Below are 126,359 nucleotides of genomic sequence, written 5' to 3'. Positions count from 1 at the left end.
AGTGAGGAAAAATTGTATTAAATTGATATAGAGGAATTATACAAATTGAAGGATTTAATAAATAGTATCGAAGAGGTTTAATCACTGATTTTTTTTTTCCAAAGATGTCTTTTTCTTTTTTAATTTGTTTTTGATTTATGAAAAATTGATGTAATTAAATATTTTTTGTTAATATTGTACGAATGGTGTTGTAGGCATCGTCACTTTATAGTTTTTTGGACTTCTTTTTTTTTAATATTTTTTGGACAAATTACTCTATAATTTTAGTAGTTTGAATAAAATTTATATCTGATGGTGTCAAAGACATTGTCAGTTTATAGTCTTTTTGGATTTTTTTTTTAATTTTTTAATATTTTTTGGACAAGTTAATCAATCGTTTTAGTAGTTTGAATCATAAAATTTATATTTGAAAAGAATTTTTGTTTAATTAATAATTTTAACAGACCATCTTCTATCCATCTGCTTACAAAATAAATAAGGATCTTTAAAATTTTATTCTGGAATATTGAAACTAAGGTGGATGAAATGCATTAAATTTATCAAATTAAACTCAACTCTAATTGACGATAAAATTGAAATAAGTTATATAATTTTTAGATGAATTACATTCTAATTATAATAATATTATTCAAAACTATTTTGAGTATTTATATGCGAGAATAATAATATAACATATTATTATGTTTGACTTTTAAATTGTCTTACAATTTTAATCCCAAAAAATAAGCAATATAGATTAAGACAACTCATCCCACACTTATTGAGTTTACGTGACTTTTCAGTCTCAAATAAGTGATAGGAATCTCTTTCAATTTTTCAATTCAATACCTAATATATTTATCTTTGTGATTTAAGTTAATAATAAAGTCTATTTCTTTCAAAATTCAATATTCACAATACATTCATATCAGGTTATATTATTTTATAGATAGCTACCTTTCGTACAAACATATCTTTAATCATAAAATCATTTAATTCTACATTATATAAGATCACCAAAATTCATACAATGCATTTGCAAACATAACTATTTTTTCATAAATAGAACATTAAAACATAGTTATGTAACATTTAAAACCTTTAAATTGAATTACACAAGGTAAAACACTTTATTTCGGATAAGAGAATATCTTTTGAACCACATTCCTCAATTAAAAATCAATTTCTCTATGATCTTATATTGTTCAAAACTAAGAACTTACTTAAGCTTAGTATTTTTCACTATGTCATCACTACTCACCTTAGAACAAGTTTAAATTAAATTGAAGGAGAAAATGGATAAAATCACCCAAGAAAATCTTTTATAACCTCAATGTCCAAATCCTAATTACCAATCATAATAAAATAAGTTCAAGACCATAAGAATTTCATACATTTAAATCCCCAAATACTTGCATTTATTACCATACTGAGAAAAGAGAAAGGGTAATAGTTTATTCAGGGTTACAATTCAAATCAATAAAGTGAAGAAATTTTAGTCTTAGAATTTTTGAGATGAAGGATTAAAATTGGTGAAGAAATGAGTTAGAAGAGTGTTTTATCTTTGAATGGAGAAGGAGATTCCAACTTCCATTCACACATCCTCATTCCGAAAGCTTCGATAGGGTGCACGAAGAAAATTGATGGGTGCAAGAAGTCACACCCCTCACTCCCAAGCTTCGTTTCTTTTCCACTTAACCAACAAGCCCAAAGTTGGTTTACTATTTACAGCCTCCATAATTACTATTTTAAAACTCCAAAATAAAATAATTACATTCCTCTAATGACATAATCTAAAGTAACCTACATATATCTTTTAGTACTTTTCAGTGAGAAAGTATACATTGAATTTAATTAAGATTTTGAATTATTTTTCACGTTATCATATCAATACAAAATGCTATGATATAGTGTTTTGGTATAAGAGTTACTTTTTAACTAAACTACTTTTAGGAATCAAGTTTTATGAAATGAATTTAAATAAATTTTATAAACCATTATTCATATTATTTGTTAAAAGTAATATATTTGCAGTGAATTATCATGAGATAAATTAATAAATTCACAGTAAAATATTAAAAAGGTTCTTCCCAGTTACAAGATGTTTGATTTTAAATTTAACTAATATCGACTAATGATATTTCACCCTTATGCAATAATAAATGTCATATATATGGTCAGATTATATTAGAATATACCAAAATTATTTATGCTATATTTGGATGGAGAAAAGAAAAACAAAAATAGAGAATAGAGATAAAGTGAACAAAAAATATAAATGATTCATTCTTCAACTTTTTCTTCTATTAAAATTTCAAAATTATCTCTTTTTTTTTTTCAGTTCATATTTGCCATATGTAATCACCCAAAATCCAAAGAAAAAAAAAATTGACCCCACTTCATCTGATGGAACAAGAATGAACAAAGAATCCGAAAAGTTTGTACTATTTTGATTAGAGTTTTTTAATCATTATTATTGGTCCACTTATGTAGGCACTTTTAGTGGTTCTTTAACCAAGCTATTGAAATTGAAAGATCGATTTTTTTAAAAGAAAATCCACCTAAATTTTAGACCATTTACTCATTTTTATTGTCTCTAATAAATAACTAAATTATTTTAATGTTTTTGAGTTTTTTTTTTTTATACACGATGCTTTGTAGAGTCCATAATCATATCTAATGATGATTATAACGTGGGACCTTCGGTGGTTCCTGAAACACTTTACATAGACATAAGAAAAAAAAATCACTACCTTTTAAAATAGTAATTGTTTTCAAAATCAGAAATTGTATTTTATTTTATTGATCATTATGTTGTAAATATAAAACCAATTTATTTTACTTTTTTGCCCTTTTAAATATTTTTATCTTGAAACAAAAACGAAAATGGTTAAAATAAAATGATTGCTGTATATTTTAACAAATTAAAGAAAAGGAATCGTTTATACTAGATATGAATTAAATTCATGTTAAGTTATTCATAACTTTATATAAAATATAAATTTTCAAAGTTAATTATTGAATTCAAATATACAGTACTTAGTTCCTCTGTGTCAAATTTTTAAAATTGAATATAATAATTAAAAAAATCAAATGTATTTTTAAAAACATGTAAAAAACTACATTACATTAATGTTAATATATAACAAATAAAATTACATAATTATACTAAATAAAATTTTACAAATTAAAAAAATACATAAGTAGTTTCTTGTCTTTTCAATCAAAATTTCATAATTGTTTACCATATAAAAAAAAGGTTAGAAACGTACTGTTTTAAATATTTTTGTTATATTTAATTAAATTTGGTGAAATCACACAAATTTATGAATTTCACGGACGCATAAGTTTTACTCGTAATTGTATAGTTTAAATAAATTATAATTAATAGTAAAGATGTATTAAAAAATGTTATTGTTCTTACTGTACCAATAATTTTATGTTACTTTAACGTTGGATTCTTATCGCACTTAATAATTTCATATTACTTAAAAATTGATGTTTAAAATAATTTAAATATTTTTTTTCTCAAAAACAAAATTATGACAAAAACACAAATTTTAAAATAGACAATATCTTATATCTTATACGAGAGTGATCGAGCCTAATAATATTCTGAAATCAGAAAAGTTACTAATCTATTTTCTAAAATAGTTAATACTCTTTTTATGTGTGGCTTAAAAACCTAAAAAATATAATACATACAAATGAACTATTTAATGTGAAATCTCTCTTCTATATTTAAAAAATTGTATTCTAATTCTACATTCCTAATTGGACGTAATAAACACGTTATAAAAACTCATTTTGACATTAATATTGATGTTATCATTTCTTTTTCTCTCTATATGGTTCTAGTCTTTTCATTTTCATAATAATAATGATTTTCAAACCTTCTACCAATCATTACTTGTCAATTCGTCGAATACCAATACATCATAGCGTGGAGGTTTCTCCAATTTAACTTTGAATTCTTGCAATCCACTACCATAACAAAATATCTATGCACTATTCTATAACCTAAACAAAACAAAACAAGTTAGATGACGTTATTGATGACACATTTGAGGTAACTTTTATCAACTTCTTACATCATATGACATTTGAGAATGTTTAGGGTTTGGTAATTCCAACATCACTTTGACTACTTTTTCATTCAGTAAATACTACTACCATAAATTGGTTTAAGTTGGAACACGACAAGAACTAAAATATTGTAGTTAAATAATTTTTTATATATTTTAAGTGAAAGTTTGGTACCCATTTGACAAGAAAACAGCCATTGAGCCAATGTCGGAAAGTCATAGTTTCTGCCAACTCATTCAGAATGTAAGAATATATGAAAATATTTATTAAAAAGCAAAGCTTAAACAGCACGTATAATTCATCATACCAAAGACTAAAATGCAAAACCAAATAGAAATGTTTGGCCAAGTGTTAATGGTCCATATCAAATAACTTTCTGGGAATTTCTTTTACATTATTTTATTTCAAATATGTTGAAATAATATTGGTATAGTCAATTACAATATTTATGATAATGTGTTTAATTCAAGTATGAGTTAAAATTTTATATTAAATAAAATAAACAAAATTAAATATTATATAAGATGAAAAGATTCATAATTTTATCTTAACGTTTTGAAAAATACAAAATAAGATTAGAGAACCGAAAGAAAAACATAAATATAATATATTATAAGTAAAAACATTTAATTTATATAAAAAATATATATAAATCCATGTTTCCAAACGTGAATTGTTTTTAAAACAAAATCATAATTTTTTTTCCTTTAAACAAAATATTCTGCTTCATTCAACTAAATTTAATTTTTTTTAACTATAATTCAAATACATTCTAAAATGTTTATTTTATCCCAAAAGAACACCTTGTCCAAAAGAACATTTTGACAAGGCAATTTTAGACGTGTAAAATTATTTTTCATGAAAAGAAAATTGGCACATCCTTCAAAATTTTGAAGTAGGCTTTTTTTTTTTCATCAAGGAATAAAAGTAGGCTTTTGAATACCCATCATTAGAATTACTATTATAAACATCAGATAAAGTTATAGACATAAATAATAATAGATAACTAGGATGTATCATAGACATATATAAAATTGGGAAAGGTTGGTGTTGAAAAATAATTATATAATTCTCTATGTTAACTTTTATTTTCTCTAGGTGAGTGGGTTTCAGAAAACTAGAGGCATCTAAATTGTTGGTATCTATATAAGTTTATGTTGCGTTGGCAAACAGTCATATCCAAAGCCCGAACTACAAACTATTGCAACTTTTGGCAAGGGTTGTGGACCAAACAACCACTTCAGTGCAATGTGACACTATAATTCTTTCATTCTTTCTTTTTTCTTACGTGATTTTTCAAAAATAATAACACCATTATTATATATCTCTCACTCTCACTTTCAGAACATGTCTTTCTGTTGTGTGTAAACCACATTATCAACTTAATTAGTATTATTATTTATAGGGTTAGCAACTTAATTAGAATTATTATTGCGTCAAGCTAGTGCATTGCTGAAGTCATTGTACTATACCCAATAGGTTTGATGTGCGAATGACCAAAGCATTATTAGGAATTCACCTGCAAAATCTAAATTACTTAACACCAATTAACCTAATCCAAATGCACAGTGAAATATAAAACAAAATGCACCATATATATATATATATATATATATATATATATATATATATATATATATATATATATATTTTAATTTTAAATTTTAAGTGCGAAATTACAATTTGTTTTTTTCTGAAAATTTGATATATTTTGATTATCAAATTTTAAAAATAATTGATACAGTCCATTTAACTAATTATATTAATTTCTTTACATGTCAAATACATTTTATGTTAACAATTGAGTTGTTTATACAATTTAACATGTTATTGTTTCAATGTCAAATAAAAACCGCTTTTGATATATCAAAAATATGTAATCAATAAAATTAACAAGATTATATCTATTTATTTTTAAAGTTTGTAAATTAAAATATATTAAACTTTTAATTAAATATAAATTTCAATATCTGATTAAAATTTAGAAAGTAAAACCATATTTAACCTTATATTATTTTTTTATTGATGCATTGTTTATTATAAAAAAAAAGTATTTAAACTCTGAAATTTGACTTGTGAAGAAGATGCACTCATTGAAAGATTGATTCATTTAAAACATGATGAAAGTTGAGAGAGGAAAGAAAAGGAGGGTTTTGAATGGCCATTGTTTCGCTTACGAAAGCTTTTGGAAGCTTTAGGTCGGGCCCACAATCCCACTACTTCTTCCACCACTGCACCGCCCCATTTTCCACTCTCACCACAACTTCTTTTATAGCATTCAAATTGAAAATACTGTTTAAACTTTTATCAGATTAAATCTACAATATTTTTATTTCATTTCTTTTTCTATATGGAAAATACTCTTGTTAAAGATGTTTCTTTTGGTTCAATATCTAGCTACTGGAGTACATTCAATTTGTAGATAATCATCAATGTTCAAAGATATATAAATAAAATATACATTTCATATTATATATCAAATTAAATATTTTTCCTCAATTCCAATTAATCAGTTAATTGCATCTTATAATAAAATTAATTTTAAGTTTAACGAGTCTATCATTCTAATAATTTAATAGATAAATAAATGAAAGAGATTCATGATTCTAAAAATAAATAAATAAATATTTAAGTTTTTTTCTTTCCTATCTCTTTTGTTCACATTATATCTTATAAACCTATAAATTTTGTTTCCTCTTTCTCTCTCTCTCGATAAATGAGATGTTCACCGATATTTTAGATTTTAGATATTCATAAAAAAAATTTCTTTAAAATATTGAACTTTAAGCTGTTTTAAATATTATGCAAAATCACAGCAACATTAAAAATACTATGAATGTAGAAGAAAACGATCAATTAATAGTATGTTAAAAAATTTTAAATGAGAATATTTTGAAACTTCATCTAATAATTTTTGTGGTGTTATAGTAAGTTAAATAAAATAAGAAGAGTGACCTACCATATCACCAAATACTATGAATCAACTTTCATTTTCTTATCTCCTTTCTCTTGGGAATTTTTTTATATAGAAAGAACATTTCCTACCAACTTCACTTCTTCTCATTCCCTTTTCTTCTTAGAAAAAGCATATGTACCTCTTTTCTCAATCCATCACAACTTTTTATTTTATTATTTGATCTAATCTACTCGTGTTTCTGTGAATCACATCAAATCAAACCTATGGACTGTCCTTTTCACATGTTTATTAATTATTTTATTTTATCCAACACTTTAGTAGGCAACTTCTTTTGTACAAAACCCTTGCATTTGTTGGTGCCTTTATTCACTGTTTTTACTTATGTACTTTTCCTTTTAAGCATAGTCTAACTTCAAATGAAAATGGGATTACAAAGAGAATTAGTGTAATTAAGATATTAAAATTATATTTATATTTAAATCTACTTGTTTACTTTATTTTGATCATTTGAACCTTATTAATGATTTTTGTTTCAATATGTAGGGTAACTTTTTTAAGTATTGTTCCAAGTTTTTTGTTCCAAGTTTATTTCTTGTATGTCAACATCAATTGGAATACCTATTAAGGGTCATTTGATGCTAAATTCATTTGGGTCTAATTGCAAGATAATAAATGTATAACCTCACCTTATTTTGGACCTCATCTATTTATAGTTTTCTCAATGTATTTTTGATTAGAGATAACCTAATTACATCTCACATTCATCTAATCATAATTAAGAGTTTAATTAGGATAGTTTTCTTCTCTTTAGCTGCTTAGGTTTGACCATTTGATTTTTCAGATAAAGATTAACAAATAAGTTGTTGACTAATTGACCATTCGGTCAACAACTTGATCGGACAATCCATACTATAAACGGTCCATACGAAGAGGTTTGTCTTTTGACTGCTTTATGTTCTATGTTACCAACTTAGATCGTCCACAATTTACCTTAGATTATGACCATTGAGAGTGACCATTAAGATGCTTTGAATTTTGTGCCTGCATGGGGATACAAAACGACAAAATTGTTCCAAGCCATTAGATGCGAATAGTTATGACCACAAGGCTCTAAACCTTGTGGTCGTGGGTTTGAGCCCCACGATGAGCACCAAAATGTTTTAGTATGTAGGGTTGACGCAGTACCTTTCTAATTGTTAGTTGTCCAAAGCTCCTTGCTCTAAGTTTGTTTCTTGTGTGTTAACATCGATCATGGGTATCTGTCAACAATCCTTCGATGCTGAAGTAAGCTCCATCTACATGCAAGGGTAATAAATGTGTATTTAGTATGTAACCTATCATCTTATCTTTGACATCTATTTATAATTTTTCTAATAGACTTTTGATTAGAGATGACCTAATTATGACCCACATTCATCTAATCCTAATTATGGGCTTAATGAGGATGGTTTTCCTATCTTGAGCAACTTAGGTTTGACCGTTCGATCTTTCTGATAAAGATTGACAAATAAGTTGTTGACTGACTAATTAACCATTCGGTCAATAACTTGACGAAAGAGTCAATAATTTGATCAAACGGTCCATACTATATAATTTTCAAATGAATTAATGTAGCTTGTTTGGATTCGCCAGAATCAAGTGAAATCAAGTGAGTAGACCTCAGCCACATATAAAAAAATAGATTGAAAAACCTTATTTATTTTGTTTAAAGATATTGCCTAATAAATTCACGAAGAAAAAAACGAGAAAAATTATATTAATTAATTGAAGTATAATATTTGAGATAAAAAAATATTAAATATTTGAAATATAATATTGAAGGTTCACCAAATATGTAAAAGAAAAATATATCGATTGAAAATGTATAAAAAAAACGTAAAAATTTATATAGGTTTACTCTCTCATAACAGTTATATCCAATTGTGTAATTATGATCAATCTAATACGTTTTCAACTTTTACTATAACTCTTTAAGAAAACAATACGAGTTAATATACATAACACTGTTCCTATAAGATTTTTTAAAGAAGTTTTTAACATATTAAAACAACTTTTAATCCATTAAAATAAAACTTAACATTTCAAATAAGGTTCAAACTCAAAATAAGAAAGCCTTTTACTCTAGAATTTTTGTTTGTCGAGCAACTATTATATTCCATAACCATGTTGAATGCATCAACAATATAATGATCTTCCCTTTTGGACACCATACTCTCATGAAGCCATTATTGAATAAGTAAATAGATAAAATAGAAGAATAATGAAATTGTATGTTAAAACTACTAGTACTCAATCATAAAACAATAAAGAGACAAAAATAAGGTGAACAAGTTAAGAATGTACAAGTGGTATAAGAAAATATAAAGTAAGATAAAAGCTCTATAAAAAAATAATTGAATGAGATGTTTCTTTAATTTGATAAAACACAAAAAATGATTTCATTTTGAAAATAGATTAAAAAAGTTAGGTTAAGTGATTACAAGTGATTATAAGTGATTAAAAACATCAAAGAACAAATTAAGATAGTAAAAAATAAATTCTAACTCAAGTGAATTTAATAAATTAAAACTAGATTTTAATCCGTTAAAAGGAGTAGGATTTTTTTTGAAAGTCAAATTGATAGTTTTATTCAATTAAAATGACAAAAATAATCAAATAAAATAAAGAAGAATAAAAATCATTCTAACCCTATACATATCTTCAAAATCCAATCAAATTAAATTTCTATTGATCTTCCTATAACTTCACATTATTGTCTTAGGTAATAAAATTAAAATATATTTGAATCATTTGCATTATTTATTTTATCAATTTTTGTCTAATAGTTTTGCATGAATTGTTTCTTTAAGGCTTCTTTCATGTAGAATATCATCACATCAATCATAATGATCATTAAACAATAAAATTTTTAACCATGACTTACATGGGACTCATGTAGACAAAGAGATATTCTTCCAACATATTTTTCTCATATTTAATATCACCACAATTTGTTAGATTTTTAGACTGGAGCTCTTTTATTTAACTTATGTGTCAATCATATGTGCAATGTAAAGTATAGTTAGGTTGGGTTTGAATTTAATTATTAAGTAGATTAAAAATTGAACGTTCTAATTGCTTTTATGTTAATCACAAATGTAGGAATGACAAAAAAGACTAAAAACTATGGTCGATAGGACTCATTATGAGTTTGAATTAAGTTAAATTGAAAAAAAAAAGTAATGTTTTTTAAACGTGGGCTAAATTGGAATCCAACCCATTTAACTTGTAAGTTAAACGAGGTTGGAGGTGAGTTGAGAACATAAATCACCAATAATAATCCTTTATATTATTTTTCATAAGTTTTTCACTATAATGATTTAATACTTGTAATTATATAGTTGACACTTTGGTTTATTAGAAGATTGGAATATTGTTCAATAGTTATTGAGTAGTTTAGATGCTTAATTTATTTATTTGTTCAATTATACAAGTTAATGTTATATTGAAGATTTATCACTAGACTAAAAGTTATAACTATTAGTCATGACACAATTTTTTTTATTTAAGAACATAACAGTTTAAGTGTTACTACGATTCGATTGTGACTCGGCCAACTCGCCTCCGTCATAGAACAATTAATGTTACCTCCAATAATCTCTCCCTCAATAATTCTCTTACTAGAAAATTTACATTATTGGATTGTGAGTCGACCTACCTTACCTTCTGATACTTATACAAACAAAACTAGTATTAATGTTATTAAGAACATTAGAGACTTTTTCTTATAATAGTATTTTAGTGTAAGAATATGGACAATATTTATTTAATTCATTCTCATTAAAACAAAAGAAAACTTGATGAATTTTGGACTATTAGTATATTTGAAATGTCAAAATTTATAATAATATTTAACATAAAACTTATTTAGAAAATGAAATTTTCATATTTTATGAATAAAATTAGGATCTTCAATATCAATTAAGGGATATTTTTATGAATTGAGTTAACTAATTATGGATGGATGCAATTAATGGGACTAGAAATGTTGAACCATAGGATCTATAAATTGACCTTCTAACAACTTCTTAATAATTACTGGTTACAAATTCTTCACACGTCAATAACAACCTATAAAATAAGTTTCTATAGGATGACAAGTTTATATCCTAAGTTTAAAAGAAAGAAGAAAAAATTAACATGATTAGAACCCGTAGAAGTATTTTCTTCTAATTTTTGTTTTAATTATATATACTAAAAAAGGCAGATATGTCTTCATATTTTTATTGCATTGAAAAAAAAATTAATATATAATGTTGTTTATATAATATTAAAAAATTATATAACAAAATTAAAGGAAAATTATTTAATTGTTTTAAAATTAATAAAATAATTTAATGAATTGAATACATTACAAAATAATAAAACAAAAGAAAAATTGTAATTATATTAATAAAAACTTGAGGAAACTAAAAATAATGAAAATATTTATAATGGAATAATGTATTTCATTTCAATTATTTATAATTTCTTTAAGATCGTATAAATATATTTACAACATTTTATTTGGCTTTATTATTTTGTCATGTATTCATTAAATTATTTTTAAACATTAAATTAGTTAAATAAAAAAATAAAAAATAAATCATTAAAATATAACAAAATAGAAATTATATATTTCTTTACTTTAAACAAATTAATATTACATTTAAATAAATAATAAAAATACAATTAAAAAAATTCAAACTGAAGTCTTCATACATTTTTTAATGACTTTACATTTAAAAAAGCAATATATAAAACAGAAAAAAAAAAAATATGACGACTTCATCTCTGACTCGTATGTTAAAGTCCACATCCTTTTGCAACCTGTTTACGTAAATTAACTAAACTATGATGATACTGTAAACTAAGTAAATGAGAAAGATGAATAGAATTTGCTGACTAAGTCAAAGGCAAAAGGTGAGAAAATGCATCTTTCATTTAATTTTGTTTCACACACTGGATAAAGAATATGCACAAAAACTTTTATAATTGATTCTTATTTCTGTGGCCAATATTTGTTATATCGTTACTACAAATTACTCATTAAAAAAAGTATTCTTAGTAGAGTCACTTCAAAATGTTAAGAGAACATTCTTAACACCTTCAATATAATATAATAGATAAATATAGTTTTGTCTTTTCTATTTTCTACATTTAGAAAAAATCTGAGTTGAATTTATTAAGAGACGTGAGTGAATTGTTCAAGTATATGCAACTCATAGTCCACACAATAAGTCTGCTGTCGATTTCAGGTTACAAGAGTTCTTGTTCAGTTTTTATACGTTCATTTACTTTTGTGAAATGCATAATATATAAAGAAGGTGAAGTAACTAAAATGATTTCAAAATTTTATAATTGATCTGTACATTAGTAACTAAATAACTTTTATTATAAATTTGTCTCTAAATTAATCAATTAAATTAACTATCAAGTTTTTTGTTATAAAAAAAAATTAGACTATAATTTAGTCTTTAACAACAAAATTGATCCCTAAATAAATTTTTTATTACTAAAATTTATTATTTAAAAGTTATTTTTTGTTGTCGTGAGAAAATCAATAAGTTTAAGACTTTTCTTGCCAAAAATAACACTAATACAAGAATATTGTTGTGAGGGAAAGAAAGCAAATATCGTGGGTTCCATCCCTCCTAATAAATAGAAAGAAAAAGAAAATTAATTTAAAAACATTCATTACCAATAATTTTTAAGAAATTTGTATGAGTAAAAAGGTTATCATTCTATTTTTAATATTTTATAATAAATAGAAATAAGATGAATAATCATTTAAGTATAATAAGTATTGATATATCTTTTTTAGTACAATAAAAAAATACATTAAAGTCTCAGTTCAGAAACTTTAAATTCTATTAATTCAATTGTGACAATTGAAAACTTATTTAATCTTTATTAATTGTCATGTATTTTTATTAATATACAATTAATATTGAAAGAACTACAATAGATTTTAAATTTATAAAAAAATACAATAGATTTTAAATTTATAAAAAAAATAAAAAGAATGATTTAAATTTACAAAGCAAGAAAGAAATGGAAAAATGTTTGCTTTAAAGTTAATTTTATATTAAAGATTTTTTTTTTTTACAATAAACATGTAAGAATTATTAAAAACCAAACAGATCTTAAATTACCACAGTAATTAAAATTTTTAGAAAAAACTAATAAAAATAATAAAATTATTTTACTAAATTATAATTTTTTTATCATAACTATAACAAGACTTGTTATTCTGAAATGACTATTTATATAAATATAAATATAAGTGAAAATTAACAAATAGAACTTTACTGTCTACGGAAAATTGATTAATGGTTCTTGTTAACCGTTTTTAAAAGGTTAATTTCACTTGAGGCTAAAATATCTAAATATTTTGAAAGTAGTGAGGAAAATATAATTATTTAAATTAAATATATATATATATATATAGATATATTATAAAATGAAAAAAATACAATTAATTTTTAGTTAAAATTCAATTTAACCCATTGCTATCTTGTTAAAAAGATTAATGTCCTCTATTTCGAATCTATGACTATATAGTATACTGTACTAACAGACAAATAAAGTGGTTGTGGAAACTAAATCATGGATGGTAACGTTAAATGTCTTTTTCTCAAGTCTTCTACCTCGGTTGTCTCAATAACCTCATTAGAATTGGAAGATCAAACTTAGAAGAACTATTATTTTAGGAATATTCATGCCAAATATAATTCATAATTGTGGCTATAAATCTCCTCTAAAATAGAAGTCAGTCACGAATATTTTGTCATTACTTTTCTTTAAAAGCAATGTTTTTCCGTAACTTAGTCACTCAAATTATGTAACATTGTATAAGAAGTGATGAAATTCAGTTAAATTAATATGTATCAATCAATATGTAAGAAAAAAATATTTTTTTAATTTTAGTGTAATTAATATGTTTAACATTTTCAAAATTTGTGTAAACATCTAAAAAAGTTAAATATATTTGTAGTCTCTTTATTTTATGTGAAAATTGGAATTAGTCCATCTTCAAAACTTTTGCTCAATTTAGTTTTCAATTTTAAAACTGCGTAAATTTAGTATTTTAACCATAAATTTAGTCCTTTTAACCAAATTTTCAAATTTTGTTAAGTCGATTTGATGTATCAAACATGTTTTTTATTTAACACTGAAGCGAAAATGTGTTAAACGATATAAACAATTCAAATGCTATCGTGAAACGCGTTTGAAACGTGAAATAAATTTCACAAAATTTGGTTAAAAAGACTAAATTCGCACATTTTTTAAGTCAGGGGACTAAATTTGGTCAAAATTTCAAAGAAAGATTAATTCTAATTTTTACTGAAAGTTAAGGAACCAAAAACATATTTAATCTTATAAAAAATGGACATTCCAAAATGTTTTCTCAATGTCCCCTCTATGTATAAGGTGTAGGGATAACAAATAAACATTATAAGGTGTAGGGATGACAAATAAACCCGACCCCGTAAATATTGCTCAAACTCGTTCATGTTTTGACAGGAAATTCACGCATTTACTTGGTATGGAAAATCTCCGACTTTTTCAATTGGTATGAGGATGGGTATAGGGATGTACATATCCCGTCCTGTCCCCGTCCCCACACCTGCTTTAATATTCTTCCCGTTTGAAATATTACAATATTTATAGTCAATTAAGTAACCTTTTATATATATATATATATATATATATATATATATTACTATACATTTTTTATTTTTTATTTCTTCTAATTGTTTGATTTGTTATGAAATTCATTCGCATCTCAAATATATTTTTTATCTTATAATAACATTTATGCAATTATGTTCGAATAATGTATGTCAATTAAATATTTTTTATGTCTCACATTTGAATATTTCTATTCTTTTTTAATATTTTTATTTATTGTACATTTTCCTTTCACATGAGAATATTTAACACTCTCAATTTAAGTGTTAAATAGGATAAATCTTTCATTTACTAGGTAATATAAAAAATTTATCTTCTTTACTATATTATTATTATTTTTTTTCATTTAACTCTTTTTTTTCGCTAAAAAAATTTTCGTTATTTTTCAAATATTGACTATGTTGATATTTGAAAAGTTTTCTTAGATATCTAAGGTATTTTTCATCTTATCATACATTTAATTATACAATTATACATTTGTTTATTTTGTACAATTTCATTCAATAGCATTTCAAATTGTTTCTAAGACATACATTTGATAATTTTTTAATATTTTTATTTGTTGTTTTCTTTTATCATGTAGAATACTATTTTGATATATTTTATATAAATATTTTTTATTTTCTAATTCATTATCATACTGTAATGTTGTCATTATAATTGTATAATTAAATTTTATTTACTATAATATAAAAATTTAATGTAATCATGAATTTTATTTTTATCACTATCCAACATATATTAAAGTTCAAAAAATACAATATCTATATTAAAATTTGATTATTATTAGTTTAATCTTTGTTCTTTGCGTAATTTTGATCAAGTAATGTATTATAATTTTTATTAGTGTATAAAAGAGAGATTCATTATAATTCAAAGAATTGAAATAAACATACATTTAACATGTATTTTAATTTAAATATTTGTTTTCCTTTATATTTTTTTTAAATATTTTTAAATTTTATCAACTAGGTTTTATTAATATTTGTAACTTTAATGAATGTTATGGTTCTCATGAAATTTTTTTGGTATTATAACTTGAAATGTGTATAATTATACTTTATTTCTAAATATTTGATATTGAATTGAAGAAACAACCATCCTCTTAATATTGAATATTGATAATATTATTATTTTTTTTGTAATTTTTTATTATTTTATAAAAATTAATTAATTAATATTGAAACAATAAGAAATCAAATACTAATATAAATATGAATATATATATATATATATATATATATATATATATATATATATATATATATATATTATCTGATAAAATTGAAGATGAGACTAAAATTTGATATCCATTAAATATCAATATAAATACAAAAATAACTTTTTTATAAAGGTAAATATAAAATAACAAGTTCGCGCCTCCTCGCTCCACCCTATTATCATCCCTGAGAAGGAATTGAATCAACTCATAAAAAACAAACTATATATGGAAGCTTTCAATCGTCAACTTCATTCTGTCCACACAGAATTTCAACAGATATTTTTTTCTTATTATGTTTCATTGTTACTTGACTACTACTATGTTGTTTTTCCATTTGGATTTTAGTTGTTTATTATTCCCTGTTAAATAAAAAAATATGTATCAACTTTTGGTTAAAATATTGGCATATTATTAATACATAAATGTTAATATAAGGCACTATACTATTTTTGTAAACCTATATGTCTATACTAACAACATATTAGATATATCTAACAACAAAAATATTGTAAGGCGACATTTTCTGTTTAACAATAAATGACATATGTTGTGACATGGTGATAAAATCTAGATTTTAAAAAATGACAATAATCGAAATCAGAAATATTACATTATGTATGTCAAATCACTTTTGATTTATTTATTATACAATATTAGGTTAAAATCCTAACAAATATTGAACTGAGCAAAAATTAAACATGTTAAAAAGGAAATTGTTTTCTTTTATGAAAATGACCCAAAATTGTGCATTACGTAAATATATATGGATGAGAATTTAAAACCTCATATTGGATTTTCTTTTATTTTAGAGCTTTTGTGTGACCTGAAATTCGCAATTTCTTTCCTAAAGTCAAATACTGTCTCCTTACGGTATTAAAACACGACACGAAATGAAAGGTGGCAGCTACTTCTCTACCCAAAAAAATGGTGAACTATATTTTCAACGCATTAATTTTACACTTATTATATTCATAAAAAAAAATATAAAGCAACGGTTGTAAGATCAGTTTACGCATAATAAAGACATTAGTGACTGTATTTTTTAAATTTTATAGAAATTTGAGTTTATATAAATAAAAAATATATAATTAATTTTTAAAATAGTTGTTAAATGTAAAATTAAAAAATAAAATATATAAATAAAAGAAGTTTTTAAAATATCTGTTACAAAAGAGGTTTTTAGAATAACAAATAAATGTAAATTATTTATAAAATAATTAATTTCTAAAATATAATTAAGGATAAAATTAGAATAACGAAATGTAGATACAGATAAGGATATCCTCTTTATATATTGTTATAAACGATTTTAAAATGAATAATATAAATTTCATCTAAACTTCATCTTTCTTAATGATATACATTTTATAAACTTTCTATAAAATTTTTAATTGTATGATAATTCATCGATTAATATATTATATCATCAAAATTGATATTAAGATAATTTGATAAATTTTTTAGAATAATGTAAGATAATAAAATAAGATGTTTCATCATGTGCTCAAAATAGATAATCCATTGTATAAAATATATTAATACAGTTTTACAAAGAATTACAAAAATATATCATTTATAGAAACCAACTAAAACCAATCGTGCTCTATACACAGGCTAATCACTTACTACAGCTTTCATAAATCTTTCACTAACCTAACTGAAGGTCCTTCATCCTCCAGAGGTGCCTCTAAACCTGCAATCTCATTTACTCTCACTGAATAGGTAAACATACAAGACACAGAGGACAAACAACACAAGACACAGAGTGCGAGGATAAGCTAGTTTATAAAAGAAATAATCATATAACAGTTAAACTTATTACATCATAAAATAACATATTTCAAATATTTATAAAAATACCAAACATACAATTAAAGACTCTCTAAACTCAATTATCTGGATTTATGCATTGATTGAGACATAAGAAGCTACGCACCTGTCATTAAAATAGATTGTGGCAAAGGTCTTGACTTAGCCTAACCAACATGAATCAATTTCTTCTGGACATGGTTAGTTACTTATGTCATCGCCAGGTTAGTGGTCCCACCCCTAATTCCGCCATAAGAATCTCCTTCAACTCTCACCACCTAGGCCACGACACTCTATATGAGTTTGTAAACCTTATAAAATGATCAATTATAATGATAAAAAATATGATTAGAGACTAATTTAGGGACTAATTTTCTAATTATAGACCAATTTAAAAATCCATTTATTTAGTAGTCAGTATCTAATGTTAATGGTCAATTTAAAAATCAATTCATAGTAAAAATTATTTTAGTTACCAATTTAGATATCAATTATAATTTTTTTTTAGAAATCGGTATATAATTTGATCACTATGTAACTAATTATTTTCTATTATTAAAATTGATCATTATTCAAGGATATACAAAAGTAAATAATATATAAAAAGTAAATAAAATAGAATAAAAATAAATTTGTTTACGATAATATTATTGTTTATATATATAATATATATATATATATATATATATATATATATATATATATATATATATTATGTTATATTAAGTTTTGTAATAGAATAATATACTTAAAAAAGTGGAAGTTGTCTATCCTTTTAGAAAATTATAAGTGATAATAAATTTTAAAAAGGTAAAATAATGGTGTTTTTGTTTTTAAGTTTTGTCTCTTATGTCAAAACAAACAATTATTTAAATTTATATTTAATAGGGTCTCGTCAAATGGTGTAATATATATATTATTTATTGAAAGATAAAGGACGTTGAAATTTGCAGTAAGACGACATCATCAATTGTACTAAAAATAAAAATTAAAAGTGAGTGCGACTGAATAGAACAACAAATAAGCATGCTTCCACCCATGCCACAAGGTTGAGTGGCAAGAATTTTCATATTCGAGATTTGTGTCTTATTATAAAACAATAAACAGAAAGTGCTGCTAATGAAAAGACAAGAATAAATAATACATGTAATAAAAAGTGTAAAACTCTTTACATTGTAAAAAACTTACAAAAATAAAGAAAGGAACTTATTTCCATTATCATATCGCACATACATGTATTTGTACATGAAAAAGTGAGAAGTTAGGAGGAAAGTTGGTAATGCTAAAAAAGAGCTGTGTTCTTCCTAATCATTATCTGTTTATTCTTCTTAATTAAAAACTTAGAATTAGATTGAAAACAGGGCAAAAGGAAAGTGAAGAAAATTTTAAATCAAAACAAGCCAAATGCCCAAGATTCTGAATCCGTGACAGTTCTTGAGAATTGAGTGAGAGGACCATCAAACACTTGGTTTCCATCACAATCATCGTCTTCATTGATCAGCCAATTAAGTTTGCTAATAAAGTCATCATCATCCCACAAAGTCACAGTGTTATTGTTGTTGTTCTTGTCTTCATGGTTGTTATTGTTAATAATAAGACTACTATCACTGTAATCACAGGACCATTCAAAATCAGGTAGCTGCAGGTCTTCAAGGATGTTGGTTGAATTTGAAGAAGATGTAGAGGTGGATGAAGAGGAAGGAGCACAAGGCATTAGAATCTCATTAGGTTCAATTATTGGAACTTCATCTGTGCAGAACCCATTCATTAGCTGACTAAGCTCCATTGTCTCAAATTGGGGTGTTGCTGTGATTTGCTCTTCCTCTTTGGCTTCACTGATGTTTGATGATTCCACTGAAATCTCTGGCTCCTTGTTAGGGTCAACCTTGGTGTCAAAGTCAACTTGCAGAGGTTGTTGGTAATTTTGCTCTTCTTCTGGGGGTTTGTGTAGCTGTTGTTGTTGTTCCTGTTGGGGTTGATTTTGGGTTTGTTGAGTTGCATTAGGGAGTGGTTTGTGTGTGATAGGATCAATGCCCATTTTCTTGAGCTTTTTCTTTATGTGGGTGTTCCAATGGTTTTTTATCTCGTTATCAGTTCTTCCAGGAAGATGAGAAGCAATCTTGGACCATCTGAAAAGGAAAATGACAAATCAGTAAAATAATAATATGTAAATATATATTTTTTATTACAAAAATAAAACAGGCGAAAGAAAGATTCCATCATTAACATAAGGTCCACACGGAGATCACTTGAAAGGAAGAATGACTTTGTAGCCACTAAAATGTTCCATATGCCATGCAAGTTACAAAATCAGAAAAATTTTCCCACAAGACAAATTTCGCCCCTATTTACTTTTCTACGTCAATCACACCCAATTTTAGTCAATTTTAACTGCAATCATGAGCAGTTCCTTTTTACTTTTTTTAATCCTGAAAAAAAAATGAAAAGAAAAGAGCTTGGTCTACAATCTGTGTACGCCTTCTTCCCCTCGCAGGTGTGAGCCATTATGGGACCACGTCTTTTTCCTAAGATGAATAAAGAAATTACAACTTGAGGTGTATAAATTATAGAATAATAAATTCAATATGGTTGGTGCGTTTGGTGATACTTAAGATATCTTTGGATGGTTTTAATCATTTCCCGGGATAAGCCTGGTATAATATTTCAAATGAGCACTGTAGCAATCATTTTGTTCAATGATTAGTATGGTTCTTCAAGAAAAAATACACATGCAGAAAAGGTGAAAATGTTGGGGGAGGAAATAACCTATTGCCGAGTTGAGCATGAAGATCAATGACCATTTTCTCTTCGTATTCTGAAAGAAGGCCTCTCTTTAAGTCTGGTCTAAGGTAATTCGTCCACCTCAGTCTGCAACTCTTCCCACACCTCAATAGTCCTGCATGGAACCACACCCCAAATGTTAATCTTAACTCAGTGAAGCCATTGTTTCTGCCTACCATTTTTGTTCAAAATCACAAAATTAACACGGACCCAAGGGAACTCCTTCCCCAAATGAAACACCATTCGATGTATTGCTGTAGTTAAAAGGCCTAAACATGTTTTGAAGAGTAGTTCGGGAAAGTGAAATGAATATGCCAGTTTTGATTGGTGTTTGATTTCCTTGAATGGAAATCAAATGAACCGAACAAGGTAGAAAGACCAACAACCAATTACCATAATGCAAAACATTGATGAAGCATTTTAAAAACAAAACAAGATATCCCATTTTGAAGACATTGATTAAGGAGTAAATCCCTGTCTGGAAATCTGAATTGAAGAAATGGTTAAAAGTAGGAGCAATGGGAGGAGACCTGCAAGTTTAGGGACAGCTCTCCAGCAATATTGGCCATTGGTGAGGATGAAGGTGATGAGTTTCTTATCCTCCTCTGCAGTCCATGGCCCCTTCTTCAACCCAACCTTATCACAACAAGGTTGTCTTCCCATTTTATACCAAAAAGGAAATGCTACAGAGCCAAGATATGAAGAACAATCGTCGAACACCTGGGGCTCAAAACGAGAATGTCACTAACTGAGAGAGAGAGAGAGAGTTAAGGTAGGATAGAGCAGCACCACCTACTTATTTATATACAGAAATCAACCACTCTAAACTCCGAAGTTGCCAAAAGTCATCAAACCCCACTAACTCAAATTTATCTTTTATTTATTGATGAGCAAAATTGTGTGGATTATTGAATTCAATTTCTTCCTTTCTTACTTGTTCCTTGTACTGGTGTTAGAGATTTTGTTAAAAATGAACACGTGTGCATGACATGAGGGATGAGGCACGTGCCGGGTCTCGATCAGAAAGCGCCACCTCATCGACCAACTTTGCTTGAGATGGAAGCGTGAGATACTCCACTCACTGACTCAAAGCTCTTGAGGATGGTAAGAGTATTAAGTTAAAATAAGACATTTTTTCTTTCCACGTTTTCTCATTTCTACTAACTACTTTGCTTTGCCCGAATCAAAAACATCGAATCATTACACAGAAGTTTGAATATTCTGATTTAGATCTATTCCATAACTAGAAAACAAAAGGTTGGACCTAGACAATGCCTACTAAAACATTGTTAAATCAAATCTTCAAACTATTATTTACACATTTATAGAGCATATACAACCATTACATATGATAAATAAAATTTATAAACTAAGGACTGATATTCGAAACCGCAATTTCATTTATTTTCCTACAAAAAGTAAACTAAGAGTAAAACCAGCATAAAATAAAACATGATGCATAGTTCGTGGATATAAATACATGTAAATGTAAATAAGTCTTTATAGTTAAATTTTTAATAGACATGTACTTTTAGGCCAAGAAATGTTATCGTTGAATTATAAGTATAGAAAAGATTAACGCCTATTTTATATATTGAAAATATTAACAATATATAGTGAAGATAATTCATTGTACATTTTTCATAAAGTATTATGTAATAACCTTTATCAATATTTCACTACGGAACGATATCTTAATTTATATGATTAAGACTATTAATGAAACTTGAACATTTTTTTTTTGAGTAATGACTCAAATTGTCAATATTACAACACTCAAACTATATAACTTTCTTTCAAAATCAATCACATCATTCAATCTCACTTCAGTTTCATTTTAAGAAAATCTATTGAGATAAATATAATGTCATTCACATAATCATCATCACCTCAAAAATGTCATTTAATATAAATAAAATATGAGTTGTGATACAAATGAATATTGCTTGAGTGAGATCTTATGACTTAGATAGATAAATTTAGCTACGTAAGAAATTTATACGATATTTGAGCAATATATTTCTAGTCGAGAGAATCAACATTCTCTTTGTCATCACTTGAGTTGTGTTTGAGTGACCAACTCTCAGAAAAAAGATAAGTGACCATTTTTTCTCACTCAAACCACCATTTGAACACTTGAACTTTAAACATACTTGAGTGATAATTTGCATGTTTGAGTGACGAGCCTCTTAACATAACATTAATGTCATCACTTGAGTATGGCTTAAATGACCAAAATGTTATTTAAGCAAAATTTATAGATATCATAATTAAAAAAATTAAATCATTTTGAACCAATAATTAATCTCTTCTTAAAACCACCAACTTTCATCTTAGTTTTACTCAATCTTTGGTCCAATTGATTTGAATACTAGAAATATTCTCAAGATCAACTACATAGAATACCAAATTTAATTTGTTCTCATTCAAAATAAATATCCAACCAAATTTCAATAATGATTTTTATCATATTTATCAATTACCAAATACTCCACCAATTTAAGCAAATCAAATCTCCAAAATATGTTTACACAACTACATTTTTCAACCGTTCAACTCCAAACATTATATCATTATGAACTAGGATTTAATTCTCTATTTTTTTTATTATTATTTACATAAACATAGAAGCTTGAGTTAGCTTCCCTTCCTTTGTAACTTTCCACTTTACAAGAAAATCACTTCAAAAGATAGAAGAGATAAAAATATTCTAATTAGTTTCTAAAAGGTCTAATTTGAAAACCAAACATGTGATTCATTTTTTAATAATGAATTACCCACATGATCACTTACTATGTTTCTTCGTTGTTTAGTCACATAATCTCATATTTAATGAACATAACCCCCATAGAATAGAATGGTTAACACATAGATAGAGTTTTTTATATTTCACAGCACTAGCGTAAATACAGATACTATTACGACCGTGTATGCAATTTTTTAATTATGTATGATATTATATTAATAGGTGATAATATTGTAATATTATTAAGTTAATATATAAACTAAAATTATATTTATTAAAAATAAAGTAAAATATATCAGAACATACGAAAGAATAATCATTGATAAATAATGAAGAAGAGAAAAAGCATAAATAACCGATTTTATAAAAAAATTTAAAAGTAACAATCAATTTTTAAAATTTTAATAAATTATTATATTTAAAGGATAAAATTAATATTTTGAAATATTGACAAAAAAGAGAAATTCTTTTATATAAAAAAGAATTTTTTATATATTGTTATAGATATTATTTCGTTAATTACTTTATAATTAACATCTATCAGAAATCAAACCTTATCAAGTTGAAATGAAACTGTCTATAGTGACCAAATAAAGAATCGTTACAATTTCTAAATACTGTTCAACAGAGCTCTTATAAAAAAAATGTCATACTAAGTTAAATGGTGCGTTGAAGAGACCTCTTAACTAATAAATGCAATATTAATTTTTCTGAATAATTCTTTGTACGCACAAATATTTGTATATGGTTGTACAAAATTTATTAGATTTATAACTATTACCTTAAAAATCACATTTATATTTATCAAGGGAATTTTTTTGTTAATTGGTAGTGCAGATCAATTTTTTAACACATGGAAATTAAAATTCAAATATTTTATTCAAGGTGTCATTTATTACCAATTAGTTTTTAACACGTAAACGATAATAATACGTAATAGTAATATTTTTTTGTGTTGTGTCTTAGTGACTTATATTTTCCGGGGTACGTAGGCTGAAAATGAAACAGCAACAACCTAGTAAACAGTTGTAGAGCTTTGGAATTCGACATTTTCACACTATTGTTTGTGTTGACTATTGTGTCATGAAAATAGTGTCCTAAATAGTATGGTAAATGGACTTCACTGTGATTGTTTTATCCAAATTGTTGCTTCTCTGGAAAAACAAGAGTGATGTTTTGTCTGCTTAAATATATATCCCACATGTTCATAAATGATTCAGAAAGCGTAGTTCACTATTTTAATGTAATCATGCTATGTTAAAATATATATACGTCATGTACCATGTTCATATAAAACATTATCCAAAAAATATTCTTTTTTTTTTTCGTGGTGGACTATAGTATCTTAAAGTTTCATCTAACATTAAACTAATTTCATCAGAAATTAAGCAAAGTTTGTTAATAGTTTTCACTAAAAATTAATAATATTAAATAACTCGTTCTAAAATTCAACATATTAACTAATTATACTAAAGTCTTTGATTATCCCAAAAGAAAATGAAAAACACGCTAACAAAAGAAAGTAATAGAGGGCAGAATTTGTAGCTTCAACAGTTGAAAAACTATATAGAGAATTCAGATCCCTACACAAAACTTTAAATGCCTTTATAATATTTTGAATGAAAGAGAGAAAAAAAGGGCTACTTTTTTATTATATATATATATATATATATATATATATATATATATATATATATATATATATATATATATATATATATATATATATATATATATATATAAGTTTGTACGTGTTGTTTAGCTTTTTATGAACCACGTCTTTTTACATACAAGTCGATAAAAAAGTAAAAATTTAAACATTTTCACTAATACATTTTATTATTAACTGAAATTTATTAAAAATTTCAAATTTTAATAAGTTTTATTTTTCATTTATTCACGCTCTCTCTCCATTTAGATCAATGCTCACCAAATTATGGTTTTAAACAAATTTTATTCAATTATATAAAAAAAATGCTAACAACTATAAAAAAATTGTTATCATATTCTTGAAAATAATATGCATTTCATGTAATACAATAAGTAACATACTTTATTTCAATTAAATATATTTTTAAACAATTAATAGTATTTTTTTTTCACTAAAACTTTATAATCAAAGTGATCGTTATAATTTTTTTATTACAAATTCATGAAGGTTCTTGATGACATGTGAAATTAATTTCTTTTTTGAAGTTTAATGTGTACGATGCGCATACATATTTTCTTAAGATTTTGATAAGTTGCTAATATAATTAATTTTTAAGAATATATAATTATGAAACATTTATATAGAAGTTGTTGTATGCATGTTTCCTAAATGAACTTTATTTTTAACGGTTGTTCCCTTTATTATTAGTTTAACTCTCATCAAATTTAAAGTGTCCTTATTCTTTATTGTAAAATAATTTACGCGATTCAAATATATTTACATTTTATAGAGGGTAACGTAACTTTAAAAAACATATCATATTCACGTTCTTGAGAATGAATTTCTTGAAACACAACACTAATATCCGTCGGAAAGTCAAGCTAATCACGTTTCATCACGGCAAGAAATTATCAGTTACATTGAACATGTCTCAAAAACCATGCAAGATATGATTTTCACTGGTTAAATTTGTCTTCATTATAATATATATATATATATATATATATATATATATATATATATATATATATATATATATATATATATATATATATATATATATAACATAACAACACATCTTAATGAGTTAAAAGATGTATTTAAATTTTTTCTAAACTTTAATTATTAAATTATGTTCGACTTTTGTGATGTATATAATAAAACTGTTCAATCATATATATGTCAAAATAATTGCGAAAATTTATTATAATTTGAGGATTTACTTCAATCTAAGTTTAACTTTTATATGATTAAGTCAAATAACCGATTCAAACTTTTACAGTAAGGAGTGAGTAAGTGTTTGTTAAATATGAAATATAACCGATTTAATTAAAATTATTATTAAAATGTTTATTATTTAACAAATTAGTCATTTGTTTTACTTTTTATGTTTAAGTTTAGTTATAAATTTTTTTGGTTTTATTTGCAATAATTATATACTGTATTTTGTAAAATGTATATCAAAAAAATTGTAAGCAATATTTAAAAGTTACAAGCTTTAACATAATAATGATTTTTAAAATTTGTAACTAAATTTTACTAAACTCAATCAGAAGGGTATTAGTGTGTTACGTTAGATTGAGTAAAAAAAAAGTTCCAACAAAATGTTTTTAAGTTGAATATTACATTAATTTAAATTTGATCCTATAAATAACTTGCCAAACACAAAAATATTTCTCTTACTCTAAATAAGGAGATTCATTCTAAATATATAGAAAATGTTGTTTTACTTAATTAACATTGAAAATCATAATAATAGAGATACCTTTAAAGGGTAAATTATGACAGAAAAGTCAAGTATAATAACAAAGTCTCTTATACCCAAAATTGAACTAATAATATTAATAAACTTGAGATTGAAATTCAATTTCCCAAGAACACGCAATTGTCGTAACATGTTTGACTGCAAACATGACTATCTCAATTTGAGGTTTCCTCAAGGTCACTTATTATCACAATTTTTTATGGACTTGGCAAATATTAGCTTTTTTGAATCGTTGAATTCAATCTTCTATTGCCTATATATCGACTAACAACTTCTTTTGTAATTATTTGTTGATTTCCTTCCATGTATACATTGCTTTAATTTGTATTTTTCAAAACACCAATAATTGTGTTATTGGTCAAAGATAAAATTGAGTATATTAGTGGGACAAACTTCATTTTACCGAAGCAGTTGATTGAAATGGTTAGAAGTGAATTTTAAGCCTAACTCAATCCAACAAAATCAGCTTCTAAGGTGAGGATTGCACCCACTTATATATTATGAATTGGCCTGATTTCTAGTTGATGTGGGACTTCCAACACACCCCTCACGCCGAGGTATGTTCATCTCGTGCGTGGGACTAGAAATTAGTGGGTGGTCCGTTAGGAGCTCGAAATCGGGTGAAACAAAATGTCCAAGAAAACTTACTAGGATAAACTCTAACTTGACTCTGATACCATGTTAGAAGTCGGTTTTGTGAGGTTGAGTTAGACTTAAAACTTACTTATAACAGAAATTAAGTAAAACTAAATTTTACTTATCTTTATATATATAATATAATTTTAATATGATATTAGATTTTTTTTATCAGAGTTATTAAAAATCTATCTTAGTCAACATTTAAATCTATATCAATATCACTAGTTATTAGACTTTCAATAACTGTTTCATTTGACATCTTCAATATCTTTTACAAATCACACATTAATCAAGATCAATTTATATTATATAAATAAAACAAACTTTACCTTACACTAACTTAATGTAATAAGACTGAATTAGGTTTAAATAATTTTCCATTATATTAATATTTTCTACCATGTATAGGTTCCAAAAAGTTAACGATACCTGCCTCTTCTAACCGCTACAGGTCCTCAAGTTGAAATTTCTCAAGCTTGAGTTGTTAGCAATTTTATTAAGCAAGTTGATTTTATGTATATAATCATTGTCTCTATATCCTTAATCATAACTAATACTTCAAGAAGAACAAGTAAAACTAATTCTATACAAGGTTACTGATACATTAATTTCATTATATATATTTAACATAATATTAACATTGCATTGGTATTTATTAATCAGTACGGATGATTAGTTTAAAAACATCATGATTCACCAAACTGTTCTTTGTTGAATGAACCAAGCGTGAAGAAGGTATATAACATTTCAAAATCAATGACAACCTTAAATATGGTGATTGACTTTAATTATACTATATTGTGTTTTAACATAAATTACTGTTTGTTGATTGCAAAAACAGTGACCAAGACGTGAATAACACCTCAAATACGGCATTGACTCTAATTATACTATATTACTGTATTTTACGTTTTATTTGAATATAAATTATGTTATCGATGTAAAAAAAAATATATTTTTTATGATGAATTTGCTAAAATAATTCAATAAATTTTTTTTTATAAAGGATGTTTTTATATTGAAATTATACTTAAAAAAGAAGCTTAATTAGTTATATTGTAGGATCCATTTTTGGTAGATAGTGTGTATGTTTTGATTGATTTTGGTGGGTAGAGTAGCAATGTTTGACGTAGAACAAAAAACAACTACCCATGTTGGACTTAACTGCGTAGTGGCACCTAATAAGTGATTATACGAAAGTGGCTTTAAGCTTTTCGCTTTTTTTTTAATGACTTTGTTATAGGTACGTCATTGTAACGTGAGGGTGGTGTGTGCAACCACTGATCTTCTTTTGGGGTTTCACATGTCAGTGAGAGACAGAATTGTCCTACACAACCAGAGTGAGGAATGATGCCTGTGTTATTACGTTAAAAAGTGTTTGAGTTTCAAAGTCATGGGGACAATGATTTTCAAAATCATCAAACAACATAAATTAATTCTTGACTATAAGGAAGGAGCAACAACAATCTTCAGAATCACCGATTAGCTACGCTTGTGCTTAATTGGAAACCTTTATCATCATGTCTAATGGAGTATTTAATGAAAATAATTATCCAAGTACACAACTTTCAGAACAAGAATTAACAAACAAAAAACAACTATGCATCACAACGCTCTATCTTTTCAACTTCCTTTTGCCACTGTTGGCACCTTTAGACAAACAACTGCATGCGTGTAGAGCTCTCATCAGATCAAAAATCTCCATTATGATTCGCTCAATTATAGTGATTATTAGGTGCTTAATATTATATTTGATGGCATCGGAAATCGTATATGGAATAAAGATAAAGATAAGATAGATTTACAACGTATTGTAGAGTTGTGTTAAATTTTAAGTTTATTTTAAGATGGTGTTGAAAGTCTCATATCGACTAGAAATAATGTAAATTCACAATATATAAGTGAATGCAATCTTCACCTTAAAAGTCGATTTTGTGGGGTTAAATTAAGCTTAAAGTTCATTCTAACATGGTATCAGAGCGTTAGAACTTTAGACATTTTGTTCCACCCGATATCGAGTTGCTAACGGACCACCCACTAAATTTCTTGTCCCACACACGGTATAAATATATCCTCACCTTACAAACTCTGATTTTGTGAGATTAAATTAGGCTTAAAACCGTTCGAACAAGTTCACATTGTCACCCTTTATAATATATAATTTAATGTAAATCTTACTATATAAGTTAATTTTGTAAAATTGAAATATTTATTTTAAAATCTATTTCTTAATAAATAATCTTTGGTAAAGATTCATCAAGAGAATAGATGAGATTAATATTTTTGTTCGTGTTCATATATAATATAACATAATTTAATTTATCTATTCAATATATACACTTCATGCTTACATCACTATTATTGGCTCAAGAACATTAGAAGTTGACGTTGCTGACTTCACGGTCAACTCCAATGTTAGGTGCTTCCTCTCAAATACACAAATTTTCCAATTGGGAAAATAAATACGTAAGATTATTGAGAGAAAAAATTGACAAGGCTGGTGTTTTTTCTTCTCCTTTAATTCGTTTTCTCGTAGATATTTTTCATGGACTTTTTGGATCATGCATTGCATATGTATATACATTAAGCTTTCAATTATTGCTGAGTGGCTTCTGTCTAAAACGTTGCATTCAGATCAAACACTTAAATATATATACATACTGAAATTAGTTTTGACGAAATAATTTAGCATTGCGCAGACGCAAGCTAATTTTGGTACAAAGATTGTGAGAAAAGTCTAACAAGAAAGGAAAAATAATGCATAGCTCATGTTTTAGGGCTGCTGGAAAGTAATTGATAAAAAATTCTCAGCCATGGCTTTTCAAGTTCGGTGAAAAATACTTTTGTGCATGTATTTGTCATTTCCTTGTTTTATCAGTGACTAAACGGAAAAAAATAAATAAATAAGCACACAGACAACTGGCAATAGCTTAAATCCACAAAAATCTAAATATTAATTAATATATATGAATTAACAATGACCATTCAATAAAAAAAGATGATCAAATTATACTAATTTATTCTCTTTTAATTTGTCTGATATGTTTAGCTTTTAGTGTGGAGGGTGCATAATAATTCATTAAAGTTTGAGCATTTTGTGTTATATATTTCTCACAAAAACTAATGATCGTTGAAATAAGCAAATTAGCAATATGCTGATAATTTTTCTTCTCTCAAGAAAACAACAAACAGAACGTGAAACTGTGGGCTTTTGGACTCACCTAATGGGGCATTTGTTGGTTGGGTTCGTATTTTCATATTGGAAACTGCTTTCTGCACCCTTCAAATTCTACCTATAGTTTTCAAAACCCAAAAATGAAAAGAAACACATTTTCTGGAGACAGTTAGACCAAAAAGATTGCAAAACCTTTAAAAGATGCATAACTTTATGTTAGGTATAATGTAACAAAAATTTATCTCAATTTATCTCTTTTACTTAGGCTATTGTTAAACTTTAATTTCCTATTTATTACATTTCAAATTGTCAATTAAAAATACAATAGGAACGTACCGCGGAGTACAAGTTCTTTTTGAAAAAATAATTAAAATCATTAGTAATATTCTTTTTTAAGTATTTTTTAAATTAAAAAACTTATATATACAAATTTAAATAACTAAATAATATAAAAATATATTTACAAATTATATATTATTTATTCTACTTTAAAATGGTTAAATCACAGTAGAACTTAACTATAAGTTTAACGCTATTTGTAATATATTAAAAGTTTAAATATAAAACTATTACTGTAATATTAAGACCTGAAATATTAAATAACTATTCTAAATTTGTTTACTTATCAATCACCTCAGACCCGAGACTCAATCTTGCAATTTTGCAAATAATTTTTTTTTATCGTAAATATAAAAATAAATTATAATGAAGACTTACCCGATCAGTTTATACCACGATATAATGAATAAAAATTTTAGCATGGCAAATATTTTTTTCTGTTATTTACTAAAGTTATCTTAAAAGTTAATTTAGTAAATATTGAGCGACTTCTCATGCGTCCAAAATTATTACATGTATTTATTTTTTTAGTTGTTGCAATCTTGCAACATCATTAAATAAATAAATTATCTACAGCAATGAGAATACCTACTAAGGTTTAGTTTTGGAAACAAAATGTTAGAAAAACCTTATAAAGGGGTGAATATTCTTCAAAAACAAAATAAAATTTGAGATATAAAGCTAATTAAGGAATATATTAGCATGTACAAATTTTTTTTCTTAAAAGGACTACTTTTAGTGAAAGACAGGAAATAATAATAATAATAATATAAAAATTTTATTTCAATTGTGCTAATAAACCTAAAGAATTCGCCCCAATGTATTTAGGGCTTCAGGCAACTCCAAGAAAAAACCCACACGGCTTTTGTTCTTGTCACCAACCTTTTTCCTAAGTTCATCTCCATCCTATTTTTCTTTTCTTTTTTTTAAGAAAATGAAAAAGAAAAAGCAATCTCTGGATTTGATACCTTACCTATATTTGTATAGGTTGATTTTTGATCCGGGCTCACTTAGAACACAGCTCACTCAAGTTGAATCCGTGGTGAGCCAAGTTGATTCACCAATCCGTAAATAAAGTGTCACACAAATATTTTTTTTATTAAGTTGAATTTTACATTTTGGTCAGGTTCGATTGTTATTTTTAATCAACACATAAATAATTTGTATTTTTGTGATTTTTGTTTGTATTAAAGTTTATTTCAATTTTAATTAGAATTAGAATTTAGTTTTGACTGAAAAAAATAAAAATAAAATTGTATTTTTTTTAATTAGGTGAGTTCGTAAGTCAACCTATTTAACCCACCAACCCGTGATAAGCTGGGTCAAGTTCGAATTTTTTAAACTCGCTAATAAATGAGTCATGTTAGGTTGACTCAATAAGTGATAAACCCGTGATGGTCTAGCCGGATCAGACCGGTACCCATTTTGACAACTCTATGTTTTATATATCACCCCATGCATTATTTAATATTATTTATCAATTTTATCTCCGCTCACAAGAAAGTGTAGTAAATCTTACTGGAAATAATAAACCTAGTTCATTATATAAGATTGTATGTGAACAATGTGCATTAAAATTATCTTAATATTCGATTGTGCATATAATTGATTATTTATATTTAGAATGAATTTTTGTTGGGATAACTGAAAAGATGTTCTAAAATAATTTTAAAACTATGCATGCAGTTGAAAAGAAATAAAGCGATTTAAGCTACCGATTTTTAGATGCAGCGAAACAATTTATTTAAAAAAAATAGTTTTTATAAATTCTAGCTATTGTCTCTACTAACACAATTTTTTTTTGCAATTTTTTTTTTCTAAAAAATAGGGGAAAACATAAGACTTCCAATTATGTTATTATAAGTTAATGATAATTAATTGATAAAAATAAAATTAACTAAGAAAACTTAATTGTTCTTAAAAGCCCTTTGGCTTAAATTACATTTTTGCATGTATTAATAAACCAACAGTTTATCTCTTGAATTAAGCTCGAAACCAAGAAATAACTCTTCACGTGCGAAATTATAGAAGGTCCCTTTAAGATCAAACAATTTCATCGAATTAAGTATAATTGTACGTGTGATAGCATCTACTATACCAGGAATATCAATGAACTCTATTATTGAAATTGCTCAGGATACCCTTTTTTAGCTTCTAGAATCTATTTCTTAGTTCAACTCTTACCTTACTAACTGGAATCAAAGAATTAGTAGACATGCTCCGCCCAAAATGGGAATGAGCTAGGGTTATGAACTTAGAATCGAAAATCTGATGATCGAATCGATTCCATGATTCTAAGTTCATTTTATACCGGACCCAACCGAAATAGGGTTATATACATTCTCACTTGTGTTAAAAAGTGGGATAACCTATAAAAAACAACTTATTCCAGAAGGATTTATATTTATTTCGGAAATTTCATTCCGAAATACATTTCATGCATCGAAAACATTTTGTTCAAAAAATCATATTTTGTTCTAAACATTTCATTTGGAGAATCTTATTACAGAAATTATAGAAACCTTATTTTGAAAAGTTTTCAAAATATATAATTTAGAAGTCACTTTTTCTAAAGACAAAATGATCATTCCGAAAAGTTAAGGAGTTGCATCAAGAAACTGTGGGGTGCAGAAAGTAAAGTAAAAGCTTGAGTTTTATTAAATCTGCATCTTTAATAACAATTTATAAAAGAAAGTTAACTTCTATTGAATTCTGTCCAAATTTTGATATGAATTATTTAATTTAAGCAAACAAAAAATACCGTTGGATTTGATTAAAAATTAGAAATTGATAAGTTCAAACTCTAATTAAAGAAAAATAACACAAGTTTTCATCATTTTTTTTTCAACGAGAGTATCCTACTTATTTTCTTACACAGCATCCCATCTATTATTGTAATTAAAAAAGGATATATGTGTTTGGTATGAGAAAAAACATTTTCCATAAGTGAATAATAAGGAATGCTAACATTACCTTTTTTCTTTTTTAAAAAGTATATTTTTATCAGATAAAATTTGTTAGATTTTAATAAATCTCGCTTCAAATTTAGAAGTCAAAAACAATTAATCAGAAAATTTTATAAATTTTAACAATTTCGTTGAATAATAAAAAGCATAGTCAAAATCTTTCATTATGTAATTATTGATAGTTTTTAATAAATTTCAACCATGTATATGTATATTCACACACCTTTTCATTTGTGTGATTTATTAATTTATTTCCTATTTATGATTACTTTTTACGAATAAAAGAATATTATAAATAAAACGATATTAATTGTAGAGGTGAATGGAGAAGGAGGAGTGTGTGTGTAGATAGAGTAGAAGCGGAGAGATTGAGAAAAGAGAAAACGATGTAGTATTGTTATTTCTAAATGAGAAAACAAGGTACTAGAAAGAAAGGAAGAGAAAAGAGAGGGAAAAGGACAAGACATGCACATTATGTGTGCGGCATTCCTATTTTAGATTCCATTTCTATTCTTCACATTCCATTATCGTATCTACCTTTTCTTCCTTGGTCCGCGAAGTTTCTTGTTTCCTCCAACTACCTCCTTCTTCTCTTTCTCTTTCTCTTTCGCTTTCTCCCTCTTTCAATTTCTCTTCTCGCTTTCTTCCATTCATACACAATGGGTCTTTGGGATTCCCTCCTCAATTGGCTCCGCAGGTAAAACCTCATTTCTACAATACTATCTATTCATATATTTTGTTTTCAATTTCGTGTGATTTTGATTGAGGATTTCTGATTCAGATAGCCTTGTTAAAAGTTGAGCTTAGGTTAATTGATTTAATAAGGGTTCCTTTTAAGATGAGTTTCTGCATGTTGTGTGTGTGTCAGCTTGTTTTTCAAACAGGAGATGGAACTTTCCCTCGTTGGCCTTCAGAATGCTGGAAAGACTTCTCTTGTCAATTCAATTGCTGTGAGTTACTTGCTTCCTGCATTGCAATTTACTTAATTTACAAACCCTGAAATTCAATTTTCTCACACAGTTTTGTTTTGCTCTCGTGGCCTCGTTTTCACATTGCATTGATGTTTCGTTTTGTTTACCTGCAGACTGGGGGCTACAGTGAGGACATGATTCCAACTGTGTGTATCTTTGGTTTATTTATTACATCTTCCATTAATATATATGTTTGAAGATTGTGAGCATGTTTTTCTTTGTATTGAAATGTAATTCTTGGTATTATTAAACCCAGGTTGGGTTCAACATGAGAAAAGTAACCAAAGGAAACGTCACGATAAAGCTTTGGGACCTTGGCGGACAGAGGAGGTTCCGAACCATGTGGGAGCGATACTGTCGCGGTGTCTCTGCCATTGTGTACTGTCTCTCTCCATGCTCTCTCTCTCATATTTATATATCAATGCGTGCAAGCATATGTTCATTCATATACTTGCATGTCTTTCATTCTGTTTCTTTAGTTCTGGCTTTGGATCACATGTTGCCTATAGGTTTAGACTAACTGGATATTTGAGTATATAGTTTTAACGGTAATGATTGGCCCCTCCCTCCTTTAAAGTTATGAAGAAACTGGCAAAAAAAAAAAATTCTCCAAAATAAGTTGAGTTAAACACATTGACTTTTGATTTTTTGGTACCCCAGGCTTTATACAGTTTTCTAAAGTTTTTGAATTTTAAACAAGAAATTGTCTGCATTATGCAATTTCATTGTTGTTTAATTCCTAATTAGAGTGTCATTTCATCCCATTTTACTAAACATGCTTCATATCGATAGAGGGTTTTTTGTGGTTCCATGGAGAAGTTTATAAAGAATCAACAGTGTAAATGACACCTCTGTCCTTCTCCTAAGGGTGCATTTGTTTCAAGGAATAGTAAGTTAGTTATTTTTGGGAATATGATCTTTTCATAACATAAATTTTAAAAATAATTCTTGAGCATTATTAATACCCTGGTCAGTGAGACATTTCCAACTCTTACATTACTTTTATTTCCATAATGAGGGATGGATATGCAGCTTTCCCGTTCCTAAGCCATGTTATCAAACAACCGCTACTGCACTACCACTACTACCACATTCTTCCTTCCAACCTTTGAATTTTAAACATTCCCAGAAATGTTGACTGCTGACCAAACAATCATTAGCATGTTTTTTCTTCAAATGCTATATACCTTGAAACACAAAGACCACCTCTAAGATCTTTTAGGAGAAAAGGAAAATTTTAGTGAAGCCTACTTTTATAATGATTACCTATACTATTCTTTAAGTTTATTTAAGCTATCAGGGAAAAGACTTGGGCGCAGTTTTTATTTATATCTCTAATATGTCCCCTCAAGCAAGTAGACTTTGGGATGTAAGTGCAGACAACTTTTATGTCACCACTACATTTGCTGAAGCATAATTTGTTATGGGATGTTATTATTAAGAACTGAACACCTGGCTTAATTCAATATGATGTTCAATCATCCTTGAAGTATTATTCATTAGGAAAGACTCGGGAATTGGCATTTATATTGCGTAGATCTCTAACAACCTATAATAGAGGATACTGACCCCAAAAGCATTTTGTATAATGTGGGCTTTCCTGTTTATTTTTCAAACACAGAATGGAAAACCTAAACTTGGTTTTGTCATAATGTGTTGTTTCCGATGATGATCTAATGGAAGATTAGTCATGCATGCTTCATCTTGTGGAGTGTTATTATTATATATAGCCCTTTCAAGTTATTTGAAGTGCCCATTCTCGATGCTTCTACTCTTCGGTTCCTTTCATTAATGGATGCAAAGACAGGTATGTTGTAGATGCTGCTGATAGAGATAGTGTTCCGATTTCTCGAAGCGAATTACATGAGCTGTTGACAAAACCTTCTTTGGGTGGGATTCCCTTGCTTGTTCTTGGAAACAAAATTGACAAGTCAGAAGCTCTTTCTAAGCAAGCATTAGTTGATCAGCTGTAAGTTCTAGAAACCAACGTTGTCATATCCACACACACACACACACACACACATATATATATTGAAATTTGTCATGATTGGTTGTGTAACATTGCATTTTCTCCATGGGTGATTTCAGAGGACTTGAGTCAATAAAAGAGAGAGAGGTCTGCTGCTATATGATTTCATGCAAGGACTCTGTAAACATAGATGTAGTCATTGACTGGCTCATCAAACACTCAAGAACTGCAAAATGATCTTTGGTTTGATTTGTATTTCATTTTTGGTCAAAGTGCAAGGAGTTGTTGAGGAAATTCCTTCGTGTTAGAATACATTTTCTTTAATTAGTTGTGGCTCGACTTTGTTTCTAGTAATCAAACCAGGTCAAATCTTCCATGGAACATCCTAAGCCGTCAACCAATTATTTGGTCTTGTACATTTTTTATGGTTTTTATTTTTAATAAAATAAAGTCCAGCAACTTTATTTTGTCTGGAAAATTGAGTACTAGTGTTTTTTTTTTTTATGTGGAGGTAAAAGTTTTTCTTCATGAATGCTTTCCTGATAAAATGTATTCACCATTTGAAAGTGTCCCAACATTCAAGAGTAATTTGTCTTAGAAATTGAAATTAGTTTTTAAATACTGGGCAGTTAGTCATGTTCAAATTTTGGTCCACCTCCTTTGTGTTAATGTGATAGGTATTCAAATATTGCAGTCCACCTCCTTTGTGTTAATGTGATAGGTATTCAAATATTGCAGTCCACCTCCTTTGTGTTAATGTAATAGGTATTCAAATATTGCAGCCCAAGTGAGGTTGCCAATGTTAATAGATGCCTTTTGGATGGCTTGCTATGTGGATTCACCTGCTTCCGACAACCCCTATGTTATGCACAAAAGGAATAAGACCAAATTAGTATACTGCTTGTATGGTTTTGCGTCAAAAGTGACATAAAATTGGTTATGATTGATTTTTTAACGCAGAATTGATATATATTTGATTTCCAAAATTAATTAAAAGGTAAAAAGTTTATATTGAATGAGAAATAACTAATTGTTGTTTTTGTATTGGAAAATTGATTCTGAATCATACACGGACTTAAATGTGTGATTATTTGAATATAAATACAATATTATGTTTATATTTTATGTTTCTGTACGTATTTTTCTTTTTTCTTTCACAGGTGGTAAAAATTAGGTCTTCAACTACAATTGGTTGTTAAAATCTTCTCTATTAACTCATAAATTTCGTGGACTATTGCCCTATCTTTGTATGTATCATGTGTATGAAGACAACAAATACGTGATCGTGAGATTTATCGTAATTCCATATTATTTTATTTTTTATATTTCGGTTTTTAAAATTTTTTTAATGATCATTTTTTTTAATTTTATTTGTTATTCAAATTTTTTATTTTCTTAATACATTATTAAAAATAAAATTGAAAATATATATATATATATATATATATATATATATTTTTTTTTTTTTGAAATCCGTTAAATATGATAATTATGTTTGGAAATCCAATAATATTTTTAACGGGATTTTAAAATCCCGTACTAAAATAAAATTTTGAAATTCAGTATTTGTGTGTGAAGGCTGCTCTCAAGGATCATTAATTTCAAAATTCGGTGGTATTTGTGTATGAGACTTGCATTATCTCTCGTTTCAAGAATTCCTGAAGTGGATTTCGGCATCTATTTCACAAAAAACCCAAACAAAATAATGAAACAATGTCAACATCCGTTTCACAAATTTTTGAAGTGGATGTCAACATCCGCAACACAAAAAAAAACTAAAAAAATAATAAAACGGATGTTGACATCCATTTCACTAATTCCTGAAACAGATTTCGACATCTGTTTTATAAAAAGAACAAAACGGATGTCGACTTCCTCAACACATTTTTTTGAAGCGGATATCGACATATGCAATAGTCACAAAGTAAATTTCAGCTCTTAAAGTAAATTTCAACTCTTAACAAACAACATTCTAACATTCAATACGATTAAAATTCCAACGTTCAATATGATTAAAATGGAATGCATACTAATCTGGAAGAGAAAAAAGAGATGAGGCAGCTGCATGTATGGGAACATATGGGAGCTTGGACCAGCTTCAAGCAAGGACCACTGCTACTGGGACCTCGAACCAAAGACAGGGACAACTGGGAGCTTGAAGCAGAGACAGGAAGGAACCATAAAGCACACGGACCAGAGTTTAGAGAGCAGAAAAAATGGTGGAAGAAACGGAGAGAAGGAAAACGGAATGGGAAGAAATATTTGGGCGTGCAGCTTTGCAGAGATAAAAACAAAGCACCAGTAGCCACAGTAAATTTTATTTTCATTGCTTTCAACCACTCTGACAGATAAAAATTAAGTATGGTCAAAAGGATAATGGTTAGGGTACATGAGAAGGGTTGAGGGTGCAGCGAGAAGTCCCCAGATATTTGGGACGGTGAGAAAAAGTTGAAGGTGTAGAGAGAAACACCGCTCCACTAATAAGAGTGGACATGGAATTTTGTTGAAAGTTAGTCATTTCGTTTTACACCCTCATAGATTTCTTGTACACCTTATGGAAGCAGTTAAAAGTCTGGACTACCCAAAACCCGATGCAACAAATAAAATATCCTAGAAAAATAGACGACCTTGAAGAGGATGTTGTATATTTGATGGAACAGTGCTAACAATAATATTTATACATACATTAAAAATTATATTTCTTAGTTAATCATAAAACACATTAAAAATATTTTTATTACATAATAAAATATTATGTGACACATGAAATTGACAGACTAACATTGACCCCACAAAATTAGTTTCTTGCCACTCTCACTTTTGACTCAACAAGAAGACCAAACAAATTCCTTTCCCACAAATTGGATCATCGTTCATCAAATTTATTTTTTTTGACAGTTGTTACTTGGAATAAGATATAATTTCTTCTCATATTAATTTAAATAGTTAAAATTTCTGTAGGGATATTAGTCATAAATTTATTAAAAAATTAAATATATATTTTTAAATCTAAATTACTATAAAAAATTATCTTTCCTTCTTGTATTTTATAAAGATTAGGTAACATATTTTTCTTATTATAATATAACTATTTTATAAAAAATGGTATTTTACATAAATTTTATAAAATACATAATTAAATACTTTATAATTTAATTTAGAAATAAAACACAATTTGTTATAATAATTTGAGAGAAAAATAACTTATTTAACTCATTTATGTATAAAAATTATTTTAAAATGTATTTATTATGATTTTTAATTTATTGACATTAAGGGTGGAAATTTTTATATTGTGTATTAAAAATTATGTTTGACATGCTTTTTTTTTAAACATAATTATTGTAGAAAGTAATAAGTTTATGGTTCGGAAGTCATTGTATAAAAAATTATGAAGATCGATTAAGTGTATAAAAAATTATGAAAAGTGATTAAGTATTATCAACGATTTTAAGAAGTACTATTACACTTAAGGTATAGCTTATGGCATATCCGCCATTTACTTTTTTTTTTTTATGCTTTTGTACATATTTTATTGACTCCATTAACACGCTATTGCTATAGAAATTGTTCACATGACTCTTCTTTTTGCTCTCTCTCCCTCTACACGTATCTGCAATGGTTGCTAACAAACCTTCATTCATGTTGTGTTCATTAAAACATTGCACCTTTATATACTCTTTCCAACACATTAAAACCTAAGGTCATATACCCTATCTGTGGACGCCACTATCTTTTTTGTTTTTAAGAAAAATTGTGGATTTTTATTTTATTTTATAATATTTTCTGGTTCAGATTAAAATCGTGATGATGATTGATTTTGCATCTTAAAAGATTTATTATATTGTCGGAAGTCAACTAAAGATAAAATAATTTATAATATATAAGTAAATTTAAATTTTATGGACTTAATTAAATTTATTGTGCACTTCTTACCATAATATCATAATTATGGATTAGAATTCTATCTTAACAAAATTTATTGTTTGCTAAGTATATTATTTCACTTGTTATCAAGTTTGAAGTTTGTTCTTTATTGAATATATTGTTTTTCGTTCGTTCAACTTCATGCAAGGAAAAACATTAAAAGTATTGCTTTAAATACAATCACAATTTAAATATCTTTAATATTCAATGAAACGTAAAAAGAAAATTACCAAACAAATAGACGTGACTTTCGATGTTCTTCGAATCACTTTTGAATGCTCAAACAATAATCCAAACATACCTATAAAATGCAATATGTGTCTTAATCCTATAGTTTATGCTTTTGAATGTTGGAGCTATTATAACCATTTGGTTTAATGTTGAATACTTATTATCCCAAATCTTCTAAATGGAAGTTAAATTTCGAAAAAAGATATTGTGAAGGAAAAGTTGCGGCTCAGTAAGGGATAAAAGTAACAATTAGGGTTTTTACCCTAATCAAAATCAAATGATAACTTTCAAAATTTTGAAAATTTTAGGTGTAGGTAGAAAACTATGGGGTGCAGAAAGAAACCCAAATTCACACGCTGACATAGCATGCCAATAAACAATCGAGTTTTCATACTTATTTTACCCATCTCTAGAAACAAATTTCTCTATTTTTTTTTATCGTTACAAATCTTCAAAACTCTCCACAAGTAAACAAAAAATAAAAAAAAATAGCATAAAATGCATAGATAGACAAAAAAAATGACATAAAAGTTATCACTAATCGATCAAACCGTACAAAACTTGTTTAAACAAAATTAATTATTTTAAATTTTATATATGTAACTATGGAAAACAAATAAAATTTTATCATTAAAAATGCACTAGATAAAAATTGTTATGTTCTATAAAAAAAAATATATTAAAATCATGTATTTGAAATTAGAAATTATTATTTCAAAACACAACTTCACTTTATCGATATAAACTCGTGTTCTATATATTTATGTTCTAAATATTACCTCTCTTGAATACATTAAAAAATAGACTTTATTATCATTTTGGTCCCCTAATTTGTTGGGTTGGTTCATTTTGGTCCTTTTATTATTTTTTGGTTCAATTTGGTCTTCTAATTCTTTAAAAGGTTTAATTTGGTCTCTGTCGTTAAGTCAACTTTAACACCATCTCCGTACATGCAACGTGTCATTTTGTGGAATTTTTAATTTTTTTTTAATTTTTTTAATTTTTTTAAAAAAATTAAACTGCCGCGTGTTGTGACACGTGTCAATTTGATATTTTTTATTTAAAAAATGTACTGCCACGTGGCAAGTCACGATTGTGCCACGTGTCAAGCTAACATTGGTTGTTTTCAATTTAGTCCCTCTATTTACAATTTTGATTCAATTTAGTCCCCCAATTTTTTAAAATGATTCAATTTTGTCATCTCCAATTTGAGTCAAAATTAATAATTAAGCTTAATTACAATTTATATATTCATGTTAAAATAAGTTTTTACCATTTATACATCAAATCACTCCCTAAATACTCATGTTATTTTATTTCTTACATTTTTCACTTGTAATTTTTTACACTTGAAGTTTTTTATACATGTAAAAAAAAAAATTGAATAGTTAGATGGAGTAATTTAATCTATAAATATAATAAAAATTATTTTAATATGTATTATATAAGTTGTAATTAAGCTTAATTACTAATTTGGTATCAAATTAGAGAGGACAAAATTGAACCATTTTAAAAAATTGGGGGACTAAATTAAATCAAAATTGTAAATAGAGGGACTAAATTGAAAACAACCAATGTTAGCTTGACACGTGGCACAATCGTGACCTGTCACGTGGCAGTACATTTTTTAAATACAAAAATCTCAAATTGACACATGTCACAACCATAAGGTGACACGTGACAATTTACATTTTTTTAAAAAAAATTTAATTAAAAAAAATTAAAAAATATATTAAAAAAAATTTGAAAATTCCACAAAATGACACGTGGCAGGTCAAGGAGACGGTGTTAAAGTTGACTTAACGACAGGGACCATATTGAACGTTTTAGAAGATTAGAAGACTAAATTGAACAAAAAAATAATAAGGAGACCAAAATGATAATTAAGCCTAAAAAATATAAACAAAATCAAGAAAATAGCTACAGTTAAAATTGGTATAACATAAATATGTGGTGACAGACTCAACTCAGAAATTTGAATTAATTTGCTCGTTGTTAGCGTTAAGTTCATGTTCCATGTGAGCTTAACACAGAAGACAAACCGAACAAAAATTATATTTTTAATATTTCTTAACAGAAGGTTAATAAAAGGACACTTAAATATATATCCTGCTCGTATAAATAATAATAATAAAAAAGGTAATACTAACCAAAATTTGCCAGACGATTCCCCAATAGACCAATATTGCCAATGAAAGAAGCTTCCGTGTTCAAACAGCTACGCATATATGTAATGAAAATCCACTGAAATACTACTAGCGTTTATATTTAAAAATATGATTGACAATTTTTCACTGCTATAATACTTAAAGAAAAAACTGAACTTACATGTTTTTAATTTTAAATTTAAAGAACAATTAACCATTTTAAAAAATTTAAAGAAAAAACTAACATTTTTCCTCACAAAACCCTTATTTTCTCCGGTGTGTTGCCTGTGGTGACAGGATACATATTTGTTTAGAAATCTAAGTTCAGTTGTTTACTTAGCGATTCATTGTTATTATTTTTATTTGAATTATAAAGACTGGAAAATTCACTTTTTTTCATCGTGAATTAAATAATCTAATATCTGATCAATTATAGCATATTACATATTTACTCCACAATCATTATTAAGCTTATTTGAAAGATATTAAAGCATAGCATTGCTCTTGTAAGATACTTAAGCTTCTGACATTTGGAACTCTTGAGGACTTATGCTAAGTTCGATTCGCATGATTGTTGTTCATGTGGATGGATTACAAATAGGCATGTCAAAAATCTATATATGTAGGTATATCGGATAAGAAATGAGTTTAAATTAAAAATAAATAAAAAAACATGATTAAAATATTAACAGATTGATTTTGAATGAGTTATTTTTTATTAATTAATTTTAAAAAATCTAATTACTTTGTAAACTGTCATTTAACAGTATATAAATGAGTTATTTGGACTTTATTTAAAATTTATAAATGTTATGTATTGTATTTTATTTAAATTTATAATTAAAATATGTTGTTAAATATTTATTTGTATTTTTTTAAATACTCGCGGGTACCCGTGAATATTAAAAAATTATGCGGGTACTCGCATAATGGATACTCGACGGATATGAGTACGGGTACAAGACAAATATTTATCCAGCGGGTAGGGTATGGGGGACCTACTATCCTACCCTACCCGCCCGTTGACATCCCTAGTTGCAGACATGTTTGGTTCCATTTATTTAGGCTTATTTGAGAGGACAAATTTGCACATGAGTTACAGATTTTAGCACTCTTTAAAATGCAGAGAAACGTAAGAAAAAACAACTCATCACATTAAAATTACTTCATTGTCTATGTGTTTAATAATTTAATTTAGTTATATTTATTAATTTCTATTATATATATATATATATTATATTTTATCTTTATAATATATATATATATATTATAATAATTACACATATATATATTTAATTACTATTTTTTTAAACATTAATAATAATTATAATCGTAATTATTATAATAATTAGTATTATATAATAATATTATTATTACTATTATTTTTATTCAAATAAATGTTTTTTGAAACGAAATAATTATATCAAATAAAATAAATTTAAATAAATGCGGAGATATAAATTAAATAGTTTATATTATACATAATTTTAAGTTATCATTGAGAATAGTAATAATTTGTTTTAAGTTATTAATGATAATATCAATAAACTATATTTTAAAAAATTTTAAATATCATTTTTAATTTTATTTTAATATCATTTTTTTTATTTACATTGAAGGGTAAAATGATAATTATACAATTTACTCTATCAACAATTATAATTTATTAAATTTTATCAATCACATCATACACAAACTTACATAAACTTTTCACTCATATTTAATAAAATCATACGATATTTCCCTTAATCCAAACAACACTATCTTTTCTTACACATAAACTTAAATCATCACAAATCTAGTCTTCCAAATCCAAAACTCAATCCAATTCAAAAGAACCTTAAGGTATTTGGATCAAAACTCTTGCTGAATAACTAAACCCAGCTTATGCATGTTTCTTTTCACATTGGTATCAATTATTCAATGTAACTCTTCAAATGTTATAAAATTTATGATGTGACAACATTGCGGTCTAAATAATATATGACATTATATGACATTGTTCAATGTAACTTCTTACAATTGTGAGACCAATCTTTCACTGTTACATGTCATTTAAGTCATGGGATCATTTAGAGGATAATAATATAACAATGTAAATAACATATGTCATTGTTGAACCTAATTATAATGTTATCTAACATGACATTAAATTACTAAAAACTAAAAATTATATTTCAGGGATGAAAAAGTAATTTTACCTCAATAAAAAGCTAAAGAAAAATTAAAGAGATGAGGATTTTATAATTAAGGATAACAACTTATAAAAATAGAATTGCTTTCTTACACTTTTTTTCTTTAGATTTTGTATTAAGGTAAAAATAAAATAGCCTAAAAAAATCATGGAAGCTGAGAAAAAGGCGAGGAAAATTAGGGAATTGGAAAGTAAAAAGTTGTAAGGCTGCAAACGATATAAAAAAATTACGTTTTTATTATTATTTTTTTCTAATTATAAATAGCTTAAAAAAATATGAAATTATTTTTTCTTGAAAACAAATAATTATACTTAAATCTGACTGTCCACTCTTCCACGATTGGCTTAGTGGGTACGTGTATGTGTTATCCTCTCCTGGCTTCATGGCTTTGCCGTTACATTGGCAAATTGGTAATTTTAACCAAACCCTAGTTCAATTGGGGCTATATAATCAAATCAAGATCCCACCTTTTCTACGCTCACTTTCTCCGTATTTTCCTATCTCATAATTTTTCATAGCCCTCAGTATCTCTTCTCCAAATTGTCTCTCTTCAATCAACATTTGTTTCTGTTAGTAAGATGCATCTACTATGATTCTCTGTTTCTCTTATAGTGGGATAGAGAATACGAACAGATGCGAAATTGAAAGGTTCCTCAATGGACTGGCATAGTCCCAATTTTAATGGATTTTTGCTATTTCTCGTAGGATTCACAATCTTTAATCTTTTGTACAAATTTCGCTCTTTCTATTTTCTGGGTCTCGGTTTTCATTTTCTAAAATCAAGAAATCATTCGCCAGCGAAGCTTTTTCATTTTAGTTCTTATACTCTTTTCGGCTTCTGGGTTTCAATTATCGTTTCTTGAGATTGACGGATTCGTGGTCAAATTTGCATCTTTGTTTGACTTTATTTTATGTATTTCCTTTTATGTTCTTTGATGTCGGTGTATATATATGATTGCTCGATGATGATCTTTTTGCTTTAACCACACCGAAGAAATGCTGGATGGGATTTTAGGGCTCTTTTCCTTTTAAGATTTGATGTGATCTTATTGTGCTTGGTTTGGCCCGGTGATTTTGACTTCTAACTTAAGAGGTATTTGGTTACCTTTTCTTTTAGAGATTGGGAGAGGGCTTTTTCAAGCACTTCAAGGGACTCAACTTAAATTGAAATAGTCTTTACCTATCTCAAGTGTTCTCATGTGGAAAAAAACTGGCCTTTCAACTGAGAGCAATCAACCACTACACCTACTCTTTATGTCATTGAATTTTAGTTTGTGATTCCCTTGTAATTTTCAGTTGTTGATTTGTCTCATGGTGGCTAACAATAAGTGGAAACAATAATGTGTATTGCTACAACCTTAGAGTTTTATATTGGTATTAATTAACACCATGAGGCATTATATTATAGTTTTACAATGTAAGTATATTTGTATTGTTGCTATTGGAGAAAACTTAGGGTGTAGGAGAAGGAGTTGGTGCTCCAGTTGGTGCTGCAGACTTAAATGATGTGAAGAGAAGGGAGAAAAACTTTTCTGCAAGAACAGCATTGGCTGCATCTGAAGGATGGAAGGCATCCCAAAACACAAACTCATGGCGCTTTCTGCAGACTTTTGAGTTTGGCAAGCACAAACCTCCAATACTGGTGTCTACGTTGCAACATGACGTGTTTGAAACCTTAAAACCTGCAAAATCGTTAATCAAAAACATTTGTCATGTACAGCCAGAAAAAAAATCCCACATGATTTCATTTTAACTAAGTGGGGTGAAATATTTTCTAGTTGGGAAATTATTGTTTGGCAAAGTTTGCTGGACAAACTTTTGACAATGATCATATGGTTTGCGGCATCTCTCAATGGGTGAAAGAAATTGATTTTCTGAGGGAATGAAAAAAAAATGGTGGAATCGTAACAATATGACCCTTATCAGAATGCATCATTTGTCTCATATATTACCGGGGATAGTGAGAAAAAATACATTTTCATACATTATGGGGATGGTGAGAAAAAAAATGTATTTTACATCCTAGAAGGGTATAATTGGAGATGCCATTGAAGTTCCTATAAAGATGGGAAATGCCCTGGCTTTGAGTGTGAATTGAATTATTGATTTACCTTTACGGTGAAATCTAAAAATGTGATATTAAGTAGAAGAGATGTCAAATTGTCCGTAAGTAGAGGGATTATTGATCAAATCAAGAACTGACGGGTAAGTATCTGCGAAAATGAACTTTGCATTTGGAAGACGATGATTAAGTCTGGTGATTAGCTTCTGTACATTTGAGTTGTATTGCAGGATCCATTCATTGACTCGCTTTAGACATTGGCCACTTTTGGATTTGACCCTCTGTGATGGAATGCAACCGAGTGGTCCTAACCATGGAAGACTATTTTTCGTGCTCCCAGTTGATAAAGACTCTGGTATAATCAGATTCTTTAGTAGTTGATTGAAATATAGATAGATGTATGAATGATACTGATGTGAAGAAGTATTTCTTACTAGAACATAGTTTGTTCAGATATTCTATAAAGTTAATTTAACATGCATATACTGCATTGATATTTTTACCTGAAGTTGTTGATCTAAGGTTGAGATCAAGAGCTCTGTGAACTCTTCATGAGTGTATTGTTGGCCATCTGGCAAGAAGGGTTGCAAGAAATTGTTGACGTAATCATTGCTGCCTGCAAAAGATTGCAGGACATGGAAATCAAAGGATTTAACATTCAAAGCAATATTAGTAGAACAAAGTTCTGATTAAGAGTAGAACAAAGTTAAATTTTTATTATCGAAATTCACATATTGTTGTTTATTTGTAATAGAAGTGTTTTTTGCGTGTGTAGTGTTACCAATTCCAATGAAGAATGTGGCCTCATTGAAGTGCTTGTTGGCAGCCACCTCTCTTATGTTTGCTGTGATTACTTCTTTTGTTTTCTTGAAATTTTTGATTTGATCATCGAAAGATAACCTCTGAATCTATAATAATCAAAGGATGGTGAATACATTAGATGAGAAGAAGCCACTCAATTTATAATATGTAAATTGGATTCTGGGGCTTGAAGATGGTATGCTTACAAAGTAAAGTCCTGTATCATTCAGAATTCCTGCCCCACCAGATGCATAGTTTACTCCTTTGAGTAAGGTATCAACATTTTGAGTCACCGATAGATAAGGTGGTGGTGATGGAATTCCAAGTTTTGCAGCTGCAAAAAGCCATAAACAAGACCATCAAAGCCATAACAACATGAAAACAACAAAAACAGGAAAAAGTTGAGTTGCAGAAAATACATATGAAATCACCAATAGTCCTCCCATTCCAGAATCTTCCAGTAGCTTGACCACCACTATAATCAATTCCATACCAAGGATAATTAGATTTGGCTTAAAGAATATTGCAGAAAATTATTGTTCCCAACATTTGTCAAGGAGTCACCAAATATGTATGTTACAGGAGTAGCTGCTAGAGCAATTGCTGCATAGAGAAGATACAAGCAGCAAAAACCAGCCTTGACATTGACATATTTGGTTTTTTTAACCTTCTGCTCTACATATAGTCCCGAACGTTCCGGACGACCCGAACGAGTCCGACGATCCGGACGAGTACGACGACCTGGACAGGTTCGATGATCCAGACAAGCACATGACTCGGACGAGCCCGACGGGCGCGACGTCATGGAAGGGCTCAACGATCCAAAAGAGCCCCACGACACGGACGAATCCGACGACCTGGACGATCCAAACGGGCCCGACGACACGGACGTACCCTACGATGAGGACGAGTCAAACGACTTAGACATGCCAGATAACATGGACGACTTCGACGATCCAGATGGGCACGATGACCCGGTCGGGCCCGACAACCTGGACGGGCTCGACGACCCGGTCGACACGAACGAGCCTGATGACCCGGACGAACTCGATGATCCGGTCGGATTCGACGACCCAAAAGGGCCCGACAACACGAATGGGCCCTACGACTCGAACAACCCGACCGACACAGATCGGCTGAACCGGACAGGCCCAACGACATGGACGGTCAGTCGACCTGGACGTGTCTGACGACCCGGACAGGTGATATGACCCTCCGATTCATCAGGCCCGTCTGCGTTGTCGGGCCTTTTTGGAACGTCTAGCTTGTCCGGAATGTCGGGCCCGTTTGGGTGATCGTGCCCGTCGGGATCGTCGAGTCCGTCTATGTTATCTGGCCTGTTTGGGTAGACTGGCCCATCTTCGTTCTCCGATTCGTTCGTGTCGTCGGGCTCGTCTTGATCGTTAAGGTCATTTGGCCCGTTAGGCCTGTCTCGGTTGTCGAACCTCTCTGAGTCGTCTGGTCTGTCCGGGTCATCGTGTCAGTTTGGGTCTTAGTGCCTGTTTGAGTAGTCAGTGTCGTCTGCATTGTCGGGCTCGTCCGAGTCGTCAAGCTCGTCTGTGTCATCGTGCTCGTCAAGTTAATCCTGCCCATTTGTGTCAGCTTGTCCGAGTCGAGGGGCCCGTCCGCGTTGTCAGACTCGTTCTTGTCATTAAGCGCATCTGGATTGTTCGTGTCGTTGGGCCCGTCCGGGTCGTCGGGCACATTCGGGTCATCGTGCCCGTCTGGATCATCGGGTCCAGCCAGACGACGTGGACAAGCAAGATGACCTGGACGGGCTCGACGATCTAGAAGACCTCAATTATCTGGATAGGACCAAAGATGGATGATCCCGAAAACCCAAACGGTCCGAACGACTCGAACGAGCCCGACGAGTACGACGGCATGGACAAGAATGACGTCCTGGACGGGCCCAATGATCCAGACAGGCACATGACCCGGTCGAGCTCGATGAGCTTGACGCGCACGATGACACGGAATGGCTCAACGACTAGAAAGAGGCCCACGACACGGACAGGTCCAACGACCTGGACGACACAAACGGGCCCGACGACATGGACGTACCTAACGATGAACACGGGCCAGACAACTCGGACATGCCAGATAACATGGACGGGCTCGACGAACTTGATGACCCGGACGGATCTGACGAGCCAGACGGGCCTGATTACACAGATGGATCCTACGACTCAGATATCTCGACCAACACAAATTGGCCAAACCGGATTGGTGATATGTCCCTTGGGGTCATCGGGCCCGTCAGCGTTGTCGGGCCCGTTTGGAACTTCCAGCCCGATTGGGTCATCGTGTCTGTTTGGATCGTTGAGCTCGTCTATTATCTGGCCTGTCCCGGTCGTTTGGCCCGTCCTCGTTGTCGAACCTCTCTGGGTCATCGGGACCTCTGGGTCGTCTTGCCCGTCTTGGTCGTCCTGCCTGTCGAGGTCATCGCGCCCGTCTGGGCCGTTGTGCCTGTTCGAGCCCCACGACACGGACGGGTCTGACGACTTGGACGACCCAAACGGGTCCGACGACACGGACGTACCCGACGATGAGGACGGGATAGACAACTCGGACATGCCATATAACACGAACGGGCTCGACAATCCAGATGGGTATGATGACCCAGTCAAGCTCGACGACCTGTACGAGCCTGACGACCAAGACGACCCGAACGAGCCCGATGACCCGGACGGATCCGACGAGCCAGACGGACCCTACGACTCAGACATCCTGACCGACACAAATTGACCGAACTGGACTGGTGATATGACCCTTCGGGTCATCGGTCCCGTCCGCGTTGTCGGGCCCGTTTGAAACATCTAGCCCGTTTGGGTCATCGTTCCTGTCTGGATCGTCGAGCCCGTCTGATATCTGGCTTGTCCAGGTCGTCTGGCACATCCTCGTTGTCCGGTCCGTTCGCTTTGTCTGGATCGTCCAGGTCATTTGGCCTGTTAGGCCTGTTTGGGTTGTCGAACCTCTCAGAGTCGTCTAGACCTCTGGGTCGTCTTGCCCGTCTTGGTCGTCCGGCTTGTCCAGGTCGTCGCTCCCGTCTGGGTTGTTGTGCATGTTCGAGTCGCTAGTGTTGTCCGCGTGGTTAGGCTCAGCCGGGTCATCAAGCCCGTCTGGTTCGTCAAGCTCGTCCGTGTCATAGGGCTCGTCGGGATAATCGTGCTCGTCTATGTCGTCGGGTCCATCCGGATCATCGTGCCCGTCTGAATCATCGGATCCAGCTGGACAACCTGGACAAGCAAGATGACCTAGACGGGCCCAACGATTTAGAAGACCTCAATGATCTGGACAAGCCCAAAGACGGATGAGTCTGAAAATCCGAACAATCGGGACGGCCCGAATGAGCCCGACAACACGGAAGGCCACAACGACCCGAAAGAGCCCCACGACACGAACGGGTCCGACGACTTGGACGACCCAAACGAACCCGACGACACAGATGTACCCGACGATGAGGACGGGCCAGACAACTCGGACGACTTCGACGATCCAGATGGGCACGATGACCCGATCGAGCCCGACGACCTAGACGAGCTCGACGACCCAGATGACCCGGACGAGCCTTATGACCCGGGCGAACTCGATGACCCGGACGGATCCGACGACCTAAATGGGCCCGACGACTCGAACAACCCGACCGACACAAATCGGCTTAACCGAACAGGCCCAACGACATGGATGATCGGTCGAACCGAACGGACCCGTCTGGATCGTCGAGCCTGTCTATGTTATCTGGCCTGTCCGGGTCGTTAGGCCCGTCTTTATTGTAAAGTTCGTTCGCGTCGTCAGGCTCGTCTTCATCGTCTAAGTCATTTGGCCTGTCCGCCCTGTCTGGGTCGTCGAACATGCCAGACAACTCAGACATGCCAGATAACACGGACGACTTCGACAATCCAGATGGGAACGATGACCCGGTCGGGCCCGACGAACTGGATGAGCCCGACGACCCAGACGACCCGGACGAGCTCGATGACCCGGACGAACACGCAGACTCGGACGAATTTGACGACCCAGACAAACTCGACGACGCGGATGGCCATACGACTCAGACAACACGATTGACACAGATCGGCTGAACCGGACAGGCCCAACGACATGGATGATCGGTCGACCCGGATGGGCTCGACTACCAGATGGGTGATATGACCCTGTGGGTCATTAGGCCCGTCTACGTTGTCGGGCCTTTTTGGAACGTCTAGCTCGCCCAGGACGTTGGGCCCATTTGGGTCATCGTTTTCGTCTGGACCGTCGAGCCTTTCTATGTTATCTGGCTTGTCTGGGTCGTTTAGCCCGTCTTCGTTGTCAAGTTCGTTCACGTCGTAGGGCTCGTCTTCGTCGTCCAGATCATTTGGCCCGTTAGGCCTGTCTAGGTCGTCGAACCTCTCTAACTCGTCGGGCTGTGTGGGTCGTCTTACCCATCTTGGTTGTCCGGCCTGTTTGGGTCTTTGTGCCTGTTTGAGTCGTCAGTGACGTCCGCATCGTCGGGCTCGTCCAAGTTATCAAGCCCGTTTGTGTCATCGGGCCCGTCAGGATAATCGTGCCCATTTGTGTCTGCTTGTCCGAGTTGACGGGCCCGTCCGCGTTGTCAGACTCGTTCGAGTCATTAAGCGCATCTGGATTGTTCGTGTCGTTGGGCCCGTCCGGGTCGTCGGGCTCATTCGGGTCATCGTGACCGTCTGGATCATTGGGTCCAGCCAGACGACCTGGACAAGCAGGATGACCTTGACGGGCTCGACGATCCAGAAGACCTCAATTATCTGGATAGGACTAAAGATGGATGAGCCCGAAAACCCAAACGGTCCAAACGACTCGAACGAGCCCGACGAGTACGACGACATGGACAAGAATGACGTCCTGGACGGGCCCAATGATCCAGACAGGCACATGACCCGGTCGAGCTCAATGAGCTTGACGCGCACGATGACACGGAAGGGCTCAACGACCCGAATGAGCCCCACGACACGGACGGGTCCGACAACCTGGACGACCCAAACGAACCCGACAACACAGACGTACCCGACGATGAGGACGAGCCAGACAACTCGGACGGCTTCGACGATCCAGATGGGCACGATGACCCGGTCAAGCCCGACGATCTGGACGAGCTCGACGACCCAGATGACCCAGACGAGCCTTATGACCCGGGCGAACTCGATGACACAGACGGATCCGATGACCTAAATGGGCCCGACGACTCAGACAACCCGACCGACACAGATCGGCTTAACCAAACAGGCCCAACGACATGCATGATCGGTCGACCCGGACGGGCTCGTCTGCGTTGTCGGGCCTGTCTAGATCGTCGAGCCCGTCTATGTTATCTGGCCTGTCCGGGTCGTTTGGCCCGTCTTCATTGTAAAGTTCGTTCACGTCGTCAGGCTCGTCTTCATCGTCCAAGTCATTTGGCCCGTTCGTCCTGTTTGGGTCGTCGAACCTCTCTGAGTAGTCGGGTCGTTTGGGTCGTCTTGCCCGTCTTGGTTGTCCGGCCTATACGGGTCATCGCGCCTGTTTGGTCTTTGTGTCTGTTTGAGTCGTCAGTGGCGTCCGCATCATTGGGCTTGTCCGAGTCGTCAAGCCTATTTGGATCGTCTAGGTTGTCTGTGTCATCGGGCCCGTTGGGTTAATCGTGTCGATCTGTGTCAGCTTGTCCGACGCAAAGGTACCGTTTGTGTTGTCAATCTTGTTCGAGTCATTATGGATTGTTCGTGTCGTTGGGCCCGTCCGGGTCGTCGGGCCCATTCGGGTCATCGTGTCCATTCGGGTCATCGTGCCCGTGTGGATCATCGGGTCCAGCCAGACGACCAGCACAAGCAAGATGACCTGGACAGGCCCGACGATCCAGAAGACCTCAATGATCTGGACAGGCACAAAGATGGATGAGCCCAAAAACCCAAACGGTCCGGGCAACTCAAAGGAGCCCAACGAGTACGACAACCTGGACAGGAACGAAGTCCTGGATGAGCCTGATGATCCAGACAGGCACATGACCTGGTCGAACCCGACGAGCTTGATGGGCACGATGACACGAAAGGGCTGAACGACCCGAAAGAGCCCCACGACACGGACGGGTCCGATGACCTGGACGATCCAAACGGGCCCGACGATGCGGACGTACCTGACGATGAGGACGGGCCACACGACTTGGACATACAAGATATCACGAACAGGCTCGACGATCCAGACCGGCATGATGACACGGTCGGCCCCGACGACCTAGACGACCCGGATGAGCCCGATGACCCGGACCATCTCGATTACCCGGATGGATCCGATGACCTAGACGGGCGCGACGACGCAGAGGGGCCCTACGACTCGGACGTCCCGATCGACACAGATCAGCCGAAACATATAGGCCCAACGACATGAACGGTCGGTCGACCCGGACGGGCCCGACTACCCTGACTGGTGATATGACCCTTCGGGTCATCGGGCCACTTCGCGTTGTTGGGCCCATTTAGAACGTTAGGCCCGTCTGGGTCATCGTCCCTCTCTGGATCGTTGAGCCTGTCTGTTATTTGGCATGTCCGGGTCGCCTGGCCCATCCTTGTGGTTCGGTTCGTTCGCGTCTTCGAGCTCATCAAGATCGTCTAGGTCATTTGGCCATTTAGTCCTGTTTGGGTCGTCGAACCTCTCTAAGTCGTCGGGACCTCTTGGTCGTCTTGCATGTCCGGGTCATCGCCCTCGTCTGGGTCGTTGTGCCTGTTCGAGTCGTCAGTGTTGTCTGAGTCCTTGGGCTCGTCCGAGTAGTCAAGCCCGACTAGATCGTCAAGCACGTCCGTGTCATCAGGCCTGTCGGGTTAATCGTGCCCGTATGTGTCGTCGGGTCAAACCGAACGACCTGGACAAGCAAGATGACCTGGACGTGCCCGACGATCCAGAAGACCTCAATGATTTGGACATGCCTAAAGACGGATGAGCCCGAAACCCCGACCGATCCGGACGACCCGAACGAGCCTGACGAGTACGATGACCTGGACAGGAACAACGACCTACACGGGCCCGATGATCCAGACAGGCACATGACGCAGACCCGCCCGACAGGCAGAACGACACGGAAGGTCTCAACGACCCGAAAGAGCCCCACGACATGGACGAGTTCGACGACATGGATGATCCAAACAGGCCCGACGACGCGAACGTAAACAACGATTAGGACGGGCCAGACGACTCAGACATGCCAGATAACGCGGATGAGCTCAAAGATCCAAACGGGCACGATCACCCGGTCGGGCCGTATGACCTGGACATGCCTGACAACTTGGATGGGCCTGACGACCTAAATGACCCAGACAAGCCCGATGACCCAGACGAATCCGACAACCCAAACGGACCTGATGACGCGGATGGGCCCTACGACTCGGACAACCTGACCAACATAGCTCAGCCGTACCAGACAGGCTCGACGACATGGACGATTGATCAACCCGGAGGGGCCCGACGACCTAGACGGGTGATATGACCCTCCGGGTCATCGAGCTTGTCTGCGTCGTCGGGCCTGTTTGGATCGTTTAGCTCGTTCGGAACGTCAGCCCCATCTGGTCGTTTGGCCCATTCGAGTTATCGGAGCCATCTGGGTCGCCTGGGTCGTTGGAACTGTCATCTTCGTCGGGTCTTTCTGGGTCATCTTGCTCGTCTCGATCGTCGAGCCTGTCTATGTAATCTGGATTGTCCGGTTCGTCTGGCCCGTCTTCGTTGTTTGGTTGTTCGCGTCATCGGGCTCGTCTTGGTCGTCCAGGTCATCTGGCCCGTTAGACGTGTCTGGGTCGTCGAACCTCTTTGAGTCGTCGGGTCGTCTGGGTCGTCTTGCCCATCTTTGTTGTCTGGTCTGTCCGGGTCATCGTGTCAGTTTGGGTCTTAGTGCCTGTTTGAGTAGTTAGTGTCGTCTGCATTGTCGGGCTCGTCCGAGTCGTCAAGCTCGTCTGTGTCAGCTTGTCCGAGTTGACGGGCCCGTCCGCGTTGTCAGACTCGTTCTTGTCATTAAGCGCATCTGGATTGTTCGTGTCGTTGGGCCCGTCCGGGTCGTCGGGCACATTCGGGTCATCGTGCCCGTCTGGATCATTGGGTCCAGCCAGACGACGTGGACAAGCAAGATGACCTGGACGGGCTCGGCGATCCAGAAGACCTCAATCATCTGGATCGGCCCAAAGACGGATGAGCCCGAAAACCCAAACGGTCCGAACGACTCAAACGACCCCGACGATTACGAGGAGCTAAACAGGAACGACGTCCTGGACGTGCCCGATGATCCCGACAGGCACATAACCCGATCGAGCCCGGCGAGCTTGACGGGCACAACGACACGAAAGGGCTCAACGACCAGAAAGAGCCCCACGACATGGACGGTTCCGACGACCTATACGACCCTAACGGGCCCGACGACAAGGACGTACCCGACGATGAGGATGGGCCAAACAACTCGGACATGCCAGATAACACGGACAGGCTCGACGATCCAGATGGGCACGATGACCCAGTCAAACCTGACGACCTGGACGAGCCTGACGACAAAGACGACCCGGACGGATTCGACAAGCCAAACGGGCCCGATTACGCGGATGGGCCCTATGACTCGGACATCCTGACCAACAAAAATCAGTCGAACCAGACTGGTGGGATGACCCTTCGGGTCATCGGGCCCGTTCGTGTTGTCGGGCTCGTTTGGATCATCTAACCCGTCTGGGTCATCATGCCTGTCTGGATCGTTGAGCCTGTTTGTTATCTGGCATGTTCCGGTCGTTAGGCCGTCCTCGTTGTCCGGTTCGTTCGTTTCGTCGGACTCCTCTAGATCGTCCATGTCATCTGGCCCGTTAGGCCTGTTTAGGTTGTCGAACCTCTCTGAGTCGTCGGGACCTCTAGGTCATCTTGCCCGTCTTGGTCGTCCGGCCTGTCCAGGTCATCCCGCCCGTTTTGGTCGTTGTGCCTGTTTGAGTCGTCAGTGTCGTCCGCGTCGTTAGGCTCATCCGGGTCGTCAAGCCCGTCTAGATCGTCAAGCTAGTTCGTGTTATCGGGCCCGTCAGGTTAATCGTGCCCGACTGGGTTGTCGGGCCCATTCGGGTCATCGTGCCTGTTTGGATCATCGAGTCAAGCCAGACGACCTGGACAGGCTGGACGATCCAGAAGACCTCAATTATCTGGACAGGCCCAAAGACGAATGAGCCCGAAAACCCAAACAGTCCGGACGACCCGAAGGAGCCTAGAGAGTACGACGACCTGACTAGGAACGACGTCCCAGATGGGCCCGATGATCTAGACAGGCACATGACTCGGTCGAGCCCGACGAGCTTGACGGGAGCAACGACACGGAAGGGCTTAACGACCCGAAAGAGCCCTACGACACGGACGGGTCTAACGACCTGAACGACCCGAACGACCCAAACGAACCCGACGACACAGACGTACCTGACGATGAGGACGTGCCAGACAACTCGGACATGCCAGATAACACGGACGGGCTCGACGATCCAGATGGGTACGATGACCCAGTCAAGCCCGACGACCTGTACGAGCTTGACGACCAAGACGACCCGGACGAACCCGATGGCCCAGACGAACTCGATGACCCAGACAGATCCGACGCGTCAGACGGGCCCTACGACTCGGACATCCTGACCGACACAAATCGGCCGAACCGGACTGGTGAAATGACCCTTCGTATCATCGGGCATGTCCGCTTTGTCGGGCCTGTTTGGAACTTCTAGCCCGTCTGGGTCATCGTGCCTGTCTGGGTCATCGTGCATGTCTTGATCGTCGAGCTTGTCAATTATCTGGCCTGTCCGGGTCGTCTTGCATGTCCTCGTCAGGCTCATCTAGATCGTCCAGGTCATTTGGCCTGTTAGGCATGTTTGGGTTGTCGAACCTCTTTGAGTCGTCGGGACCTTTGGGTCGTCTTGCCTACCTTGGTCGTCCGGCCTGTCCAGGTCATCGCGCTCGTTTGGTTCGTTGTACTTGTTCGAGTCGTTAGTGTCGTCCGCGTCGTCAAGCTCAACCAGGTCGTCAAGCCCGTCTGGTTCATCAAGCTCGTCCCTGTCAACGGGTCCATTGGGTTAATCTTGCCCGTCCGGGTCGTCGACTAGATGACCCAAACGTGCTCGACGACACGGACGGGTGCTTGTCTGGATCATCGGGTCTAGCCAGATGACCTGGACAAGCAAGATGACCTAGACGAGTTCGACGATCCAGATGACCCAGATGACCCGGACGAGCCTGATGACTCGTCCCGACGACACATACGTACCCGACGATGAGGACGGGCCAGACAACTCGAACGGCTTCGACGATCCAGATGGGCACGATGACCCGGTCGAGCCCGACGACCTGGACGAGCTCGACGACCCAGATGACCCGGACGAGCCTGATGACTCGGGTAAACTCGATGACCCGGACGGATCCGACGACCTAAACGGGCCCGATGACTCGGACAACCCAATCGACACAGATCGGCTTAACCAAACAGGCCCAACGACATGCATGATCGGTCGACCCGGATGGGCCCGTCTGCGTTGTCGGGCCCGTCTGGATCGTCGAGCCCGTCTATGTTATCTGGCCATTCCGGGTCGTTTAGCCCGTCTTCGTTGTAAAGTTCGTTCGCATCGTCAGGCTCGTCTTCATCGTCCAGGTCATTTGGCCCGTTCGACTTATCTGGGTCGTCGAACCTCTCTGAGTCGTCGGGCCGTTTGGGTCATCTTGCCCGTCTTGGTTGTCCGGCCTGTACAGGTCATCGCGCCCGTTTGGTCATTGTGTCTGTTTGAGTCGTCAATGGCGTCCGCATCATTGGGCTTGTCCGAGTCGTCAAGCCTGTCTGGATCGTCTAGGTTGTTTGTGTCATCGGGCCCGTTGGGTTAATCGTGTCGATCTGTGTCGGCTTGTCCGACGCGAAGGGACCGTCTGCGTTGTCAAACTTGTTCGAGTCATTATGGATTGTTCGTGTCGTTGGGCCCGTCCGAATCGTCGGGCCCATTCGGGTCATCGTGCCCGTGTGGATCATCGGGTCCAGCCAAACGACCTACACAAGTAAGATGACCTGGACAGGCCCGACGATCTAGAAGACCTCAATGATCTGGACAGGCACAAAGACGGATGAGCCCAAAAACCCAAACGGTCCGGGCAACTCAAACGAGCCCAACGAGCCCGATGATCCAGACAGGCACATGACCTGGTCGAGCCCGACGAGCTTGACGGGCACAACGACACGAAAGGGCTGAACGACCCGAAAGAGCCCCACGACACGGACGGGTCTGACGACCTGGACGATCCAAACGGGCCAGGCGACTTGGACATACAAGATATCACAGACGGACTCGATGATCCAGATGGGCACGATGACGCGGCCGACCCCGACGACCCAGACGACCCAGATGAGCCCGATGACCCGGACAAACTCGATTACCCAGATGAATCCGAGGACCCAGACGGGCGCGACGACGTAGAGGGGCCCTACGACTCAGACGTCCCGATCGACACAAATCAGCCGAAACTGATAGGCCCAACGACATGAATGGTCGGTCGACCCGGACGGGCCCGACTACCCTGACTGGTGATATGACCCTTCGGGTCATCGGGCCCGTTTAGAACGTTAGGCATGTCTGGGTCATCATCCCTCTCTGGATCGTTGAGCCCGTCTGTTATTTGGCATGTCCAGGTCGTCTGGCCCATCCTTGTGGTTCGGTCCGTTCGCGTCTTCGGGCTCATCTGGATCGTCCAGGTCATCTGGCCCGTTAGGCCTGTTTGGGTCGTCGAAACTCTCTAAGTCGTCGGGACCTCTAGGTCGTCTAGCTTGTCCGAGTCGAGGGGCCCGTCCGCGTTGTCAGACTCGTTCTTGTCATTAAGCGCATCTGGATTGTTCGTGTCGTTGGGCCCGTCCGGGTCGTCGGGCACATTCGGGTCATCGTGCCCGTCTGGATCATCGGGTCCAGCCAGACGACGTGGACAAGCAAGATGACCTGGACGGGCTCGACGATCTAGAAGACCTCAATTATCTGGATAGGACCAAAGATGGATGATCCCGAAAACCCAAACGGTCCGAACGACTCGAACGAGCCCGACGGCATGGACAAGAATGACGTCCTGGACGGGCCCAATGATCCAGACAGGCACATGACCCGGTCGAGCTCGATGAGCTTGACGCGCACGATGACACGGAATGGCTCAACGACTAGAAAGAGGCCCACGACACGGACAGGTCCAACGACCTGGACGACACAAACGGGCCCGACGACATGGACGTACCTAACGATGAACACGGGCCAGACAACTCGGACATGCCAGATAACATGGACGGGCTCGACGAACTTGATGACCCGGACGGATCTGACGAGCCAGACGGGCCTGATTACACAGATGGATCCTACGACTCAGATATCTCGACCAACACAAATTGGCCAAACCGGATTGGTGATATGTCCCTTGGGGTCATCGGGCCCGTCAGCGTTGTCGGGCCCGTTTGGAACTTCCAGCCCGATTGGGTCATCGTGTCTGTTTGGATCGTTGAGCTCGTCTATTATCTGGCCTGTCCCGGTCGTTTGGCCCGTCCTCGTTGTCGAACCTCTCTGGGTCATCGGGACCTCTGGGTCGTCTTGCCCGTCTTGGTCGTCCTGCCTGTCGAGGTCATCGCGCCCGTCTGGGCCGTTGTGCCTGTTCGAGCCCCACGACACGGACGGGTCTGACGACTTGGACGACCCAAACGGGTCCGACGACACGGACGTACCCGACGATGAGGACGGGATAGACAACTCGGACATGCCATATAACACGAACGGGCTCGACAATCCAGATGGGTATGATGACCCAGTCAAGCTCGACGACCTGTACGAGCCTGACGACCAAGACGACCCGAACGAGCCCGATGACCCGGACGGATCCGACGAGCCAGACGGACCCTACGACTCAGACATCCTGACCGACACAAATTGACCGAACTGGACTGGTGATATGACCCTTCGGGTCATCGGTCCCGTCCGCGTTGTCGGGCCCGTTTGAAACATCTAGCCCGTTTGGGTCATCGTTCCTGTCTGGATCGTCGAGCCCGTCTGATATCTGGCTTGTCCAGGTCGTCTGGCACATCCTCGTTGTCCGGTCCGTTCGCTTTGTCTGGATCGTCCAGGTCATTTGGCCTGTTAGGCCTGTTTGGGTTGTCGAACCTCTCAGAGTCGTCTAGACCTCTGGGTCGTCTTGCCCGTCTTGGTCGTCCGGCTTGTCCAGGTCGTCGCTCCCGTCTGGGTTGTTGTGCATGTTCGAGTCGCTAGTGTTGTCCGCGTGGTCAGGCTCAGCCGGGTCATCAAGCCCGTCTGGTTCGTCAAGCTCGTCCGTGTCATAGGGCTCGTCGGGATAATCGTGCTCGTCTGTGTCGTCGGGTCCATCCGGATCATCGTGCCCGTCTGAATCATCGGATCCAGCTGGACAACCTGGACAAGCAAGATGACCTAGACGGGCCCAACGATTTAGAAGACCTCAATGATCTGGACAAGCCCAAAGACGGATGAGTCTGAAAATCCGAACAATCGGGACGGCCCGAATGAGCCCGACAACACGGAAGGCCACAACGACCCGAAAGAGCCCCACGACACGAACGGGTCCGACGACTTGGACGACCCAAACGAACCCGACGACACAGATGTACCCGACGATGAGGACGGGCCAGACAACTCGGACGACTTCGACGATCCAGATGGGCACGATGACCCGATCGAGCCCGACGACCTAGACGAGCTCGACGACCCAGATGACCCGGACGAGCCTTATGACCCGGGCGAACTCGATGACCCGGACGGATCCGACGACCTAAATGGGCCCGACGACTCGAACAACCCGACCGACACAAATCGGCTTAACCGAACAGGCCCAACGACATGGATGATCGGTCGAACCGAACGGACCCGTCTGGATCGTCGAGCCTGTCTATGTTATCTGGCCTGTCCGGGTCGTTAGGCCCGTCTTTATTGTAAAGTTCGTTCGCGTCGTCAGGCTCGTCTTCATCGTCTAAGTCATTTGGCCTGTCCGCCCTGTCTGGGTCGTCGAACATGCCAGACAACTCAGACATGCCAGATAACACGGACGACTTCGACAATCCAGATGGGAACGATGACCCGGTCGGGCCCGACGAACTGGATGAGCCCGACGACCCAGACGACCCGGACGAGCTCGATGACCCGGACGAACACGCAGACTCGGACGAATTTGACGACCCAGACAAACTCGACGACGCGGATGGCCATACGACTCAGACAACACGATTGACACAGATCGGCTGAACCGGACAGGCCCAACGACATGGATGATCGGTCGACCCGGATGGGCTCGACTACCAGATGGGTGATATGACCCTGTGGGTCATTAGGCCCGTCTACGTTGTCGGGCCTTTTTGGAACGTCTAGCTCGCCCAGGACGTTGGGCCCATTTGGGTCATCGTTTTCGTCTGGACCGTCGAGCCTTTCTATGTTATCTGGCTTGTCTGGGTCGTTTAGCCCGTCTTCGTTGTCAAGTTCGTTCACGTCGTAGGGCTCGTCTTCGTCGTCCAGATCATTTGGCCCGTTAGGCCTGTCTAGGTCGTCGAACCTCTCTAACTCGTCGGGCTGTGTGGGTCGTCTTACCCATCTTGGTTGTCCGGCCTGTTTGGGTCTTTGTGCCTGTTTGAGTCGTCAGTGACGTCCGCATCGTCGGGCTCGTCCAAGTTATCAAGCCCGTTTGTGTCATCGGGCCCGTCAGGATAATCGTGCCCATTTGTGTCTGCTTGTCCGAGTTGACGGGCCCGTCCGCGTTGTCAGACTCGTTCGAGTCATTAAGCGCATCTGGATTGTTCGTGTCGTTGGGCCCGTCCGGGTCGTCGGGCTCATTCGGGTCATCGTGACCGTCTGGATCATTGGGTCCAGCCAGACGACCTGGACAAGCAGGATGACCTTGACGGGCTCGACGATCCAGAAGACCTCAATTATCTGGATAGGACTAAAGATGGATGAGCCCGAAAACCCAAACGGTCCAAACGACTCGAACGAGCCCGACGAGTACGACGACATGGACAAGAATGACGTCCTGGACGGGCCCAATGATCCAGACAGGCACATGACCCGGTCGAGCTCAATGAGCTTGACGCGCACGATGACACGGAAGGGCTCAACGACCCGAATGAGCCCCACGACACGGACGGGTCCGACAACCTGGACGACCCAAACGAACCCGACAACACAGACGTACCCGACGATGAGGACGAGCCAGACAACTCGGACGGCTTCGACGATCCAGATGGGCACGATGACCCGGTCAAGCCCGACGATCTGGACGAGCTCGACGACCCAGATGACCCAGACGAGCCTTATGACCCGGGCGAACTCGATGACACAGACGGATCCGATGACCTAAATGGGCCCGACGACTCAGACAACCCGACCGACACAGATCGGCTTAACCAAACAGGCCCAACGACATGCATGATCGGTCGACCCGGACGGGCTCGTCTGCGTTGTCGGGCCTGTCTAGATCGTCGAGCCCGTCTATGTTATCTGGCCTGTCCGGGTCGTTTGGCCCGTCTTCATTGTAAAGTTCGTTCACGTCGTCAGGCTCGTCTTCATCGTCCAAGTCATTTGGCCCGTTCGTCCTGTTTGGGTCGTCGAACCTCTCTGAGTAGTCGGGTCGTTTGGGTCGTCTTGCCCGTCTTGGTTGTCCGGCCTATACGGGTCATCGCGCCTGTTTGGTCTTTGTGTCTGTTTGAGTCGTCAGTGGCGTCCGCATCATTGGGCTTGTCCGAGTCGTCAAGCCTATTTGGATCGTCTAGGTTGTCTGTGTCATCGGGCCCGTTGGGTTAATCGTGTCGATCTGTGTCAGCTTGTCCGACGCAAAGGTACCGTTTGTGTTGTCAATCTTGTTCGAGTCATTATGGATTGTTCGTGTCGTTGGGCCCGTCCGGGTCGTCGGGCCCATTCGGGTCATCGTGTCCATTCGGGTCATCGTGCCCGTGTGGATCATCGGGTCCAGCCAGACGACCAGCACAAGCAAGATGACCTGGACAGGCCCGACGATCCAGAAGACCTCAATGATCTGGACAGGCACAAAGATGGATGAGCCCAAAAACCCAAACGGTCCGGGCAACTCAAAGGAGCCCAACGAGTACGACAACCTGGACAGGAACGAAGTCCTGGATGAGCCTGATGATCCAGACAGGCACATGACCTGGTCGAGCCCGACGAGCTTGATGGGCACGATGACACGAAAGGGCTGAACGACCCGAAAGAGCCCCACGACACGGACGGGTCCGATGACCTGGACGATCCAAACGGGCCCGACGATGCGGACGTACCTGACGATGAGGACGGGCCACACGACTTGGACATACAAGATATCACGAACAGGCTCGACGATCCAGACCGGCATGATGACACGGTCGGCCCCGACGACCTAGACGACCCGGATGAGCCCGATGACCCGGACCATCTCGATTACCCGGATGGATCCGATGACCTAGACGGGCGCGACGACGCAGAGGGGCCCTACGACTCGGACGTCCCGATCGACACAGATCAGCCGAAACATATAGGCCCAACGACATGAACGGTCGGTCGACCCGGACGGGCCCGACTACCCTGACTGGTGATATGACCCTTCGGGTCATCGGGCCACTTCGCGTTGTTGGGCCCATTTAGAACGTTAGGCCCGTCTGGGTCATCGTCCCTCTCTGGATCGTTGAGCCTGTCTGTTATTTGGCATGTCCGGGTCGCCTGGCCCATCCTTGTGGTTCGGTTCGTTCGCGTCTTCGAGCTCATCAAGATCGTCTAGGTCATTTGGCCATTTAGTCCTGTTTGGGTCGTCGAACCTCTCTAAGTCGTCGGGACCTCTTGGTCGTCTTGCATGTCCGGGTCATCGCCCTCGTCTGGGTCGTTGTGCCTGTTCGAGTCGTCAGTGTTGTCTGAGTCCTTGGGCTCGTCCGAGTAGTCAAGCCCGACTAGATCGTCAAGCACGTCCGTGTCATCAGGCCTGTCGGGTTAATCGTGCCCGTATGTGTCGTCGGGTCAAACCGAACGACCTGGACAAGCAAGATGACCTGGACGTGCCCGACGATCCAGAAGACCTCAATGATTTGGACATGCCTAAAGACGGATGAGCCCGAAACCCCGACCGATCCGGACGACCCGAACGAGCCTGACGAGTACGATGACCTGGACAGGAACAACGACCTACACGGGCCCGATGATCCAGACAGGCACATGACGCAGACCCGCCCGACAGGCAGAACGACACGGAAGGTCTCAACGACCCGAAAGAGCCCCACGACATGGACGAGTTCGACGACATGGATGATCCAAACAGGCCCGACGACGCGAACGTAAACAACGATTAGGACGGGCCAGACGACTCAGACATGCCAGATAACGCGGATGAGCTCAAAGATCCAAACGGGCACGATCACCCGGTCGGGCCGTATGACCTGGACATGCCTGACAACTTGGATGGGCCTGACGACCTAAATGACCCAGACAAGCCCGATGACCCAGACGAATCCGACAACCCAAACGGACCTGATGACGCGGATGGGCCCTACGACTCGGACAACCTGACCAACATAGCTCAGCCGTACCAGACAGGCTCGACGACATGGACGATTGATCAACCCGGAGGGGCCCGACGACCTAGACGGGTGATATGACCCTCCGGGTCATCGAGCTTGTCTGCGTCGTCGGGCCTGTTTGGATCGTTTAGCTCGTTCGGAACGTCAGCCCCATCTGGTCGTTTGGCCCATTCGAGTTATCGGAGCCATCTGGGTCGCCTGGGTCGTTGGAACTGTCATCTTCGTCGGGTCTTTCTGGGTCATCTTGCTCGTCTCGATCGTCGAGCCTGTCTATGTAATCTGGATTGTCCGGTTCGTCTGGCCCGTCTTCGTTGTTTGGTTGTTCGCGTCATCGGGCTCGTCTTGGTCGTCCAGGTCATCTGGCCCGTTAGACGTGTCTGGGTCGTCGAACCTCTTTGAGTCGTCGGGTCGTCTGGGTCGTCTTGCCCATCTTTGTTGTCTGGTCTGTCCGGGTCATCGTGTCAGTTTGGGTCTTAGTGCCTGTTTGAGTAGTTAGTGTCGTCTGCATTGTCGGGCTCGTCCGAGTCGTCAAGCTCGTCTGTGTCAGCTTGTCCGAGTTGACGGGCCCGTCCGCGTTGTCAGACTCGTTCTTGTCATTAAGCGCATCTGGATTGTTCGTGTCGTTGGGCCCGTCCGGGTCGTCGGGCACATTCGGGTCATCGTGCCCGTCTGGATCATTGGGTCCAGCCAGACGACGTGGACAAGCAAGATGACCTGGACGGGCTCGGCGATCCAGAAGACCTCAATCATCTGGATCGGCCCAAAGACGGATGAGCCCGAAAACCCAAACGGTCCGAACGACTCAAACGACCCCGACGATTACGAGGAGCTAAACAGGAACGACGTCCTGGACGTGCCCGATGATCCCGACAGGCACATAACCCGATCGAGCCCGGCGAGCTTGACGGGCACAACGACACGAAAGGGCTCAACGACCAGAAAGAGCCCCACGACATGGACGGTTCCGACGACCTATACGACCCTAACGGGCCCGACGACAAGGACGTACCCGACGATGAGGATGGGCCAAACAACTCGGACATGCCAGATAACACGGACAGGCTCGACGATCCAGATGGGCACGATGACCCAGTCAAACCTGACGACCTGGACGAGCCTGACGACAAAGACGACCCGGACGGATTCGACAAGCCAAACGGGCCCGATTACGCGGATGGGCCCTATGACTCGGACATCCTGACCAACAAAAATCAGTCGAACCAGACTGGTGGGATGACCCTTCGGGTCATCGGGCCCGTTCGTGTTGTCGGGCTCGTTTGGATCATCTAACCCGTCTGGGTCATCATGCCTGTCTGGATCGTTGAGCCTGTTTGTTATCTGGCATGTTCCGGTCGTTAGGCCGTCCTCGTTGTCCGGTTCGTTCGTTTCGTCGGACTCCTCTAGATCGTCCATGTCATCTGGCCCGTTAGGCCTGTTTAGGTTGTCGAACCTCTCTGAGTCGTCGGGACCTCTAGGTCATCTTGCCCGTCTTGGTCGTCCGGCCTGTCCAGGTCATCCCGCCCGTTTTGGTCGTTGTGCCTGTTTGAGTCGTCAGTGTCGTCCGCGTCGTTAGGCTCATCCGGGTCGTCAAGCCCGTCTAGATCGTCAAGCTAGTTCGTGTTATCGGGCCCGTCAGGTTAATCGTGCCCGACTGGGTTGTCGGGCCCATTCGGGTCATCGTGCCTGTTTGGATCATCGAGTCAAGCCAGACGACCTGGACAGGCTGGACGATCCAGAAGACCTCAATTATCTGGACAGGCCCAAAGACGAATGAGCCCGAAAACCCAAACAGTCCGGACGACCCGAAGGAGCCTAGAGAGTACGACGACCTGACTAGGAACGACGTCCCAGATGGGCCCGATGATCTAGACAGGCACATGACTCGGTCGAGCCCGACGAGCTTGACGGGAGCAACGACACGGAAGGGCTTAACGACCCGAAAGAGCCCTACGACACGGACGGGTCTAACGACCTGAACGACCCGAACGACCCAAACGAACCCGACGACACAGACGTACCTGACGATGAGGACGTGCCAGACAACTCGGACATGCCAGATAACACGGACGGGCTCGACGATCCAGATGGGTACGATGACCCAGTCAAGCCCGACGACCTGTACGAGCTTGACGACCAAGACGACCCGGACGAACCCGATGGCCCAGACGAACTCGATGACCCAGACAGATCCGACGCGTCAGACGGGCCCTACGACTCGGACATCCTGACCGACACAAATCGGCCGAACCGGACTGGTGAAATGACCCTTCGTATCATCGGGCATGTCCGCTTTGTCGGGCCTGTTTGGAACTTCTAGCCCGTCTGGGTCATCGTGCCTGTCTGGGTCATCGTGCATGTCTTGATCGTCGAGCTTGTCAATTATCTGGCCTGTCCGGGTCGTCTTGCATGTCCTCGTCAGGCTCATCTAGATCGTCCAGGTCATTTGGCCTGTTAGGCATGTTTGGGTTGTCGAACCTCTTTGAGTCGTCGGGACCTTTGGGTCGTCTTGCCTACCTTGGTCGTCCGGCCTGTCCAGGTCATCGCGCTCGTTTGGTTCGTTGTACTTGTTCGAGTCGTTAGTGTCGTCCGCGTCGTCAAGCTCAACCAGGTCGTCAAGCCCGTCTGGTTCATCAAGCTCGTCCCTGTCAACGGGTCCATTGGGTTAATCTTGCCCGTCCGGGTCGTCGACTAGATGACCCAAACGTGCTCGACGACACGGACGGGTGCTTGTCTGGATCATCGGGTCTAGCCAGACGACCTGGACAAGCAAGATGACCTAGATGAGTTCGACGATCCAGAAGACCTCAATTATCTGGACAGGCCCAAAGCCGGATGAGCCCGAAAACACAAACGGTCCGGACGACTCGAACGAGCTCGACGAGTACGACGAGCTGGACAGGAACGACCTCTTGGACGGGCCCGATGATCTATAATGGCACATGACCCTGTCGAGCCCGACGAGCTTGACGCGCACGACGACACGGAAGGGCTCAACGACACGAATGAGCCCCATGACACGGACGGGTCTGACGACCTAGACGACCCAAACAGGTCCGACGACATGGACGTACCCGACGATGAGGACGAGATAGACAACTCGGACATGCCATATAACACGAACGGGCTCGACGATCCAGATGAGTATGATGACTCAGTCAAGCTCGACGACCTGTACGAGCCTGACGACCAAGACGACCCGAACGAGCCCGATGACCCGGACGGATCCGACGAGCCAGACGGGCCCTACGACTCGACCATCCTGACCGACACAAATCGGCCAAACTGGACTGGTGATATGACCCTTCGGGTCATCGATCCCGTCCGCGTTGTCGGGCCCGTTTGAAACATCTAGCCCGTTTGGGTCATCGTGCCTGTCTAGATCGTCGAGCCCGTCTGTTATCTAGCTATTCCAGGTCGTCTGGCCCGTCCTCGTTGTGTGGTCCGTTCGCTTCGTCTGGATCATCCAGGTCATTTGGCCTGTTAGGCCTATTTAGGTTGTCGAACCTCTCTGAGTCGTCTAGACCTCTGGGTCGTCTTGCCCGTCTTAGTCGTCCGGCCTGTCCAGGTCGTCGCGCCCATCTGGGTCGTTGTGCATGTTTGAGTCGCTAGTGTTGTCCGCATGGTCAGGCTCAGCCGGGTCATCAAGCTCGTCTGGTTCGTCAAGCTCGTCCGTGTCATAGGGCCCGTCGGGATAATCATGCTCGTCTGTGTTGTCGGGTCCATCCGGATCATCGTGCCCGTTTGAATCATCGGGTCCAGCCGGACGACCTGGACAAGCAAGATAACCTGGACGGGCCCAACGATCCAGAAGACCTCAATGATCTAGACAAGCCCAAAGACGGATGAACCTGAAAAGCCGAACAATCGAGACGACCCTAATGAGCCCGATAACACGGAAGGCCACAACGACCCGAAGGAGCCCCACAACACGAACGGGTCCGACGACCTGGACGACCCAAACGAACCCGACGACACATACGTACCCGACGATGAGGACGGGCCAGACAACTCGAACGGCTTCGACGATCCAGATGGGCACGATGACCCGGTCGAGCCCGACGACCTGGACGAGCTCGACGACCCAGATGACCCGGACGAGCCTGATGACTCGGGTAAACTCGATGACCCGGACGGATCCGACGACCTAAACGGGCCCGATGACTCGGACAACCCAATCGACACAGATCGGCTTAACCAAACAGGCCCAACGACATGCATGATCGGTCGACCCGGATGGGCCCGTCTGCGTTGTCGGGCCCGTCTGGATCGTCGAGCCCGTCTATGTTATCTGGCCATTCCGGGTCGTTTAGCCCGTCTTCGTTGTAAAGTTCGTTCGCATCGTCAGGCTCGTCTTCATCGTCCAGGTCATTTGGCCCGTTCGACTTATCTGGGTCGTCGAACCTCTCTGAGTCGTCGGGCCGTTTGGGTCATCTTGCCCGTCTTGGTTGTCCGGCCTGTACAGGTCATCGCGCCCGTTTGGTCATTGTGTCTGTTTGAGTCGTCAATGGCGTCCGCATCATTGGGCTTGTCCGAGTCGTCAAGCCTGTCTGGATCGTCTAGGTTGTTTGTGTCATCGGGCCCGTTGGGTTAATCGTGTCGATCTGTGTCGGCTTGTCCGACGCGAAGGGACCGTCTGCGTTGTCAAACTTGTTCGAGTCATTATGGATTGTTCGTGTCGTTGGGCCCGTCCGAATCGTCGGGCCCATTCGGGTCATCGTGCCCGTGTGGATCATCGGGTCCAGCCAAACGACCTACACAAGTAAGATGACCTGGACAGGCCCGACGATCTAGAAGACCTCAATGATCTGGACAGGCACAAAGACGGATGAGCCCAAAAACCCAAACGGTCCGGGCAACTCAAACGAGCCCAACGAGCCCGATGATCCAGACAGGCACATGACCTGGTCGAGCCCGACGAGCTTGACGGGCACGACGACACGAAAGGGCTGAACGACCCGAAAGAGCCCCACGACACGGACGGGTCTGACGACCTGGACGATCCAAACGGGCCAGACGACTTGGACATACAAGATATCACAGACGGGCTCGATGATCCAGATGGGCACGATGACGCGGCCGACCCCGACGACCCAGACGACCCAGATGAGCCCGATGACCCGGACAAACTCGATTACCCAGATGAATCTGAGGACCCAGACGGGCGCGACGACGTAGAGGGGCCCTACGACTCGGACGTCCCGATCGACACAAATCAGCCGAAACTGATAGGCCCAACGACATGAATGGTCGGTCGACCCGGACGGGCCCGACTACCCTGACTGGTGATATGACCCTTCGGGTCATCGGGCTCGTTTAGAACGTTAGGCATGTCTGGGTCATCATCCCTCTCTGGATCGTTGAGCCCGTCTGTTATTTGGCATGTCCAGGTCGTCTGGCCCATCCTTGTGGTTCGGTCCGTTCGCGTCTTCGGGCTCATCTGGATCGTCCAGGTCATCTGGCCCGTTAGGCCTGTTTGGGTCGTCGAAACTCTCTAAGTCGTCGGGACCTCTAGGTCGTCTTGCATGTCCGGGTCATCGCCCTCGTCTGGGTCGTTGTGCCTGTTCGAGTCGTCAGTGTTGTCCGCGTCGTTGGGCTCGTCTGAGTCGTCAAGCCCGTCTGGATCGTCAAGCACGTCCGCGTCATCGGGCCTGTCGGGTTAATCATGCATGTTTGTGTCGTCGGGCCTGTCCGAGTCGTCGGGCCTGTCCGAGTCATCGGGCCTGTCCGAGTCATCGGGCATGTCCGAGTCATCGGGCTTGTTTGGGTTGTCATATGACCTGGACAAGCCCGACGATCCAGAAGACCTCAATGATATGGACAGGCCCAAAGACGGATGAGCCCGAAAACCCGAACAAGCCCAACGAGTACGATGACCTAGACAGGAACAACGACCTGCATGGGCCTGATGATCCAGACAGGCACATGACCCGCACGAGCCCGACAGGCCCAACGACACGGAAGGTCTCTACGACCCAAAAGAGCCCCACGACATGGACGGGTTCGACGACATGGACGATCCAAACGGGCCCGACGACGCAGACGTACACGACGATCAGGATGGGCCAGACGACCCGGACATGCCAAATAACGCAGATGAGCTCAAAGATCCAAACGGGCCCGATGACCCAGACGAGCCCGATGACCCAGACTGATCCGACAACCCAGACGAACCTGATGACGTGGATGGTCCTTAAGACTCAAACAACCCGACAAACACAGGTCAGCCATACCAGACAGGCCCGACGACATGGACGATTGGTGGACCCGGACGGGCCTGACGACCTAGACGGGTGATATGACCCTTCGGGTCATCGAGCTTGTCTGCGTCATCAGGCCCGTTTGGATCGTTTAGCTTGTCTGGAACATCGAGCCCATCGGGTCGTTTGGCCCATTCGAGTTATCAAAGCCATCTGGGTAGTCTCGGTCGTCGGGACTGTCATCTTCGTCAGGTCCATCTGGGTCATCGTGCTTGTCTGGATCGTCGAGCCTGTTTATGTTATCTGGCGTGTCCGGGTCATCTAGCCTGTCACTGGTCATGGTCGTTAAAGATTTAAACAATGTTAGCAAAAAAGGACCCAATTGAACAAAATTGACGAAAATTGGGACCTATTTGAGCACAAAGCCAAAATTAGGACTTATATGAAAAAACTTGACAAAAATTGGGACCAAAAAGGTATTTTAACCTAAAAAATAATATATTTTTCATGTTGAAGATGAAAGCCCATGGGTCGGCCTTGACCCACACGGCTTTTGTAGGGTTTTTGGCCTTGTGGGTTTCTTTGATGGGTGCCTTTTTCGATGTGGGTTTTTTGGTCTTAGCCCACATGGGTCAGGGCCAAGCCCTGTGAGCTAGGCCAAATTGACACCTCTATATGCATCTATTTCGTTTTTAGGTACTAGCCATTTTCATAAGAAAAGTTGTGAAATGAAATTCTATTAATTTATATTTTATAGTTTGTACCGTAGGGTCCAATCCCCCATAATAGCTAATCGACACTCAAAGAAGTTCACGCAACACCAATCGACGTCAAACCGAGCCACCCTAACCACATCGCTAGTTATCCAATGATCCAACAACTGGGATTGAAGTCGTCACTACTTGATGTGGCAATTTCTCTAGAATGATAAAAAGAGCTCAAAAATTGAGCGGCTGAAAGCCGGGATTGAAGTTGTGACTACTTGATGTGGTAATTTATCTGGAGTGATAATAAGAGCTCAAAACCGAGCGATCGAAGGCAACGCGTGACGCCAGGGTGACCTCATGCCATATTTGCTTTGCCAACAACTAACTGAAAATCACATTGAGATTCTTCTTGATGTTTGCAACCATGATTGCACATTGTGGCCCTTCGCAACACCAGCCATGACTTGCCATTCTCATTTGGCTGTTAGGGCACAAAGTCACGACCGATCGAGTTGCACACGCACGACCACACTAGTTAGGCAAACGCAACACAAGAATTAGATATTTGTAGTTAAGGTAAAAGAGGTCAGTAATCAAGTTAAAAAAGAAATTTGACCTCAATTAAGGAAACCTTAATTACGAGCCCATATAAAAAAGGTTAAAATACCTTTTTGGTCCCAATTTTCGTCAAGTTTTTTGAAACAAGTCCTAATTTTGGTTTTGTGTTCAAATAGGTCCCAATTTTCGTTAATTTTGTTCAATTGGGTCCTTTTTTGCTAACACCGTTTAAATCATTAACGACCATGAACAGTGACTGTCACGTGTGACTTCGTGGTTTTTTTGAATTTTTTTTATTTTATTTTTATTTTTTTTAATTTTTTTTTAATTTTTTTAATTTTTTTTAAATATACACGTGTCAACCCAGGAGTGTGCCACGTGTCACTTTGTGATTTTTTTGAATTTTTTATTTTATTTTTTTGAATTTTTTTTGAATTTTTTTGAATTATTTTTTAAATGTCCACGTGTCAATCTAGTAGTGTGCCACGTGTCAAAGTTAACATTCTATATTCAATTTGGTCCATATATTTGTTATTTTTGTTCAATTAGGTCCTAATTTTTGTTAAGATTAACCAATTTGGTCCCTATAGAAGATGTGACCAAATTTAATTTTTATATCAAAGTTATAATGATGTGAATTTTAATATATTAAATAAAGATATTTAATAAAAAATATGAATTTTAATATAAAAATTAAATTTGGTTTTAATTTGGAGAGAGACCAAATTGGTTAATGTTAACAAAAATTTGGACCTAATTGAACAAAAATAACAAATATAGGGACCAAATTGAATTTAGAACATTGACTTTGACACGTGACATGCTACTGGGTTGACACGTGGACATTAAAAACAAATTTTAAAAATTTAAAATTTTTTTTAAAAAAATTCAAAAAAATTCAAAAAAACCCACAAAGTGACACGTGGCACACCCCTAGGTTGACACGTGTACATTTAAAAAATTTTAAAAAAAAAATTAAAAAAAAATTAAAAAAAAATTAAAAAAACCACGAAGTGACATGTGGCAATCACTGTTCATGGCCGTTAATGATTTAAACGGTGTTAGCAAAAAAGGACCCAATTGAACAAAATTGACGAAAATTGGGACCTATTTGAACACAAAACCAAAATTAGGACTTGTTTCAAAAAACTTGACGAAAATTGGGACCAAAAAGGTATTTTAACCTATAAAAAACTATAAATATGATCCTAAGGTAAGTTTCTAAGAACATTTATTTCGCATTTATTACAACATTAATTGCTAACCCCGAACGGATCCCAAATGACTTAAGTATCAAAGCCTAATTGACAGGTACCCCGATCGTCTGGACGACCGAGCAGGAGAAGAAAGAGAATCGAATGACGATAGAGCGAAGAAGGAAGACAAGTCACAATGTTTTGATAGATGCCCAATCCCTATACTTGAAACATTTTGGCAGCCACCGTGGGGTCAAGCGATTAGTCCAAAACTGTTATGGTGACCATAAGAAACATGCAAGCAACGTAGAAGGAAGAAGAGCAGCAAACAAACAAGGAGACGTAAGAGAGATGTTCAAGCAGCGAATGGATGAGATGTAGAGAAATTATGAGGCCCAACTCCAGGTCTTATAGGAGGAGAATGTGGCTCTCTAACAGAAGGAAAAGGGAAACCCCGTGCCGTCAACACCAACTATTCTCGACCCCTCGAGGCTTAGTCGACCAACCAGGAGCTGAAGGGAAGTTCAAGCGAAATTGGGCTCAGTCAGGCGGAGGAGATCGCTCTCAACCATCTCGAATAGAGAGAACACAATTGTCGAAGGAAGTTATGTCCCACACTATAATGGAGAGCTTTGGGGCCAGTCGGGGAGGACATCCATCGCGAATTACGGCCCATAGCGAAGGAGAATTTTTGTTCACACCGTTCATCCTTGAAACACAACTACTTGATAGGTGGAAGTTGCCCATGTTTGACAATTACGACGTGACTTCAAATCCTAACAACCACTTGCATACCTTTTCAAACCAGATGATGTTCTATGCAGTGAGCAACCTCATTTGGTGCAAGGTCTTCCTCTTCCCTAACAAGACATGCCCTCAAATGGTTCTAAGAGTTACCCCCAACAACATCGATTGTTTCACCACACTCAAGGCTCGCTTCAACACCCAATTCGCCCCATTCAGGCCTGCTACCCTCACACCGACGACCCTAGTTAACGTTCGACAAGACAAGGATGAATCGTTAAGAAGCTTTGTGGATCGCTTCAACAGAATTTTGGTGAAGATTAAAGACCTGAGCGATGAGATCGCAGGATACCAATTTTCAACAGGATTGTAACCGGGTGTTTTCACTGACAAGATCAGCCACAAACCACCAACAAAATGGAGGAGATGCGAGAGCGAGCACTGTAGTTCATGTATATGGAAGATATGCAAACTTTTGTGCACAAATGTAGGAGCCTGATCCGCTGATCAATGAGAAAAGCACTCAAAAGCCTGCAAGCAAGTCCCCGACCAGGAAGACATCTGAGCGCAAAGGTCCTAAATTCACCAGTTACACCCCCCTAACGTCCTCAGGACCAAAATCTTAATGGAAACATTCAACACTGATTCCTTGCAACCCCCTAGGAAGAAGCCACCTCCCGCAGATGCCAATGGGAGCAAGCATTGTCTATATCACTGTACCATCGGACACACCACAAAATTATGTCACACTTTGCGTGACAAAATAGAGGCACTTATCTGAGCCAAACAGTTGAAGCAATATGTGAGAAAGGAGCATACAGAGTGAAGTTCCCCGAGGAAGAGAAGTCTTGCCAGTTCTCTCAATCGCAAAGATCCACAAGGGATAAAAGAGATTTTGAACGAAAAAGAGGTTCACCTGTGCGGCGTGATCAGAGCAGAAGTAGAAGAAGAGAGCATCCTCTTAGGGGATACATAAACACCATATCCAGAGGTTTCACAAGGGGTGGATCTAGCTCGTCCGCTCGGAAGAGATATGTCAGGACATTGAAATCCGTCCACCTGGTGGAGAAGAAGGCTTGAACTGTGCCACCAATCAGTTTTACCGATGAAAACTTCAAGGCGCCAGTTATGGACCAGGACGATCCCATGGTTATCTCGATTCAAGTCATCGATTAAGGGATCGGCAAGGTTTTGGTCGACCAGGGGAGCTCTGTCGACATCCTCTACTGGAAAACCTTTTAGAAGATGAACATCTCAAAAGATTTGATGTGCCTTACAATAAGCAGATTGTCGGATTCTTAATTGAGCACATTGACACTAGAGGCTACTTGGATCTAAGAACAAGGATCGACTCGAGGCGCGACGGTTAGTGGGTAAGAGTGTGGTATATTCTAGTTGAAGCTAACACCTCTTACAACATTTTGCTAGGGAGACCGTACTTAAATGCTTTTGGAGCAATTTTTTCCATTACTCACTTGGCTAAGAAATTCCCGTTGGATAAAGGAAACATATGTACGGTGCATTTCGATTAGCAAATCAGAGGTAGCAATGGCTAATCTAGATCCCTAAACGAACACTGAAGATCGTATAAAGTCTGAGGGGGACACCAAGGCGATACCGATCGACAAAACTGCAAAACAAGTGACCAAGATTCGAAGCCAAGTTGATGCGAATGAAGAAAAACTCCTACGGAAGTCCTCCTCAAGAACAAATATTTGTTCGCCTGGACAACTACGGACATGTCGAGCATTCATCCAAAAGTCATGGTTCACAAATTAACCATTTTCAAATAAGCACGCTCATTAGCTTAAAAGAAGAGAAAGATGGGAGAAGAATGGAAAAAAGTGGTGGAGGGAGAAGTAAAAAAGCTCTTGGAAGTAGGGTTCGTCTAGGAAATCAAATACACCACTTGGTTGACCAATTCGGTGATGGTGAAGAAGTCGAGCGGGAAGTGGAAGATGTGTATCAATTTCACCGAGTTAAACAAAGCATGTCCCAAGGATTCCTTGATGCATATTTAGGATATAATCAGATCCTTGTGTACGCACCAAACAAAGCGAATACAACCTTCATAACTGATCAAGCAAACTATTGTTATGAGGTAATGTCGTTCGGTCTGAAGAACGTCGGCACTACATACCTACGACTCATGAACATAATTTTTTGTGACCAAATATTCCGAAGTATGGACGTATATGTTAATGATATGGTGGTGAAATCCTAAACCATAAAAGAACAGGTCCAGGACTTGGAGGAAATCTTTCGCCGGGTACGTAAATACAAGATGCGCTTAAACCCTAAAGAATAAGTGTTCGGGGTGACGGTCGAGAAGTTCCTTGGGTTTATGCTTATGGCACGAGGGATTTAGGCGAACCTGGATAAATGTGTTGCTATTGTAGACATGAGAAGTCCCAAGAACATGAAGGAAATTCAGTGGCTGGTGGGACGACTCACATTACTTACAAGATTCCTGCCTAAACTCATTGAGCGGATCAAACCGATCCTAAAAGTGATGCAAAAACAAACGGTTGATAAATGGAACAATCAATGTGAGGCAACATTTCAGGAAGTTAAGACCATGATAGCAACCCCCTATCATGTGTCGACCGACTCCCGATATGCGACTCCAATTATACCTGTCAGTCTCGAATGACGTTATCAGCGTAACTTTAGTGCAAGAAAACCTTGAGCAACGACTAATTCATTTCATCAGTCGAGTCTTGCAAGACTCAGAAACCCGATACCAACTCGTTGAGAAGATTGCGTTGGCCCTGCTATGTGGATTCACCTGCTCCCGACAACCCCTATGTTATGCACAAGAAGAACAAGACCAAATTAGTACATTGTGTTTGGTTTTACGTTAAACAGACATAGAATTTATTATGATTGATTTTCTAACGCAAAATCAATATATGTTTGATTTCCAAAATCAATTAAAAGGTAAAAAGTTCAAATTTAATGAGAAATAACTAATTATTGTTTTTACGTTGAAAATTTGAAATTGATTCTGAATCAAACACACACTTAAATGTGTGATTATTTGAATATAAATACAATATTATGTTTCTGTACATATTTTTCTTTCTTCTTTCACAGGTGGTAAAAATTAGGTCTTCAACTACAATTGGTTGTTAAAATCTTGGTATAATTACTCATATAGTACCCAGTTTAGGACTAATGTGTCAAATAGGTACCCGGTTTAAAAAAGTGTCAATTGCATCCAACTTTTAAAAAAGTGCTTCAATTAGGTTCCTTTCAGACAAAGTTGACTAACGCCGTTAGTCAATGTGCCACGTGTCAGTCTGTGGTTTTTTTGATTTTTTTTTAATTTTTTTAAATTTTTTTTGAAAAAAGAATGCCACATGTCAAGTCCCTGTGTGTGACACGTGGCATCGTTAGTGCCACGTGGCATTGCAATGCCACATGTCAGTATCACTATTAGATGCCATTTTGTTGATTTCGATTTAGTTCCCATATATGTTTTTTGTTTCAATTTAGTACCTACTTATGTGTATCTGATTTAATTTTGACCTAATATTTTTTAATAATTAAAATCCATTTTTATAAAATTAAAAGTAATTAAGTATAAAAGTTTTACAAAAATTAAGTATTTGATATTTATATTAAAATTTAGTAGTAAAAGTCATTTTATTAAGTCATTTTTAATAAAAAAATTAGTATAACATTCATACCAATAGAAATTTTGGTTTAAAATTAGTAAGAGATAATATTGTTCTATTTTGGAAAAAAAAATAAAAATTAACAAAACATGAGTACTTAATAAAGAAGTAATTAATAAAAAATATTAGTATAAGATTTACACAAATAATAAATTTGGTCTGAAATTGAGAGAAACAATATAAATATTAGTACTTAATTTTATAAAAATATTTATACTTAATTATTTTTAATCTTATAAAAAATGGATTACAAAAATATTTTAATTATTAAAAAAAATTGGGACAAAATTGAATCACCTACACATACTTAGGTACTAAATTGAAACAAAAAGACATATATAGGGACTAAATTGAAATCAACACAATGACATCTGATAGTGACATTGACACATGGTACTGCAATGCCACGTGTCACGCACAGGGATTTGATACGTGGCATTTTTATTTTTTTTTCAAAAAATTTTAAAAAAACTAAAAAACAATTTAAAAGAAAAAAAACATAGACTGACACGTGGCACGTTGACTAACGGCATTAGTCAACTCCGTTTAAAAGGGACCTAATTGAAGTACTTTTTCAGAAGTTAGAATGCAATTGACACTTTTTTTAAACTAGGTATCTAATTGACACATTAGTCTCAAACTAGGTACTATACGAGTAATTATACATAAAATATTCTCTATTAACTCATAAATTTCGTGGAATTTATTGTCCCTATCTTTGTATGTATCATGTGTATGAAGACAACAAATACGTGAGATCTATCGTAATTTCATATTATTTTATTTTTTATATTTCAATTTTTTACATTTTTTTAGTGTTCATTTTTTTAATTTTATTTGTTTTTCAATTTTTTATTTTCTTAATACATTATTAAAAATAAAATTCAAAATACATATATACAAAATGTCAAAATTTGATATATATATATATATATATATATATATATATATATATATATATATATATATATATATATATATATATATATCCGTTAAATATGATAATCACATTTGAAAATCTAATAATTTTTCTAACCAGATTTTAAAATTTGATAATATTTTTAACTGAATTTTAAAATCCAGTACTACTTAAACCAGATTTCGAAATTCAGTATTTGTGTGTGAAGGGTGCTGCCATGGATCATTAATTTCAAAATTCGGTGGTATTTGTGTATGAGAGGTACAGGATCATTTCAGGTATTTTAAAAATGTTTAGAATGGTGAAAAAACAAATTGAAGGTGTAGAGAGAAACACCGCTCAACTAATAAGAGTGGACATGGAATTTTGTTGAAAGTTAGTCTTTTCCTTTTACACTGTCAAAGATTTCATTTACACCCTATGGAAGCAGTTAAAAGAACATACTACCCAAAACTCGATGCAACAAAAAGAATATCTTAGAAAAATAGACGGTCTTAAAGAGGATGTGGTCTATTTGATGGAAGAGTGCTAACAATAATATTTATAAATACATTAAAAATTATATTTCTTAGTTAATCATAAAACACATTAAAAATATATTTATTACATAATAAAATATGCATGTGACCCATGAAATTGAGAGGCTAACATTGACCCCACAAAAACAAAATTAGTTTCTTGCCACTCTCACTTCTGACTCAACAAGAAGACCAAACAAATTCCTTCTTGGTTTCCCCACAAATTGGATCACCGTTCATCAAATTTATTTTTCTGAAAGCTCTTACTTTGAATAATAATATAATTTCTTCTCATATTAATTTAAATAGTTAAAACTTCTGTAGGGATATTAGTCATAAATTTATTAAAAAATTAAATATATATTTTTAAATCCAAATTACTGTAAAAAATTATGTTTCCTTCTTGTATTTTATAAAAATTAGGTAACATATTTTTCTTATTATAATATAACTATTTTATAAAAAAATGATATTTTACATAAATTTTATAAAATACATAATTAAATACTTTATAATTTAATTTAGAAATAAAACACAATTTGTTATAATAATTTGAGAGAAAAAATCGTATTTAACTCATTTATGTATAAATATTATTTTAAAATATATTTATTATGATTTGTAATCTATTGACATTAAGGGTGCAAATTTTTATATTGTGTATTAAAAATTATGATTGACATGCTTTTTTAAAGATAATTATTGTAAAGTAATAAGTTTATGGTTTGGAAGTCATTGTATAAAAAGTTATGAAGATTGATTAAGTATATAAAAAATTACGAAAATCAGCGATTTTAAGAAGTACTGTTACAGTTAAGGCATAGCTTGTGGCATAACCGCCATTTATTTATTTATTTTTGATGTTTTTGTGCATATTTGATTGATTAAAATACTCCCTTCGTCCATGTTTTTGTTGAAAAATCTTAAATAGGTCCTAAGATTTTTTTAGTCTCAATTAGGTCCATATTTTTGAAAATGTGTAACAATTAGGCCCATTCTGTTAGTATAGAGTTAACGGTGTTAAGGATATGCCACGTGTCAGCTTCTCATTTTTTTGAATTTTTATTTTTATTTTTTAAATTTTTTAAATATTTTTTTTAATTTTTTTTAAATTTTTTAATTTTTTTTTGAAAATTATTCATGCCACGTGTCACATCAATATTGTGCCACGTGTCAAGTCAGTAAGGTAACACGTGTCAAGTTATTGTTTGAATCTCAATTTGGTCCATATATTTGTTATTTTAATTATATTTCAGTACATTTTTTTTTAATTTTCAATTTTATCATTTTCAAATTGAAATCAAATTTAACTTTTATATAAATTTTATAATGATATTTTTATTAAACATTTTAATAATATTAAGTTTATTTTATATTTTGTTTTAAAATTTTAAAATATTTATTTTAACTTGTTACAAAATTGTTTTAAATAATTTATATACAAATGTTAGAGTTGGTTTAAAATTAACAATTTTATAAATTTAAATATTAAATTTTAAAACAATTTTGTAAAAAGTTAAAATAAATATATTTAAAAAATTTTAAAAAAATGGACTGAAATGTAATAAAATAACAAATATATGGACCAAATTGAGATTCAGACAATGATTTGACACGTGTCACCTTATTGACTTGACACGTGACACAATACTGACGTGACACGTGGCATGAATAATTTTCAAAAAAAAAATTCAAAAAATTAAAAAAAAATTAAAAAAAATTAAAAAAATTTTAAAAAATTCAAAAAAAATTCAAAAAAATGTGGAGCTGACACGTGGCACATCTTTAACACTGTTAACTCTATACTAACGGAATGGGCCTAACTGTTACACATTTTAAAAAATATGGACCTAATTGAGACTAAAAAAAATCTTAGGACCTATTTGAGATTTTTCAACAAAAACATGGACCAAATGAGTATTTTAACCTATTTGATTCGACCCCATTAACATGTTATTGCTATAGAAATTGTTCACATGACTCTTTTTGCAATGGTTGATAACAAACCTTCATTCATGTGGTGTTCATTAAAACATTGTACCTTTATCTACTTTTTCCAACACCCTAATATACCCCTTTCTTATTCTGTGGACGCCACTATCTTTTTTGTTTTCAAGAAAAATTGTGGATTTTTATTTTATTTTATAATATTCTCTGGTTGAGATTAAAGTCGTGAAGATGATGATTGATTTTACATCTTAAAAAATTTATTATATTGTCAGAAATCATACATCAACTAAAGATAAGATCAATTTATATTATATAAGTGGATTTAAATTTTATTTTAGATTAAATTATACTTTTAGTGCCCATTTTCGTAGCAAAATTTGAATTTGGTCCCTCAATTAATTTTTATCTCAATCTGGTCCCTATTTTGGGAAATTTGACTCAATCAAGTCCTTTCCGTTAGTGGTGGAGTAACGGTGTTAAATGGGGTGCCACGTGTCAGCTTCTATATTTTTTGAATTTTTTTTTTGAATTTTTTTTTATTTTTTATTAATTTTTTTTAAATTTAAAAAAAATTAAAATTTTGCCACGTGTCAACCTGACATCGTGCCACGTGGCAGTGACAGTGCCACATGTCACTATTTGGGAGGTGTCATTTTCTCATTCTTAATTTGGTCCCTGTATTTTATCTTTTGTCTCAATTTAGTCTCAATTTTTGTAAAAATTATGCAATTTCGTCCCCTTCCAAATTGAAACAAAAATTATAAAATGTTATACAAATATTTTTATTAAATTTTATTTTTTTATTCAAATTGATATTTTTATTATATATTTTCAATAAAACCAAGTTTCTTTAATTTTTTTTCACATTAAATTTTACTTAAAATTGTTTTCAAATTTTAAATTTATTTGTTTTTTATTGTTACATAAACTAGTTAATTTTTCTTAAATTATATAATTGTTATTTTTATACTAACTAAAATATTTGTATAGAAATTATTGAATTTTACACATTTTAAAAATATGCAATTATTTAAAATATAAATTCAAATAAAAAACAATATTAAAGTATAATGTAATAAAATATCAATATAATTTATGAATTTTTTTATTAACAACTTTAAAACAATTTTAAATAAAGTTTAACGTAAAATATAAATTAAAATAAACTTAATCTTGTTAAAAATATTTACTTGAAATATCAATTTTGATAGAAATATTTGTGCATATTTATATAGAAATTAAATTTGGTTTCAATTTGGAGAGGGACAAAATTGCACAATTTTTACAAAAATTGAGACTAAATTGAGACAAAAAATAAAATACAGGGACCAAATTGAGAATGAGAAAATGACAACTCCCAAATAGTGACACGTGGCACTGTCACTGCCACGTGGCACGATGTCCGCTTGACACGTGGCAAAATTTTAATTTTTAAAAAAATTTTAAAAAAATTAATAAAAAATAATAAAAAAATTCAAAAAAAAAATTCAAAAAAATTCAAAAAAAAATAAAAAAATCCAGAAGCTGACACGTGGCACCCCATTTAACACCGTTACTCCACCACTAACGGAAAGGACTTGATTGGGTCAAATTTCCCAAAATAGGGACCAGATTAAGACAAAAATTAATTGAGGGACCAAATTCAAATTTTGCTACGAAAATGGGGACTAAAAGTATAATTTAACCTTTATTTTACAAGTTGATTTAATTAAATTTATTGTGCACTTCTTACCATGATTTCAAAATCATGAATTAGAACTCTATCTTAACAAAATTTGTTGTTTATTGAGTCTATTATTTCACTTGTTATCAAGTTGTTGTTTGTTGAGTATGTTGTTTCGTCTATTAAACTTCATCCAAGAAAAAAACATCAAAAGTATTGCTTTGAATACAATTACAGTTTAGACATCTTAAATACTCAATAAAACGTAAAGAAAAAAAATTATCAAACAAATAGATGTGACTTTCAATGTTCTTCAAATGACTTTTGAATGTTCAAACAATAATCCAAACACAAGTATAAAATGTGATATGTGCCTTAACCCTATAGTTTAAGCTTTTGAATGTTGGAGCTATTATAACCATTTGGTTTAATGTTGAATACTTATTATCCCAAATCTTCCAAATGGAAGTTAAATTTCGAAAAAAGATATTGTGAAGGAGAAGTTGCAGCTCAGTGAGGGATAAAGTAACAATTAGGGTTTTTACCCTAATCAAAATCAAAGGATAACTTTCAAAATTTTGAAAATTTTTGAGGTGTAGGTAGAAAACTATGGGGTGGAGGAAGAAACCCAAATTCACACGCAGATTTGTGAATGGGGGCCGATAAACAATCGAGTTTTCATACTTACTTTACCAATATCTAGAAACAAATTTTTCTTCTTCTTTTTTTTCATTCAACGTTACAAATCTTCAAAACTCTCCACAAGTAAAGAAAAAATAAAAAATATAGCATAAAATGCATAGATAGACAAAAAAACAATATAACGAGCATAACAGTTATCATCGATGATCGATCAACCCGTACAAAACTTGTTTAAACAAAATCAATTATTTGAAATTTTATATATGAAACTATGGAAAACAAATAAAATTTTATCATTAAAACTACACTACAAAAAAAATTGTTAAATTCTATACAAATAAAAGAAAATTAAAATCATGTAATTGAAATTATAAATTATTATTTCAAAACACAACTTCACTTTATGGATATAAACTCGTGTTCTATATATTTAGGTTCTAAATATTACCTCTCTTGAATACATTAAAAAACATAAACAAAATCAAGAAAATAACTACACTTAAAATTGGTATAACTTAAATATGTGGTGACAGACTCAACTCAGAAATTTGAATTAGTTTGCTCATTGTTAGCGTTAAGTTCATGTTTCATGTGAGCTTAACACAAAAGACAAATTGAATAAAACATCAAATAAATTAGGTTTAATTATGCCTTTGATCCCCATTTTGGAGTCAAAATCTCAAAATAGTACCCAAATTTTTAAAAGTCTCAAAATGGTCCCCTTTTTTGTTAAAACGTCTCACGTTTGTCCTTTCCGTTAAGTCAATGTTGACGTCATTAGAGAGAGTGTCACATGTCAGTTCCTCAATTTTTTTAATATTTTTTTTATTTTTTTTATTTTTTTAAAATCACAAAATTGCCACGTGTCAAGTTGTCATCGTGCCATGTGGCAGTGACAGAGTGACGTGACAGTAACACGTGTCAGTATGATGCCAGGTGTCATTTCCTTAATCTCAATTTGGTCCCTTTATTTTAATTTGTCTCAATTTAGTCCTAATTTTTGTAAAAATTAGCAATTTTGTCCCTCTCCAAATTGAAATCAAATTTAATTATATATAAATGTTATACAAATATTTTTATTAAATTTGATATTTTTATTCAAATTGATATTTTTATTATATATTTTTAACATAGCTAAGTTTATTTAAAATTATGTTTTACATTTAACTTTACTTAAAATTGTTTTCAAATTTTAAATTTATATGTGTTTTATTGTTACATGAACTAGTTAATTTATGATTTTTTTTCTATTAACAACTTTTAAACCATTTTAAATAAAGTTCAATGTAAAATATTAATTAAATAAACTTAATTTGGTTAAAAATATTTACTTGAAATATCAATTTTAATGGGAATATTTGTGTACATTTATATAGAAATTAAATTTGATTTCAATTTTGGAGAGAGACAAAATTGTTCATTTTTACAAAAATTGGGACTAAATTGAGACAAATTAAAATAAAGGGACCAAATTGAGAAAAAGGAAATGACACCGGGCATAATACTGACACGTGTCACTGTCACTGCCACGTCACTCTGTCACTGCCACATGGCACAATGACAGCTTGACACGTGACAATTTTTTGATTTTTTTTTAAAAATTCAAAAAAATTTAAAAATAAAAAAATAATAAAAAAATTCAAAAAATCGAGGAACTGACACGTGACACTCCCTCTAACGGTGTCAACCTTAATTTAACGGACAGGGCAAACGTGAGACGTTTTAACAAAAAAAAAAGGATCAATTTGAAACTTTTAAAAATTTAGGTACCATTTTGAGATTTTGACTCCAAAATAGGGACTAAAAGCATAATTAAACCAATAAATTCTATTTTTAAGATTGCTTAGCAGAAGGTTAATAAAAGACACTTAAATATATACCCTGCACGTATAAATAATTAAAAAAATAACCAAAATTTGCAAGACAATTCTCCGGTAAACCAATATTGCGATTGAGAGTTTTATTTTATTTTTTTTTTCTTTTGAAAATTAACGTTAAGTTTAGGGACTGAAACAAAAAATACATTGTTGGGCACATATATCAAATACATTGTAACTTCTTACTATTGTGATACCAATTTTTCACTGTTACATGTCATTTAAGTTATGGATCATTTAGAGGATAATAATATAACAATATAGAATTGCTTTCTTGAACTTTTTTTCTTTAGTTTTTGTATTAAGGTAAAAATAAAATAGCTTAAAAAAAATCATGAAAGCTGAGAAAAAGGCGAGGAAAATTAGAGAATTGGAAAGTAAAAAGTTATAAGGCTGCAAACGATATAAAAAAAATTACGTTTGTTGTTATTTATTTTCTAACTATAAATAGCTTAAAAATTATGAAATTGTTTTTTCTTGAAAACAAATAATTATACTTAAATCTGTCTATCCACTCTTCAACGATTAGCTTAGTGGGTACGTGTGTGTTATCCTCTCCTGGCTTTATGTTTTACCGTTACACCGGCAAATTGGTAATTTTAACCAAACCCTAGTTCAATTGGGGCTATATAATCAAATCAAGATCCCATCTTTTCCACGCTCACTTTCTCCGTATTTTCCTATCTCATAATTTTTCATAGCCCTCAGTATCTCTTCTCCAAATTGTCTCTCTTCAATCAACATTCGTTTCTGTTAGTAAGATGCATCTACTATGATTCTCTGTTTCTCTTATAGTGGGATAGAGAATACGAACAGATGCGAAATTGAAAGGTTCCTCAATGGACTGGCATAGTCCCAATTTTAATGGATTTTTGCTATTTCTCGTAGGATTCACAATCTTTAATCTTTTGTACAAATTTCGCTCTTTCTATTTTCTGGGTCTTGGTTTTCATTTTCTAAAATCAAGAAATCATTCGCCAGCGAAGCTTTTTCATTTTAGTTCTTATACTCTTTTCGGCTTCTGGGTTTCAATTATGGTTTCTTGATATTGACGGATTCGTGGTCAAATTTGCATCTTTGTTTGACTTTAATTATTTTATGTTCTTTGATCTTGGTGTATATATGTATGTGATTGCTCGATGATGATTTTTTTGCTTTAACCACACCGAAGAAATGCTGGATGGGAATTTAGGGCTCTTTTCCTTTTAAGATTTGATGCGATCTTATTGTGCTTGGTTTGGCCTGGTGACTTTGACTTCTAACTTACGAGGTATTTGGTTACCTTTTCTTTTAGAGATTGGGAGAGGGCCTTTTCAAGCACTTCAAGGGACTCAGCTTAAATTGGAATAGTCTTTACCTATCTCAAGTTTTCTCATGTGGAAAAAACTGGCCTTTCAACTGAGAGCAATCAACCACTACACCTACTCTTTATGTCATTGAATTTTAGTTTTTGATTCCCTTGTAATTTTCAGTTGCTGATTTCTCTCATGGTGGCTATTGTTTATTTAAGTCTTTTACTATTTATCCAATTTTATTTTGGTCTTCAAAAATTAGTTTTACATTTTAGAAGTAACCAATAAATTCACAGGATTTTAAACTTTTAAACTAGATTTACCAATTTGAATGTAAGGATACATAGTAAGTCCAGATAGAAAGTATACATATTGTTTCTCTGTATTTTTGTAAGTGGAAACAATAAGGTGTATTGCTTCTACGAGCGACCCTAATATCAGTTATAGTTTTATATTGGTATTAATTAAAACCATGAAGCATTATAGTGTTACAATGTAAGTACATCTGTATTGTGCTGCAGTTCAATGGATTGGAGAAAACTTATGGTGTCGGAGAAGGGGTTGGTGCTGCAGTTGGTGCTGCAGACTTAAATGATGTGAAGAGAAGGGAGAAAAACTTTTCTGCAAGAACAGCATTGGCTGCATCTGAAGGATGGAAGGCATCCCAAAACACAAACTCATGGCGGTTTCTGCAGACTTTTGAGTTTGGCAAGCACAAACCTCCAATACTCGTGTCTACGTTGCAACATGACGTGTTTGAAACCTTAAAACCTGCAAAATCGTTAATCAAAAACATTTGTCATGTACAGCCAGAAAAAAGATCCCACATGATTTCATTTTAACTAAGTGGGGTGAAATATTTTCTAGTTGGGAAATTATTGTTTGGCTAAGTTTGCTTGACAAACTTTTGACAATATACATGTGGTTGTGGTTGTGGGATGGCGGCATCTCTCAATGGGTGAAAGGAATTGATTTTTGAGGGAATGAAAAAAAAATGGTTGAATCCATTTGTCTCATACTACGAGTATAGTGAGAAAATATATTTTCATACACTATACACTGTTGGGATGGTGAGAAAGGATCTATTTTACATTCACAGGGTTATAATTGGTGATGCCATTGAAATTCTTATAAAAATGGGAAATGCCTTACTTTGAGTTTTGAATTATTGATTTACATTTATGACAAAATCTAAAAATATCACTGATCCAATTGGAGTACTTCTACGTACAGATGGACTTTAACAGAAAACTAAAGAGTAACGGCATAACTGTATTTTTTTATGATATTAAGTGGTAGAGATGTCAAATTGTTACCGTAAGTGGAGGGATTATTGATCAAATCAAGAACTAACGGGTATGTATCTGCGAAAATGAACTTTGCATTTGGAAGACGATGATTAAGTCTGTTGATTAGCTTCTGTACATTTGAGTTGAATTGCAGAATCCATTCATTGACTCGCTTTAGACATTGGCCACTTTTGGATTTGACCCTCTGTGATGGAATACAACCGAGTGGACCTAAGCCATGGAAGACTATTTTTCGTGCTCCCAGTTGATAAAGACTCTGGTATAATCAGATTCTTTAGTAGTTGATTGAAATATAGATAGATGTATGAATGATACTGATGTGAAGAAGTATTTCTTACTAGAACATAGTTTGTTCAGATATTCTATAAAGTTAATTTAACATGCATATACTGCATTGATTTTTACCTGAAGTTGTTGATCTAAGGTTGAGATTAAGAGCTCTGTGAACTCTTCATGAGTGTATTGTTGGCCATCTGGCAAGAAGGGTTGCAAGAAATTGTTGACGTAATCATTGCTGCCTGCAAAAGATTGCAGGACATGGAAATCAAAGGATTTAACATTCAAAGCAATATTAGTAGAACAAAGTTCTGATTAAGAGTTGAACAAAGTTAAAATTTTATTATTGAAATTCACATATTGTTGTTTATTTGTAATAGAAGTGTTTTCTTGCGTGTATAGTGTTACCAATTCCAATGAAGAATGTGGCCTCATTGAAGTGCTTGTTGGCAGCCACCTCTCTTATGTTTGCTGTGATTACTTCTTTTGTTTTCTTGAAGTTTTTGATTTGATCATCGAAAGATAACCTCTGAATCTATAATAATCAAAGGATGGTGAATACATTAGATGAGAAGAAGCCACTCAATTTATAATATGTAAATAGGATTCTGGGGCTTGAAGATGGTATGCTTACAAAGTAAAGTCCTGTATCATTCAGAATTCCTGCCCCACCAGATGCATAGTTTACTCCTTTGAGTAAGGTATCAACATTTTGAGTCACCGATAGATAAGGTGGTGGTGATGGAATTCCAAGTTTTGCAGCTGCAAAAAGCCATAAACAAGACCATCAAGCCATAAACAACATGAAAACAACAAAAACAGGAAAAAGTTGAGTTGCAGAAAATACATATGAAATCACCAATAGTCCTCCCATTGCAGAATCTTCCAGTAGCTTGACCACCACTATAATCAATTCCATACCAAGGATAATTAGATTTGGCTAAAGAATATTGCAGAAAATTATTGTTACCAACATCTGTCAAGGAGTCACCAAATATGTATGTTACAGGAGTAGCTGCTAGAGCAATTGCTGCCATAGAGATGATACAAGCAGCAAAAACCAGCCTTGACATTGACATATTTGTTTTTTTTAACCTTCTGCTTAACATATAGAACTGAGTCATAGTTTTTATAGCAGTATTGCATTCAAGTTCTGCACTGTTGTGTCAATTCTTCAAGCATGCGTGTTAGTTGCTTATTTTCCAAACCACATTGACACTTGAAACTGAGTGGTTTTTATCGCTTCTTACTGTGATAAAATCATAAAACTTAGTGGTTGGATTTTCTTTAACAGGAGTTGGCCAACAAAGAACATTGGAGTCAGCAATGTTAGCTTTTACTGATTCACTACTTTAAATGGCGCACGGGCACACATTTGTGTTGCATTTACTGTTTGTTGTCTCACTCAAATCTTTTACTTGCTGAAGGTTAATTGAAGGACAAGCAAAACCTCTTTGTCAAAGAAAATTTAGAAAAATGTAAAGAGAATTATATTCAATATTGTTTACCAACTATATATGCAGTTTCTGTTTACGGTAATGAATGTTTGCTTAAAATTAGGTTTGACCTCTTGTGCTGCTTGGTTTAACTAAGGTGATTTTATGCTTAGTTCATATCAATTTTCTGCTATTTTGGATATTTCAAAACAAGTCTAAATTAATATTAGAAAAAGAACAAGCAAATCATTGTATCTATCTTTTACAACTAATGTCATGCGTGCATCATTGACTTTAAGGAGGAGTTTCTATTTCTGTTTTTGATAAAATGTCATAAAAAGAGGGAGAAAGAAATATTAAATATATATATATATATATATATATATATATATATATATTACAGAGAAATATTAAATATTTTTGTAGAATTGATAGTAAATATATGTATCTAGAGGCATCGAGAGGCATCGAGGGCCTGACGATCCGGACGAGCTTGACGACTTGAACGAGCCTAATGACTTGGATAAGCACGATGATCCAAACGATGAGCTCAAAAACCCGAACAGACCGGACGACCCGAACGAGACCGATGATCCGGACGATCCGAATGAGCCCGATGATCCGGACGACCCGAACGAGTCCGATGATCCGGACGAGTACGAAGATCTGGACGGGAACGACGACCCGGACGAGGCCGATGATCCAGACAGGCACAATGACTCTGACGAGGCCGACGAGCCGGACGAGCTAGACGACACAGACGGGCTCGACGACCTGAAAGAGCCCCACGATACGGACGAGTTTGACGACCTAGAAGATCCAGACGGGCATGACGACACGGACGGACCCGACGATGAGGACGGTTCAGACAAACCAGACATGCCAGATAACACAAACGGGCTCGATGATCCAGACGGGTACAATGACCGGGTCGGGCCCGGCGACCCAGACGACCTAGACAAACTCAACAACTCGGACAACCCGACCAACACAAATCGGTCGAACCAGACAAGCCCGACAACATGGACGACTGGTCGACCCGGACGGACCCAACGACCTGGACGGGTGATGTGACCCGTCAGGTCGTTAGGCAAGTTTGGATCGTCTACCCCGTCCAGAATGTCGGGCTCGTCGGGTCGTCGGGCCTATTTGAGTTGTCTGACCCATCCGGGTCGTCTCGGTGGTCAAGATTGTCCTCCTCGTCGGGCCCATCTAGGTCATCGTGCCCGTCTAGATTTTCGAGCTCGTCCGTGTTATCTAGTATGTCCGGGTCGTTTGACCCGTCCTTGTCGTCGGGTTCGTCCGCGTCGTCGGGCTCGTCTGGGTCGTTCATCCTGTCCTAACGTCCGGCCTATTCGGGTCATCGTGCCTGTCTGGATAGTCGGGCTCGTCGGGCCTGTTTGAGTCGTCGGTCTCGTCTGTGTCATAGGGCTCGTTGGGGTAATGATGTCCGTTTAGATCGTTGGGTCCGTCCGTGTCGTCAGGTCTGTCCGAGTCGTTGGGCACGTCCGCATCGTCGGAATCATTTGAGTCGTCAAGCGCATCTGGATTGTTCAGGTCGTCAGGCCCGTTCGGATCATCGTGCACGTCTGGATCGTCGTACCCGTCTGGATCGTCGGGTCCAACTGGATCCTCGGGCCCGTTCGGATCGTCAGGAATGATCGAGTCGTCAGGGCCACTCGGGTCGTCGAACCCGTTCGGGTCGTTGGAACCGTCTGGATCCTCGAGCCCGTCTGGGTCGTCGTGCTTGTCGGGGTTGTCGGGCCCATCCGGGTCATCGTGCTCGTCTAGATAATCGGGCCCAACTAGATAGTCGGGTCCTACTAGATCCTCGGGCCCGTTCGGATCGTCAAGAATGATCGAGTCGTCAGGCCCATTTGGGTCGTCAGACCCCGTTCGGGTCGTTGGATGGGCCACATGGGTGCTTTTTTTTAATGTGGGCTTTTTTTGTTTTAGCCCACATGGGCCAGTGCCAAGCCCTGTGAGCTGGGCCAAATTGACACCTCTATATGCATCTATTTCGTTTTTGGGTACTAGCCATTTTCATAAGAAAAGTTGAGAAATGAAATTCTATTAATTTATATTTTATAGTTTCTACTGTAGAGTCCAATCCCCCACAATAGTTGATCGACACTCAAAGAAGTTCACGCAGCACCGATCGGCGTCAAACTGAGCCACGCTAACCACATCTCTGGTTATCCAATGATCCAACAAGTGGGATTGAAGTCGTGACTAGTTGATGTGGCAATTTCTCTAGAGTGATAATAAGAGCTCAACAATTGAGCAGCCGAAGGACGAGATTGAAGTTGTGACTAGTTGATGTGGTAATTTCTCTAGAGTGATAATAAGAGCTCAACAACCGAGCGATCGAAGGCAACGCGTGACGACAGGGTGACCTCATGCCACATTTGCTTTGCCAACAAATAATTGAAAATCACATTGAGATTCTTCTTGATGTTTTCAACCGTGACTGCACACCGTGGCCCTAGACAACACCAGCCATGACTTGCCATTCTCATCTAGCTGTTAGGGCACAAAGTCACGATCGATCGAGTTGCACATGCACGACCACATTAGTAAGGCAGACGCAACACAAGAATTAGATATCTGTAGTTAAGGTAAAAGAGGTCAGTAATCAAGTTAAAAAAGCAATTTGACCTCAATTAAGGAAACCTTAATTACAAGCCCATATAAAAAACTATAAATATGACTTCGAGGTAAGTTGTTAAGAACTTTTATTTCGCATTTATTACAACATTAATTGCTAACCCCGAACGGATCCCAAATGACTTAAGCATCAAAGCCTAATTGACAGGTACCCCGATCGTCTGGACGACCAAGCAGGAGAAGAAAGAGAATCGAATGACGATAGAGCAAAGAAGGAAGACAAATCACAATGTTTTGATAGACGCCCATTCCCTATACTCGAAACATTTTGGCGGCCACCGTGGGGTCAAGCGATTAGTCCAAAACCCTTATGGTGACCATAAGAAACATGCAAGCAACATAGAAGGAAGAAGAGCAGCAAACAAATAAGGAGACGCAAGAGAGATGTTCAAGCAGCAAATGGATGAGATGTAGAGAAATTATGAGGCCCAACTCCAGGTCTTACAGGAGGAGAATGCGACTCTCTGACAGAAGGAAGAGGGAAACTTCGTGCCCTAGACACCAACTATTCTCGACCCCCCGAGGCTTAGTCGACCAACCAGGAGCTGAAAGGAAGTTCCAGCAAAATTGGGCTCAATCAGGCGGAGGAGATCGCCCTTAACCCTCTCGAATAGAGAGAGCACAACTGTCGAAGGAAGTTACGTCCACACTATAGTGGAGAGCTCTGGGGCCAGTCGAGGAGGACATCCATCGCGAATGACGGTCCATACCGAAGGAGAATTTATGTTCACACCGTTCATCCTTGAAACACAACTACTTAATAGGTGGAAGATGCCTATTTTTGACAATTACGACGTGACTTCAAATCTTGACAACCACCTGCATACCTTTTCCAACCAGATGATGTTCCATGTAGTGGGCGACCTGATTTGGTGCAGGGTCTTCCTCTTCCCTAACAAGACATGCCCTCGAATGGTTCTAAGAGTTACCCCCAACAACATCGATTGTTTCGACACACTCAAGGCTCACTTCAGCATCCAATTCTCCCTATTCAAGCCTGCTACCCTCACACCGACAACCCTAGTTAACGTTCGACAAGACAAGGACGAATAATTAAGAAGCTTTGTGGATCGGTTCAACAAAATTTTGGTGCAGATTAAAGACCTAAGCGATGAGATCGCAAGGTACCAATTTTCAACAGGATTGCAACCAGGTGTTTTTGCTGACAAGATCAACAACAAATCACCAAGAAAAATGGAGGAGATGCGAGAGTGAGCAGCGTAGTTCATGTAGATGGAAGATATGCAAACTTTCATGCACGAACCTAGGAGCCTGATTCGCCGATCATTGAGAAAAGCACTCAAAAGCATGCAAGCAAGTCGTTGACCAGGAAGACATCTGAGTGCAAATGTCCTAAATTCACTAGTTACACCTCCCTCAACGCCCTCAGGACCAAAATCTTAATGGAAACATTCAACACTGATTCCTTGCAACCCCCTAGGAAGAAGCCACCTCCCGTAGATGCCGATGGGAGCAAGCATTGTCTATATCACCGTACCATCTGACACACCACAGAATTATGTCACACTTTGCGTGACAAAATAGAGGAACTTATTCGAGCCGAACAGTTGAAGCAATATATGAGAAAGGAGCACACAAAGTGAAGTTCCCCGAGGAAGAGAAGTCTTGACAGTTCTCTCAATCGTAAAGATCCACAAGGGATAAAAGAGATTTTGAACGAAAAAGAGGTTCATCTGTGCGACGTGATCAGAGCAGAAGTAGAAGAAGAGAGCATCCTCTTAGGGGATACATAAACACCATATCCAGAGGTTTCACAAGGGGTGGATCTAGCTCATTCGCTTAGAAGAGATATGTCAGGACCTTGAAATCCATCCACCTGGTGGAGAAGAAGGCTCGAACTCTGCCACCAATCACTTTTACCGATGAAGACTTCAAGGCACCAGTTCTGGACCAGGACGATCCCACGGTTATCTCGATTCAAGTCGTCGAGTACGGGATCGGCAAGGTTTTGGTCGACCAGGGGAGCTCTGTCGACATTCTCTACTGGAAAACCTTTTAGAAGATGAACATCTCAAAAGATCTGATGTGCCTTACAATAAGCAGATCGTCGAAATCTCAACTGAGCACGGTGACACTAGAGGCTACTTAGATCTAAGAACAAGGATCGACTCGAGGCGCGACGGTCAGGGGGTATATTCTAGTTGAAGCTAACACCTCTTACAACATTTTGCTAGGGAGACCGTACTTAAATGCTTTTGGAGCAACTGTTTCCATTACTCACTTGGCTAAGAAATTCCCGTCGGATAAAGGAAACATATGTACGGTGCATGCCGATTAGGAGATCAGAGGTAGCAATGGTTAATCTAGATCCCTAAACAAACACTGAAGATCGTATAGTGTCCGAGGGCAACACCAAGGCGATACCGATCGACAAAACTGCAAAGCAAGTGACCAAGATAGGAAGCCAAGTTGATGTGAATGAAGAAAAACTCCTAACAGAAGTCCTCCTCAAGAACAAATATTTGTTCGCCTGGACAACTACGGACATGTCGAGCATTCATCCAGAAGTCATGGTCTACAAATTAACCATTTTCAAATAAGCACGCCCAATAGCTTAGAAGAAGAGAAAGATGACAGAAGAATGGAAAAAAGTGGTGGAGGGAGAAGTAAAAAAGCTCTTGGAAGTAGGGTTCATCCAGGAAATCAAATACACCACTTGGTTGACCAATTCGGTGATGGTGAAGAAGTCGAGCAGGAAGTGGAAGATGTGTATCAATTTCACCGAGTTAAACAAAGCATGTCCTAAGGATTCCTTGATGCATATTTAGGATATAATCAGATCCTTTTGTACGCACCAGACAAAGCGAATACAACCTTCGTAACTGATCAAGCAAACTATTGTTATGAGGTAATGTCGTTCGTTCTGAAGAACGTCAGCGCTACATACCAGCGACTCATGAACATAATTTTTCGTGACCAAATAGGTCGAAGTATGAACGTATATGTGAATAATATGGTTGTGAAATCCTAGACCATAAAAGAACAGGTCCAGGACTTAGAGGAAATCCCGAAGAATAAGTGTTTGGGGTGGTGGTCGAGAAGTTCCTCGAGTTTATGCCTACAACACGAGGGATTTAGGCGAACCCGGATAAATGTGTTGCTATTGTAGAGATGAGAAGTCCCAAGAACATGAAGGAAATTCAATGGCTGGTGACACGACTCACATCACTTGCAAGATTCCTGCCTAAACTCATGGTGCAGATCAAACCGGTCCTAAAAGTGATGAAAAAACAAACGACCGATAAATGCAACAATCAATGTGAGGCCGCATTTCAGGAAGTGAAGACCATGATAGCAACCCCCCCATCATGTGCCAACTGACTCCCGATATGCGACTCCAATTATAACTGTCGGTCTCGGACGACGTCATCATCACAACTTTAGTGCAAGAAAACCTGGAGCAACGACTAATTCATTTCATCAGTCGAGTTTTGCAAGACTCAGAAATCCGATACCAACTCATTGAGAAGATCGTGTTGGCCCTACTTAATGTCGTTTGACGCCTTCGACCATATTTCCAAAGTAATCATGAGAACCGACCATCTGATGGCAAAATCCTGAGAAAGCCTGACTTGGCAGGAAGAATTATAGCTAGATTGATCAAATTCTCGGAGTTTGCCCTCAAATACGAAACTCGTGGATCGATAAAGGGCCAACACTTGGTAGACTTCGCCGTAGAGCTGCAAGAAAATGAGTAAGAAAGGGATGCAAAATGGACGTTATTTGTGGATGGGTCAACAGAAAAAAGGGAAAGCGGAGCCAACAACGTTCTAGAAGGGTTGAACGGTTTAGTGGTAGAACATTCATTAATCTTCAAATTCAAAGCATCTAATAACCAAGCAGAGTACGAAGCCCTGACAATCGGGTTGTCCTTAGCAAAAGACTTAGGGGTGCGAAGACTGAAATGTCACATAGATTCACAGCTTAGTAGTGGGGCAAGTTCAAGGCAAGTTCTAGGTTAAAGATGACCTCTTGTTGCAGTACTACCATAAAGTATATTACATGATCAAGGGTTTTAAGGAAGTAACCTTGCAACATATTCCTCGAGTGGGGAATGCACGCATAGATCGATTGTCAAAGCTTGTCGAAGGGAAAGAGAAATGACAGTTGGAAATAAACATTCGACAAATCTTGATCAAACCCTCAATCGGAGAGTGCATGGCTATTGAAGACCCCACGGATTGGAGAAAGGATATTTGGGACTTGTTAAAGCGACAAGAAGAGGAAGATGACATCAGACCGACCGATGTTCGGAGAACATCTCGCTTCATCATAATAAGGGATGAATTATACAAAAGAGGATTCACTGTCCCGCTCCTCAAATGCCTATCTAAGGACGAAACCTCTTATGTAATAGATTAAATTCATAATGACATCTGTAGTTTGCATACCGGACGGACAATGAAGACTCGAATCCTTCAGAAGGGATATTATTGGCCGACCATAAAGGTGGATTGTGAGCTGATGACACGCAAGTGTGAAAAATGTCAAGCATATGACAATGACGCAAAAGCACCCCCCAATAGAACTGCATAGCGTGTCATCACCATGGTCGTTCACTCAGTGGGGTATGAACATAGTAGGATTGTTTCGAGTCGGTTGGGCTCAGAAAAAGTTCATTCTGATTATAGTAGACTACTTCACCAAATGGGTCAAAATCGAGGCCTTGGCCAACATCACTGCCAAACAAGTCCATTCCTTCGTTTGAAAGAAGATTATATGCAGGTCCAGCCTACCCCACACAATCATCACTTACAATGGAAGGCAATTCGTTGACAAAAAGTTGTGTGAGTTCTATAAACAAGTGCAAATTGGCCACCTTACCAGCTCAGTCAAGCACCCCCAGATGAACGATCAAGCAGAAGCAATGAACAAATTTATCGTAGCTGAATTGATAAAAAGGCTCAGCGAGGCTAGGGGAGCTTGGATTGATGAACTTCCAGGAGTACTATGTGCCTATTGGTGTACATCGCATGAAACAATAGGGGAGTCACCTTTCAATTTAATATACGGCAAGGACGCTATGATACTGATAGAGGTAGGGGAACCAACGTTGCGCCGCCAGTTACAGAATTTAAATGTTAAAACTAGAGAAATCAGACATGAATTGGACTTGGTAACCGAGCGACGAGAAAAAGGCAATCATCCGAGCAGAAACTAGTTGGAGAATGGTGCCACAAAGGAACAATGATAAAGCTAGACCTCATCGCTTCGTCAAAGGAGACTTAGTGTGGTGAAAACCAATGAAGCAAGAAAGAAGTATGCACACGAAAAATTACCCCGCAAACTGGGAAGGCCCATATCGGGTAGTCGAAGATCTGGACAACGGAGCCTACCAGTGGGAATACCTGGACAACAAAATCGATCAGCATAGTTAAAATGTTAAAAAAGAAAATTAAAAGCGAACTTAAAACTAAAGAATTAGTGGTCAAGGGTCAACATCTTTAGGGTCTTTAATAGCATAGATGGGAGAGGAAGGATCGGTCGGCTAGGCAGGCTCTGGATCCTCAAGGGCATCATGACGGTCACGAGCTAACTGTCGACCATGTCAAACTTGACGTCAAAGGTGTTAGGTCGGTCGATCGGGATCTTAAAATAGTATGTCGCCTTACGCGAGCCTTTTGAAACACGATATCATGTTGCATGAATACTTGATCGTCGACGAGAAAGAGCTCGGATTCCAAGTCTTGACACTTTTTCTCTCAAGTGTTGGTCGACTACTTCAAGCTGAGATACTCGAGAGATAGATTGTCAAAGCGTTGTTGCAGCTTGCAGAGCTCCTCGGCCGACTTCCTGCCGCGGTCTTGTTCCTCCTTCAGCCTGTTAGAGGCCTCCTCCAACTTGGAGTGCATCCAACATGCTCAGCCTTAATCAAGGCAAGCTAACTGAAATGCTTGGACATGTTGGCAACGGAGGTCAACATCTCCTTTAATTCTTCCCGAGAGATCGCAAGCCTTTTTTGCAGAGCATCTATCTGGGATTGATCGACCATTGGGAAGCGAGAGGTGAGCACCGCCAAGTGTAGGCTCAACTCATTGGTCGTACGGAGAGCGTCCGCCCTGAAGATCCCTTTGACAAGGTCCTTTACATCAAATCTCAAGTGATAAGAAACTTTATCACCTAAGCGAAAATCTTCACCAAGTAAGCTGCTTACCAGAGGACTTGAAGCATCGCCATGGCGGCTCCATTCATGGGGATCGGGAGTCCCTACCCACAAAACTAAGGTAAGGGCCTCAACATCGGGAGTGGGCTTAGCCATCGATTTACTAGTGAGGATCACTGGGCGGGGAGGCATGCTTAACGAGGTTGTCGCCTTCTTTCGCCCAAGTGTCCTCTTCATGAAATTAGCATCTTTGGGAACCAAGCGAGACATAGCATCTGCAAGCAAAAAAAATTGCACAAGTTCATATTATACAATAATAACCGTTCAGCTTAGAACCACTAACCATATACTACTCCAGATAAATCCTTCAAGAGCAAGCATCAGATCAAGACTCTGCTCGGGAGTTTATCAGGGAGCTCCTTAGGCCATGGGTCAATCGATGAAGGCAATTGTGTCTAGTAAAGGGAAAACATCGGGCGATTGACCTCATAAAAAAACCACTTCCGGCCACGCCAGGTGATAGAGATCTTGAAATAGCTAGTCTTAAAACTCTTGTAAGAAGTGAGGTACATACCGATTGGACTCTTGAGGGCTACGACAAAAGAAATCCACCATTCAATTAGAGTAGGACAGAGTTTGTAGAAGTGAAAAAACAAAGGCATGGTTGGGGTTAACCTTGTCTCTCGACATAAAACGCCAAACGCCTGCATAGATGCCCAACGTTCAGATGAATTTCGGTAGGAGAACAATTTATCTCCTTCAGGACATCCATCTGCCTGTCGTCAAACGACATCATCAGAAGCAAGTCTTGAAAGAAACAGGTGTAGATGTAGAAAAAAAAATCTAGCTTTGCCCCTTCCCGACCGTGGCAGACCCTCCCGTTACCAGCACAAACATTCAAACAAAGGGAGTCGTCTTTGACGTCTTCCTTAAAAAAGTCAACTGAAACATCTCTACTAGAAATTACTTAATGAAATAAATAAATACAATTTTAAATCAATACGACGTAATTTTATTATTCCCAAAAACGTGGGAAATTTAAAATTCATATAATGCACGTAATCTCCAAATTACAATTCCAATAAAAACCATAAAAGATATACAAGTTCCCAAAATAACTGAATGAAAATTAAAATTGTAGTTAAACAAAGTCAACATCCTAGCTCAACATCCCAAGCTAGCCCCTCTCTCCGTCTCAAGCATCAGCAGCATCACCTGTATTATCATCTGCTCCTATTTAAAGAATTACACGATCATCGCTAAGCACAAACAGAAAGGGTGAGCTTATAAAATAAATATAATAACTTACCAATTCACATAATAAAAGCAATACACCTATCTGATTCATCCTAGTTAGTTCTTGGCCAAGACCTTAATCCCCAAGGTTTCTCAACCTTCACAACACACAAATAGTTAGCCTCGGATTCAGGGTTTATGATGCCCGCTCCTGGTAATGCCTCTACGAACCTTCCCGCTCGTAGTTTTGCTCTACGAACCTCCCTGCTCGTAGTTCTGCTCTACGGACTTGCCCGCTCGTAGTCCAACACATGTGATCCATCAGCTACGTACCTCCTTGTATGTAGCATCTCTCAAGTGTAAGTACAGAACATACAAACCTACCTCGCTCGTATCCTCACACGAGAGTAACAGGATATGAACCTCCCCACTCATATCATCACGTGTTCACCACCATCCATGAACCTACTCGCTCATGGCACAACATTCCTTGATCCAAGTTCACATCAATGCGTACAAACAACACACGCAAGTCAGATACCTGTAGCATTATCGCTTGGCGCAGCCTAAACGCCGGCAGGCAAAACCTGCACAGACCACCTGGCGGAACACCCCTTGCCGCTAGGCGCCAGCCTCTCGCAGACCCATTGTTGTAGGGACCTCTCATGTTGGTCCTATCGCCTGATGCACATACTCGTGTCGTTAGGCGCTACACTAATAGCGTACCAATTGACTGATTTCCTTGCACACAATAGAGCACATTAACTTATACCACTACAATACCTCCATGAAAACCATGTTCTCCCATTCTTCATCCTCTGGTTTGTAAAGTCTTGCCACACTACACCCAGTCCATTACCTAGGATCCAATTTTCCTAATTCACTCTAGTCTTGACTTAGAAATTTATCAAGCATACTATCACATTATAACTAGTCTTAATTTTAATTTAGTTGCTATCTTTAAAACACCTTTCCAAAAATTAAAACATAATTAATATCTTTTTAAAATCAGACAACAAACTAACACGTTCAAACAAAATTAATACCATCCGACATTTTAAATCATTAAAATTTCCAAATATATAAAAGTGCATAAAGAAACCATCGAGTCGTAGTAAGAAGTGTCCCAGAAGTTGAAACGTTGTTACCTCTCTACAGGCCCAACTAAACGGGATTAAGTGTGAGAATCCAGTGACTATGCCGCTTTCCAATTTGCTATTTTAAACATCAAATTCGAATCTTTTTGTTGTTTTTTATTAAGAAATTGCTTTTGAACTAAGATTCTAGGAAAATTATTTGTCCACATTTTGTAGATAATAATTGGCTTATACTGGGGAGGGGGAAACTTCTTTGGTAATAAGTTTCTCTAGATCTAAAATAAATTCATTTTATAACCTAAAATTAACTTATACATTTAATTTAATTTATGACAAATATTATTTTATAATTTTTTTTTCATATAATTCGGAAAGAAATTTATTTAAACTTAGGAGTGGTATTTAAGGGATCTACTTTGATGCAGTAAGCCATTTGCTTCCAGGATTGACAGTTAACTACTTCTGACCTTATGGTCTACTTTAAATTAAAAAGTCAACGTCCTTAATTTTTTCAAGCTTATCCAGCAAAAAGATCGTTTTCAATTAAAGATTTTGTAGACGGAAACTACTCATCTGATTTTATTAATTTTTTTTAAAGTAAAATAATCTTGTAATGGTAAATGGTATTAAATAGGAAAAATAAAATGGAACATACGGGATAAATTTAATTTATCTTATAAATTACTTTCTAAAGTTAGTTGCTAGTTAATAAACAAATTAGTAAATCAGATTATTAAATTAAAATCATTTAGTAAAATTAATTGATTAACTAATTAATAGACATAATATAATATAAAAAAGATATAATGATATAAATTTTATTATAGAAATAAAATTTATATTTTGATTAGATACATTTTTTTTATAGGCTTAAATACCTTTTTGGTCCTCATTTTCGTAGTGTTTGTTGCAGATGGTTCTCATTTTGACAGAATGTTTAAAATGGTCCTCATTTTTACACAATGTTTAAAATGGTCCTCATTTTCGTAATTCGTGTTTTATTTGGTCTTTTTCTGTAATGCCGTTTAAATCATTAACAGAGCATTGTACAGGTGACACGATTTGTATTAGGGTGTGTTAAGTGTACTGTACAAGTGTGGTAATTAGATATTTGGGAATAAATATGTGAGCTAGGGTTTTGGTAAGGAATGTTTGGGCAGTTGGTGAGTTTTGGCAATCTTGTTCCTCCATTCCCAATTGGTGTTGCTGCAATCTTCTTCCTGCAATCCCATTATATAGGTATGTTACGGTCCCAATCTTCGTGCACTGTTGGTGGTTCAACGAGAAATGGATTAACCCAAGTTGTAGCTGCGGAGAGATGGCAACTTTGAGGATGACAAGAACTCCAAAGAATATTGGTAAAAAATTTTGGGTCAATCTGTTTTTATTTTTGTATTAATAATAAATTGGTTTTAATTATTGGTTTATTGATTTACATATTGGTGGTTCCAATAATGTGAGCTGCAACTTTTTCAAATGGTGGTGTTGATGAAAAGGATGTCTTCATCATGACACAAATGAGGCAGATTAATGATGTGGAGGAGTCATTGAAGGTTGTTGAGAAGAGACTGCAATTAGTAATAGGGTTCACTTGTGTTGTTATTGTATTATTCGTACGGTTATTGTGTGTAATCTTTTAAAGTCCAATCTATTTTGTACTATTGTTAAATGAAGAAATGAATTAGTTTGATTATGTTGATATTAGTTCCAACATGTTCAAAATGACATCTTAATCTGAGCATTGAAGTAAGTGATATTGATCTAAGCTTGGGAAAAATTAAATTGATCTAAGTCTGGAAGAAGTTAAATTCATAACGTTAATTCATCCTCATCAAAATGCACTACATCAATGTTTGACAAAAGTGGAATTGAACGAAGTGTAAGGAAAGTCACAGTACATCAATAATGAATTCTACATTAGAAATTCCAAAAAATAACTAAGATTTGTAGCTGCTATCATGGCCTCCTCCTAATCTGTAATTTTATCCTAAATTGCTGAGATGGTTCTTCTAGTGTTGGTAGTGGTGCTGCTTGACTCTCCACTTCGTTCTTTGGTGGTTGAGTTGTTTGAGTTTTAACAGTTGGTGCATTCTCAGCAGTTTCAGTAGTTGGTGCATTTTCAGAAGTTTGGGCATCTGGTGCAGTCTCAACATGTAATTTAGAAACCATGCAGAACATCACAACAATCGAGAGACAAATAAACCCCAAAATAGAATTACGAAAACCCTAACCCACAAGCAAACACAACCCAGAAAACCCTAAACCCACTTTACCTCGTTGACCCACAAGCAAACACAACCCAGAAAACCCTAAACCCACTTTACCTCGTTGATGATGATTAATTGGAAAATTGAAATGAAGAGCGCAACTGCAATCCAATGATGAAATGTCAAGTATTAGCTGCTTCCACTGTAAATCCGAGCTCAAGAAAGACAAAGATGAAGAAATTTTCCTAATTGCAAAATTTCCCCTAAATTGAAAAATTAACGTTAATTAACCATCTGTACAGTACACGTAATACACCCTAATACAAACTGTGTCACCTGTACAATACTCCGTTAATGATTTAAACGGCGTTACTGAAAAGGATCAAATAAAACATGAATTGCGAAAATGAGGACCATTTTAAACATTCTGTCAAAATGAGGATCATCCGCGACCAACACTACGAAAATGAGGACCAAAAAGGTATTTAAGATTTTTTATATAAGATAGATAATGTAATAGTATGCAATATTAGTTACTTTAATTTGTAAATTAATTTTTTAAAATTTAAATTATATAAAAGATTAAACCAATTGAATGAGTATTAAAATAGTCTAATAACTAAATTTAACATTAAATAGCTTGAATGTGGACACAGTTGTCCAACATTTTTATTTCAAACGGTCAGCATAATATATTACAATACATTCAAAATAATGATTTACCTTATAAAACATTTTATATTTGATAAATTAGTTTATAGTTTATAAAATAGTAATCAGATAAATTAGTAAGTAAGGTCAATCATATCTCACAATGGTGTATATAAATAACATGAATCATTTAACCCTTTTATCCATTTTTACCTAAACTATTTTTTTTTCTTTTTTTTTTTTTTGTCATGCGTAGTGAAATTTCTGACATTATATTTTCAACCTCCTCCATTACAACCATAACTCTTATGTCATGCTCCTTAAATAGCATGTCTGGAACCATGTGGTGAAGCATTTCATTTCACTTAACCCAGACATCATTTGATTCATTTTCCAAACTAACCCAAACAACTCAGTTTCAACAAATCAAAATTGCATCAGAAGCCAGAACAGGCCAGTTAGCAACGTTGCACTTTTATCTGTCTTTTTCTCCTTTTCTTCTCCGATGACCGTGATTTTAGATTATAGTAAGTTGGAAAGCATAATTCTTTACAACTAAGTTTCAACAAACACAAGATCAATCTAAAGCCAAAAGAAACATCATAAAACACGTTTCGTATGCAAATACATCTACTTTTTGCGGTGCTAAATATTTAAAAGGGAAACACTTAAAAGGTGTGCAACAGAAAAAAAAAATGTCAATTTCAAAAGAACAAGAACAAATGCCTTAAGGAAAGCACATTGCAGAACATTTCTATGTTTATATTGGTCTGAGATCAAGTGTCAGTTGTTAACTTTGTTTTGCTTTTGGCCAAGATCTATCTTAGCATGGAAGAGCCAAAGCAATAACTAAATTTATACATTTCAAATTTTAAAAATAGTTTTTAACAAAATATGCGTTTGAACCTTATAGCAGTCACTTCAAAACAAGCGTATTCAAAATTTTAACTATACCTCATAATGTGGATATTTTTCATCATTTAACACCTCCCTTTTCTTTTAATAATAAAATAAATATAAATAAAATGTTAAAATAATATGCATATATCTCTTGAATAGTTGTGAAAAATATAGAAATCGAGAAAGTTAAATAAATAAAACAAGCGTCGTTTAAGGAATATGAAGTAGTAAACAAAGTGGGGGAATGGAAACCCCCCAAAACCAAGATTCAGAATAACAAAAGGGAGGGACTAAGTAGAATAAGGTAGTGAGAGGGGAAGACAAAGGTCATACAAAGCTGGTTTCTATAATCCCTCAATGAATAAACCAACAAACAAACAACACTTGTCGTAATATGATGCCAAAAACAGGCCAAATATGAAAACAATGAGGTCTTTCTTCAGTTCTATATTCAAGCTTGTGACACACCCGAGTCAACAGAGTAGTACTGTTGCGAAAATCCATGATCAGGATCTTTAAAATCATGATTCTTCCCTTCCTCTTTCTCTAAACTAGAATGGCAAATTTCTTCAATCTTGGTTGCCACCACGTCCATTGAAGGTCTCTTATCAGGATATTGTGCAGTGCATTCAAGGGCAAGCTGCAAGAGCTTCACCATTTCGTCCTCAACACTCTGGTACCGCAGAAGCTCCATGTCAAACACATCAGTGTTCCACTCACCTTCAACCACAGATTGAACCCATCTTGGGAGGTCCACCCCTTCGTCATTCAGTGAAGAATGAGCCGGAGCCTTCCCTGTAAGCAGCTCCAGAAGCATGATGCCGAAGCTATACACATCAGCTTTTTGGGATACTTTGCGCGCATCAGTGATCTCTGGTGCTCTGTAACCAGAAACACGGTTTGGCGTTGAGGTTGGAAGAGCAAGGTAAGCAAGCCCAAAATCAGAGACACGAGCTTCAAAAGATTTCGTCAGAAGAATATTCGATGCCTTGATGTTCCCATGAGAGGATGTTGGACCATGAGAATGAATGTGTGCAATCCCACGAGCAGCACCAAGAGCAATGCTAGACCTTGTTTCCCAATTCAGTGGAGTCCTCCCCACTCCACCGTTTGCTGCAACACCAAAAACAAAAACAAAAATGTTTCATTCACCTAAGAGTTACCAAATGCAGCCTACATTTCGTTTTATCAAATGTAGCAGCCTCATACTACTTTCATACTTCAGAAGAATTATGAGTGTTGGTTAGAAATCATAATCCTGAAAGCAAACATTTACTGACGACAAATTTTCTTTTGGAACATTGAGGATTATCTTAAGACATCATCAGACTTCACTGTTGATGCAACATTCTATCTCCCTTTGGCATAGTGTAGGTGAAGTATGCAATGACATCCATTATCCAAACTAGAATATCAAATCAAATTTATTTCTAAACAAAACCCTCAATTCACAAAATCCGACGGACAGAAGATGTGATGAAATAAAGCCACACTCTAGACAAGACATTTAGCAGAGCTAAAAAACAAGCCATGAAGTACATTACAAAACTGAATGATAAGGAACAACAGGGAAAGCATTGAGAAACATAAAAACAACACGTAGCCACCTAAAGAGATAGCATTGAGTAGACACATGAACAGCCACAATCATTCACCTGATTTAACAAAAGAAATGGCACCAAGACAGAAAACAGAGAGACACTATTGTCCAAAAATAACAACCAAGTATGAAAGATGGGGTAATACCATGCAATAGTGCAGATAAGCTTCCCATGGGCATGTAATCATAGACAACAAGCTTCTCATCCCTGCTAAAGTAATAACCCCTTAGTGGGACCAAGTTGTGATGAACCATCTTCCCCACTTGCTCAATCTTCTCCCTGAATTCCCTCTCTGCGGCTGTGACATCCTTCAACCTCTTCACCGCCACACTCACCCCCATTTCCAACGTCGCCTTGTAGGTCGTTCCAAACGTTCCTTTCCCCAACACTTCCGCAGAAGCCCTCAACAACTCATCCAAACTAAACACTCTATTCACATTCCCAAAAAACACCAAACTCTTATCTCCACCACCACTGCTTTGAACCTCGCTTTTCTCCACCGAACCTGCCACCGCCGAACCTGAATTCCCACTCTCCACACTCTTTTCACGAGACACTTCACCTTCCACATCACGCTTCCCTGTTGACACACTTTCATCGTTTTTCCCACTCCTTTTTCTACACAAAAAGAACAAAAGCAGCAGAATCAACAGCAAACCAACCACGGAACCTATCACAATACCCGCAATGGCACCACCGGATAATTTACTCTTTCCCTCCTCGCTTCCGGGGCAACTTTGCAGGGGCTTCCCGCAGAGTGAGTTACCGAGAAAAGCGGTTTGGTCCCGACTCGAAAACCGGTTCGGAATGGGACCGGTAAGGGAATTATACGAGACATTGAACTGATCCAGAGGCGGAACACTAAGGTCAGGGATTGAACCAGTGAAATTGTTGCGTTCGAGATAGAGAGTGGACAAACGAGTGAGACCATTGAACTTGGGCGAAATTTCGCCGCTGAAATTGTTGTTACCTAAATTCAACCTCACGAGGTTCTGCAACGCGAACACCGCATCGGGAAGTTCGCCGGAGAAGAAGTTTCCCTGGAGATAGAGGTTCCGCAGCGCTTTGAGGTTGACGAAATCCGCGGGGATTGGTCCGGTTAGAGCGTTAAACCGGAGGGAGAGCGTCTGCAGTTCGGTGAGGTTTCCCAAACCGGAGGGGAGCGAACCGGAGAGACCCATCGCTGGGAGGCGGAGCATGGTTACTCTATCGTTAGTGCAGGTGACGCCGGTCCACCTGCAAGGGTTTGTTTGGGTGGTGTTCCATAGCAGCGTGCGTCCCCCCAACGCGCTTCGGAGTGACACTAGCCCCGCTCTGTCCGAAGCTAGATCCGAATCTGCAATGGCGAAGACGCACGTTAGGAGAGTAAAGAGAATCGCTTCTTTGACCTGCGCAGACTTCATTTCGGTAGTTCGAGTTGTTCGAGGAAAGGAGTTAGTTATCTACGGAATTGGCGCCATGGGAACCTCGATGGATGCGAGTGTGGCTCTGTTCTGTTCTGTTGTGCTCAGAATGTTTTTTAAGAAAAAGAAAAAAAAAAAAAAAAGAGTGTCGTGAGAAGCGTGAGCGATGCGAGAGAGGGTGGTGGGTGTCACGTATTATAGCAAAGGGTGTTGCGTTTGCGAAGTTGGAGAAGGAAATAGATAGATAGATAGAGAGAGAAGAAAAAGAGATGTTTTTGAGAGGGATGAGGAAGGGTTAGAGTACGTTCACGTGCAACGAACGACCGGTGTGTCGCGCGGGTGACCGGTGTTTGTTTTTAAGATTAAAAAGAAGTGAGGGAAGGTTCCAAGTGGGGCCCACTTGTTAGAGTGGTGGTCCAGTTATAACTTCAAATCACTCTCATTTGTAGCTGCCCTCCCAGCTGGATTCTCTGTTAAGCAGAAAAACCTTATTTTATTTATTTTTTCTTTATTTTTGCCCTATTATTACAAAATACAGTTTTTTTTTTTTTTTTCTGTTTGACTAGCTGTTCGTGTAGTTTGATGTAGTTTGTTTTTCTTTAAATATTACAGGCGAAATATGGTTTGTTTGAATAAAATAAAAAATAAACAACTCAAGCTAAACAGAAACTGTTAAAAAAATATTAATTAGAACAATTAAATTGTTATTATCGTTTTTGCATTTAAATTTTGAACGGTGGTCCCAAACGCAACGTTTAAGGGACAATCCTATTTCCTAACCTTTCCTTTGGCTTCTTGGGATGGACCAGTTTCCTTTGGAGTAATTTTCTTAGAAATATATTTTACCAATGAAATAGTGCCTCTTTTTTTTAGCTACAGATTTCTACGACGGAAATAATTTTCTTGTTTGCTTTTCGCCTTTTGTTTCGTTGGAAAGGGTAGAGGCGTTTTCGCTGCCGGTCAAAATTCTTAAAAGTGTCTACAAATTCTTAAAATAAGATATTCAAAATATCTCCAAATTTTATATCTTATTCAAAATTTATATCTTTTACCTTAACTAGTAGGTTTAATATTTATGTGTAAAATTATTATTTACGTGTAAAATTATCTGTTACTGTTTCTTTTCATTTTATGTGAATTAAAAAAGGCTACGTTATTATTGACAATAACATATACACTACAACGATGTTCTTAACAAATTTTATATTATTATAGTGTGTTTATTCATTTACTAATTCAGATCAAATTTAATATTTTTGTGATACCACATTAAAATTAATTTATTTTTTTGGTATAAATTAATAACAATTACATATTTAACTATAGCATCATTGACTGTTAAAAAAGTCCATTTATTATTATTATTTATTATTTACTGATGTCTAAGTTTATGAAATAAAAATTAGAATGTTAAAAATATATTAAAATTTTCTAACGCTAATCATAATCATAAAAGTAATCATGTTACAACGTTAAAATGTTAAAACCGATAACAATTGATAGTTTGTCATGTTACAACGGTAAAATATTAAAATTCATAAGAAAATATTGTTTATAGCCTAGTTATAAAAAACACAATTTTATGAATATGCATAAAAAATTGTTTATAATTTATGTTGAATGAAAATGAAGATATTTTTCACCTTTAAAATAACTCTATTAAAAAACGAGGTAAGGTAATTTTATTCTTAAAACTTCCATAAACTAATCTATAAAATAATCTTTAGAAGATGTTACCTAAGTTAAATTTAGCTATTTTAAGAACATTTGTTACAAAACTTATTTCACTTTTGTGATTAATTATGTTACCTTATTTTTTAATTTATTTTATTTTAACTTTTATTGTAATAAATGTATGTTATAATTTTAACATGTTCTCATAAAAAGGTTTAAGCGTCTGATTGTGCATATTATACGTGCAAATGCATTAAAGGTGTTTAACGAAATTTATAGTAATAATTGTAAGAATTTATAAAATGGTTCGGAAAATAAGTAATTTTCTATAAATAAATTTAATTATTTTAGTATTAAAATATTGTACTATAAAAACAGAAAAATCATTTAATCGTAAAACTTATATATATATATATATATATATATATATATATATATATATATATATATATATATATATATATATATATATATATATATATATATTGTAATGTAAATGTTAAATTGTAAGATGAGAATTAAATAAAATGATAATACAAAATAATCATCACAATTATTAAGGACATAATGAAAAGGATCATTTTAATTTTAAAACTTTTTATTTAAAGAGTAAAATTCAAAACAAATGTCAGGACTGTCTTTTAAAATACAACTTCATTTTATTTAATAATTAATTGACAGCTGGTTGGTTATTACCATTATTAATTATACTTAATTTTTATTTTAAATTATGTTTAAAGTTAATGCTAGTTAATATTCGAGCCAAAACGTGTAATTCAATGATTAAATGAATTAAATTTATATTTTATGAAATTCATTAAAAGTATAATTTGACTAATATATATAATAGTATACCAAACCAAACCAAATTTCTGAATTGTTATATGTTGTTATGAAGAAAAATACGAATTGAAAAAGAAAAATGATTCCTTGAAAAATGAGGGTTCACTTTAAAGGTGAAGAGTAAGGGTAGTTGAAGTATGTCGTAAGAGGTGAAACTATTCTTTATTACATTACGAAAGACCTAATAATAGATTGCTATCCTTTTATTTCATGATTTTGTCTTTTCCGCTAACTCCAATCATTACGCAAAAATATTTTCTTATTGCATTTCTCTGTCGTATAAAAATGATTGAGATTTAGAATTAGAGTTGAACATCGAAAATTTAATCATAGCACTTAGAAAATGTCATTATAGTTTTATTCTAAAAATATATTTGTTTAATGTGTAAAAATAATATGAAATTAAGATTTACAACTGAAATTGAAATTTGAAATGTTAATTATGACAATGAAAACATGTGCAGTGACTTATCACATTGAAAATGTGTTTTAGTGAAGTAAAACATCATTTCCTATAATATGTTTCACTTTTCACGAAATCTTTATTCTCTCTCCTCCTAATCCGTGGAATGCTTTTAATAGACTGCATCGATATATTATATTCTAATTATAGTATAATTAAAATCAGTACTTATCGATTTGAAACTAATATGCTTCGAAATAAAATTCTTGAATTTCGTCTTCTATTGTTACTATTATAATTTTGATAAATAAAAATCAAAGTCTCACCTTAATCATAAGTAATGTAAAAAATAATTAACTAAAATAATTTCCATTTTTTTTATAAAATTGAGTAATGACAGTTTTCATCGTATAATTTATACTTTTTTAAAATTGAATTAAGCTTAAATTATTTGCCTAGATAAAATGGAATTATACTTAAATTACTTTTTAATATGATGTAAGATTTTTCCTTAGATTCACTCACTCTCGTATTCTTATGCTAAGCTTAATGGTGTTAGATGTGAAGATTTATTAAGAAAAACCAAAAAGTTCTTAAAATTCGCTAGAAGGAGGGCTTGAACCTCCGACCTTGTGGTTAACAGCCACACGCTCTAACCAACTGAGCTATTCCAGCTTTTATGTTATTAAAATAGTTTATCAGGTATAAATCTCTTATATCTCTTTGTGAAAAATATAAAATAGAAAGTGTATTGCTCTTACTCTCTTAGAACTAGGGATGACAATTCGTGGAGGGTTGGCCCGCAGGCCCGCACAAAAGAACGCGGAATAGGCTGGGATGTTGAATCCACTGGCCCGTAATGGCCCGTCCCGTATAGACCCGGAGCTCGCGCAAGCTGGCCCGCTGACTTGCTTACAAAATTATACGTTATCATTTTTTTTAGTTCTCACATCATTCATCACTTTGTTTCTTTAAGTTCCTTTTATTATTATTATTATTATTATTATTATTATTATTATTATTATTATTATGTTTATGTATAATCATTGTATATAAGATAATGATTTTAGTTATTGAATATGGAATATCTTTTTATAGATTTTTAGATACATGTCTTGTAAGGTGACATGTTGATATTGTACTTTAGATATAATGTTCGTTGTTATTTTTCTGATCTTTGATTAGGTAAACTAATTGGAATTATTTCAATAGAAAATGAATATCAATTATTATGAAAAAAAAAATTATTTTGCTAAACAAAAAAAAAATATTTCGCTTATCACAAATGCAGATCAGTCCGCGAACCCGCAGACCAACCCATGAGACAAGACAGGTCAAAAAAAATAAATTCGATATTAAACTGCGGAGCAAACTAACCCGACCCGCATTTAACGGACCAAAACGCGAGATAGACCAAAACGAGCCGAACTGACTCGCTTTGCCGTCTTATTGAGAACATTGATTGTTTAAGCGTAGTTTTAGAAAAATAACAATACGACCGAAAACAACTTTAATGGTGTTAACTAAACTAAAATGCAATAAACTTATAAGTAAAGTAATTAATTTCATAAAAAAGTTTTATGTGATGTTGAAATGGTTCAAATTTATTGAAAATAATGAAATAAAAACCAAGATAATGCCCTAAGATAATACAAGAAATTAGAAATCTATCAGGATGGCTAAAAGCGTTCTTTTGTTGTTTTTAATACACTCGTATGTAATTTTTTATTACAAAAAAGAAAAAATTTATTGCAAGTCTCTTAAATAAATAGACATTCTATAGTAGATTTCATTAATTTTAACAAAGAAGGAAAATATTAAAAATGAAACATACTAAAGAGTGTGTTTTTATCCATATTTTGTGTAATTATGTATGAAAGTGAGATTACTAATCATCATGATTATGAGTACGCAAGTGTGTTGACTCGTGTAAGTACTCTATAATGTGAATATAATAATACGAGTTTCTACTTTTTCGGTGTCACCAATGAATTAGGTGATAATATAATGTGTATTCTCGATTTGATGCTGAATTTTCATAATGAAATGACATGTCTTGAGTTGAGTGCATAACTTTTAATGAAATTCTTTACAATGATATTTAGAACAAAAGATATGAAAGTTTGTTTTTTCCTTTAACAATAATTAGTTTAAATGTAAGAAACTAATCTTTAAATTTTAAATCATTTTATACATAATTGTAAGTAGGGATGAGAATGCAGTCGGTCCGGCCCATAATCATTTTATATTTAGGTCTGACCCATACTTGGTATGCAAAATGTGTGTTGGGCTGGCCCATCCCGCGTTTTCAACGCGAGTTGAAAATTTTGGTTTGCCTTGCATATGTGTGGGCTTGCGAGTTCGCGGACCAGTTTGCCTTTTTTTTTAATTATTTTTAAAAAATCTTATGATAAAACTTTAAATATTCAACAATTGGGAAATTTTAACAAGTTCACAAAATTATCAAAGAGTTTGGAAAGTTGGATGATAAATTGATAATTCAACATTTTCATCATATTCATATTTGTATTTTGACATACACGATGTATTATTCAAATGTCATGCGAGTTTCTATGAGGCAGACTCTTGTAGGCTAGCGGACTCAACATCCTCGTCTGCCCAATATTTTTTTGATGGGCCTGCAGATCGGCATGTCGGGCCAAGTCCATACTGTCACCCCTAATTTTAAGGAATGAAATTTAATATTAATTTAACTTTATACAACTAAATTGTAAAATAATGTTTACACTCACATTTGATAAAATTTTCAACATGCATTTCTCGTCTTAAAGCATATACATATTGAACCTGATATGGGATAATAATATTAGTTACGTAACAATTCATTAATAAGAGATACAATAAATCTGGTTAAAATAAATTTGATACAATTATGATAATTGAAGTGAACTTTAAACTTAATTTAATCCTATAAAAACATAAAAACAGTTTGTAAAGATAAATTTATGTTACCCATATGGTATACATTTATTTTATTTCTAGTTCGTGTGAGATCTTCAATACATAAATTATTTTTAATTTATTAATAAGTTGATTTTATCTATTTTTTAAAATACTTAAGAAAAAGTCGTAGAAATTTCTTATTATTTTGGTTAAGTCAAATGACAAAAGTTAGATAGCTATAGCGTGTTGTGTGGTTCCACCTTCCCCTCGTTTTAGCAACACGAGTGACTTAATACATCATTCTTAATATATACCCTTTCTTCAGCCTAAAACGTGATGTTTTGTATTTTTCAACTTCTTTTCTATCATATTCTACGCCTTTAATAAGTAACAAATACTATTAAGTTGTAATTTTATAACTTCTAAAACAATGCATTTTTCTATCACCAAATAATTAAATTACTTATTATTATTATTATTATTATTATTATTATTATTATTATTATTATTATTATTATAAGATAGATAGTTTTATCATGCAAAAATAACTTTCAAAATAATTCGTATACCAGAAAGCTATTCAATCATGCCAGAGACAAGGACACAAAATAGAGAAATATAAATTATGAAAAAGAAATAAAACATAGTTCTGTAAAAAAGTATTATATAAAAAAGTAAATTAACAGTACATTTTTTAATATATATTTCAATACTTAATTATTAGCTCAAATCTACTAAATCACAAAAAAAAATATTAAGAATTTTTTTAATCAAAGTCACAGTTTTTTCTTTTGCTTTTGAATAATTTTTTTTAAAAAAATATTAAAAGATACCCATGTTTAAAAAAGTATGACATTTTCAGTGGATAAAAAGAATATATGAGAGGATGTTGGTGGAAACAGTGACATGCAATGATTGGAGGATGTAAACAACACTGATCGGAAGGTGGTAGTAGTCACAACACGCCACCTCCAATTAAATGCTTAAATCACTTATTCAACCACTGAAATACAACCTTCATTTGTTAATTATGTATATGTAGACTTTGGTTTTCGTGTAATTTTCTAATTCGTTTCTGCATGATTTTTTTTATATATATTTTTTTAATTCTTCAGCTAGCATTCTTAACATGGTTCACAGAACCTTTCTCTAGTTCGCATTTCCCACTGCAGAACAAGTAGTTTTTGTTTCAGTGTTATACAACGTGACTCCATTTGGTTGCTTGTGTATGAACTTTCTTAATAAATAATCTCTAATGATGCAATTTGTTAAGGTGTAGTTTGTGTTCTACAGAAAAAGTAGTTTAAGTAATTGCCTTTAAAGTCACTCTTACAGGCAGGAACAAAATCATTGACATTCCTTGGTAAGTTTTATCAGAGAAAAGGATCGATGAATATAAAAGATTTAAATTTTAATTGTTTTTTTTTTTTTTCTATCTACCATTCTCCTCACACCTCATGTTCCTCCTAAATCTAGTTGGCAATGGCAACTCCTATATAATGTACACATTATTGATAGCTGATTCCACACCAATGATTAGTGAGAACATGAATGTTGTTACAGTTGCAGAAGTAATCAAGTTCTGTTGTTTGGTAACTCTGATTTGGCTTTTTGAACTTTGGAACAAAACTATGCTCTTTTTCATACCAAATTAGCTATTCAGAAAGTTACACAAGGTTCATAACTACATATAAATTGCAGAAGTAGGTACAATATACACACACCCTCACATACACGATAGAACTTATATGGTCTTGGGATTCTTATTGATATAAACATATTCTAGATCTGAAAAGCTTAAAGCCTGCTAGTGATGTTGATGTTTCTGACTTTAGGTGATTTGGTAGTTGTGTCTTTAGGCAAAAGTATAGTGAGGACACCATTTTCAACCTGTGCTTTAATCTGATCCACCTTCACATTTTCTGGCAATTCAATTTCCCTTGAGAAACCACCATTCCCAGTGCCTCTCTCAGCAACATGCCAAACACTGTCCTTTTCCTTTGCTTGAGCCTCCTCTCTCCCACCTTCCCCTTTGATGTGTAGAACATTTCCATCCTCAATTTCCACCTTTATGTCATCCTTGCTGAATCCTATCCACACACATACCCACCATAAAAACTCAAAATCAATTCAATACCACTCAAGTCAAACCCTAAAAAAAGATTCCCTTTTTACCACTACATACAGCACCTCCACCCATGATTCCAATGGATCATTGAATGTGAAGAAACAGTTAAAGATTGCAATTACGTGCAACTGAAAACAATTAGATGCAATTCTCCATATACATTTTCTAATATTCTAATTGGAACTAGAGATTCAATTCCATAATACACATAACAAAAGTTTACACTAAAATTGAAAAACAACACTCGAATAGTTTTATATCGAACATTATTTTCATAACAATCTGATAACGGTACCTGGAACGTTAATTTTTAAGATGTGTGCATTAGGTGATTCGAGCCAGTCCAAGAGGGCCATGGAGCCTGACCATTCTCTGAAAATTGGAGGGTGACTCCAGAAGAAGCGTCTGAGAGGGTACCCAAAGATAGTGTCAGCCATTGTTGATTACACCAGTGCAAAGAGAAATGTAGCAGAAAAAGGGAAAAACACGATGAATGATATGGTTCTTGCAATTTCTGTGATGAACTATGAAATTATTATATATTTTATGTGTTTATGATAGGAGTTGTCGCGGACACTCCAGAATGTTCTTTGATCTTGAGTCGTGTTCAATCAAATTATCTATTGTTCTGGGTTCTTCCCCAATAGCGAAGTGGAAAGTGATTCACTGCAACTGGGTTTCCATAAGAGCCCATTTTGTTTGGGCCAGCAGGTTTTTCAGTTTCTGTTTAGTCTACTCGATTGGGCTGGGCATGGAGTTCGGCGTCGGAAATGGAAAAGCTATTGGGCTTGTAATTTAACAAAACAAGTTAATTCGCTCCTCCGAATTCTAGATACGTATTATGATTATGGTTAACACTCATAACAACTTTAAATACATGTTTACTTTGAAATGAAAATTCATATACAAATTTTGTTTCCATGATTAAAAAATAATTTGAACATAATTTTTATTTTAAACTTGTATATTTTAGAACATTGTGGAAAGGTTGCTTAGTGTTTTGGGTGTAGGGGCCAAGCACTAACTTTCAACACTTAAATTACCCTTTAGTCCTTTTGTCCGATGTTCTCCTCGGCTAGCTTGCTCGATTCTTTCTCTTGTTCAAAGTCTTTTTCTCCTTCCGCTCGGCTGATCAGGTGATCGGGGTACCTGTCTAAAAGGGTCCGATGCTTAAGTCAGTTCAAGTCCGATCGGGAGATAACAATAAATGTGGTAATAAATGCGAGTTAAAAAATCTTTACCAACCTACCTTGGGCCTCTATTTATATTATAGTATTTGGTATGAGCCTGTGATTAGATTTCTTAATCATGACCCAATTACTTTTTAAACTTGATTACTGACTTATATTATATTAATTTACTTTTTACTTACTGATCCAGATTTTGGTGTGACTGCCCGACCGAAGGGCAGTGCGTCTTGTCGGTTGTCCTCATGAGTGAGGGTCTCTATAGAAGTGGAGACAAAATGCAATTAGAAATGAACGCAGGGAGTTTTTGGTCGTGAGCTCCCTTAAATCACTAGGGAGAAATTGTCACATCAACGTCCCAAGGAAAGGTCTACCTGTAGCGGCGCGGCCTGCGGCTGCTTGTCCGTGGTCCGCTTGACCAATGGTCCAACGAGGTAGCCGATTTAGCATGTTCAGAGCTGAGACTTCATCCGGAGAATGCGGAGAGTGTTTGGTCGCGAACTACCTTAAAGCACTTCAGAGAGATTGTTACATCAACGTTCCAAGGAAAGGTCTGCCTGTAGCGGGCACTCTACGACCGCTTGTCCTTGATCCGCCTAACCGATGGTCCGACAGTGGTCATTTAGTACACTTAATTTAAGATTCCACTAAAAACTGGTAGTGCTTAATTATTTGGAGGTTCTCGTAATTTGGAACTGATCAGTGGGGTTGAAATTAAACTATCTTTTAGGCGTATGATACTTTATTGTATGATGTATATACGTAGATGGACATGGTTGTGTTTCCTTAATCTCTAAGAGATGGATTCCGTGGAAATAATGAAGGAGAAAAGTGTTTGCGTTGTGATCCTTTTGATGCATTATATATGATATTAAAATGGATTTTGATAGATTATCTTCACTAACTTTATATGTTATCCTTTTTGGATATTCTTTTGCCAGAGAACTTAGTTTGAATGATGTATACAACGAAGATGAAAAACCAAAACTATGGTACAACACTTTAAAGAAACAAAAGAATAATATATTAATTTTTTTTTTCTTTACAAGCATTGGACAATTGACAACACAACTTTGTAAAGTGGAGAAGAAAGTAGGTGCAATCTCTTACGTTCTTTCCTCTTGTATTTAAAATTCCAAATACTATTATTTTTTTCATATGGTATCATCCTCAAGGTTCAAAGTGCTCTTTCGAAGTCAATTTTAAATTTAAAAGTAAGTAAAATAACTAAAGAGAAAAAAAGGAGAAAGCAAAAGTAAACCAATACATAAGAGTAATGATAGGTTCAAATGCCAATTTGAGTTCCAAACTGGATTTAAATTTATTTACCTGCATGAGAAAGAAGGAATCATGTTAGTATATATTGCTGAATCCACATATTCTCTTTTCAATATGACAGATAAATAAAATAATATAATATAATATATATATTACTAACCCTGTTTTCCACAGATTTTGGTCATGAAAGCAAGGAAAATAATAAGTATAGCCAATCCTGCTAATGATCCAATAATTATAGCAAATGTCTTTACACCTCCATGACCTGATTCACCTGCATTACACCAAACATCTTATTTTATCTTTTTCTTTCGTAACAAAAACTATTCTCAATTTACCTAAAGAAAATAAAACACTTCTTAAAATGTTTTATTCGATGAAAAAAAATTCTTAAGATGTTTCAGGGATGATTGGTTACTCAGGTTCTATTTTATCGTTTTTTATTATACCCATTTCCTGGGTTTAAATATTTGTAAGGAAATACTATTAAAAAATTTCTATATCTTCTGCACAAATATTTGAAAACAAGAAACAAATTAAAAACAATACATTTAATGCTAATGTAATTGTAAAGTAGAAATAAAACATACGTAAGTGTCTCTTCAATTACTCGTTTGGTTATTACATTTATATAATTTTTACCTTTTAGTTCCTATACCTAGATACCTAGAATCCACTTCAATCTTTACACGTTGTTTGAAGCTGTCTTGGTCTTTATGCTCTAAAATAGTTCAAACTAACATGAATTAAAATGTTAACATGTTAAAATAGAAAAAAGAAAGTATTAAAGTTGTGTAAATATAGAAATGAGTAATTAAACACTTCTTAAAACTTTGATTGTTACAATTTGTGAAAGAAAATTACAAATTTTTTACATCCAATCGAATTGGTGAACACACATAATCAAACTTCTCTCATGAAAGTTCAGAACTTGAAACCCATGAGAGGTAGTAAGAGAAGAACAAGCATGCGATCATGATGATGGGCCTTACCGTGGGCCTTGGACTCACCGTGGGCCCCGCCGGTGGAGTACCGCGCATAACACTTCCCCAAGAACATGTCCCCGTAATCCGCCGTGCCGCAGTCGCCCTTCAGCCGCGAGATGGCCTCCGCCACGCAGTCCTGGCACTCGCCGTAGCTCAGGTCGCCGGTGCACTGTGCCATGCCGCGGACCCCGCCTGAGCCGCCAACCCTGAAGTTCCCTCCCGTGGCGGAGAGCCCGGCAAGCACGGCGTCGCGGCTCCCCATGGCGTCGGGGTTGTACCCCACCGAGGGCCCGCACTTCTTCAGCACAACCGTCTTGTCCTGTGCGCCGAGGAACGTGGCGTTGTCGTACTTCACGAAGCAGCCGTCGAGCTGCACCGCGCCGCCGCACGTGCCACGGCAGATATCGCCGGTGCGCGTGACGGCGCGCGCCACGCAGGCGGCGCAGTCCGGCATGGCGAGGTCGCCGCGGCACTGGTAGAGGCCGGTCACCGCGTCCTGCTGCGTGGACCCCACCACCGTGAAGTTGTTATAAGACGAGTACGTGGCCGAGTTCACCAGCGAGGTGAGTAGCGAGTCCAGGTTCGACTGGTACGGCGAGTTTGGGGTGTACAGTTGCTGCGTGCACCCGCTGTAGAGAAACGCGCTTGGGCTGGAACACTCCGAAAGCTTGGGGAACAACAGGGTGACGCAGAAAAACACAGCCACTGTGATTACTCTGTTTGAGATGCCCCTTTTGGTCATTTTCATTTCTCGGAGATGTTGACGTATGTTAACTCTATAATATGGCTCTGAATGTTTAGGGCACGTATGTGTATATATATGCATGTGAATGATTATATCATTATATGAAATGAACAAGTGTTTTTGGTGCAATTACTATTTCTTCAAATGAATATGAAGATTTTGAGCAATGGAGAAGGATCCACCTGTGAGTTTTCACATTGAGTTGCTTTAAATAAGAAAAATCCACTAGGGAAGAAAAAAGGTTCTCTTTGATTATTTTACAGCCTGTGGGGTCTTTAAACTCTTTTCTTCTTTCTTAGGCTAGTTGATTATCTATCATCATGCTTTTCTTTTTGGTTCATATAATTCAAACAAAAGTGGCAACTTTAGTTTCTTTCTTTTGCTAAGAAAAATAATTTTAAATTATGACAATGTTAAAAGTGATCTGGATTTATACAGAAATTTATTGTTATGGGCGCATTTTAAATTGTTGGAGATGATAACTTAATAGAAGAAACATTGCTAACTACACTGAGTACTGAAAAATCTAAGTAAAAGTTGGAGAGAGCGACACTTAGTCAACAATATACACTGAACAGTATAAAGTAAGAAATGTAGTAATTGAGGGCGCAGAACACATATAAGTAGTTTCTGCTTAATTCAATCTAGTGTTTTGAAACCACATTAATTAGTAAACGCAATTAAGTTTGGTGCTGGTTTCAATCAATGGTTTTCTATATAAATTTTGCAGAAACATATATGTATCGATTGCACTACTTTGTGTTGGCTACTTTAAAGTCACTTTCCACCTAATCAAACAAGTCCCTTTTAAAGGTATGAGTCGTTTCAAGTTCAAACTAAATGATGTTTTAACAATTTGCTTTTGTTGTTTCTGTCAAATTCTGTATAGCTTGTATTGGCTTCTAGAAAAACCCTAATGTGACATTTACTACACTTGTTATTCTATTTTATGGTAAGAAGTGTAGTGGGTCTTCATTGTGTAGCAATGATTTGCGAATATATTATTTTATGGGTCTATGGATTAATCGCGAAGTAAAGCTAGAACACTGATAAAAGAAAGGGCTAAGACACTTTCCTTTCGCACACTGCACCATCACCTTTTCCTATTGAAGACAGTAAAGGACAACTATGACATCGCACTACCCTCCTCAATCTCATCATCACTTTAGCAAGGTTTAGAAATACTTCATATATATATATATATATATATATATATATATATATATATATATATATATACACACACAGATGCATGCTAAATCGTTTTTGTACAAGAATTTTTAATAGCTAGTAGAGTTCATCTCAAAGAGAATGGAACAACATTACAAGCTGATGCTGTGACATGTAGATTGAGCTAGTTATACAAGTTTTCTGATATAATATACCTGGCTGTTTAAACTCTTAATTGCTTAGTTCATAAACACATGCTACTATCAAGTGTCAGTGAGATTTTTTAATCTAATATGCTAATTAACTTGCTTTTTCTTTTTTACAATTCTATTTTATATTGTTAAGTAATCTATTAAAATACATAGAGATAATATTAATTTGCAGACTTTAATGTTATTAGAATATTTATAAAACTTTTTTATTGTGAATGATAGGGTGCAGGAAGAATTTTGTTAGTGTGCAGGAAGCAATTGCCTTCCCTTAATCAGCTATTGGCCCAATATAAACACCCCTTCAAGCCCAATATGGCGCTTGTGGCAAGTGTTTTTTCTTGGGCATTGTGTTGTTGAACTATGAGCCCAACATAGCGCTTGGACCACTTTTTACATTTAAGAGGCTTCTCTGTTGTTTTCAGGTTGGCACTTTCCCTGAAGCTCATAGTAGGCTGGTTCCCATTACTAATCTTGGTCTTCATTAAAATTTCTCTTGTTAAAGACCAAAATAAATAAATGAATTTTCTTATGTTGACCAAAAATTTGAAATTATTTTCCTCTTCAACTTTCCCCTTTTCAATTTCACCAAAGGAGTTCCACTAATGACAAGGACTGGGTCAACCAATTCCACACGTATTCCTTTATGCATCAAAGGTGCATCTCAATTCATACATCAAAGTGGTTGAAGCACCAAAAATGTTACTTCCAAATTCCAATCTTAGCTTCTAGTTGATTGAACAAAATAATGTAAATAAACAATAGGAATAAAGAAAGAGCTTTATCTTCACTTTGCTCTTCATTAAAAGGTACAATTTCCTTTCTTGATCAAAATGCTTTATCCCTTTTTACCATATATAGCCACATACACTCATTTATAGTGCAATAATTTCAATACATCACTATTATTCATACTTCTTTTTTCTGCAATACTTTTATCTACTCATCTTTCTTTATCAATCATCTTATTTTATTTTTTCACAAGATAGTTCTATTATAAAAATGAGTAAATTTATAGTATATGACAGTTTAGAATTTATAGAAGTTTAAAATAATTTATAGTACTACTATTTGCTTGGTATGATTTATTGTTATTACAAGAAGTTCAGCCAAGTTTCTGACATGTTATCAACTGTTGCTTGAGACAAAAAACCAAATAGTTTATTGAACAATGGATTTTGAGGAGTATCACTATATATACAGATGCAGTGAATTCTCACCTTTTTTTTCACATTTTGAGATACGAAGTACTGTATTTTAATGGGGGAATTGACAACTTCTAAGTTGTGTACACCTTTACTATTGTTATTGTAATCATATAGTGTATTTTCTTTTTCTCTCTAATTCCATGGGATTGTACTATTCCTTAGTTCATTTGGTCGAAGAAAATCTAAAAGGGTATGCATATCCTTGTTTACAAGTCAGAATTGGCATCTCCTATGCAGTGTATAGAACCTACTATTTGTCTCACACGACCAAGTTTCCGAGCCATGAGACGGTTTACTAGTCTCTCTAGAGCTTCTTTCATCCACCAGTGTTGACAAACTTCCCTTGCATCAGAAACGCTCATCTACACCCCAAAGGAAATTTTCAAACACTTTCTTAGTTCGTGATCATTAGAATGAAAGAAAAATAATCATTCAAACACTATCTATCACACTGATCATTTAGAAGAAGCAACTAAGAAAAATTCAAACACTGCCCTCAGTATTCCATTTTTATTATCACCTACCCATATTCTTTGACGAAAATTCTGCTCAGGCCAGAACTCCAATTGCTCCTGGACAAGTAGAGGGAACATGTAGCCCTCATAAAATGTATCATGAGTCTTGCTCTTGAAACTCCACTTACCCAATTTGCCCTGCACCAATCAAATCAAACTTTCATCTCAACTTAAAACAAGTTTTATTGGTAATTAGTTAAGTTGCATTAACAATGATTTGTGATTTTATAGTTATCAAACTTCTGTCATTTTATCGAACAGCCTGACCTCAACAGTGCCTCGAACCCCTGCTTCCTCTATGGTTTCTCTCAAAGCTGCCTCCTTTTTCGATTCGTCCAATTCCCAACCTCCCTGTTGATTGGTCAAACGGATAGCACAAAATGGGGTGAATAAAAATGTTGACAAATCAAAATATATCCCATTTGGGAGATGAATTTCATTGACTAATACCTTAGGAAATAGCATGCCTTTGCCTTTCTGAGAAGTGATGACCAAAACTTCTAAATCTTCTGGTCCCTCCAACGAAGTTTGATCCACAATTTTATATCTGTAGGGTATGCATCTGCACACATGTGGCCATCGAATTGAAGGCGAAAACAGAAATGTTCAGTCACAATTGAAATGAAACTCAATAGAGGCACAAGGACTTGCATGAACGAAACATAAAATCGAATAGTAAAAGCAACGATGGGATTAGAAAGACGAGACAAACCCCACGACTTGGCGACGACCTTTTCTGTAGCGTTGTAACTCTCTACCTGTACGAGAAACCAATGCAACAACGTTGTTGTCTTGGGAAACCAAAGCCACCATTTTTGTAAGAATCGGAAAAAGGGAGAGAGAAAGAAAGGTTAGAAGTTGAGAGAGGAAGAGAACATGCAAGTTGTGATGTGTTGTGTTGTGTTCATTAGTTGGATAGGATAACAAAGAGAGGGTCCTATTAATAATGGAATGGTAACGTTAGAGGCTATGCCTTTTTCTACCAAGTGGAAACAAATTACTTTTTCTTTTTTATTTCATTTTATGAAACAAGTGTCCAATTTCATAAAATAAAGCTACATTTACCTTTAATTACAAATCACAATGTATTAAAACTTACATTAATTGCTATTTATGACATGGTCTTAAATACTTCTTAAATTGCCAACTCAAATTTTAATACTTTTTCACTAGAGTTAAACCTTATTAAAAACATACAATTAATAGATATAAATATTTATCGAAAAAAACTTTAAAGAGATGTGAAAAAGACAAATACATTATTTACATTTTCTTTATTGATCATGAAAAATAAAGAAAAGTGTGTTTGTATAACTTTAAAAACATTTTGTCAATAATAAAGAATGACTTTACAAATGTAATTTCTTTTTAGAAAAAGAAATTTTATTTCATACCGATAACTATCGTTTAACAACTATTTAGAATAAAATGGTCATGATAGAAATACAATTTTTATTTGTAAATAGGAAAAAGTTTATAATAAAAGATCATATCAAGTGTTTTTTAAATGTCAAAATATTATTGTCTTTATAAAAATAAAATCATAAATAGATAATATTCATATTCGTATGATTTTAATATCTATCTGAAATCTACCCAATCAAGTATTTTAATCATTTACGTTTCGAATTATATTTAGACCTTTCTATGTCCTCGTAACACTTTTGTTGCATTTAGCAACAGTCGAAAACTATTCTACTGTTTATTTCAATTTCTTAATTAATTAAATTAATAAAAAAATTTGCACCAATCACATATACCACAAATTTAATATCAAAACAAAAAATTAGACACGTAGACGCAATTTCCTATATTTTGAGACAAAATGCATGCACCTTTTTGTGGTTTGTTATTTTAAATGGAATAATTTTAAACACTTTTATAACATATATTTTACTTAGTAGGAAGTGACGTATAGTGGGAGGGAATTTTGTGGATTGGTGCGAACACAGTGCTATATATTTGCGTGAGAATCATGTTATTTATTTTGTTGTGCTGCTTAGTTTAGATTGTTTTTTTTTAGAAAAAAGAAATAGTGGAATTGATCATTTAATTTTAATAAATTCAATTAAATTCAGAATGTATTAGTTGGATTGAGTTATATACACATTTACGTTAATGTTTTCTTTTAGTATTTACTATAGTTGTATACATTTTTAACTCTTATACATTTACTTTTCACAACATAATTTCTTAGTTGTTAAAATTAGGGTTTTACCCTAATTTTGATACGATAAATAATGGAAGTATACTAAATAGGTGTCATGATATTAACTCGTAATGGAAAGTATTTAGAGATTCTTAAAAGGCAATTAATCAATGCTTTAATAACAAAGATTTAAATATTCAAGTTATACACGAAGACAATTACTACGTAGGGTAATTCCTCTAATTTTTTTTAGTTGAAAATTTGTAAAGTTTAACCTATTAAGTTTTAAATGATATAGAAATTAACTATTTATCAAGAGATAAGGGTATAAAAAACATTTCTTAAGTTTTTTTTTTATAAATAATAATCAATAATAAAATTAAAGAATGTTTCTACCATAAAGTGTTGACAGTGTCCAAAGATAAAAATACACAAAGTTTTGAAATCTTGACGTTCCC

General features: G+C 36.1%; 15 protein-coding genes, 1 long non-coding RNA gene, 1 other non-coding gene and 1 pseudogene across 21 annotated transcripts; 7 read left to right on the top strand and 11 right to left on the bottom strand.

Moving 5' to 3' along the window:
- Positions 1-18,914: 18,914 nt before the first annotated feature.
- Positions 18,915-21,364, bottom strand: LOC114193622 (transcription factor MYB20-like). Its single transcript, XM_028083492.1, has 3 exons — positions 21,038-21,364; positions 20,493-20,622; positions 18,915-19,855 (listed from the first exon to the last, which is right to left on the bottom strand). Exons 1-3 carry the CDS (start codon positions 21,168-21,170, stop codon positions 19,117-19,119), a joined length of 1,002 nt encoding a protein of 333 aa, XP_027939293.1. The 5' UTR covers positions 21,171-21,364; the 3' UTR covers positions 18,915-19,116.
- Positions 21,365-34,199: 12,835 nt separating this feature from the next.
- On the top strand, positions 34,200-37,213 carry LOC114193244 (ADP-ribosylation factor-like protein 8c). The gene is made up of 6 exons (XM_028082965.1): positions 34,200-34,485; positions 34,657-34,738; positions 34,873-34,905; positions 35,016-35,137; positions 36,567-36,728; positions 36,848-37,213. Exons 1-6 carry the CDS (start codon positions 34,448-34,450, stop codon positions 36,963-36,965), a joined length of 555 nt encoding a protein of 184 aa, XP_027938766.1. The 5' UTR covers positions 34,200-34,447; the 3' UTR covers positions 36,966-37,213.
- Positions 37,214-46,680: 9,467 nt separating this feature from the next.
- On the bottom strand, positions 46,681-48,742 carry LOC114195113 (annotated as a pseudogene).
- Positions 48,743-50,924: 2,182 nt separating this feature from the next.
- Positions 50,925-51,965, bottom strand: LOC114195112 (sporozoite surface protein 2-like). Its single transcript, XM_028085505.1, has 3 exons — positions 51,758-51,965; positions 51,102-51,348; positions 50,925-51,048 (listed from the first exon to the last, which is right to left on the bottom strand). The coding sequence occupies exons 1-3, from the start codon at positions 51,963-51,965 to the stop codon at positions 50,925-50,927; spliced, it is 579 nt and encodes a 192-aa protein (XP_027941306.1).
- A 4,470-nt stretch (positions 51,966-56,435) lies between these two features.
- Positions 56,436-59,594, top strand: LOC114195110 (acidic repeat-containing protein-like). Its single transcript, XM_028085504.1, has 3 exons — positions 56,436-56,756; positions 57,355-57,783; positions 59,244-59,594. Exons 1-3 carry the CDS (start codon positions 56,436-56,438, stop codon positions 59,592-59,594), a joined length of 1,101 nt encoding a protein of 366 aa, XP_027941305.1.
- A 1,500-nt stretch (positions 59,595-61,094) lies between these two features.
- On the bottom strand, positions 61,095-62,135 carry LOC114195109 (sporozoite surface protein 2-like). The gene is made up of 3 exons (XM_028085503.1): positions 61,928-62,135; positions 61,272-61,518; positions 61,095-61,218 (listed from the first exon to the last, which is right to left on the bottom strand). The coding sequence occupies exons 1-3, from the start codon at positions 62,133-62,135 to the stop codon at positions 61,095-61,097; spliced, it is 579 nt and encodes a 192-aa protein (XP_027941304.1).
- A 4,470-nt stretch (positions 62,136-66,605) lies between these two features.
- On the top strand, positions 66,606-67,968 carry LOC114195108 (acidic repeat-containing protein-like). The gene is made up of 2 exons (XM_028085502.1): positions 66,606-66,926; positions 67,525-67,968. Exons 1-2 carry the CDS (start codon positions 66,606-66,608, stop codon positions 67,966-67,968), a joined length of 765 nt encoding a protein of 254 aa, XP_027941303.1.
- A 615-nt stretch (positions 67,969-68,583) lies between these two features.
- Positions 68,584-68,994, top strand: LOC114195107 (acidic repeat-containing protein-like). The gene has a single exon (XM_028085501.1). The coding sequence runs from the start codon at positions 68,584-68,586 to the stop codon at positions 68,992-68,994; it is 411 nt and encodes a 136-aa protein (XP_027941302.1).
- Positions 68,995-70,155: 1,161 nt separating this feature from the next.
- On the top strand, positions 70,156-70,894 carry LOC114195106 (acidic repeat-containing protein-like). Its single transcript, XM_028085500.1, has 2 exons — positions 70,156-70,211; positions 70,540-70,894. The coding sequence occupies exons 1-2, from the start codon at positions 70,156-70,158 to the stop codon at positions 70,892-70,894; spliced, it is 411 nt and encodes a 136-aa protein (XP_027941301.1).
- A 17,188-nt stretch (positions 70,895-88,082) lies between these two features.
- LOC114195282 (GDSL esterase/lipase At5g37690) lies at positions 88,083-90,341 on the bottom strand. 2 transcript variants are annotated; one of them, XM_028085702.1, is made up of 7 exons: positions 90,172-90,341; positions 90,028-90,083; positions 89,815-89,942; positions 89,589-89,715; positions 89,310-89,422; positions 88,911-89,160; positions 88,083-88,365 (listed from the first exon to the last, which is right to left on the bottom strand). In XM_028085702.1, the coding sequence occupies exons 1-7, from the start codon at positions 90,324-90,326 to the stop codon at positions 88,136-88,138; spliced, it is 1,059 nt and encodes a 352-aa protein (XP_027941503.1). In that variant the 5' UTR covers positions 90,327-90,341; the 3' UTR covers positions 88,083-88,135. The 2 variants fall into 2 exon arrangements, with proteins under 2 accessions (XP_027941503.1, XP_027941502.1); XM_028085701.1 differs by having other exon boundaries at positions 90,028-90,269.
- LOC114195283 lies at positions 88,364-89,308 on the top strand. The gene is made up of 2 exons (XR_003606466.1): positions 88,364-88,950; positions 89,038-89,308. It is a non-coding gene; the product is annotated as an uncharacterized LOC114195283 (long non-coding RNA).
- Positions 90,342-90,536: 195 nt separating the features above from the next.
- On the top strand, positions 90,537-91,690 carry LOC114195105 (sporozoite surface protein 2-like). The gene is made up of 2 exons (XM_028085499.1): positions 90,537-90,571; positions 91,069-91,690. Exons 1-2 carry the CDS (start codon positions 90,537-90,539, stop codon positions 91,688-91,690), a joined length of 657 nt encoding a protein of 218 aa, XP_027941300.1.
- A 255-nt stretch (positions 91,691-91,945) lies between these two features.
- LOC114195104 (putative surface protein SACOL0050) lies at positions 91,946-99,156 on the bottom strand. Its single transcript, XM_028085498.1, has 4 exons — positions 99,041-99,156; positions 97,072-97,203; positions 96,845-96,984; positions 91,946-92,349 (listed from the first exon to the last, which is right to left on the bottom strand). Exons 1-4 carry the CDS (start codon positions 99,154-99,156, stop codon positions 91,946-91,948), a joined length of 792 nt encoding a protein of 263 aa, XP_027941299.1.
- A 6,527-nt stretch (positions 99,157-105,683) lies between these two features.
- On the bottom strand, positions 105,684-108,833 carry LOC114194386 (probable inactive receptor kinase At1g48480). The gene is made up of 2 exons (XM_028084569.1): positions 107,245-108,833; positions 105,684-106,611 (listed from the first exon to the last, which is right to left on the bottom strand). Exons 1-2 carry the CDS (start codon positions 108,500-108,502, stop codon positions 105,950-105,952), a joined length of 1,920 nt encoding a protein of 639 aa, XP_027940370.1. The 5' UTR covers positions 108,503-108,833; the 3' UTR covers positions 105,684-105,949.
- Positions 108,834-112,023: 3,190 nt separating this feature from the next.
- TRNAN-GUU lies at positions 112,024-112,097 on the bottom strand. Its single transcript has one exon. It is a non-coding gene; the product is annotated as a tRNA-Asn (tRNA).
- A 3,866-nt stretch (positions 112,098-115,963) lies between these two features.
- Positions 115,964-117,062, bottom strand: LOC114194933 (15.7 kDa heat shock protein, peroxisomal). Its single transcript, XM_028085335.1, has 2 exons — positions 116,750-117,062; positions 115,964-116,416 (listed from the first exon to the last, which is right to left on the bottom strand). Exons 1-2 carry the CDS (start codon positions 116,889-116,891, stop codon positions 116,124-116,126), a joined length of 435 nt encoding a protein of 144 aa, XP_027941136.1. The 5' UTR covers positions 116,892-117,062; the 3' UTR covers positions 115,964-116,123.
- A 1,580-nt stretch (positions 117,063-118,642) lies between these two features.
- Positions 118,643-120,844, bottom strand: LOC114193368 (plasmodesmata-located protein 7-like). 4 transcript variants are annotated; one of them, XM_028083130.1, is made up of 3 exons: positions 119,912-120,844; positions 119,080-119,193; positions 118,643-118,970 (listed from the first exon to the last, which is right to left on the bottom strand). In XM_028083130.1, the coding sequence occupies exons 1-3, from the start codon at positions 120,729-120,731 to the stop codon at positions 118,963-118,965; spliced, it is 942 nt and encodes a 313-aa protein (XP_027938931.1). In that variant the 5' UTR covers positions 120,732-120,844; the 3' UTR covers positions 118,643-118,962. The 4 variants fall into 4 exon arrangements, with proteins under 4 accessions (XP_027938931.1, XP_027938933.1, XP_027938934.1 ...); XM_028083132.1 differs by having other exon boundaries at positions 119,930-120,844; XM_028083133.1 differs by lacking the exon at positions 118,643-118,970 and adding an exon at positions 119,562-119,640.
- Positions 120,845-123,168: 2,324 nt separating this feature from the next.
- Positions 123,169-124,681, bottom strand: LOC114193864 (nudix hydrolase 18, mitochondrial-like). The gene is made up of 5 exons (XM_028083828.1): positions 124,465-124,681; positions 124,203-124,314; positions 124,020-124,103; positions 123,762-123,890; positions 123,169-123,599 (listed from the first exon to the last, which is right to left on the bottom strand). The coding sequence occupies exons 1-5, from the start codon at positions 124,563-124,565 to the stop codon at positions 123,444-123,446; spliced, it is 582 nt and encodes a 193-aa protein (XP_027939629.1). The 5' UTR covers positions 124,566-124,681; the 3' UTR covers positions 123,169-123,443.
- Between the last annotated feature and the right edge of the window lie 1,678 nt (positions 124,682-126,359).

Source organism: Vigna unguiculata, chromosome 8 (genome assembly GCF_004118075.2).
Source record: "Vigna unguiculata cultivar IT97K-499-35 chromosome 8, ASM411807v1, whole genome shotgun sequence".
Taxonomy (NCBI): Eukaryota; Viridiplantae; Streptophyta; class Magnoliopsida; order Fabales; family Fabaceae; genus Vigna; species Vigna unguiculata.
This window is presented reverse-complemented; position numbering and strand designations above follow the sequence as displayed.

Bases quoted from the DNA above. Each gene is read 5' to 3' on its own strand.
- LOC114193622 (XM_028083492.1), bottom strand. From the start codon at position 21,170: ATGGGAAGACAACCTTGTTGTGATAAGGTTGGGTTGAAGAAGGGGCCA. The intron at 20,623-21,037 runs GTCTCCTCCCAT...GGTTCCATGCAG, and splicing joins AGCTGTCCCTAAACTTGCAG to GACTATTGAGGTGTGGGAAG. The intron at 19,856-20,492 runs GTTATTTCCTCC...TTTCCTTTTCAG, and splicing joins CATGCTCAACTCGGCAATAG to ATGGTCCAAGATTGCTTCTC.
- LOC114193244 (XM_028082965.1), top strand. From the start codon at position 34,448: ATGGGTCTTTGGGATTCCCTCCTCAATTGGCTCCGCAG. The intron at 34,906-35,015 runs GTGTGTATCTTT...TATTAAACCCAG, and splicing joins GTGAGGACATGATTCCAACT to GTTGGGTTCAACATGAGAAA. The intron at 36,729-36,847 runs GTAAGTTCTAGA...GGGTGATTTCAG, and splicing joins CAAGCATTAGTTGATCAGCT to AGGACTTGAGTCAATAAAAG.
- LOC114195112 (XM_028085505.1), bottom strand. From the start codon at position 51,965: ATGTCTGAGTTGTCTGGCATGTTCGACGACCCAGACAGGGCGGACAGG. The intron at 51,349-51,757 runs GTTAAGCCGATT...GGGCCCGTCTAG, and splicing joins CATGTCGTTGGGCCTGTTCG to GTCATCTTGCTTGTCCAGGT. The intron at 51,049-51,101 runs GCAAGACGACCC...CAACCCAAACAG, and splicing joins AAGCCGGACGACCAAGACGG to GCCTAACAGGCCAAATGACC.
- LOC114195110 (XM_028085504.1), top strand. From the start codon at position 56,436: ATGGACGGTTCCGACGACCTATACGACCCTAACGGGCCCGACGACAAG. The intron at 56,757-57,354 runs GTTTGGATCATC...TGATCTAGACAG, and splicing joins CCGTTCGTGTTGTCGGGCTC to GCACATGACTCGGTCGAGCC. The intron at 57,784-59,243 runs GTTTGGAACTTC...TGATCCAGACAG, and splicing joins ATGTCCGCTTTGTCGGGCCT to GCACATGACCTGGTCGAGCC.
- LOC114195109 (XM_028085503.1), bottom strand. From the start codon at position 62,135: ATGTCTGAGTTGTCTGGCATGTTCGACGACCCAGACAGGGCGGACAGG. The intron at 61,519-61,927 runs GTTAAGCCGATT...GGGCCCGTCTAG, and splicing joins CATGTCGTTGGGCCTGTTCG to GTCATCTTGCTTGTCCAGGT. The intron at 61,219-61,271 runs GCAAGACGACCC...CAACCCAAACAG, and splicing joins AAGCCGGACGACCAAGACGG to GCCTAACAGGCCAAATGACC.
- LOC114195108 (XM_028085502.1), top strand. From the start codon at position 66,606: ATGGACGGTTCCGACGACCTATACGACCCTAACGGGCCCGACGACAAG. The intron at 66,927-67,524 runs GTTTGGATCATC...TGATCTAGACAG, and splicing joins CCGTTCGTGTTGTCGGGCTC to GCACATGACTCGGTCGAGCC.
- LOC114195107 (XM_028085501.1), top strand. From the start codon at position 68,584: ATGGCACATGACCCTGTCGAGCCCGACGAGCTTGACGCGCACGACGAC.
- LOC114195106 (XM_028085500.1), top strand. From the start codon at position 70,156: ATGGCGTCCGCATCATTGGGCTTGTCCGAGTCGTCAAGCCTGTCTGGA. The intron at 70,212-70,539 runs GTTGTTTGTGTC...CCGATGATCCAG, and splicing joins AGCCTGTCTGGATCGTCTAG to ACAGGCACATGACCTGGTCG.
- LOC114195282 (XM_028085701.1), bottom strand. From the start codon at position 90,259: ATGTCAATGTCAAGGCTGGTTTTTGCTGCTTGTATCATCTCTATGGCA. The intron at 89,161-89,309 runs GTAAAAATCAAT...TGATTATACCAG, and splicing joins CCTTAGATCAACAACTTCAG to AGTCTTTATCAACTGGGAGC. The intron at 88,366-88,910 runs GTAACAATTTGA...ACGATTTTGCAG, and splicing joins CAATAATCCCTCCACTTACG to GTTTTAAGGTTTCAAACACG.
- LOC114195105 (XM_028085499.1), top strand. From the start codon at position 90,537: ATGGCGCACGGGCACACATTTGTGTTGCATTTACT. The intron at 90,572-91,068 runs GTTTGTTGTCTC...ATATGTATCTAG, and splicing joins ACATTTGTGTTGCATTTACT to AGGCATCGAGAGGCATCGAG.
- LOC114195104 (XM_028085498.1), bottom strand. From the start codon at position 99,156: ATGCACTCCAAGTTGGAGGAGGCCTCTAACAGGCTGAAGGAGGAACAA. The intron at 96,985-97,071 runs GTTGTTGGCTCC...ATTTTCTTGCAG, and splicing joins CCGTTCAACCCTTCTAGAAC to CTCTACGGCGAAGTCTACCA. The intron at 92,350-96,844 runs GTCGGTTCTCAT...ACGACGACCCAG, and splicing joins CAGGATTTTGCCATCAGATG to ACGGGCTCGAGGATCCAGAC.
- LOC114194386 (XM_028084569.1), bottom strand. From the start codon at position 108,502: ATGAAGTCTGCGCAGGTCAAAGAAGCGATTCTCTTTACTCTCCTAACG. The intron at 106,612-107,244 runs GTATTACCCCAT...TTGGTGTTGCAG, and splicing joins CTTATCTGCACTATTGCATG to CAAACGGTGGAGTGGGGAGG.
- LOC114194933 (XM_028085335.1), bottom strand. From the start codon at position 116,891: ATGGCTGACACTATCTTTGGGTACCCTCTCAGACGCTTCTTCTGGAGT. The intron at 116,417-116,749 runs GTACCGTTATCA...GTGTGTGGATAG, and splicing joins CTTAAAAATTAACGTTCCAG to GATTCAGCAAGGATGACATA.
- LOC114193368 (XM_028083130.1), bottom strand. From the start codon at position 120,731: ATGCATATATATACACATACGTGCCCTAAACATTCAGAGCCATATTAT. The intron at 119,194-119,911 runs GTAAGGCCCATC...GGTGTAATGCAG, and splicing joins CGGTGAGTCCAAGGCCCACG to GTGAATCAGGTCATGGAGGT.
- LOC114193864 (XM_028083828.1), bottom strand. From the start codon at position 124,565: ATGGTGGCTTTGGTTTCCCAAGACAACAACGTTGTTGCATTGGTTTCT. The intron at 124,315-124,464 runs GTTTGTCTCGTC...ACATGTGTGCAG, and splicing joins GGTCGTCGCCAAGTCGTGGG to ATGCATACCCTACAGATATA. The intron at 124,104-124,202 runs GTATTAGTCAAT...ACCAATCAACAG, and splicing joins AAGGCATGCTATTTCCTAAG to GGAGGTTGGGAATTGGACGA.